Here is a 144,179-nt window from a genome sequence, read left to right as displayed (position 1 = left end):
CAGCGTTCCCCCAAGTCTCCCGATAAAAATGATACCTCACTTGTGTGGGTAGGCCTAGTGCCCGCGACAGGAAGCGCCCCAAAGCGCAACGTGGACACATCCAAATTTTTGAAAGAAAACAGAGGTGTTTTTTGCAAAGTGCCTACCTGTAGATTTTGGCCTCTAGCTCAGCCGGCACCTAGGGAAACCTACCAAACCTGTGCATTTCTGAAAACTAAAAACCTAGAGGAATCCAAGATGGGGTGACTTGTGTGGCTCGGACCAGGTTCTGTTACCCAGGAATCCTTTGCAAACCTTAAAATTTGGCTAAAAAAACACATGTTCCTCACATTTCTTTGGCAGAAAGCTCTGGAATCTGAGAGGAGCCACAAATTTCCTTCCACCCAGCGTTCCCCCAAGTCTCCCAATAAAAATGATACCTCACTTGTGTGGGTCGGCCTGGTGCCCGCGACAGGAAACGCCCTAAAGCGCAACGTGGACACATCCAAATTTTTGAATGAAAACAGAGGTGTTTTTTGCAAAGTGCCTACCTGTAGATTTTGGCCTCTAGCTCAGCCGGCACCTAGGGAAACCTACCAAACCTGTGCATTTTTGAAAACTAGAGACCTAGGGGAATCCAAGATGGGGTGACTTGTGGGGCTCTGACCAGGTTCTGTTACCCAGAATCCTTTGCAAACCTCAAATTTTGACTAAAAAAACACATTTTCCTCACATTTCGGTGACAGAAAGTTCTGGAATCTGAGAGCAGCCACAAATTTCCTTCCACCCAGCGTTCCCCCAAGTCTCCCAATAAAAATGATACCTCACTTGTGTGGGTAGGCCTAGCGGCCACGACAGGGAGCGCCCCAAAACACAACGTGGACACATCCCATTTTTTTAAAGAAAACAGAGCTGTTTTTTGCAAAGTGCCTACCTGTAGATTTTGGCCTCTAGCTCAGCCGGCACCTAGGGAAACCTACCAAACCTGTGCATTTCTGAAAACTAGAGACCTAGGGGAATCCAAGATGGGGTGACTTGTGGGGCTCTGACCAGGTTCTGTTACCCAGAATCCTTTGCAAACCTCCACTTTTGACTAAAAAAACACATTTTCCTCACATTTCGGTGACAGAAAGTTCTGGAATCTGAGAGCAGCCACAAATTTCCTTCCACCCAGCGTTCCCCCAAGTCTCCCAATAAAAATGATACCTCACTTGTGTGGGTAGGCCTAGCGGCCGCGACAGGGGGCGCCCCAAAACACAGCGTGGACACATCCCATTTTTTTAAAGAAAACAGAGCTGTTTTTTGCAAAGTGCCTACCTGTAGATTTTGGCCTCTAGCTCAGCCGGCACCTAGGGAAACCTACCAAACCTGTGCATTTCTGAAAACTAGAGACCTAGGGGAATCCAAGATGGGTTGACTTGTGTGGCTCGGACCAGGTTCTGTTACCCAGAATCCTTTGCAAACCTCAAAATTTGGATAAAAAAACACATGTTCCTCACATTTCTGTGGCAGAAAGCTCTGGAATCTGAGAGGAGCCACAAATTTCCTTCCACCCAGCGTTCCCCCAAGTCTCCCGATAAAAATGATACCTCACTTGTGTGGGTAGGCCTAGCGCCCGCGACAGGAAATGCCCCAAAGCGCAACGTGGACACATCCAATTTTTGGAAAGAAAACAGAGGTGATTTTTGCAAAGTGCCCACCTGTAGATTTTGGCGTCTAGCTCAGCCGACTCCTAGGGAAACCTACCAAACCTGTGCATTTCTGAAAACTAGAGACCTAGGGGAATCCAAGATGGGGTGACTTGTGTGGCTCGGACCAGGTTCTGTTACCCAGAATCCTTTGCAAACCTCAAAATTTGGCTGAAAACACACATGTTCCTCACATTTCTGTGGCAGAAAGTGTTGGAATCTGAGAGGAGCCACAAATTTCCTTCCACCCAGCGTTCCCCCAAGTCTCCCGATAAAATTGATATCTCACTTGTGTGGGTAGGCCTAGCGCCCGCGACAGGAAATGCCACAAAGCTCAACGTGGACACATCCAAATTTTTGAAAGAAAACAAAGGTGTTTTTTTCAAAGTGCCTACCTGTAGATTTTGGCCTCTAGCTCAGCCGGCACCTAGGGAAACCTACCAAACCTGTGCATTTCTGAAAACTAGAGACCTAGAGGAATCCAAGATGGGGTGACTTGTGTGGCTCGGACCAGGTTCTGTTACCCAGAATCCTTTGCAAACCTCAAAATTTGGCTAAAAAAACACATGTTCCTCACATTTCTGTTGCACAAAGTTCTGGAATCTGAGAGGAGCCACAAATTTCCTTCCACCAAGCGTTCCCCCAAGTCTCCCGATAAAAATGATACCTCACTTGTGTGGGTAGGCCTAGCGGCCGCGACAGGACACGCCCCAAAACGCAACGTGGACACATCCCATTTTTTGAAAGAAAACAGAGGGGTTTTTTGCAAAGTGCCTACCTGTAGATTTTGGCCTCTAGCTGAGCCGGCACCTAGGGAAACCTACCAAACCTGTGCATTTCTGAAAACTAGAGACCTAGAGGAATCCAAGATGGGGTGACTTGTGTGGCTCGGACCAGGTTCTGTTACCCAGAATCCTTTGCAAACCTCAAAATTTGGCTGAAAACACACATGTTCCTCACATTTCTGTGGCAGAAAGTTCTGGAATCTGAGAGGAGCCACAAATTTCCTTCCGCCCAGCGCTCCACCAAGTCTCCCGATAAAAATGGTACCCCACTTGTGTGGGTAGGCCTAGCGCCCGCGACAGGAAATGCCACAAAGCTCAACGTGGACACATCCAAATTTTTGAAAGAAAACAAAGGTGTTTTTTTCAAAGTGCCTACCTGTAGATTTTGGCCTCTAGCTCAGCCGGCACCTAGGGAAACCTACCAAACCTGTGCATTTCTGAAAACTAGAGACCTAGAGGAATCCAAGATGGGGTGACTTGTGTGGCTCGGACCAGGTTCTGTTACCCAGAATCCTTTGCAAACCTCAAAATTTGGCTAAAAAAACACATGTTCCTCACATTTCTGTTGCACAAAGTTCTGGAATCTGAGAGGAGCCACAAATTTCCTTCCACCAAGCGTTCCCCCAAGTCTCCGATAAAAATGATACCTCACTTGTGTGGGTAGGCCTAGCGGCCGCGACAGGACACGCCCCAAAACGCAACGTGGACACATCCCATTTTTTGAAAGAAAACAGAGGGGTTTTTTGCAAAGTGCCTACCTGTAGATTTTGGCCTCTAGCTCAGCCGGCACCTAGGGAAACCTACCAAACCTGTGCATTTCTGAAAACTAGAGACCTAGAGGAATCCAAGATGGGGTGACTTGTGTGGCTCGGACCAGATTCTGTTACCCAGAATCCTTTGCAATCCTCAAAATTTGGCTGAAAACACACATGTTCCTCACATTTCTGTGGCAGAAAGTTCTGGAATCTGAGAGGAGCCACAAATTTCCTTCCGCCCAGCGCTCCACCAAGTCTCCCGATAAAAATGGTACCCCACTTGTGTGGGTAGGCCTAGCGCCCGCGACAGGAAACGCCCCAAAGCGCAACGTGGACACATCCAATTTTTTGAAAGAAAACAGAGGTGTTTTTTGTAAAGTGCCTACATGTAGATTTTGGCCTCTAGCTCAGCCGGCACCTAGGGAAACCTACCAAACCTGTGCATTTCTAAAAACTAGATACCGAGGGGAATCCAAGATGGGGTGACTTGTGTGGCTCGGACCAGGTTCTGTTACCCAGAATCCTTTGCAAACCTCAATCTTTGGCTAAAAAAACACATGTTCCTCACATTTCTGTGGCAGAAAGTTCTGGAATCTGAGAGGAGCCACAAATTTCCTTCCACCCAGCGTTCCCCCAAGTCTACCAATAAAAATGATACCTCACTTGTGTGGGTAGGCCTAGCGGCCGCGACAGGACACGCCCCAAAACGCAACGTGGACACATCCCATTTTTTGAAAGAAAACAGAGGGGTTTTTTGCAAAGTGCCTACCTGTAGATTTTGGCCTCTAGCTCAGCCGGCACCTAGGGAAACCTACCAAACCTGTGCATTTCTGAAAACTAGAGACCTAGAGGAATCCAAGATGGGGTGACTTGTGTGGCTCGGACCAGGTTCTGTTACCCAGAATCCTTTGCAAACCTCAAAATTTGGCTGAAAACACACATGTTCCTCACATTTCTGTGGCAGAAAGTTCTGGAATCTGAGAGGAGCCACAAATTTCCTTCCGCCCAGCGCTCCACCAAGTCTCCCGATAAAAATGGTACCCCACTTGTGTGGGTAGGCCTAGCGCCCGCGACAGGAAACGCCCCAAAGCGCAACGTGGACACATCCAATTTTTTGAAAGAAAACAGAGGTGTTTTTTGTAAAGTGCCTACATGTAGATTTTGGCCTCTAGCTCAGCCGGCACCTAGGGAAACCTACCAAACCTGTGCATTTCTAAAAACTAGATACCGAGGGGAATCCAAGATGGGGTGACTTGTGTGGCTCGGACCCAGTTCTGTTACCCAGAATCCTTTGCAAACCTCAATCTTTGGCTAAAAAAACACATGTTCCTCACATTTCTGTGGCAGAAAGTTCTGGAATCTGAGAGGAGCCACAAATTTCCTTCCACCCAGCGTTCCCCCAAGTCTACCGATAAAAATGATACCTCACTTGTGTGGGTAGGCCTAGCGCCCGCGACAGGAAACGCCCCAAAGCACAACGTGGACACATCCAATTTTTTGAAAGAAAACAGAGGTGTTTTTTGCAAAGTGCCTAACTGTAGATATTGGCCTCTAGCTTAGCCTGCACCTAGGAAAACCTACCAAACCTGTGCATTTTTGAAAACTAGAGACCTAGGGGAATCCAAGATGGGGTGACTTGTGGGGCTCTGACCAGGTTCTGTTACCCAGAATCCTTTGCAAACCTCAAATTTTGACAAAAAAAACACATTTTCCTCACATTTCGGTGACAGAAAGTTCTGGAATCTGAGAGCAGCCACAAATTTCCTTCCACCCAGCGTTCCCCCAAGTCTCCCAATAAAAATGATACCTCACTTGTGTGGGTAGGCCTAGCGGCCACGACAGGGGGCGCCCCAAAACACAACGTGGACACATCCCATTTTTTGAAAGAAAACAGAGCTGTTTTTTGCAAAGTGCCTACCTGTAGATATTGGCCTCTAGCTTAGCCTGCACCTAGGAAAACCTACCAAACCTGTGCATTTTTGAAAACTAGAGACCTAGGGGAATCCAAGATGGGGTGACTTGTGGGGCTCTGACCAGGTTCTGTTACCCAGAATCCTTTGCAAACCTCAAATTTTGACTAAAAAAACACATTTTCCTCACATTTCGGTGACAGAAAGTTCTGGAATCTGAGAGCAGCCACAAATTTCCTTCCACCCAGCGTTCCCCCAAGTCTCCCAATAAAAATGATACCTCACTTGTGTGGGTAGGCCTAGCGGCCACGACAGGGGGCGCCCCAAAACACAACGTGGACACATCCCATTTTTTGAAAGAAAACAGAGCTGTTTTTTGCAAAGTGCCTACCTGTAGATTTTGGCCTCTAGCTCAGCCGGCACCTAGGGAAACCTACCAAACCTGTGCATTTCTGAAAACTAGAGACCTAGAGGAATCCAAGATGGGGTGACTTGTGTGGCTCGGACCAGGTTCTGTTACCCAGAATCCTTTGCAAACCTCAAAATTTGGCTGAAAACACACATGTTCCTCACATTTCTGTGGCAGAAAGTTCTGGAATCTGAGAGGAGCCACAAATTTCCTTCCACCCAGCGCTCCCCCAAGTCTCCCGATAAAAATGGTACCCCACTTGTGTGGGTAGGCCTAGCGCCCGCGACAGGAAACGCCCCAAAGCGCAACGTGGACACATCCAATTTTTTGAAAGAAAACAGAGGTGTTTTTTGTAAAGTGCCTACATGTAGATTTTGGCCTCTAGCTCAGCCGGCACCTAGGGAAACCTACCAAACCTGTGCATTTCTGAAAACTGGAGACCTAGGGGAATCCAAGATGGGGTGACTTGTGTGGCTCGGACCAGGTTCTGTTACCCAGAATCCTTTGAAGACGTCAAAATTTGTCTAGAAAAACACATGTTCCTCACATTTCTGTGGCAGAAAGTTCTGGAATCTGAGAGGAGCCACAAATTTCCTTCCACCCAGCGTTCCCCCAAGTCTACCGATAAAAATGATACCTCACTTGTGTGGGTAGGCCTAGCGCCCGCGACAGGAAACGCCCCAAAGCACAACGTGGACACATCCAATTTTTTGAAAGAAAACAGAGGTGTTTTTTGCAAAGTGCCTAACTGTAGATATTGGCCTCTAGCTTAGCCTGCACCTAGGAAAACCTACCAAACCTGTGCATTTTTGAAAACTAGAGACCTAGGGGAATCCAAGATGGGGTGACTTGTGGGGCTCTGACCAGGTTCTGTTACCCAGAATCCTTTGCAAACCTCAAATTTTGACAAAAAAAACACATTTTCCTCACATTTCGGTGACAGAAAGTTCTGGAATCTGAGAGCAGCCACAAATTTCCTTCCACCCAGCGTTCCCCCAAGTCTCCCAATAAAAATGATACCTCACTTGTGTGGGTAGGCCTAGCGGCCACGACAGGGGGCGCCCCAAAACATAACGTGGACACATCCCATTTTTTGAAAGAAAACAGAGCTGTTTTTTGCAAAGTGCCTACCTGTAGATATTGGCCTCTAGCTTAGCCTGCACCTAGGAAAACCTACCAAACCTGTGCATTTTTGAAAACTAGAGACCTAGGGGAATCCAAGATGGGGTGACTTGTGGGGCTCTGACCAGGTTCTGTTACCCAGAATCCTTTGCAAACCTCAAATTTTGACTAAAAAAACACATTTTCCTCACATTTCGGTGACAGAAAGTTCTGGAATCTGAGAGCAGCCACAAATTTCCTTCCACCCAGCGTTCCCCCAAGTCTCCCAATAAAAATGATACCTCACTTGTGTGGGTAGGCCTAGCGGCCACGACAGGGGGCGCCCCAAAACACAACGTGGACACATCCCATTTTTTGAAAGAAAACAGAGCTGTTTTTTGCAAAGTGCCTACCTGTAGATTTTGGCCTCTAGCTCAGCCGGCACCTAGGGAAACCTACCAAACCTGTGCATTTCTGAAAACTAGAGACCTAGGGGAATCCAAGATGGGGTGACTTGTGGGGCTCTGACCAGGTTCTGTTACCCAGAATCCTTTGCAAACCTCAAATTTTGGCTAAAAAAACACATGTTCCTCACATTTCTGTGGCAGAAAGTTCTGGAATCTGAGAGGAGCCACAAATTTCCTTCCACCCAGCGTTCCCCCAAGTCTCCCGATAAAAATGATACCTCACTTGTGTGGGTAGGCCTAGCGCCCGCGACAGGAAATGCCACAAAGCGCAACGTGGACACATCCAAATTTTTGAAAGAAAACAGAGGTGTTTTTTGCAAAGTGCCTACCTGTTGATTTTGGCCTCTAGCTCAGCCGGCACCTAGGGAAACCTACCAAACCTGTGCATTTCTAAAAACTAGAGACCTAGGTGAATCCAAGATGGGGTGAGTTGTGTGGCTCGGACCAGGTTCTGTTACCCAGAATCCTTTGCAAACCTTAAAATGTGGCTAAAAAAACACATGTTCCTCACATTTCTGTGCAGAAAGCTCTGGAATCTGAGAGGAGCCACAAATTTCCCTCCACCCAGCGTTCCCCCAAGTCTCCCGATAAAAATGATACCTCACTTGTGTGGGTAGGCCTAGTGCCCGCGACAGGAAACGCCCCAAAGCGCAACGTGGACACATCCAAATTTTTGAAAGAAAACAGAGGTGTTTTTTGCAAAGTGCCTACCTGTAGATTTTGGCCTCTAGCTCAGCCGGCACCTAGGGAAACCTACCAAACCTGTGCATTTCTGAAAACTAAAAACCTAGAGGAATCCAAGATGGGGTGACTTGTGTGGCTCGGACCAGGTTCTGTTACCCAGAATCCTTTGCAAACCTCAACATTTGGCTAAAAAAACAAATGTTCCTCACATTTCTGTGGCAGAAAGTTCTGGAATCTGAGAGGAACCACAAATTTCCTTCCACCCAGCGCTCCCCCAAGTCTCCCGATAAAAATGGTACCTCACTTGTGTGGGTAGGCCTAGCGCCCGCGACAGGAAACGCCCCAAAGCGCAACGTGGACACATCCAATTTTTTGAAAGAAAACAGAGGTGTTTTTTGTAAAGTGCCTACATGTAGATTTTGGCCTCTAGCTCAGCCGGCACCTAGGGAAACCTACCAAACCTGTGCATTTCTGAAAACTGGAGACCTAGGGGAATCCAAGATGGGGTGACTTGTGTGGCTCGGACCAGGTTCTGTTACCCAGAATCCTTTGCAGACGTCAAAATTTGGCTAGAAAAACAAATGTTCCTCACATTTCTGTGGCAGAAAGTTCTGGAATCTGAGAGGAGCCACAAATTTCCTTCCACCCAGCGTTCCCCCAAGTCTCCCGATAAAAATGATACCTCACTTGTGTGGGTAGGCCTAGCGCCCGCGTCAGGAAACGCCCCAAAGCGCAACGTGGACACATCCAATTTTTTTAAAGAAAACAGAGGTGTTTTTTGCAAAGTGCCTACCTGTTGATTTTGGCCTCTAGCTCAGCCGACACCTAGGGAAACCTACCAAACCTGTGCATTTCTAAAAACTAGATACCTAGGGGAATCCAAGATGGGGTGACTTGTGTGGCTCGGACCAGGTTCTGTTACCCAGAATCCTTTGCAAACCTCAATCTTTGGCTAAAAAAACACGTGTTCCTCACATTTCTGTGGCAGAAAGTTCTGGAATCTGAGAGGAGCCACAAATTTCCTTCCACCCAGCGTTCCCCCAAGTCTACCGATAAAAATGATACCTCACTTGTGTGGGTAGGCCTAGCGCCCGCGACAGGAAACGCCCCAAAGCACAACGTGGACACATCCAATTTTTTGAAAGAAAACAGAGGTGTTTTTTGCAAAGTGCCTAACTGTAGATTTTGGCCTCTAGCTCAGCCGGCACCTAGGGAAACCTACCAAACCTGTGCATTTCTGAAAACTAGAGACCTAGGGGAATCCAAGATGGGGTGACTTGTGGGGCTCTGACCAGGTTCTGTTACCCAGAATCCTTTGCAAACCTCAAATTTTGACTAAAAAAACACATTTTCCTCACATTTCGGTAACAGAAAGTTCTGGAATCTGAGAGCAGCCACAAATTTCCTTCCACCCAGCGTTCCCCCAAGTCTCCCAATAAAAATGATATCTCACTTGTGTGGGTAGGCCTAGCGGCCGCGACAGGGAGCGCCCCAAAACAACGTGGACACATCCCATTTTTTGAAAGAAAACAGAGCTGTTTTTTGCAAAGTGCCTACCTGTAGATTTTGGCCTCTAGCTCAGCCGGCACCTAGGGAAACCTACCAAACCTGTGCATTTCTGAAAACTAAAAACATAGAGGAATCCAAGATGGGGTGACTTGTGTGGCTCGGACCAGGTTCTGTTACCCAGAATCCTTTGCAAACCTCAAAATTTGGATAAAAAAACACATGTTCCTCACATTTCTGTGGCAGAAAGTTCTGGAATCTGAGAGGAACCACAAATTTCCTTCCACCCAGCGCTCCCCCAAGTCTCCCGATAAAAATGGTACCTCACTTGTGTGGGTAGGCCTAGCGCCCGCGACAGGATATGCCCCAAAACACAACGTGGACACATCACAGAAAACAGAGCTGTTTTCACCAAAGTGCCTACCTGTAGATTTTGGCCTCTAAATCAGCCGGCACCTAGGGAAACCTACCAAACCTTTGCATTTCTGAAAACTAGAGACCTAGGGGAATCCAAGATGGGGTGACTTGTGTGGCTCGGACCAGGTTCTGTTACCCAGAATCCTTTGCAAACCTCAAAATTTGGATAAAAAAACTCATGTTCCTCACAATTCAGTGGCAGAAAGTTCTGGAATCTGAGAGGAGCCACAAATTTCCTTCCACCCAGCGTTCCCCCAAGTCTCCCAATAAAAATGATACCTCACTTGTGTGGGTAGGACTAGCGCCCGCGACAGGAAACGCCCCAAAGCGCAAAGTGGACACATCCAATTTTTTGAAAGAAAACAGAGGTGTTTTTTGCAAAGTGCCTACCTGTAGATTTTGGCCTCTAGCTCAGCCGGCACCTAGGGAAACCTACTAAACTTGTGCATTTCTGAAAACTAGAGACCTAGGGGAATCCAAGATGGGGTGACTTGTGTGGCTCAGACCAGGTTTTTTTACCCAGAATCCTTTGCAAACCTCAAAATTTGGCTAAAAAAACACATGTTCCTCACATTTCTGTGGCAAAAAGTTCTGGAATCTGAGAGGAGCCACTAATTTCCTTCCACCCAGCGTTCCCCCAAGTCTCCCGATAAAAATGATACCTCACTTGTGTGGGTAGGCCTAGCGCCCGAGACAGGAAATGCCCCAAAGCGCAACGTGGACACATCCAATTTTTGGAAAGAAAACAGAGGTGATTTTTGCAAAGTGCCCACCTGTAGATTTTGGCGTCTAGCTCAGCCGACTCCTAGGGAAACCTACCAAACCTGTGCATTTCTGAAAACTAGAGACCTAGAGGAATCCAAGATGGGGTGACTTGTGTGGCTCGGACCAGGTTCTGTTACCCAGAATCCTTTGCAAACCTCAAAATTTGGCTGAAAACACACATGTTCCTCACATTTCTGTGGCAGAAAGTGTTGGAATCTGAGAGGAGCCACAAATTTCCTTCCACCCAGCGTTCCCCCAAGTCTCCCGATAAAATTGATACCTCACTTGTGTGGGTAGGCCTAGCGCCCGCGACAGGAAATGCCACAAAGCTCAACGTGGACACATCCAAATTTTTGAAAGAAAACAAAGGTGTTTTTTTCAAAGTGCCTACCTGTATTTTTTATCCTCTAGCTCAGCCGGCACCTAGGGAAACCTACCAAACCTGTGCATTTCTGAAAACTAGAGACCTAGAGGAATCCAAGATGGGGTGACTTGTGTGGCTCGGACCAGGTTCTGTTACCCAGAATCCTTTGCAAACCTCAAAATTTGGCTAAAAAAACACATGTTCCTCACATTTCTGTTGCACAAAGTACTGGAATCTGAGAGGAGCCACAAATTTCCTTCCACCAAGCGTTCCCCCAAGTCTCCCGATAAAAATGATACCTCACTTGTGTGGGTAGGCCTAGCGGCCGCGACAGGACACGCCCCAAAACGCAACGTGGACACATCCCATTTTTTTAAAGAAAACAGAGGTGTTTTTTGCAAAGTGCCTACCTGTTGATTTTGGCCTCTAGCTCAGCCGACACCTAGGGAAACCTACCAAACCTGTGCATTTCTAAAAACTAGATACCTAGGGGAATCCAAGATGGGGTGACTTGTGTGGCTCGGACCAGGTTCTGTTACCCAGAATCCTTTGCAAACCTCAATCTTTGGCTAAAAAAACATGTGTTCCTCACATTTCTGTGGCAGAAAGTTCTGGAATCTGAGAGGAGCCACAAATTTCCTTCCACCCAGCGTTCCCCCAAGTCTACCGATAAAAATGATACCTCACTTGTGTGGGTAGGCCTAGCGCCCGCGACAGGAAACGCCCCAAAGCACAACGTGGACACATCCAATTTTTTGAAAGAAAACAGAGGTGTTTTTTGCAAAGTGCCTAACTGTAGATTTTGGCCTCTAGCTCAGCCGGCACCTAGGGAAACCTACCAAACCTGTGCATTTCTGAAAACTAGAGACCTAGGGGAATCCAAGATGGGGTGACTTGTGGGGCTCTGACCAGGTTCTGTTACCCAGAATCCTTTGCAAACCTCAAATTTTGACTAAAAAAACACATTTTCCTCACATTTCGGTGACAGAAAGTTCTGGAATCTGAGAGCACCCACAAATTTCCTTCCACCCAGCGTTCCCCCAAGTCTCCCAATAAAAATGATATCTCACTTGTGTGGGTAGGCCTAGCGGCCGCGACAGGGGGCGCCCCAAAACACAACGTGGACACATCCCATTTTTTGAAAGAAAACAGAGCTGTTTTTTGCAAAGTGCCTACCTGTAGATTTTGGCCTCTAGCTCAGCCGGCACCTAGGGAAACCTACCAAACTTGTGCATTTCTGAAAACTAGAGACCTAGGGGAATCCAAGATGGGGTGACTTGTGTGGCTCAGACCAGGTTTTTTTACCCAGAATCCTTTGCAAACCTCAAAATTTGGCTAAAAAAACACATGTTCCTCACATTTCTGTGGCAAAAAGTTCTGGAATCTGAGAGGAGCCACTAATTTCCTTCCACCCAGCGTTCCCCCAAGTCTCCCGATAAAAATGATACCTCACTTGTGTGGGTAGGCCTAGCGCCCGAGACAGGAAATGCCCCAAAGCGCAACGTGGACACATCCAATTTTTGGAAAGAAAACAGAGGTGATTTTTGCAAAGTGCCCACCTGTAGATTTTGGCGTCTAGCTCAGCCGACTCCTAGGGAAACCTACCAAACCTGTGCATTTCTGAAAACTAGAGACCTAGAGGAATCCAAGATGGGGTGACTTGTGTGGCTCGGACCAGGTTCTGTTACCCAGAATCCTTTGCAAACCTCAAAATTTGGCTGAAAACACACATGTTCCTCACATTTCTGTGGCAGAAAGTGTTGGAATCTGAGAGGAGCCACAAATTTCCTTCCACCCAGCGTTCCCCCAAGTCTCCCGATAAAATTGATACCTCACTTGTGTGGGTAGGCCTAGCGCCCGCGACAGGAAATGCCACAAAGCTCACCGTGGACACATCCAAATTTTTGAAAGAAAACAAAGGTGTTTTTTTCAAAGTGCCTACCTGTAGATTTTGGCCTCTAGCTCAGCCGGCACCTAGGGAAACCTACCAAACCTGTGCATTTCTGAAAACTAGAGACCTAGAGGAATCCAAGATGGGGTGACTTGTGTGGGTCGGACCAGGTTTTGTTACCCAGAATCCTTTGCAAACCTCAAAATTTGGCTAAAAAAACACATGTTCCTCACATTTCTGTTGCACAAAGTTCTGGAATCTGAGAGGAGCCACAAATTTCCTTCCACCAAGCGTTCCCCCAAGTCTCCCGATAAAAATGATACCTCACTTGTGTGGGTAGGCCTAGCGGCCGCGACAGGACACGCCCCAAAACGCAACGTGGACACATCCCATTTTTGGAAAGAAAACAGAGGGGTTCTTTGCAAAGTGCCTACCTGTAGATTTTGGCCTCTAGCTCAGCCGTCACCTAGGGAAACCTACCAAACCTGTGCATTTCTGAAAACTAGAGACCTAGAGGAATCCAAGATGGGGTGACTTGTGTGGCTCGGACCAGGTTCTGTTACCCAGAATCCTTTGCAAACCTCAAAATTTGGCTGAAAACACACATGTTCCTCACATTTCTATGGCAGAAAGTTCTGGAATCTGAGAGGAGCCACTAATTTCCTTCCACCCAGCGTTCCCCCAAGTCTCCCGATAAAAATGATACCTCACTTGTGTGGGTAGGCCTAGTGCCCGCGACAGGAAAGGCCCCAAAGCGCAACGTGGACACATCCAAATTTTTTAAAGAAAACAGAGGTGTTTTTTGCAAAGTGCCTACCTGTAGATTTTGGCCTCTAGCTCAGCCGGCACCTAGGGAAACCTACCAAACTTGTGCATTTCTGAAAACTAGAGACCTAGGGGAATCCAAGATGGGGTGACTTGTGTGGCTCGGACCAGGTTCTGTTACCCAGAATCCTTTGCAAACCTCAAAATTTGGCTAAAAAAACACATGTTCCTCACATTTCTGTTGCACAAAGTTCTGGAATCTGAGAGGAGCCACAAATTTCCTTCCACCAAGCGTTCCCCCAAGTCTCCCGATAAAAATGATACCTCACTTGTGTGGGTAGACCTAGCGGCCGCGACAGGACACACCCCAAAACGCAACGTGGACACATCCCATTTTTTTAAAGAAAACAGAGGGGCTTTTTGCAAAGTGCCTACCTGTAGATTTTGGCCTCTAGCTCAGCCGGCACCTAGGGAAACCTACCAAACCTGTGCATTTCTGAAAACTAAAAACCTAGAGGAATCCAAGATGGGGTGACTTGTGTGGCTCGGACCAGGTTCTGTTACCCAGAATCCTTTGCAAACCTCAAAATTTGGCTAAAAAAAAACATGTTCCTCACATTTCTGTGGCAGTAAGTTCTGGAATCTGAGAGGAGCCACAAATTTCCTTCCACCCAGCGCTTCCCCAAGTCTCCCGATAAAAATGGTACCTCACTTGTGTGGGTAGGCCTAGCGCTCGCGACAGGATCTGCCCCAAAACACAACGTGGACACATCACAGAAAACAGAGGTGTTTTTACCAAAGTGCCTACCTGTAGATTTTGGCCTCTAGCTCAGCCGGCACCTAGGGAAACCTACCAAACCTGTGCATTTCTGAAAACTAGAGACCTAGGGGAATCCAAGATGGGGTGACTTGTGTGGCTCGGACCAGGTTCTGTTACAAAGAATCCTTTGCAAATCTAAAAATTTGGCTAAAAAACACATGTTCCTCACAATTCAGTGGCAGAAAGTTCTGGAATCTGAGAGGAGCCACAAATTTCCTCCCACCCAGCATTCCCCCAAGTCTCCCAATAAAAATGATACCTCACTTGTGTGGGTAGGCCTGCGCCCGCGACAGGAAACGCCCCAAAGCGCAACGTGGACACATCCAATTTTTTGAAAGAGAACAGAGGTGTTTTTTGCAAAGTGGCTACCTGTAGATTTTGGCCTCTAGCTCAGCCGGCACCTAGGGAAACCTACCAAACCTATGCATTTCTGAAAACTGGAGACCTAGGGGAATCCAAGATGGGGTGACTTGTGTGGCTCGGACCAGGTTCTGTTACCCAGAATCCTTTGCAAACCTCAAAATTTGGCTAAAAAAACACATGTTCCTCACATTTCTGTGGCAGTAAGTTCTGGAATCTGAGAGGAGCCACAAATTTCCTTCCACCCAGCGTTCCCCCAAGTCTCCCGATAAAAATGATACCTCACTTGTGTGGGTAGGCCTAGTGCCCGCGACAGGAAACGCCCCAAAGCGCAAAGTGGACACATCCAAATTTTTGAATGAAAACAGAGGTGTTTTTTGCAAAGTGCCTACCTGTAGATTTTGGCCTCTAGCTCAGCCGGCACCTAGGGAAACCTACCAAACCTGTGCATTTCTGAAAACTAAAATCCTAGAGGAATCCAAGATGGGGTGACTTGTGTGGCTCGGACCAGGTTCTGTTACCCAGAATCCTTTGCAAACCTCAAAATTTGGCTAAAAAAACACATGTTCCTCACATTTCTGTGGCAGAAAGTTCTGGAATCTGAGAGGAGCCACAAATTTCCTTCCACCCAGCGCTCCCCCAAGTCTCCCGATAAAAATGGTACCTCACTTGTGTGGGTAGGCCTAGCGCCCGCGACAGGATATGCCCCAAAACACAACGTGGACACATCACAGAAAACAGAGCTGTTTTTACCAAAGTGCCTACCTGTAGATTTTGGCCTCTAGCTCAGCCGGCACCTAGGGAAACCTACCAAACCTGTGCATTTCTGAAAACTAGAGACTTAGGGGAATCCAAGATGGGGTGACTTGTGTGGCTCGGACCAGGTTCTGTTACCCAGAATCCTTTGCAAACCTCAAAATTTGGCTAAAAAAACACATGTTCCTCACAATTCAGTGGCAGAAAGTTCTGGAATCTGAGAGAAGCCACAAATTTCCTTCCACCCAGCGTTCCCCCAAGTCTACCAATAAAAATGATACCTCACTTGTGTGGGTAGGCTAAGCGCCCGCGACAGGAAACGCCCCAAAGCGCAACGTGGACACATCCAATTTTTTGAAAGAAAACAGAGGTGTTTTTTGTAAAGTGCCTACATGTAGATTTTGGCCTCTAGCTCAGCCGGCACCTAGGGAAACCTACCAAACCTGTGCATTTCTGAAAACTGGAGACCTAGGGGAATCCAAGATGGGGTGACTTGTGTGGCTCGGACCAGGTTCTGTTACCCAGAATCCTTTGCAGACGTCAAAATTTGGCTAGAAAAACACATGTTCCTCACATTTCTGTGTCAGAAAGTTCCGGAATCTGAGAGCAGCCACAAATTTCCTTCCACCCAGCGTTTCCCCAAGTCTCCCGATAAAAATGATACCTCACTTGTGTGGGTAGGCCTAGCGCCTGCGTCAGGAAACGCCCCAAAGCGCAACGTGGACACATCCAATTTTTTTTAAGAAAACAGAGGTGCTTTTTGCAAAGTGCCTACCTGTTGATTTTGGCCTCTAGCTCAGCCGGCACCTAGGGAAACCTACCAAACCTGTGCATTTCTAAAAACTAGAGACCTAGGGGAATCCAAGATGGGGTGACTTGTGTGGCTCGGACCAGTTTCTGTTACGCAGAATCCTTTGCAAACCTCAAACTTTGGCTAAAAAAACACATGTTCCTCACATTTCTGTGGCAGAAAGATCTGTAATCTGAGAGGAGCCACAAATTTCCTTCCACCCAGCGTTCCCCCAAGTCTACCGATAAAAATGATACCTCACGTGTGTGGGTAGGCCTAGCCCCCGCGACAGGAAACGCCCCACAGCACAACGTGGACACATCAAATTTTTTGAAAGAAAACAGAGGTGTTTTTTTGCAAAGTGCCTAACTGTAGATATTGGCCTCTAGCTCAGCCGGCACCTAGGAAAACCTACCAAACCTGTGCATTTTTGAAAACTAGAGACCTAGGGGAATCCAAGATGGGGTGACTTTTGGGGCTCTGACCAGGTTCTGTTACCCAGACTCCTTTGCAAACCTCAAATTTTGACTAAAAAAACACATTTTCCTCACATTTCGGTGACAGAAAGTTCTGGAATCTGAGAGGAGCCACAAATTTCCTTCCACCCAGCGTTCCCCCAAATCTCCCAATAAAAATGATACCTCACTTGTGTGGGTAGGCCTAGCGGCCGCGACAGGAGAGGCCCCAAAACACAACGTGGACACATTCCATTTTTTGAAAGAAAACAGAGCTGTTTTTTGCAAAGTGCCTACCTGTAGATTTTGGCCTCTAGCTCAGCCGGCACCTAGGAAAACCTACCAAACCTGTGCATTTTTGAAAACTAGAGACCTAGGGGAATCCAAGATGGGGTGACTTTTGGGGCTCTGACCAGGTTCTGTTACCCAGACTCCTTTGCAAACCTCAAATTTTGACTAAAAAAACACATTTTCCTCACATTTCGGTGACAGAAAGTTCTGGAATCTGAGAGGAGCCACAAATTTCCTTCCACCCAGCGCTTCCCCAAGTCTCCCGATAAAAATGGTACCTCACTTGTGTGGGTAGGCCTAGCGCCCGCGACAGGATCTGCCCCAAAACACAACGTGGACACATCACAGAAAACAGAGGTGTTTTTACCAAAGTGCCTACCTGTAGATTTTGGCCTCTAGCTCAGCCGGCACCTAGGGAAACCTACCAAACCTGTGCATTTCTAAAAACTAGAGACCTAGGGGAATCCAAGATGGGGTGACTTGTGTGGCTCGGACCAGTTTCTGTTACGCAGAATCCTTTGCAAACCTCAAACTTTGGCTAAAAAAACACATGTTCCTCACATTTCTGTGGCAGAAAGATCTGTAATCTGAGAGGAGCCACAAATTTCCTTCCACCCAGCGTTCCCCCAAGTCTACCGATAAAAATGATACCTCACGTGTGTGGGTAGGCCTAGCCCCCGCGACAGGAAACGCCCCACAGCACAACGTGGACACATCAAATTTTTTGAAAGAAAACAGAGGTGTTTTTTTGCAAAGTGCCTAACTGTAGATATTGGCCTCTAGCTCAGCCGGCACCTAGGAAAACCTACCAAACCTGTGCATTTTTGAAAACTAGAGACCTAGGGGAATCCAAGATGGGGTGACTTTTGGGGCTCTGACCAGGTTCTGTTACCCAGACTCCTTTGCAAACCTCAAATTTTGACTAAAAAAACACATTTTCCTCACATTTCGGTGACAGAAAGTTCTGGAATCTGAGAGGAGCCACAAATTTCCTTCCACCCAGCGTTCCCCCAAATCTCCCAATAAAAATGATACCTCACTTGTGTGGGTAGGCCTAGCGGCCGCGACAGGAGAGGCCCCAAAACACAACGTGGACACATTCCATTTTTTGAAAGAAAACAGAGCTGTTTTTTGCAAAGTGCCTACCTGTAGATTTTGGCCTCTAGCTCAGCCGGCACCTAGGAAAACCTACCAAACCTGTGCATTTTTGAAAACTAGAGACCTAGGGGAATCCAAGATGGGGTGACTTTTGGGGCTCTGACCAGGTTCTGTTACCCAGACTCCTTTGCAAACCTCAAATTTTGACTAAAAAAACACATTTTCCTCACATTTCGGTGACAGAAAGTTCTGGAATCTGAGAGGAGCCACAAATTTCCTTCCACCCAGCGCTTCCCCAAGTCTCCCGATAAAAATGGTACCTCACTTGTGTGGGTAGGCCTAGCGCCCGCGACAGGATCTGCCCCAAAACACAACGTGGACACATCACAGAAAACAGAGGTGTTTTTACCAAAGTGCCTACCTGTAGATTTTGGCCTCTAGCTCAGCCGGCACCTAGGGAAACCTACCAAACCTGTGCATTTCTGAAAACTAGAGACCTAGGGGAATCCAAGATGGGGTGACTTGTGTGGCTCGGACCAGGTTCTGTTACAAAGAATCCTTTGCAAATCTAAAAATTTGGCTAAAAAACACATGTTCCTCACAATTCAGTGGCAGAAAGTTCTGGAATCTGAGAGGAGCCACAAATTTCCTCCCACCCAGCGTTCCCCCAAGTCTCCCAATAAAAATGATACCTCACTTGTGTGGGTAGGCCTGCGCCCGCGACAGGAAACGCCCCAAAGCGCAACGTGGACACATCCAATTTTTTGAAAGAGAACAGAGGTGTTTTTTGCAAAGTGGCTACCTGTAGATTTTGGCCTCTAGCTCAGCCGGCACCTAGGGAAACCTACCAAACCTATGCATTTCTGAAAACTGGAGACCTAGGGGAATCCAAGATGGGGTGACTTGTGTGGCTCGGACCAGGTTCTGTTACCCAGAATCCTTTGCAAACCTCAAAATTTGGCTAAAAAAACACATGTTCCTCACATTTCTGTGGCAGTAAGTTCTGGAATCTGAGAGGAGCCACAAATTTCCTTCCACCCAGCGTTCCCCCAAGTCTCCCGATAAAAATGATACCTCACTTGTGTGGGTAGGCCTAGTGCCCGCGACAGGAAACGCCCCAAAGCGCAAAGTGGACACATCCAAATTTTTTAATGAAAACAGAGGTGTTTTTTGCAAAGTGCCTACCTGTAGATTTTGGCCTCTAGCTCAGCCGGCACCTAGGGAAACCTGCCAAACCTGTGCATTTCTGAAAACTAAAATCCTAGAGGAATCCAAGATGGGGTGACTTGTGTGGCTCGGACCAGGTTCTGTTACCCAGAATCCTTTGCAAACCTCAAAATTTGGCTAAAAAAACACATGTTCCTCACATTTCTGTGGCAGAAAGTTCTGGAATCTGAGAGGACCCACAAATTTCCTTCCACCCAGCGCTCCCCCAAGTCTCCCGATAAAAATGGTACCTCACTTGTGTGGGTAGGCCTAGCGCCCGCGACAGGATATGCCCCAAAACACAACGTGGACACATCACAGAAAACAGAGCTGTTTTTACCAAAGTGCCTACCTGTAGATTTTGGCCTCTAGCTCAGCCGGCACCTAGGGAAACCTACCAAACCTGTGCATTTCTGAAAACTAGAGACTTAGGGGAATCCAAGATGGGGTGACTTGTGTGGCTCGGACCAGGTTCTGTTACCCAGAATCCTTTGCAAACCTCAAAATTTGGCTAAAAAAACACATGTTCCTCACAATTCAGTGGCAGAAAGTTCTGGAATCTGAGAGGAGCCACAAATTTCCTTCCACCCAGCGTTCCCCCAAGTCTACGAATAAAAATGATACCTCACTTGTGTGGGTAGGCTAAGCGCCCGCGACAGGAAACGCCCCAAAGCGCAACGTGGACACATCCAATTTTTTGAAAGAAAACAGAGGTGTTTTTTGTAAAGTGCCTACATGTAGATTTTGGCCTCTAGCTCAGCCGGCACCTAGGGAAACCTACCAAACCTGTGCATTTCTGAAAACTGGAGACCTAGGGGAATCCAAGATGGGGTGACTTGTGTGGCTCGGACCAGGTTCTGTTACCCAGAATCCTTTGCAGACGTCAAAATTTGGCTAGAAAAACACATGTTCCTCACATTTCTGTGTCAGAAAGTTCCGGAATCTGAGAGCAGCCACAAATTTCCTTCCACCCAGCGTTTCCCCAAGTCTCCCGATAAAAATGATACCTCACTTGTGTGGGTAGGCCTAGCGCCTGCGTCAGGAAACGCCCCAAAGCGCAACGTGGACACATCCAATTTTTTTTAAGAAAACAGAGGTGCTTTTTGCAAAGTGCCTACCTATTGATTTTGGCCTCTAGCTCAGCCGGCACCTAGGGAAACCTACCAAACCTGTGCATTTCTAAAAACTAGAGACCTAGGGGAATCCAAGATGGGGTGACTTGTGTGGCTCGGACCAGTTTCTGTTACGCAGAATCCTTTGCAAACCTCAAACTTTGGCTAAAAAAACACATGTTCCTCACATTTCTGTGGCAGAAAGATCTGTAATCTGAGAGGAGCCACAAATTTCCTTCCACCCAGCGTTCCCCCAAGTCTACCGATAAAAATGATACCTCACGTGTGTGGGTAGGCCTAGCCCCCGCGACAGGAAACGCCCCACAGCACAACGTGGACACATCAAATTTTTTGAAAGAAAACAGAGGTGTTTTTTTGCAAAGTGCCTAACTGTAGATATTGGCCTCTAGCTCAGCCGGCACCTAGGAAAACCTACCAAACCTGTGCATTTTTGAAAACTAGAGACCTAGGGGAATTCAAGATGGGGTGACTTTTGGGGCTCTGACCAGGTTCTGTTTCCCAGACTCCTTTGCAAACCTCAAATTTTGACTAAAAAAACACATTTTCCTCACATTTCGGTGACAGAAAGTTCTGGAATCTGAGAGGAGCCACAAATTTCCTTCCACCCAGCGTTCCCCCAAATCTCCCAATAAAAATGATACCTCACTTGTGTGGGTAGGCCTAGCGGCCGCGACAGCAGAGGCCCCAAAACACAACGTGGACACATCCCATTTTTTGAAAGAAAACAGAGCTGTTTTTTGCAAAGTGCCTACCTGTAGATTTTGGCCTCTAGCTCAGCCGGCACCTAGGAAAACCTACCAAACCTGTGCATTTTTGAAAACTAGAGACCTAGGGGAATCCAAGATGGGGTGACTTTTGGGGCTCTGACCAGGTTCTGTTACCCAGACTCCTTTGCAAACCTCAAATTTTGACTACAAAAACACATTTTCCTCACATTTCGGTGACAGAAAGTTCTGGAATCTGAGAGGAGCCACAAATTTCCTTCCACCCAGCGCTTCCCCAAGTCTCCCGATAAAAATGGTACCTCACTTGTGTGGGTAGGCCTAGCGCCCGCGACAGGATCTGCCCCAAAACACAACGTGGACACATCACAGAAAACAGAGGTGTTTTTACCAAAGTGCCTACCTGTAGATTTTGGCCTCTAGCTCAGCCGGCACCTAGGGAAACCTACCAAACCTGTGCATTTCTGAAAACTAGAGACCTAGGGGAATCCAAGATGGGGTGACTTGTGTGGCTCGGACCAGGTTCTGTTACAAAGAATCCTTTGCAAATCTAAAAATTTGGCTAAAAAACACATGTTCCTCACAATTCAGTGGCAGAAAGTTCTGGAATCTGAGAGGAGCCACAAATTTCCTCCCACCCAGCGTTCCCCCAAGTCTCCCAATAAAAATGATACCTCACTTGTGTGGGTAGGCCTGCGCCCGCGACAGGAAACGCCCCAAAGCGCAACGTGGACACATCCAATTTTTTGAAAGAGAACAGAGGTGTTTTTTGCAAAGTGGCTACCTGTAGATTTTGGCCTCTAGCTCAGCCGGCACCTAGGGAAACCTACCAAACCTATGCATTTCTGAAAACTGGAGACCTAGGGGAATCCAAGATGGGGTGACTTGTGTGGCTCGGACCAGGTTCTGTTACCCAGAATCCTTTGCAAACCTCAAAATTTTGCTGAAAAAACACATGTTCCTCACATTTCTGTGGCAGTAAGTTCTGGAATCTGAGAGGAGCCACAAATTTCCTTCCACCCAGCGTTCCCCCAAGTCTCCCGATAAAAATGATACCTCACTTGTGTGGGTAGGCCTAGTGCCCGCGACAGGAAACGCCCCAAAGCGCAAAGTGGACACATCCAAATTTTTGAATGAAAACAGAGGTGTTTTTTGCAAAGTGCCTACCTGTAGATTTTGGCCTCTAGCTCAGCCGGCACCTAGGGAAACCTGCCAAACCTGTGCATTTCTGAAAACTAAAATCCTAGAGGAATCCAAGATGGGGTGACTTGTGTGGCTCGGACCAGGTTCTGTTACCCAGAATCCTTTGCAAACCTCAAAATTTGGCTAAAAAAACACATGTTCCTCACATTTCTGTGGCAGAAAGTTCTGGAATCTGAGAGGAGCCACAAATTTCCTTCCACCCAGCGCTCCCCCAAGTCTCCCGATAAAAATGGTACCTCACTTGTGTGGGTAGGCCTAGCGCCCGCGACAGGATATGCCCCAAAACACAACGTGGACACATCACAGAAAACAGAGCTGTTTTTACCAAAGTGCCTACCTGTAGATTTTGGCCTCTAGCTCAGCCGGCACCTAGGGAAACCTACCAAACCTGTGCATTTCTGAAAACTAGAGACTTAGGGGAATCCAAGATGGGGTGACTTGTGTGGCTCGGACCAGGTTCTGTTACCCAGAATCCTTTGCAAACCTCAAAATTTGGCTAAAAAAACACATGTTCCTCACAATTCAGTGGCAGAAAGTTCTGGAATCTGAGAGGAGCCACAAATTTCCTTCCACCCAGCGTTCCCCCAAGTCTACCAATAAAAATGATACCTCACTTGTGTGGGTAGGCTAAGCGCCCGCGACAGGAAACGCCCCAAAGCGCAACGTGGACACATCCAATTTTTTTAAAGAAAACAGAGGTGTTTTTTGTAAAGTGCCTACATGTAGATTTTGGCCTCTAGCTCAGCCGGCACCTAGGGAAACCTACCAAACCTGTGCATTTCTGAAAACTGGAGACCTAGGGGAATCCAAGATGGGGTGACTTGTGTGGCTCGGACCAGGTTCTGTTACCCAGAATCCTTTGCAGACGTCAAAATTTGGCTAGAAAAACACATGTTCCTCACATTTCTGTGTCAGAAAGTTCCGGAATCTGAGAGCAGCCACAAATTTCCTTCCACCCAGCGTTTCCCCAAGTCTCCCGATAAAAATGATACCTCACTTGTGTGGGTAGGCCTAGCGCCTGCGTCAGGAAACGCCCCAAAGCGCAACGTGGACACATCCAATTTTTTTTAAGAAAACAGAGGTGCTTTTTGCAAAGTGCCTACCTGTTGATTTTGGCCTCTAGCTCAGCCGGCACCTAGGGAAACCTACCAAACCTGTGCATTTCTAAAAACTAGAGACCTAGGGGAATCCAAGATGGGGTGACTTGTGTGGCTCGGACCAGTTTCTGTTACGCAGAATCCTTTGCAAACCTCAAACTTTGGCTAAAAAAACACATGTTCCTCACATTTCTGTGGCAGAAAGATCTGTAATCTGAGAGGAGCCACAAATTTCCTTCCACCCAGCGTTCCCCCAAGTCTACCGATAAAAATGATACCTCACGTGTGTGGGTAGGCCTAGCCCCCGCGACAGGAAACGCCCCACAGCACAACGTGGACACATCAAATTTTTTGAAAGAAAACAGAGGTGTTTTTTTGCAAAGTGCCTAACTGTAGATATTGGCCTCTAGCTCAGCCGGCACCTAGGAAAACCTACCAAACCTGTGCATTTTTGAAAACTAGAGACCTAGGGGAATCCAAGATGGGGTGACTTTTGGGGCTCTGACCAGGTTCTGTTACCCAGACTCCTTTGCAAACCTCAAATTTTGACTAAAAAAACACATTTTCCTCACATTTCGGTGACAGAAAGTTCTGGAATCTGAGAGGAGCCACAAATTTCCTTCCACCCAGCGTTCCCCCAAATCTCCCAATAAAAATGATACCTCACTTGTGTGGGTAGGCCTAGCGGCCGCGACAGGAGAGGCCCCAAAACACAACGTGGACACATCCCATTTTTTGAAAGAAAACAGAGCTGTTTTTTGCAAAGTGCCTACCTGTAGATTTTGGCCTCTAGCTCAGCCGGCACCTAGGGAAACCTACCAAACCTGTGCATTTCTGAAAACTAGAGACCTAGGGGAATCCAAGATGGGGTGACTTGTGTGGCTCGGACCAGGTTCTGTTACCCAGAATCCTTTGCAAACCTCAAATTTTGACTAAAAAAACACATTTTCCTCACATTTCGGTGACAGAAAGTTCTGGAATCTGAGAGCAGCCACAAATTTCCTTCCACCCAGCGCTCCCCCAAGTCTCCCAATAAAAATGATACCTCACTTGTGTGGGTAGGCCTAGCGGCCACGACAGGGGGCGCCCCAAAACACAACGTGGACACATCCCATTTTTTGAAAGAAAACAGAGCTGTTTTTTGCAAAGTGCCTACCTGTAGATTTTGGCCTGTAGCTCAGCCGGCACCTAGGGAAACCTACCAAACCTGTGCATTTCTGAAAACTAGAGACCTAGGGGAATCCAAGATGGGGTGACTTGTGGGGCTCTGACCAGGTTCTGTTACCCAGAATCCTTTGCAAACCTCAAATTTTGACTAAAAAAACACATTTTCCTCACATTTCGGTGACAGAAAGTTCTGGAATCTGAGAGCAGCCACAAATTTCCTTCCACCCAGCGTTCCACCAAGTCTCCCAATAAAAATGATATCTCACTTGTGTGGGTAGGCCTAGCGGCTGCGACAGGGGGCGCCCCAAAACACAACGTGGACACATCCCATTTTTTGAAAGAAAACAGAGCTGTTTTTTGCAAAGTGCCTACCTGTAGATTTTGGCCTCTAGCTCAGCCGGCACCTAGGGAAACCTACCAAACCTGTGCATTTCTGAAAACTAGAGACCTAGGGGAATCCAAGATGGGGTGACTTGTGTGGCTCGGACCAGGTTCTGTTACCCAGAATCCTTTGCAAACCTCAAAATTTGGCTAAAAAAACACATGTTCCTCACATTTCTGTGGCAGAAAGCTCTGGAATCTGAGAGGAGCCACAAATTTCCTTCCACCCAGCGTTCCCCGAAGTCTCCCGATAAAAATGATACCTCACTTGTGTGGGTAGGCCTAGTGCCCGCGACAGGAAACGCTCCAAAGCGCAACGTGGACACATCCAAATTTTAAAAAGAAAACAGAGGTGTTTTTTGCAAAGTGCCTACCTGTAGATTTTGGCCTCTAGCTCAGCCGGCACCTAGGGAAACCTACCTAACCTGTGCATTTCTGAAATCTAGAGACCAAGAGGAATCCAAGACGGGGTGACTTGTGTGGCTCAGACCAGGTTCTGTTACCCAGAATCCTTTGCAAACCTCAAAATTTGGCTAAAAAAACACATGTTCCTCACATTTCTGTGGCAGAAAGTTCTGGAATCTGAGAGGAGCCACTAATTTCCTTCCACCCAGCGTTCCCCCAAGTCTCCCGATAAAAATGATACCTCACTTGTGTGGGTAGGCCTAGCGCCCGCGACAGAAAATGCCCCAAAGCGCAACGTGGACACATCCAATTTTTGGAAAGAAAACAGAGGTGATTTTTGCAAAGTGCCCACCTGTAGATTTTGGCGTCTAGCTCAGCCGACTCCTAGGGAAACCTACCAAACCTGTGCATTTCTGAAAACTAGAGACCTAGAGGAATCCAAGATGGAGTGACTTATGTGGCTCGGACCAGGTTCTGTTACCCAGAATCCTTTGCAAACCTCAAATTTGGCTGAAAACACACATGTTCCTCACATTTCTGTGGCAGAAAGTGTTGGAATCTGAGAGGAGTCACAAATTTCCTTCCACCCAGCGTTCCCCCAAGTCTCCCGATAAAATTGATAACTCACTTGTGTGGGTAGGCCTAGCGGCCGCGACAGGAAATGCCACAAAGCTCAACGTGGACACATCCAAATTTTTGAAAGAAAACAAAGGTGTTTTTTTCAAATTGCCTACCTGTAGATTTTGGCCTCTAGCTCAGCCGGCACCTAGGGAAACCTACCAAACCTGTGCATTTCTGAAAACTGGAGACCTAGGGAAATCCAAGATGGGGTGACTTGTGTGGCTCGGACCAGGTTCTGTTACCCAGAATCCTTTGCAAACCTCAAAATTTGGCTAAAAAAACACATGTTCCTCACATTTCTGTGGCAGTAAGTTCTGGAATCTGAGAGGAGCCACAAATTTCCTTCCACCCAGCGTTCCCCCAAGTCTCCCGATAAAAATGATACCTCACTTGTGTGGGTAGGCCTAGTGCCCGCGACAGGAAACGCCCCAAAGCGCAAAGTGGACACATCCAAATTTTTGAATGAAAACAGAGGTGTTTTTTGCAAAGTGCCTACCTGTAGATTTTGGCCTCTAGCTCAGCCGGCACCTAGGGAAACCTACCAGACCTGTGCATTTCTGAAAACTAGAGACCTAGAGGAATCCAAGATGGGGTGACTTGTGTGGATCGGACCAGGTTCTGTTACCCAGAATCCTTTGCAAACCTCAAAATTTGGCTAAAAAAACACATGTTCCTCACATTTCTGTTGCACAAAGTTCTGGAATCTGAGAGCAGCCACAAATTTCCTTCCACCAAGCGTTCCCCCAAGTCTCCCGATAAAAATGATACCTCACTTGTGTGGGTAGGCCTAGCGGCCGCGACAGGACACGCCCCAAAACGCAACGTGGACACATCCCATTTTTTTAAAGAAAACAGAGGGGTTTTTTGCAAAGTGCCTACCTGTAGATTTTGGCCTCTAGCTCAGCCGGCACCTAGGGAAACCTACCAAACCTGTGCATTTCTGAAAACTAGAGACCTAGAGGAATCCAAGATGGGTTGACTTGTGTGGCTCGGACCAGGTTCTGTTACCCAGAATCCTTTGCAAACCTCAAAATTTGGCTGAAAACACACATGTTCCTCACATTTCTATGGCAGAAAGTTCTGGAATCTGAGAGGAGCCACAAATTTCCTTCCACCCAGCGCTCCCCCAAGTCTCCCAATAAAAATGATACCTCACTTGTGTGGGTAGGCCTAGCGGCCACGACAGGGGGCGCCCCAAAACACAACGTGGACACATCCCATTTTTTGAAAGAAAACAGAGCTGTTTTTTGCAAAGTGCCTACCTGTAGATTTTGGCCTGTAGCTCAGCCGGCACCTAGGGAAACCTACCAAACCTGTGCATTTCTGAAAACTAGAGACCTAGGGGAATCCAAGATGGGGTGACTTGTGGGGCTCTGACCAGGTTCTGTTACCCAGAATCCTTTGCAAACCTCAAATTTTGACTAAAAAAACACATTTTCCTCACATTTCGGTGACAGAAAGTTCTGGAATCTGAGAGCAGCCACAAATTTCCTTCCACCCAGCGTTCCACCAAGTCTCCCAATAAAAATGATATCTCACTTGTGTGGGTAGGCCTAGCGGCTGCGACAGGGGGCGCCCCAAAACACAACGTGGACACATCCCATTTTTTGAAAGAAAACAGAGCTGTTTTTTGCAAAGTGCCTACCTGTAGATTTTGGCCTCTAGCTCAGCCGGCACCTAGGGAAACCTACCAAACCTGTGCATTTCTGAAAACTAGAGACCTAGGGGAATCCAAGATGGGGTGACTTGTGTGGCTCGGACCAGGTTCTGTTACCCAGAATCCTTTGCAAACCTCAAAATTTGGCTAAAAAAACACATGTTCCTCACATTTCTGTGGCAGAAAGCTCTGGAATCTGAGAGGAGCCACAAATTTCCTTCCACCCAGCGTTCCCCGAAGTCTCCCGATAAAAATGATACCTCACTTGTGTGGGTAGGCCTAGTGCCCGCGACAGGAAACGCTCCAAAGCGCAACGTGGACACATCCAAATTTTTAAAAGAAAACAGAGGTGTTTTTTGCAAAGTGCCTACCTGTAGATTTTGGCCTCTAGCTCAGCCGGCACCTAGGGAAACCTACCTAACCTGTGCATTTCTGAAATCTAGAGACCAAGAGGAATCCAAGATGGGGTGACTTGTGTGGCTCAGACCAGGTTCTGTTACCCAGAATCCTTTGCAAACCTCAAAATTTGGCTAAAAAAACACATGTTCCTCACATTTCTGTGGCAGAAAGTTCTGGAATCTGAGAGGAGCCACTAATTTCCTTCCACCCAGCGTTCCCCCAAGTCTCCCGATAAAAATGATACCTCACTTGTGTGGGTAGGCCTAGCGCCCGCGACAGAAAATGCCCCAAAGCGCAACGTGGACACATCCAATTTTTGGAAAGAAAACAGAGGTGATTTTTGCAAAGTGCCCACCTGTAGATTTTGGCGTCTAGCTCAGCCGACTCCTAGGGAAACCTACCAAACCTGTGCATTTCTGAAAACTAGAGACCTAGAGGAATCCAAGATGGAGTGACTTATGTGGCTCGGACCAGGTTCTGTTACCCAGAATCCTTTGCAAACCTCAAATTTGGCTGAAAACACACATGTTCCTCACATTTCTGTGGCAGAAAGTGTTGGAATCTGAGAGGAGTCACAAATTTCCTTCCACCCAGCGTTCCCCCAAGTCTCCCGATAAAATTGATAACTCACTTGTGTGGGTAGGCCTAGCGGCCGCGACAGGAAATGCCACAAAGCTCAACGTGGACACATCCAAATTTTTGAAAGAAAACAAAGGTGTTTTTTTCAAATTGCCTACCTGTAGATTTTGGCCTCTAGCTCAGCCGGCACCTAGGGAAACCTACCAAACCTGTGCATTTCTGAAAACTGGAGACCTAGGGAAATCCAAGATGGGGTGACTTGTGTGGCTCGGACCAGGTTCTGTTACCCAGAATCCTTTGCAAACCTCAAAATTTGGCTAAAAAAACACATGTTCCTCACATTTCTGTGGCAGTAAGTTCTGGAATCTGAGAGGAGCCACAAATTTCCTTCCACCCAGCGTTCCCCCAAGTCTCCCGATAAAAATGATACCTCACTTGTGTGGGTAGGCCTAGTGCCCGCGACAGGAAACGCCCCAAAGCGCAAAGTGGACACATCCAAATTTTTGAATGAAAACAGAGGTGTTTTTTGCAAAGTGCCTACCTGTAGATTTTGGCCTCTAGCTCAGCCGGCACCTAGGGAAACCTACCAAACCTGTGCATTTCTGAAAACTAGAGACCTAGAGGAATCCAAGATGGGGTGACTTGTGTGGATCGGACCAGGTTCTGTTACCCAGAATCCTTTGCAAACCTCAAAATTTGGCTAAAAAAACACATGTTCCTCACATTTCTGTTGCACAAAGTTCTGGAATCTGAGAGCAGCCACAAATTTCCTTCCACCAAGCGTTCCCCCAAGTCTCCCGATAAAAATGATACCTCACTTGTGTGGGTAGGCCTAGCGGCCGCGACAGGACACGCCCCAAAACGCAACGTGGACACATCCCATTTTTTTAAAGAAAACAGAGGGGTTTTTTGCAAAGTGCCTACCTGTAGATTTTGGCCTCTAGCTCAGCCGGCACCTAGGGAAACCTACCAAACCTGTGCATTTCTGAAAACTAGAGACCTAGAGGAATCCAAGATGGGTTGACTTGTGTGGCTCGGACCAGGTTCTGTTACCCAGAATCCTTTGCAAACCTCAAAATTTGGCTGAAAACACACATGTTCCTCACATTTCTATGGCAGAAAGTTCTGGAATCTGAGAGGAGCCACAAATTTCCTTCCACCCAGCGTTTCCCCAAGTCTCCCGATAAAAATGATACCTCACTTGTGTGGGTAGGCCTAGCGCCCGCGTCAGGAAACGCCCCAAAGTGCAACGTGGACACATCCAATTTTTTTTAAGAAAACAGAGGTGCTTTTTGCAAAGTGCCTACCTGTTGATTTTGGCCTCTAGCTCAGCCGGCACCTAGGGAAACCTACCAAACCTGTGCATTTCTAAAAACTAGAGACCTAGGGGAATCAAAGATGGGGTGACTTGTGTGGCTCGGACCAGGTTCTGTTACCCAGAATCCTTTGCAAACCTCAAACTTTGGCTAAAAAAACACATGTTCCTCACATTTCTGTGGCAGAAAGATCTGGAATCTGAGAGCAGCCACAAATTTCCTTCCACCCAGCGTTCCCCCAATTCTACCGATAAAAATGATACCTCACGTGTGTGGGTAGGCCTAGCCCCGCGACAGGAAACGCCCCACAGCACAACGTGGACACATCACATTTTTTGAAAGAAAACAGAGGTGTTTTTTTGCAAAGTGCCTAACTGTAGATATTGGCCTCTAGCTCAGCCGGCACCTAGGAAAACCTACCAAACCTGTGCATTTTTGAAAACTAGAGACCTAGGGGAATCCAAGGTGGGGTGACTTGTGGGGCTCTGACCAGGTTCTGTTACCCAGACTCCTTTGCAAACCTCAAATTTTGACAAAAAAAACACATTTTCCTCACATTTCGGTGACAGAAAGTTCTGGAATCTGGGAGGAGCCACAAATTTCCTTCCACCCAGCGTTCCCCCATGTCTCCCAATAAAAATGATACCTCACTTGTGTGGGTAGGCCTAGCGGCCGCGACAGGAGAGGCCCCAAAACACAACGTTGACACATCCCATTTTTTGAAAGAAAACAGAGCTGTTTTTTGCAAAGTGCCTACCTGTAGATTTTGGTCTCTAGCTCAGCCGGCACCTAGGGAAACCTACCAAACCTGTGCATTTCTGAAAACTGGAGACCTAGGGGAATCCAAGATGGGGTGACTTGTGTGGCTCGGACCAGGTTCTGTTACCCAGAATCCTTTGCAAACCTCAAAATTTGGCTAAAAAAACACATGTTCCTCACATTTCTGTGGCAGTAAGTTCTGGAATCTGAGAGGAGCCACAAATTTCCTTCCACCCAGCGTTCCCCCAAGTCTCCCGATAAAAATGATACCTCACTTGTGTGGGTAGGCCTAGTGCCCGCGACAGGAAACGCCCCAAAGCGCAAAGTGGACACATCCAAATTTTTGAATGAAAACAGAGGTGTTTTTTGCAAAGTGCCTACCTGTAGATTTTGGCCTCTAGCTCAGCCGGCACCTAGGGAAACCTACCAAACCTGTGCATTTCTGAAAACTAAAATCCTAGAGGAATCCAAGATGGGGTGACTTGTGTGGCTCGGACCAGGTTCTGTTACCCAGAATCCTTTGCAAACCTCAAAATTTGGCTAAAAAAACACATGTGCCTCACATTTCTGTGGCAGAAAGTTCTGGAATCTGAGAGGAGCCACAAATTTCCTTCCACCCAGCGCTCCCTCAAGTCTCCCGATAAAAATGGTACCTCACTTGTGTGGGTAGGCCTAGCGCCCGCGACAGGATATGCCCCAAAACACAACGTGGACACATCACAGAAAACAGAGCTGTTTTTACCAAAGTGCCTACCTGTAGATTTTGGCCTCTAGCTCAGCCGGCACCTAGGGAAACCTACCAAACCTGTGCATTTCTGAAAACTAGAGACTTAGGGGAATCCAAGATGGGGTGACTTGTGTGGCTCGATCCAGGTTCTGTTACCCAGAATCCTTTGCAAACCTCAAAATTTGGCTAAAAAAACACATGTTCCTCACAATTCAGTGGCAGAAAGTTCTGGAATCTGAGAGGAGCCACAAATTTCCTTCCACCCAGCGTTCCCCCAAGTCTACCAATAAAAATGATACCTCACTTGTGTGGGTAGGCCTAGCGCCCGCGACAGGAAACGCCCCAAAGCGCAACGTGGACACATCCAATTTTTTGAAAGAAAACAGAGGTGTTTTTTGTAAAGTGCCTACATGTAGATTTTGGCCTCTAGCTCAGCCGGCACCTAGGGAAACCTACCAAACCTGTGCATTTCTGAAAACTGGAGACCTAGGGGAATGCAAGATGGGGTGACTTGTGTGGCTCGGACCAGGTTCTGTTACCCAGAATCCTTTGCAGACGTCAAAATTTGGCTAGAAAAACACATGTTCCTCACATTTCTGTGGCAGAAAGTTCTGGAATCTGAGAGCAGCCACAAATTTCCTTCCACCCAGCGTTTCCCCAAGTCTCTCGATAAAAATGATACCTCACTTGTGTGGGTAGGCCTAGCGCCTGCGTCAGGAAACGCCCCAAAGTGCAACGTGGACACATCCAATTTTTTTTAAGAAAACAGAGGTGCTTTTTGCAAAGTGCCTACCTGTTGATTTTGGCCTCTAGCTCAGCCGGCACCTAGGGAAACCTACCAAACCTGTGCATTTCTAAAAACTAGAGACCTAGGGGAATCAAAGATGGGGTGACTTGTGTGGCTCGGACCAGGTTCTATTACCCAGAATCCTTTGCAAACCTCAAACTTTGGCTAAAAAAACACATGTTCCTCACATTTCTGTGGCAGAAAGATCTGGAATCTGAGAGGAGCCACAAATTTCCTTCCACCCAGCGTTCCCCCAATTCTACCGATAAAAATGATACCTCACGTGTGTGGGTAGGCCTAGCCCCGCGACAGGAAACGCCCCACAGCACAACGTGGACACATCACATTTTTTTAAAGAAAACAGAGGTGTTTTTTTGCAAAGTGCCTAACTGTAGATATTGGCCTCTAGCTCAGCCGGCACCTAGGAAAACCTACCAAACCTGTGCATTTTTGAAAACTAGAGACCTAGGGGAATCCAAGGTGGGGTGACTTGTGGGGCTCTGACCAGGTTCTGTTACCCAGACTCCTTTGCAAACCTCAAATTTTGACAAAAAAAACACATTTTCCTCACATTTCGGTGACAGAAAGTTCAGGAATCTGAGAGGAGCCACAAATTTCCTTCCACCCAGCGTTCCCCCAAGTCTCCCGATAAAAATGATACCTCACTTGTGTGGGTAGGCCTAGTGCCCGCGACAGGAAACGCCCCAAAGCGCAAAGTGGACACATCCAAATTTTTGAATGAAAACAGAGGTGTTTTTTGCAAAGTGCCTACCTGTAGATTTTGGCCTCTAGCTCAGCCGGCACCTAGGGAAACCTACCAAACCTGTGCATTTCTGAAAACTAAAATCCTAGAGGAATCCAAGATGGGGTGACTTGTGTGGCTCGGACCAGGTTCTGTTACCCAGAATCCTTTGCAAACCTCAAAATTTGGCTAAAAAAACACATGTTCCTCACATTTCTGTGGCAGAAAGTTCTGGAATCTGAGAGGAGCCACAAATTTCCTTCCACCCAGCGCTCCCCCAAGTCTCCCGATAAAAATGGTACCTCACTTGTGTGGGTAGGCCTAGCGCCCGCGACAGGATATGCCCCAAAACACAACGTGGACACATCACAGAAAACAGAGCTGTTTTTACCAAAGTGCCTACCTGTAGATTTTGGCCTCTAGCTCAGCCGGCACCTAGGGAAACCTACCAAACCTGTGCATTTCTGAAAACTAGAGACTTAGGGGAATCCAAGATGGGGTGACTTGTGTGGCTCGGACCAGGTTCTGTTACCCAGAATCCTTTGCAAACCTCAAAATTTGGCTAAAAAAACACATGTTCCTCACAATTCAGTGGCAGAAAGTTCTGGAATCTGAGAGGAGCCACAAATTTCCTTCCACCCAGCGTTCCCCCAAGTCTACCAATAGAAATGATACCTCACTTGTGTGGGTAGGCTAAGCGCCCGCGACAGGAAACGCCCCAAAGCGCAACGTGGACACATCCAATTTTTTGAAAGAAAACAGAGGTGTTTTTTGTAAAGTGCCTACATGTAGATTTTGGCCTCTAGCTCAGCCGGCACCTAGGGAAACCTACCAAACCTGTGCATTTCTGAAAACTGGAGACCTAGGGGAATCCAAGATGGGGTGACTTGTGTGGCTCGGACCAGGTTCTGTTACCCAGAATCCTTTGCAGACTTCAAAATTTGGCTAGAAAAACACATGTTCCTCACATTTCTGTGTCAGAAAGTTCCGGAATCTGAGAGCAGCCGCAAATTTCCTTCCACCCAGCGTTTCCCCAAGTCTCCCGATAAAAATGATACCTCACTTGTGTGGGTAGGCCTAGCGCCTGCGTCAGGAAACGCCCCAAAGCGCAACGTGGACACATCCAATTTTTTTTAAGAAAACAGAGGTGCTTTTTGCAAAGTGCCTACCTGTTGATTTTGGCCTCTAGCTCAGCCGGCACCTAGGGAAACCTACCAAACCTGTGCATTTCTAAAAACTAGAGACCTAGGGGAATCCAAGATGGGGTGACTTGTGTGGCTCGGACCAGTTTCTGTTACGCAGAATCTTTTGCAAACCTCAAACTTTGGCTAAAAAAACACATGTTCCTCACATTTCTGTGGCAGAAAGATCTGTAATCTGAGAGGAGCCACAAATTTCCTTCCACCCAGCGTTCCCCCAAGTCTACCGATAAAAATGATACCTCACGTGTGTGGGTAGGCCTAGCCCCCGCGACAGGAAACGCCCCACAGCACAACGTGGACACATCAAATTTTTTGAAAGAAAACAGAGGTGTTTTTTTGCAAAGTGCCTAACTGTAGATATTGGCCTCTAGCTCAGCCGGCACCTAGGAAAACCTACCAAACCTGTGCATTTTTGAAAACTAGATACCTAGGGGAATCCAAGATGGGGTGACTTTTGGGGCTCTGACCAGGTTCTGTTACCCAGACTCCTTTGCAAACCTCAAATTTTGACTAAAAAAACACATTTTCCTCACATTTCGGTGACAGAAAGTTCTGGAATCTGAGAGGAGCCACAAATTTCCTTCCACCCAGCGTTCCCCCAAATCTCCCAATAAAAATGATACCTCACTTGTGTGGGTAGGCCTAGCGGCCGCGACAGGAGAGGCCCCAAAACACAACGTGGACACATCCCATTTTTTGAAAGAAAACAGAGCTGTTTTTTGCAAAGTGCCTACCTGTAGATTTTGGCCTCTAGCTCAGCCGGCACCTAGGGAAACCTACCAAACCTGTGCATTTCTGAAAACTAGAGACCTAGGGGAATCCAAGATGGGGTGACTTGTGTGGCTCGGACCAGGTTCTGTTACCCAGAATCCTTTGCAAACCTCAAATTTTGACTAAAAAAACACATTTTCCTCACATTTCGGTGACAGAAAGTTCTGGAATCTGAGAGCAGCCACAAATTTCCTTCCACCCAGCGCTCCCCCAAGTCTCCCAATAAAAATGATACCTCACTTGTGTGGGTAGGCCTAGCGGCCACGACAGGGGGCGCCCCAAAACACAACGTGGACACATCCCATTTTTTGAAAGAAAACAGAGCTGTTTTTTGCAAAGTGCCTACCTGTAGATTTTGGCCTGTAGCTCAGCCGGCACCTAGGGAAACCTACCAAACCTGTGCATTTCTGAAAACTAGAGACCTAGGGGAATCCAAGATGGGGTGACTTGTGGGGCTCGGACCAGGTTCTGTTACCCAGAATCCTTTGCAAACCTCAAATTTTGACTAAAAAAACACATTTTCCTCACATTTCGGTGACAGAAAGTTCTGGAATCTGAGAGCAGCCACAAATTTCCTTCCACCCAGCGTTCCACCAAGTCTCCCAATAAAAATGATATCTCACTTGTGTGGGTAGGCCTAGCGGCCGCGACAAGGGGCGCCCCAAAACACAACGTGGACACATCCCATTTTTTGAAAGAAAACAGAGCTGTTTTTTGCAAAGTGCCTACCTGTAGATTTTGGCCTCTAGCTCAGCCGGCACCTAGGGAAACCTACCAAACCTGTGCATTTCTGAAAACTAGAGACCTAGGGGAATCCAAGATGGGGTGACTTGTGTGGCTCGGACCAGGTTCTGTTACCCAGAATCCTTTGCAAACCTCAAAATTTGGCTAAAAAAACACACGTTCCTCACATTTCTGTGGCAGAAAGCTCTGGAATCTGAGAGGAGCCACAAATTTCCTTCCACCCAGCGTTCCCCGAAGTCTCCCGATAAAAATGATACCTCACTTGTGTGGGTAGGCCTAGTGCCCGCGACAGGAAATGCTCCAAAGCGCAACGTGGACACATCCAAATTTTTAAAAGAAAACAGAGGTGTTTTTTGCAAAGTGCCTACCTGTAGATTTTGGCCTCTAGCTCAGCCGGCACCTAGGGAAACCTACCTAACCTGTGCATTTCTGAAATCTAGAGACCAAGAGGAATCCAAGATGGGGTGACTTGTGTGGCTCAGACCAGGTTCTGTTACCCAGAATCCTTTGCAAACCTCAAAATTTGGATAAAAAAACACATGTTCCTCACATTTCTGTGGCAGAAAGTTCTGGAATCTGAGAGGAGCCACTAATTTCCTTCCACCCAGCGTTCCCCCAAGTCTCCCGATAAAAATGATACCTCACTTGTGTGGGTAGGCCTAGCGCCCGCGACAGAAAATGCCCCAAAGCGCAACGTGGACACATCCAATTTTTGGAAAGAAAACAGAGGTGATTTTTGCAAAGTGCCCACCTGTAGATTTTGGCGTCTAGCTCAGCCGACTCCTAGGGAAACTTACCAAACCTGTGCATTTCTGAAAACTAGAGACCTAGAGGAATCCAAGATGGAGTGACTTGTGTGGCTCGGACCAGGTTCTGTTACCCAGAATCCTTTGCAAACCTCCAAATTTGGCTGAAAACACACATGTTCCTCACATTTCTGTGGCAGAAAGTGTTGGAATCTGAGAGGAGTCACAAATTTCCTTCCACCCAGCGTTCCCCCAAGTCTCCCGATAAAATTGATAACTCACTTGTGTGGGTAGGCCTAGCGGCCGCGACAGGAAATGCCACAAAGCTCAACGTGGACACATCCAAATTTTTGAAAGAAAACAAAGGTGTTTTTTTCAAATTGCCTACCTGTAGATTTTGGCCTCTAGCTCAGCCGGCACCTAGGGAAACCTACCAAACCTGTGCATTTCTGAAAACTAGAGACCTAGAGGAATCCAAGATGGGGTGACTTGTGTGGCTCGGACCAGGTTCTGTTACCCAGAATCCTTTGCAAACCTCAAAATTTGGCTAAAAAAACACATGTTCCTCACATTTCTGTTGCACAAAGTTCTGGAATCTGAGAGCAGCCACAAATTTCCTTCCACCAAGCGTTCCCCCAAGTCTCCCGATAAAAATGATACCTCACTTGTGTGGGTAGGCCTAGCGGCCGCGACAGGACACGCCCCAAAACGCAACGTGGACACATCCCATTTTTTGAAAGAAAACAGAGGGGTTTTTTGCAAAGTGCCTACCTGTAGATTTTGGCCTCTAGCTCAGCCGGCACCTAGGGAAACCTACCAAACCTGTGCATTTCTGAAAACTAGAGACCTAGAGGAATCCAAGATGGGGTGACTTGTGTGGCTCGGACCAGGTTCTGTTACCCAGAATCCTTTGCAAACCTCAAACTTTGGCTAAAAAAACACATGTTCCTCACATTTCTGTGGCAGAAAGATCTGGAATCTGAGAGGAGCCACAAATTTCCTTCCACCCAGCGTTTCCCCAAGTCTCCCGATAAAAATGATACCTCACTTGTGTGGGTAGGCCTAGCGCCTGCGTCAGGAAACGCCCCAAAGTGCAACGTGGACACATCCAATTTTTTTTAAGAAAACAGAGGTGCTTTTTGCAAAGTGCCTACCTGTTGATTTTGGCCTCTAGCTCAGCCGGCACCTAGGGAAACCTACCAAACCTGTGCATTTCTAAAAACTAGAGAACTAGGGGAATCAAAGATGGGGTGACTTGTGTGGCTCGGACCAGGTTCTGTTACCCAGAATCCTTTGCAAACCTCAAACTTTGGCTAAAAAAACACATGTTCCTCACATTTCTGTGGCAGAAAGATCTGGAATCTGAGAGCAGCCACAAATTTCCTTCCACCCAGCGTTCCCCCAATTCTACCGATAAAAATGATACCTCACGTGTGTGGGTAGGCCTAGCCCCGCGACAGGAAACGCCCCACAGCACAACGTGGACACATCACATTTTTTGAAAGAAAACAGAGGTGTTTTTTTGCAAAGTGCCTAACTGTAGATATTGGCCTCTAGCTCAGCCGGCACCTAGGAAAACCTACCAAACCTGTGCATTTTTGAAAACTAGAGACCTAGGGGAATCCAAGGTGGGGTGACTTGTGGGGCTCTGACCAGGTTCTGTTACCCAGACTCCTTTGCAAACCTCAAATTTTGACAAAAAAAACACATTTTCCTCACATTTCGGTGACAGAAAGTTCTGGAATCTGAGAGGAGCCACAAATTTCCTTCCACCCAGCGTTCCCCCAAGTCTCCCAATAAAAATGATACCTCACTTGTGTGGGTAGGCCTAGCGGCCGCGACAGGAAACGCCCCAAAAACACAACGTTGACACATCCCATTTTTTGAAAGAAAACAGAGCGGTTTTTTACAAAGTGCCTACCTGTAGATTTTGGTCTCTAGCTCAGCCGGCACCTAGGGAAACCTACCAAACCTGTGCATTACTGAAAACTGGAGACCTAGGGGAATCCAAGATGGGGTGACTTGTGTGGCTCGGACCAGGTTCTGTTACCCAGAATCCTTTGCAAACCTCAAAATTTGGCTAAAAAAACACATGTTCCTCACATTTCTGTGGCAGTAAGTTCTGGAATCTGAGAGGAGCCACAAATTTCCTTCCACCCAGCGTTCCCCCAAGTCTCCCGATAAAAATGATACCTCACTTGTGTGGGTAGGCCTAGTGCCCGCGACAGGAAACGCCCCAAAGCGCAAAGTGGACACATCCAAATTTTTGACTGAAAACAGAGGTGTTTTTTGCAAAGTGCCTACCTGTAGATTTTGGCCTCTAGCTCAGCCGGCACCTAGGGAAACCTACCAAACCTGTGCATTTCTGAAAACTAAAATCCTAGAGGAATCCAAGATGGGGTGACTTGTGTGGCTCGGACCAGGTTCTGTTACCCAGAATCCTTTGCAAACCTCAAAATGTGGCTAAAAAAACACATGTTCCTCACATTTCTGTGGCAGAAAGTTCTGGAATCTGAGAGGAGCCACAAATTTCCTTCCACCCAGCGCTCCCTCAAGTCTCCCGATAAAAATGGTACCTCACTTGTGTGGGTAGGCCTAGCGCCCGCGACAGGATATGCCCCAAAACACAACGTGGACACATCACAGAAAACAGAGCTGTTTTTACCAAAGTGCCTACCTGTAGATTTTGGCCTCTAGCTCAGCCGGCACCTAGGGAAACCTACCAAACCTGTGCATTTCTGAAAACTAGAGACTTAGGGGAATCCAAGATGGGGTGACTTGTGTGGCTCGATCCAGGTTCTGTTACCCAGAATCCTTTGCAAACCTCAAAATTTGGCTAAAAAAACACATGTTCCTCACAATTCAGTGGCAGAAAGTTCTGGAATCTGAGAGGAGCCACAAATTTCCTTCCACCCAGCGTTCCCCCAAGTCTACCAATAAAAATGATACCTCACTTGTGTGGGTAGGCCTAGCACCCGCGACAGGAAACGCCCCAAAGCGCAACGTGGACACATCCAATTTTTTGAAAGAAAACAGAGGTGTTTTTTGTAAAGTGCCTACATGTAGATTTTGGCCTCTAGCTCAGCCGGCACCTAGGGAAACCTACCAAACCTGTGCATTTCTGAAAACTGGAGACCTAGGGGAAAGCAAGATGGGGTGACTTGTGTGGCTCGGACCAGGTTCTGTTACCCAGAATCCTTTGCAGACGTCAAAATTTGGCTAGAAAAACACATGTTCCTCACATTTCTGTGGCAGAAAGTTCTGGAATCTGAGAGCAGCCACAAATTTCCTTCCACCCAGCGTTTCCCCAAGTCTCTCGATAAAAATGATACCTCACTTGTGTGGGTAGGCCTAGCGCCTGCGTCAGGAAACGCCCCAAAGTGCAACGTGGACACATCCAATTTTTTTTAAGAAAACAGAGGTGCTTTTTGCAAAGTGCCTACCTGTTGATTTTGGCCTCTAGCTCAGCCGGCACCTAGGGAAACCTACCAAACCTGTGCATTTCTAAAAACTAGAGACCTAGGGGAATCAAAGATGGGGTGACTTGTGTGGCTCGGACCAGGTTCTGTTACCCAGAATCCTTTGCAAACCTCAAACTTTGGCTAAAAAACCACATGTTCCTCACATTTCTGTGGCAGAAAGATCTGGAATCTGAGAGGAGCCACAAATTTCCTTCCACCCAGCGTTCCCCCAATTCTACCGATAAAAATGATACCTCACGTGTGTGGGTAGGCCTAGCCCCGCGACAGGAAACGCCCCACAGCACAACGTGGACACATCACATTTTTTGAAAGAAAACAGAGGTGTTTTTTTGCAAAGTGCCTAACTGTAGATATTGGCCTCTAGCTCAGCCGGCACCTAGGAAAACCTACCAAACCTGTGCATTTTTGAAAACTAGAGACCTAGGGGAATCCAAGGTGGGGTGACTTGTGGGGCTCTGACCAGGTTCTGTTACCCAGACTCCTTTGCAAACCTCAAATTTTGACAAAAAAAACACATTTTCCTCACATTTCGGTGACAGAAAGTTCAGGAATCTGAGAGGAGCCACAAATTTCCTTCCACCCAGCGTTCCCCCAAGTCTCCCGATAAAAATGATACCTCACTTGTGTGGGTAGGCCTAGCGGCCGCGACAGGAGAGGCCCCAAAACACAACGTGGACACATCCCATTTTTTGAAAGAAAACAGAGCTGTTTTTTGCAAAGTGCCTACCTGTAGATTTTGGCCTCTAGCTCAGCCGGCACCTAGGAAAACCTACCAAACCTGTGCATTTTTGAAAACTAGAGACCTAGGGGAATCCAAGATGGGGTGACTTTTGGGGCTCTGACCAGGTTCTGTTACCCAGACTCCTTTGCAAACCTCAAATTTTGACTAAAAAAACACATTTTCCTCACATTTCGGTGACAGAAAGTTCTGGAATCTGAGAGGAGCCACAAATTTCCTTCCACCCAGCGCTTCCCCAAGTCTCCCGATAAAAATGGTACCTCACTTGTGTGGGTAGGCCTAGCGCCCGCGACAGGATCTGCCCCAAAACACAACGTGGACACATCACAGAAAACAGAGGTGTTTTTACCAAAGTGCCTACCTGTAGATTTTGGCCTCTAGCTCAGCCGGCACCAAGGGAAACCTACCAAACCTGTGCATTTCTGAAAACTAGAGACCTAGGGGAATCCAAGATGGGGTGACTTGTGTGGCTCGGACCAGGTTCTGTTACAAAGAATCCTTTGCAAATCTAAAAATTTGGCTAAAAAACACATGTTCCTCACAATTCAGTGGCAGAAAGTTCTGGAATCTGAGAGGAGCCACAAATTTCCTCCCACCCAGCGTTCCCCCAAGTCTCCCAATAAAAATGATACCTCACTTGTGTGGGTAGGCCTGCGCCCGCGACAGGAAACGCCCCAAAGCGCAACGTGGACACATCCAATTTTTTGAAAGAGAACAGAGGTGTTTTTTGCAAAGTGGCTACCTGTAGATTTTGGCCTCTAGCTCAGCCGGCACCTAGGGAAACCTACCAAACCTATGCATTTCTGAAAACTGGAGACCTAGGGGAATCCAAGATGGGGTGACTTGTGTGGCTCGGACCAGGTTCTGTTACCCAGAATCCTTTGCAAACCTCAAAATTTGGCTAAAAAAACACATGTTCCTCACATTTCTGTGGCAGTAAGTTCTGGAATCTGAGAGGAGCCACAAATTTCCTTCCACCCAGCGTTCCCCCAAGTCTCCCGATAAAAATGATACCTCACTTGTGTGGGTAGGCCTAGTGCCCGCTACAGGAAACGCCCCAAAGCGCAAAGTGGACACATCCAAATTTTTGAATGAAAACAGAGGTGTTTTTTGCAAAGTGCCTACCTGTAGATTTTGGCCTCTAGCTCAGCCGGCACCTAGGGAAACCTGCCAAACCTGTGCATTTCTGAAAACTAAAATCCTAGAGGAATCCAAGATGGGGTGACTTGTGTGGCTCGGACCAGGTTCTGTTACCCAGAATCCTTTGCAAACCTCAAAATTTGGCTAAAAAAACACATGTTCCTCACATTTCTGTGGCAGAAAGTTCTGGAATCTGAGAGGAGCCACAAATTTCCTTCCACCCAGCGCTCCCCCAAGTCTCCCGATAAAAATGGTACCTCACTTGTGTGGGTAGGCCTAGCGCCCGCGACAGGATATGCCCCAAAACACAACGTGGACACATCACAGAAAACAGAGCTGTTTTTACCAAAGTGCCTACCTGTAGATTTTGGCCTCTAGCTGAGCCGGCACCTAGGGAAACCTACCAAACCTGTGCATTTCTGAAAACTAGAGACTTAGGGGAATCCAAGATGGGGTGACTTGTGTGGCTCGGACCAGGTTCTGTTACCCAGAATCCTTTGCAAACCTCAAAATTTGGCTAAAAAAACACATGTTCCTCACAATTCAGTGGCAGAAAGTTCTGGAATCTGAGAGGAGCCACAAATTTCCTTCCACCCAGCGTTCCCCCAAGTCTACCAATAAAAATGATACCTCACTTGTGTGGGTAGGCTAAGCGCCCGCGACAGGAAACGCCCCAAAGCGCAACGTGGACACATCCAATTTTTTGAAAGAAAACAGAGGTGTTTTTTGTAAAGTGCCTACATGTAGATTTTGGCCTCTAGCTCAGCCGGCACCTAGGGAAACCTACCAAACCTGTGCATTTCTGAAAACTGGAGACCTAGGGGAATCCAAGATGGGGTGACTTGTGTGGCTCGGACCAGGTTCTGTTACCCAGAATCCTTTGCAGACGTCAAAATTTGGCTAGAAAAACACATGTTCCTCACATTTCTGTGTCAGAAAGTTCCGGAATCTGAGAGCAGCCACAAATTTCCTTCCACCCAGCGTTTCCCCAAGTCTCCAGATAAAAATGATACCTCACTTGTGTGGGTAGGCCTAGCGCCTGCGTCAGGAAACGCCCCAAAGCGCAACGTGGACACATCCAATTTTTTTTAAGAAAACAGAGGTGCTTTTTGCAAAGTGCCTACCTGTTGATTTTGGCCTCTAGCTCAGCCGGCACCTAGGGAAACCTACCAAACCTGTGCATTTCTAAAAACTAGAGACCTAGGGGAATCCAAGATGGGGTGACTTGTGTGGCTCGGACCAGTTTCTGTTACGCAGAATCCTTTGCAAACCTCAAACTTTGGCTAAAAAAACACATGTTCCTCACATTTCTGTGGCAGAAAGATCTGTAATCTGAGAGGAGCCACAAATTTCCTTCCACCCAGCGTTCCCCCAAGTCTACCGATAAAAATGATACCTCACGTGTGTGGGTAGGCCTAGCCCCCGCGACAGGAAACGCCCCACAGCACAACGTGGACACATCAAATTTTTTGAAAGAAAACAGAGGTGTTTTTTTGCAAAGTGCCTAACTGTAGATATTGGCCTCTAGCTCAGCCGGCACCTAGGAAAACCTACCAAACCTGTGCATTTTTGAAAACTAGAGACCTAGGGGAATCCAAGATGGGGTGACTTTTGGGGCTCTGACCAGGTTCTGTTACCCAGACTCCTTTGCAAACCTCAAATTTTGAATAAAAAAACACATTTTCCTCACATTTCGGTGACAGAAAGTTCTGGAATCTGAGAGGAGCCACAAATTTCCTTCCACCCAGCGTTCCCCCAAATCTCCCAATAAAAATGATACCTCACTTGTGTGGGTAGGCCTAGCGGCCGCGACAGGAGAGGCCCCAAAACACAACGTGGACACATCCCATTTTTTGAAAGAAAACAGAGCTGTTTTTTGCAAAGTGCCTACCTGTAGATTTTGGCCTCTAGCTCAGCCGGCACCTAGGGAAACCTACCAAACCTGTGCATTTCTGAAAACTAGAGACCTAGGGGAATCCAAGATGGGGTGACTTGTGTGGCTCGGACCAGGTTCTGTTACCCAGAATCCTTTGCAAACCTCAAATTTTGACTAAAAAAACACATTTTCCTCACATTTCGGTGACAGAAAGTTCTGGAATCTGAGAGCAGCCACAAATTTCCTTCCACCCAGCGCTCCCCCAAGTCTCCCAATAAAAATGATACCTCACTTGTGTGGGTAGGCCTAGCGGCCACGACAGGGGGCGCCCCAAAACACAACGTGGACACATCCCATTTTTTGAAAGAAAACAGAGCTGTTTTTTGCAAAGTGCCTACAAGTAGATTTTGGCCTGTAGCTCAGCCGGCACCTAGGGAAACCTACCAAACCTGTGCATTTCTGAAAACTAGAGACCTAGGGGAATCCAAGATGGGGTGACTTGTGGAGCTCTGACCAGGTTCTGTTACCCAGAATCCATTGCAAACCTCAAATTTGGACTAAAAAAACACATTTTCCTCACATTTCGGTGACAGAAAGTTCTGGAATCTGAGAGCAGCCACAAATTTCCTTCCACCCAGCGTTCCACCAAGTCTCCCAATAAAAATGATATCTCACTTGTGTGGGTAGGCCTAGCGGCCGCGACAGGGTGCGCCCCAAAACACAACGTGGACACATCCCATTTTTTGAAAGAAAACAGAGGTGTTTTTTGCAAAGTGCCTACCTGTAGATTTTGGCCTCTAGCTCAGCCGGCACCTAGGGAAACCTACCAAACCTGTGCATTTCTGAAAACTAGAGACCTAGGGGAATCCAAGATGGGGTGACTTGTGTGGCTCGGACCAGGTTCTGTTACCCAGAATCCTTTGCAAACCTCAAAATTTGGCTAAAAAAACACATGTTCCTCACATTTCTGTGGCAGAAAGCTCTGGAATCTGAGAGGAGCCACAAATTTCCTTCCACCCAGCGTTCCCCGAAGTCTCCCGATAAAAATGATACCTCACTTGTGTGGGTAGGCCTAGTGCCCGCGACAGGAAACGCTCCAAAGCGCAACGTGGACACATCCAAATTTTTTTAAGAAAACAGAGGTGTTTTTTGCAAAGTGCCTACCTGTAGATTTTGGCCTCTAGCTCAGCCGGCACCTAGGGAAACCTACCTAACCTGTGCATTTCTGAAATCTAGAGACCAAGAGGAATCCAAGATGGGGTGACTTGTGTGGCTCAGACCAGGTTCTGTTACCCAGAATCCTTTGCAAACCTCAAAATTTGGCTAAAAAAACACATGTTCCTCACATTTCTGTGGCAGAAAGTTCTGGAATCTGAGAGGAGCCACTAATTTCCTTCCACCCAGCGTTCCCCCAAGTCTCCCGATAAAAATGATACCTCACTTGTGTGGGTAGGCCTAGCGCCCGCGACAGAAAATGCCCCAAAGCGCAACGTGGACACATCCAATTTTTGGAAAGAAAACAGAGGTGATTTTTGCAAAGTGCCCACCTGTAGATTTTGGCGTCTAGCTCAGCCGACTCCTAGGGAAACCTACCAAACCTGTGCATTTCTGAAAACTAGAGACCTAGAGGAATCCAAGATGGAGTGACTTGTGTGGCTCGGACCAGGTTCTGTTACCCAGAATCCTTTGCAAACCTCCAAATTTGGCTGAAAACACACATGTTCCTCACATTTCTGTGGCAGAAAGTGTTGGAATCTGAGAGGAGTCACAAATTTCCTTCCACCCAGCGTTCCCCCAAGTCTCCCGATAAAATTGATAACTCACTTGTGTGGGTAGGCCTAGCGGCCGCGACAGGAAATGCCACAAAGCTCAACGTGGACACATCCAAATTTTTGAAAGAAAACAAAGGTGTTTTTTTCAAATTGCCTACCTGTAGATTTTGGCCTCTAGCTCAGCCGGCACCTAGGGAAACCTACCAAACCTGTGCATTTCTGAAAACTAGAGACCTAGAGGAATCCAAGATGGGGTGACTTGTGTGGCTCGGACCAGGTTCTGTTACCCAGAATCCTTTGCAAACCTCAAAATTTGGCTAAAAAAACACATGTTCCTCACATTTCTGTTGCACAAAGTTCTGGAATCTGAGAGTAGCCACAAATTTCCTTCCACCAAGCGTTCCCCCAAGTCTCCCGATAAAAATGATACCTCACTTGTGTGGGTAGGCCTAGCGGCCGCGACAGGACACGCCCCAAAACGCAACGTGGACACATCCCATTTTTTTAAAGAAAACAGAGGGGTTTTTTGCAAAGTGCCTACCTGTAGATTTTGGCCTCTAGCTCAGCCGGCACCTAGGGAAACCTACCAAACCTGTGCATTTCTGAAAACTAGAGACCTAGAGGAATCCAAGATGGGGTGACTTGTGTGGCTCGGACCAGGTTCTGTTACCCAGAATCCTTTGCAAACCTCAAAATTTGACTGAAAACACACATGTTCCTCACATTTCTATGGCAGAAAGTTCTGGAATCTGAGAGGAGCCACAAATTTCCTTCCACCCAGCGTTTCCCCAAGTCTCCCGATAAAAATGATACCTCACTTGTGTGGGTAGGCCTAGCGCCTGCGTCAGGAAACGCCCCAAAGTGCAACGTGGACACATCCAATTTTTTTTAAGAAAACAGAGGTGCTTTTTGCAAAGTGCCTACCTGTTGATTTTGGCCTCTAGCTCAGCCGGCACCTAGGGAAACCTACCAAACCTGTGCATTTCTAAAAACTAGAGACCTAGGGGAATCAAAGATGGGGTGACTTGTGTGGCTCGGACCAGGTTCTGTTACCCAGAATCCTTTGCAAACCTCAAACTTTGGCTAAAAAAACACATGTTCCTCACATTTCTGTGGCAGAAAGATCTGGAATCTGAGAGCAGCCACAAATTTCCTTCCACCCAGCGTTCCCCCAATTCTACCGATAAAAATGATACCTCACGTGTGTGGGTAGGCCTAGCCCCGCGACAGGAAACGCCCCACAGCACAACGTGGACACATCACATTTTTGGAAAGAAAACAGAGGTGTTTTTTTGCAAAGTGCCTAACTGTAGATATTGGCCTCTAGCTCAGCCGGCACCTAGGAAAACCTACCAAACCTGTGCATTTTTTAAAACTAGAGACCTAGGGGAATCCAAGGTGGGGTGACTTGTGGGGCTCTGACCAGGTTCTGTTACCCAGACTCCTTTGCAAACCTCAAATTTTGACAAAAAAAACACATTTTCCTCACATTTCGGTGACAGAAAGTTCTGGAATCTGAGAGGAGCCACAAATTTCCTTCCACCCAGCGTTCCCCCAAGTCTCCCAATAAAAATGATACCTCACTTGTGTGGGTAGGCCTAGCGGCCGCGACAGGAGAGGCCCCAAAACACAACGTTGACACATCCCATTTTTTGAAAGAAAACAGAGCGGTTTTTTACAAAGTGCCTACCTGTAGATTTTGGTCTCTAGCTCAGCCGGCACCTAGGGAAACCTACCAAACCTGTGCATTTCTGAAAACTGGAGACCTAGGGGAATGCAAGATGGGGTGACTTGTGTGGCTCGGACCAGGTTCTGTTACCCAGAATCCTTTGCAAACCTCAAAATTTGGCTAAAAAAACACATGTTCCTCACATTTCTGTGGCAGTAAGTTCTGGAATCTGAGAGGAGCCACAAATTTCCTTCCACCCAGCGTTCCCCCAAGTCTCCCGATAAAAATGATACCTCACTTGTGTGGGTAGGCCTAGTGCCCGCGACAGGAAACGCCCCAAAGCGCAAAGTGGACACATCCAAATTTTTGAATGAAAACAGAGGTGTTTTTTGCAAAGTGCCTACCTGTAGATTTTGGCCTCTAGCTCAGCCGGCACCTAGGGAAACCTACCAAACCTGTGCATTTCTGAAAACTAAAATCCTAGAGGAATCCAAGATGGGGTGACTTGTGTGGCTCGGACCAGGTTCTGTTACCCAGAATCCTTTGCAAACCTCAAAATTTGGCTAAAAAAACACATGTTCCTCACATTTCTGTGGCAGAAAGTTCTGGAATCTGAGAGGAGCCACAAATTTCCTTCCACCCAGCGCTCCCTCAAGTCTCCCGATAAAAATGGTACCTCACTTGTGTGGGTAGGCCTAGCGCCCGCGACAGGATATGCCCCAAAACACAACGTGGACACATCACAGAAAACAGAGCTGTTTTTACCAAAGTGCCTACCTGTAGATTTTGGCCTCTAGCTCAGCCGGCACCTAGGGAAACCTACCAAACCTGTGCATTTCTGAAAACTAGAGACTTAGGGGAATCCAAGATGGGGTGACTTGTGTGGCTCGATCCAGGTTCTGTTACCCAGAATCCTTTGCAAACCTCAAAATTTGGCTAAAAAAACATATGTTCCTCACAATTCAGTGGCAGAAAGTTCTGGAATCTGAGAGGAGCCACAAATTTCCTTCCACCCAGCGTTCCCCCAAGTCTACCAATAAAAATGATACCTCACTTGTGTGGGTAGGCCTAGCGCCCGCGACAGGAAACGCCCCAAAGCGCAACGTGGACACATCCAATTTTTTGAAAGAAAACAGAGGTGTTTTTTGTAAAGTGCCTACATGTAGATTTTGGCCTCTAGCTCAGCCGGCACCTAGGGAAACCTACCAAACCTGTGCATTTCTGAAAACTGGAGACCTAGGGGAATGCAAGATGGGGTGACTTGTGTGGCTCGGACCAGGTTCTGTTACCCAGAATCCTTTGCAGACGTCAAAATTTGGCTAGAAAAACACATGTTCCTCACATTTCTGTGGCAGAAAGTTCTGGAATCTGAGAGCAGCCACAAATTTCCTTCCACCCAGCGTTTCCCCAAGTCTCTCGATAAAAATGATACCTCACTTGTGTGGGTAGGCCTAGCGCCTGCGTCAGGAAACGCCCCAAAGTGCAACGTGGACACATCCAATTTTTTTTAAGAAAACAGAGGTGCTTTTTGCAAAGTGCCTACCTGTTGATTTTGGCCTCTAGCTCAGCCGGCACCTAGGGAAACCTACCAAACCTGTGCATTTCTAAAAACTAGAGACCTAGGGGAATCAAAGATGGGGTGACTTGTGTGGCTCGGACCAGGTTCTGTTACCCAGAATCCTTTGCAAACCTCAAACTTTGGCTAAAAAAACACATGTTCCTCACATTTCTGTGGCAGAAAGATCTGGAATCTGAGAGGAGCCACAAATTTCCTTCCACCCAGCGTTCCCCCAATTCTACCGATAAAAATGATACCTCACGTGTGTGAGTAGGCCTAGCCCCGCGACAGGAAACGCCCCACAGCACAACGTGGACACATCACATTTTTTGAAAGAAAACAGAGGTGTTTTTTTGCAAAGTGCCTAACTGTAGATATTGGCCTCTAGCTCAGCCGGCACCTAGGAAAACCTACCAAACCTGTGCATTTTTGAAAACTAGAGACCTAGGGGAATCCAAGGTGGGGTGACTTGTGGGGCTCTGACCAGGTTCTGTTACCCAGATTCCTTTGCAAACCTCAAATTTTGACAAAAAAAACACATTTTCCTCACATTTCGGTGACAGAAAGTTCTGGAATCTGAGAGGAGCCACAAATTTCCTTCCACCCAGCGTTCCCCCAAGTCTCCCAATAAAAATGATACCTCACTTGTGTGGGTAGGCCTAGCGGCCGCGACAGGACAGGCCCCAAAACACAACGTTGACACATCCCATTTTTTGAAAGAAAACAGAGCTGTTTTTTGCAAAGTGCCTACCTGTAGATTTTGGTCTCTAGCTCAGCCGGCACCTAGGGAAACCTACCAAACCTGTGCATTTCTGAAAACTAGAGACCTAGGGGAATCCAAGATGGGGTGACTTGTGTGGCTCGGACCACGTTCTGTTACCCAGAATCCTTTGCAAACCTAAAAATGTTGCTAAAAAAACACATGTTCCTCACATTTCTGTGGCAGAAAGCTTTGGAATCTGAGAGGAGCCACAAATTTCCTTCCACCCAGCGTTCCCCCAAGTCTCCCAATAAAAATGATACCTCACTTGTGTGGGTAGGCCTAGCGGCCGCGACAGGAGACGCCCCAAAACACAACGTTGACACATCCCATTTTTTGAAAGAAAACAGAGCTGTTTTTTGCAAAGTGCCTACCTGTAGATTTTGGCCTCTAGCTCAGCCGGCACCTAGGGAAACCTACCAAACCTATGCATTTCTGAAAACTGGAGACCTAGGGGAATCCAAGATGGGGTGACTTGTGTGGCTCGGACCAGGTTCTGTTACCCAGAATCCTTTGCAAACCTCAAAATTTGGCTAAAAAAACACATGTTCCTCACATTTCTGTGGCAGTAAGTTCTGGAATCTGAGAGGAGCCACAAATTTCCTTCCACCCAGCGTTCCCCCAAGTCTCCCGATAAAAATGATACCTCACTTGTGTGGGTAGGCCTAGTGCCCGCGACAGGAAACGCCCCAAAGCGCAAAGTGGACACATCCAAATTTTTGAATGAAAACAGAGGTGTTTTTCGCAAAGTGCCTACCTGTAGATTTTGGCCTCTAGCTCAGCCGGCACCTAGGGAAACCTACCAAACCTGTGCATTTCTGAAAACTAAAATCCTAGAGGAATCCAAGATGGGGTGACTTGTGTGGCTCGGACCAGGTTCTGTTACCCAGAATCCTTTGCAAACCTCAAAATTTGGCTAAAAAAACACATGTTCCTCACATTTCTGTGGCAGAAAGTTCTGGAATCTGAGAGGAGCCACAAATTTCCTTCCACCCAGCGCTCCCTCAAGTCTCCCGATAAAAATGGTACCTCACTTGTGTGGGTAGGCCTAGCGCCCGCGACAGGATATGCCCCAAAACACAACGTGGACACATCACAGAAAACAGAGTTGTTTTTACCAAAGTGCCTACCTGTAGATTTTGGCCTCTAGCTCAGCCGGCACCTTGGGAAACCTACCAAACCTGTGCATTTCTGAAAACTAGAGACTTAGGGGAATCCAAGATGGGGTGACTTGTGTGGCTCGATCCAGGTTCTGTTACCCAGAATCCTTTGCAAACCTCAAAATTTGGCTAAAAAAACACATGTTCCTCACAATTCAGTGGCAGAAAGTTCTGGAATCTGAGAGGAGCCACAAATTTCCTTCCACCCAGCGTTCCCCCAAGTCTACCAATAAAAATGATACCTCACTTGTGTGGGTAGGCCTAGCGCCCGCGACAGGAAACGCCCCAAAGCGCAACGTGGACACATCCAATTTTTTGAAAGAAAACAGGTGTTTTTTGTAAAGTGCCTACATGTAGATTTTGGCCTCTAGCTCAGCCGGCACCTAGGGAAACCTACCAAACCTGTGCATTTCTGAAAACTGGAGACCTAGGGGAATCCAAGATGGGGTGACTTGTGTGGCTCGGACCAGGTTCTGTTACCCAGAATCCTTTGCAGACGTCAAAATTTGGCTAGAAAAACACATGTTCCTCACATTTCTGTGGCAGAAAGTTCTGGAATCTGAGAGCAGCCACAAATTTCCTTCCACCCAGCGTTTCCCCAAGTCTCCCGATAAAAATGATACCTCACTTGTGTGGGTAGGCCTAGCGCCTGCGTCAGGAAACGCCCCAAAGTGCAACGTGGACACATCCAATTTTTTTTAAGAAAACAGAGGTGCTTTTTGCAAAGTGCCTACCTGTTGATTTTGGCCTCTAGCTCAGCCGGCACCTAGGGAAACCTACCAAACCTGTGCATTTCTAAAAACTAGAGACCTAGGGGAATCAAAGATGGGGTGACTTGTGTGGCTCGGACCAGGTTCTGTTACCCAGAATCCTTTGCAAACCTCAAACTTTGGCTAAAAAAACACATGTTCCTCACATTTCTGTGGCAGAAAGATCTGGAATCTGAGAGGAGCCACAAATTTCCTTCCACCCAGCGTTCCCCCAATTCTACTGATAAAAATGATACCTCACGTGTGTGGGTAGGCCTAGCCCCGCGACAGGAAACGCCCCACAGCACAACGTGGACACATCACATTTTTTGAAAGAAAACAGATGTGTTTTTTTGCAAAGTGCCTAACTGTAGATATTGGCCTCTAGCTCAGCCGGCACCTAGGAAAACCTACCAAACCTGTGCATTTTTGACAACTAGAGACCTAGGGGAATCCAAGGTCGGGTGACTTGTGGGGCTCTGACCAGGTTCTGTTACCCAGACTCCTTTGCCAACCTCAAATTTTGACAAAAAAAACACATTTTCCTCACATTTCGGTGACAGAAAGTTCTGGAATCTGAGAGGAGCCACAAATTTCCTTCCACCCAGCGTTCCTCCAAGTCTCCCAATAAAAATGATACCTCACTTGTGTGGGTAGGCCTAGCGGCCGCGACAGGAGAGGCCCCAAAACACAACGTTGACACATCCCATTTTTTGAAAGAAAACAGAGCTGTTTTTTGCAAAGTGCCTACCTGTAGATTTTGGTCTCTAGCTCAGCCGGCACCTAGGGAAACCTACCAAACCTGTGCATTTCTGAAAACTGGAGACCTAGGGGAATGCAAGATGGGGTGACTTGTGTGGCTCGGACCAGGTTCTGTTACCCAGAATCCTTTGCAAACCTCAAAATTTGGCTAAAAAAACACATGTTCCTCCCATTTCTGTGGCAGTAAGTTCTGGAATCTGAGAGGAGCCACAAATTTCCTTCCACCCAGCGCTCCCCCAAGTCTCCCGATAAAAATGGTACCTCACTTGTGTGGGTAGGCCTAGCGCCCGCAACACGATCTGCCCCAAAACACAACGTGGACACATCACAGAAAACAGAGGTGTTTTTACCAAAGTGCCTACCTGTAGATTTTGGCCTCTAGCTCAGCCGGCACCTAGGGAAACCTACCAAACCTGTGCATTTCTGAAAACTAGAGACCTAGGGGAATCCAAGATAGGGTGACTTGTGTGGCTCGGACCAGGTTCTGTTACAAAGAATCCTTTGCAAATCTAAAAATTTGGCTAAAAAAACACATGTTCCTCACAATTCAGTGGCAGAAAGTTCTGGAATCTGAGAGGAGCCACAAATGTCCTCCCACCCAGCGTTCCCCCAAGTCTCCCAATAAAAATGATACCTCACTTGTGTGGGTAGGCCTGCGCCCGCGACAGGAAACGCCCAAAAGCGCAACGTAGACACATCCAATTTTTTGAAAGAGAACAGAGGTGTTTTTTGCAAAGTGCCTACCTGTAGATTTTGGCCTCTAGCTCAGCCGGCACCTAGGGAAACCTATCAAACCTGTGCATTTCTGAAAACTGGAGACCTAGGGGAATCCAAGATGGGGTGACTTGTGTGGCTCGGACCAGGTTCTGTTACCCAGAATCCTTTGCAAACCTCAAAATTTGGCTAAAAAAACACATGTTCCTCACATTTTTGTGGCAGTAAGTTCTGGAATCTGAGAGGAGCCACAAATTTCCTTCCACCCAGCGTTCCCCCAAGTCTCCCGATAAAAATGATACCTCACTTGTGTGGGTAGGCCTAGTGCCCGCGACAGGAAACGCCCCAAAGCGCAAAGTGGACACATCCAAATTTTTGAATGAAAACAGAGGTGTTTTTTGCAAAGTGCCTACCTGTAGATTTTGGCCTCTAGCTCAGCCGGCACCTAGGGAAACCTTCCAAACCTGTGCATTTCTGAAAACTAAAATCCTAGAGGAATCCAAGATGGGGTGACTTGTGTGGCTCGGACCAGGTTCTGTTACCCAGAATCCTTTGCAAACCTCAAAATTTGGCTAAAAAAACACATGTTCCTCACATTTCTGTGGCAGAAAGTTCTGGAATCTGAGAGGAGCCACAAATTTCCTTCCACTCAGCGCTCCCTCAAGTATCCCGATAAAAATGGTACCTCACTTGTGTGGGTAGGCCTAGCGCCCGCGACAGGATATGCCCCAAAACACAACGTGGACACATCACAGAAAACAGAGCTGTTTTTACCAAAGTGCCTACCTGTAGATTTTGGCCTCTAGCTCAGCCGGCACCTAGGGAAACCTACCAAACCTGTGCATTTCTGAAAACTAGAGACATAGGGGAATCCAAGATGGGGTGACTTGTGTGGCTCGATCCAGGTTCTGTTCCCCAGAATCCTTTGCAAACCTCAAAATTTGGCTAAAAAAACACATCTTCCTCACAATTCAGTGGCAGAAAGTTCTGGAATCTGAGAGGAGCCACAAATTTCCTTCCACCCAGCGTTCCCCCAAGTCTACCAATAAAAATGATACCTCACTTGTGTGGGTAGGCCTAGCGCCCGCGACAGGAAACGCCCCAAAGCGCAACGTGGACACATCCAATTTTTTGAAAGAAAACAGAGGTGTTTTTTGTAAAGTGCCTACATGTAGATTTTGGCCTCTAGCTCAGCCGGCACCTAGGGAAACCTACCAAACCTGTGCATTTCTGAAAACTGGAGACCTAGGGGAATCCAAGATGGGGTGACTTGTGTGGCTCGGACCAGGTTCTGTTACCCAGAATCCTTTGCAAACCTCAAAATTTGGCTAAAAAAACACATGTTCCTCACATTTCTGTGGCAGTAAGTTCTGGAATCTGAGAGGAGCCACAAATTTCCTTCCACCCAGCGTTCCCCCAAGTCTCCCGATAAAAATGATACCTCACTTGTGTGGGTAGGCCTAGTGCCCGCGACAGGAAACGCCCCAAAGCGCAAAGTGGACACATCCAAATTTTTGAATGAAAACAGAGGTGTTTTTTGCAAAGTGCCTACCTGTAGATTTTGGCCTCTAGCTCAGCCGGCACCTAGGGAAACCTACCAAACCTGTGCATTTCTGAAAACTAAAATCCTAGAGGAATCCAAGATGGGGTGACTTGTGTGGCTCGGACCAGGTTCTGTTACCCAGAATCCTTTGCAAACCTCAAAATTTGGCTAAAAAAACACATGTTCCTCACATTTCTGTGGCAGAAAGTTCTGGAATCTGAGAGGAGCCACAAATTTCCTTCCACCCAGCGCTCCCTCAAGTCTCCCGATAAAAATGGTACCTCACTTGTGTGGGTAGGCCTAGCGCCCGCGACAGGATATGCCCCAATACACAACGTGGACACATCACAGAAAACAGAGCTGTTTTTACCAAAGTGCCTACCTGTAGATTTTGGCCTCTAGCTCAGCCGGCACCTAGGGAAACCTACCAAACCTGTGCATTTCTGAAAACTAGAGACTTAGGGGAATCCAAGATGGGGTGACTTGTGTGGCTCGATCCAGGTTCTGTTACCCAGAATCCTTTGCAAACCTCAAAATTTGGCTAAAAAAAACACATGTTCCTCACAATTCAGTGGCAGAAAGTTCTGGAATCTGAGAGGAGCCACAAATTTCCTTCCACCCAGCGTTCCCCCAAGTCTACCAATAAAAATGATACCTCACTTGTGTGGGTAGGCCTAGCGCCCGCGACAGGAAACGCCCCAAAGCGCAACGTGTATACATCCAATTTTTTGAAAGAAAACAGAGGTGTTTTTTGTAAAGTGCCTACATGTAGATTTTGGCCACTAGCTCAGCTGGCACCTAGGGAAACCTACCAAACCTGTGCATTTCTGAAAACTGGAGACCTAGGGGAATCCAAGATGGGGTGACTTGTGTGGCTCGGACCAGGTTCTGTTACCCAGAATCCTTTGCAGACGTCAAAATTTGGCTAGAAAAACACATGTTCCTCACATTTCTGTGGCAGAAAGTTCTGGAATCTGAGAGCAGCCACAAATTTCCTTCCACCCAGCGTTTCCCCAAGTCTCCCGATAAAAATGATACCTTACTTGTGTGGGTAGGCCTAGCGCCTGCGTCAGGAAACGCCCCAAAGTGCAACGTGGACACATCCAATTTTTTTTAAGAAAACAGAGGTGCTTTTTGCAAAGTGCCTACCTGTTGATTTTGGCCTCTAGCTCAGCCGGCACCTAGGGAAACCTACCAAACCTGTGCATTTCTAAAAACTAGAGACCTAGGGGAATCAAAGATGGGGTGACTTGTGTGGCTCGGACCAGGTTCTGTTACCCAGAATCCTTTGCAAACCTCAAACTTTGGCTAAAAAAACACATGTTCCTCACATTTCTGTGCCAGAAAGATCTGGAATCTAAGAGCAGCCACAAATTTCCTTCCACCCAGCGTTCCCCCAATTCTACCGATAAAAATGATACCTCACGTGTGTGGGTAGGCCTAGCCCCGCGACAGGAAACGCCCCACAGCACAACGTGGACACATCACATTTTTTGAAAGAAAACAGAGGTGTTTTTTTGCAAAGTGCCTAACTGTAGATATTGGCCTCTAGCTCAGCCGGCACCTAGGAAAACCTACCAAACCTGTGCATTTTTGACAACTAGAGACCTAGGGGAATCCAAGGTCGGGTGACTTGTGGGGCTCTGACCAGGTTCTGTTACCCAGACTCCTTTGCAAACCTCAAATTTTGACAAAAAAAACACATTTTCCTCACATTTCGGTGACAGAAAGTTCTGGAATCTGAGAGGAGCCACAAATTTCCTTCCACCCAGCGTTCCCCCAAGTCTCCCAATAAAAATGATACCTCACTTGTGTGGGTAGGCCTAGAGGCCGCGACAGGAGAGGCCCCAAAACACAACGTTGACACATCCCATTTTTTGAAAGAAAACAGAGCTGTTTTTTGCAAAGTGCCTACCTGTAGATTTTGGTCTCTAGCTCAGCCGGCACCTAGGGAAATCTACCAAACCTGTGCATTTCTGAAAACTGGAGACCTAGGGGAATCCAAGATGGGGTGACTTGTGTGGCTCGGACCAGGTTCTGTTACCCAGAATCCTTTGCAAACCTCAAAATTTGGCTAAAAAAACACATGTTCCTCACATTTCTGTGGCAGTAAGTTCTGGAATCTGAGAGGAGCCACAAATTTCCTTCCACTCAGCGTTCCCCCAAGTCTCCCGATAAAAATGATACCTCACTTGTGTGGGTAGGCCTAGCGGCCGCGACAGAAGACGCCCCAAAACACAACGTTGACACATCCCATTTTTTGAAAGAAAACAGAGCTGTTTTTTGCAAAGTGCCTACCTGTAGATTTTGGCCTCTAGCTCAGCCGGCACCTAGGGAAACCTACCAAACCTATGCATTTCTGAAAACTGGAGACCTAGGGGAATCCAAGATGGGGTGACTTGTGTGGCTCGGACCAGGTTCTGTTACCCAGAATCCTTTGCAAACCTCAAAATTTGGCTAAAAAAACACATGTTCCTCACATTTCTGTGGCAGTAAGTTCTGGAATCTGAGAGGAGCCACAAATTTCCTTCCACCCAGCGTTCCCCCAAGTCTCCCGATAAAAATGATACCTCACTTGTGTGGGTAAGCCTAGTGCCCGCGACAGGAAACGCCCCAAAGCGCAAAGTGGACACATCCAAATTTTTGAATGAAAACAGAGGTGTTTTTCGCAAAGTGCCTACCTGTAGATTTTGGCCTCTAGCTCAGCCGGCACCTAGGGAAACCTACCAAACCTGTGCATTTCTGAAAACTAAAATCCTAGAGGAATCCAAGATGGGGTGACTTGTGTGGCTCGGACCAGGTTCTGTTACCCAGAATCCTTTGCAAACCTCAAAATTTGGCTAAAAAAACACATGTTCCTCACATTTCTGTGGCAGAAAGTTCTGGAATCTGAGAGGAGCCACAAATTTCCTTCCACCCAGCGCTCCCTCAAGTCTCCCGATAAAAATGGTACCTCACTTGTGTGGGTAGGCCTAGCGCCCACGACAGGATATGCCCCAAAACACAAAGTGGACACATCACAGAAAACAGAGTTGTTTTTACCAAAGTGCCTACCTGTAGATTTTGGCCTCTAGCTCAGCCGGCACCTAGGGAAACCTACCAAACCTGTGCATTTCTGAAAACTAGAGACTTAGGGGAATCCAAGATGGGGTGACTTGTGTGGCTCGATCCAGGTTCTGTTACCCAGAATCCTTTGCAAACCTCAAAATTTGGCTAAAAAAACACATGTTCCTCACAATTCAGTGGCAGAAAGTTCTGGAATCTGAGAGGAGCCACAAATTTCCTTCCACCCAGCGTTCCCCCAAGTCTACCAATACAAATGATACCTCACTTGTGTGGGTAGGCCTAGCGCCCGCGACAGGAAACGCCCCAAAGCGCAACGTGGACACATCCAATTTTTTGAAAGAAAACAGAGGTGTTTTTTGTAAAGTGCCTACATGTAGATTTTGGCCTCTAGCTCAGCCGGCACCTAGGGAAACCTACCAAACCTGTGCATTTCTGAAAACTGGAGACCTAGGGGAATCCAAGATGGGGTGACTTGTGTGGCTCGGACCAGGTTCTGTTACCCAGAATCCTTTGCAGACGTCAAAATTTGGCTAGAAAAACACATGTTCCTCACATTTCTGTGGCAGAAAGTTCTGGAATCTGAGAGCAGCCACAAATTTCCTTCCACCCAGCGTTTCCCCAAGTCTCCCGATAAAAATGATACCTCACTTGTGTGGGTAGGCCTAGCGCCTGCGTCAGGAAACGCCCCAAAGTGCAACGTGGACACATCCAATTTTTTTTAAGAAAACAGAGGTGCTTTTTGCAAAGTGCCTACCTGTTGATTTTGGCCTCTAGCTCAGCCGGCACCTAGGGAAACCTACCAAACCTGTGCATTTCTGAAAACTGGAGACCTAGGGGAATCAAAGATGGGGTGACTTGTGTGGCTCGGACCAGGTTCTGTTACCCAGAATCCTTTGCAAACCTCAAACTTTGGCTAAAAAAACACATGTTCCTCACATTTCTGTCAGAAAGATCTGGAATCTGAGAGGAGCCACACATTTCCTTCCACCCAGCGTTCCCCCAATTCTACCGATAAAAATGATACCTCACGTGTGTGGGTAGGCATAGCCCCGCGACAGGAAACGCCCCACAGCACAACGTGGACACATCACATTTTTTGAAAGAAAACAGAGGTGTTTTTTTGCAAAGTGCCTAACTGTAGATATTGGCCTCTAGCTCAGCCGGCACCTAGGAAAACCTACCAAACCTGTGCATTTTTGACAACTAGAGACCTAGGGGAATCCAAGGTCGGGTGACTTGTGGGGCTCTGACCAGGTTCTGTTACCCAGACTCCTTTGCAAACCTCAAATTTTGACAAAAAAAACACATTTTCCTCACATTTCGGTGACAGAAAGTTCTGGAATCTGAGAGGAGCCACAAATTTCCTTCCACCCAGCGTTCCCCCAAGTCTCCCAATAAAAATGATACCTCACTTGTGTGGGTAGGCCTAGCGGCCGCGACAGGAGAGGCCCCAAAACACAACGTTGACACATCCCATTTTTTGAAAGAAAACAGAGCTGTTTTTTGCAAAGTGCCTACCTGTAGATTTTGGTCTCTAGCTCAGCCGGCACCTAGGGAAACCTACCAAACCTGTGCATTTCTGAAAACTGGAGACCTAGGGGAATCAAAGATGGGGTGACTTGTGTGGCTCGGACCAGGTTCTGTTACCCAGAATCCTTTGCAAACCTCAAACTTTGGCTAAAAAAACACATGTTCCTCACATTTCTGTGGCAGAAAGATCTGGAATCTGAGAGGAGCCACACATTTCCTTCCACCCAGCGTTCCCCCAATTCTACCGATAAAAATGATACCTCACGTGTGTGGATAGGCCTAGCCCCGCGACAGGAAACGCCCCACAGCACAACGTGGACACATCACATTTTTTGAAAGAAAACAGAGGTGTTTTTTTGCAAAGTGCCTAACTGTAGATATTGGCCTCTAGCTCAGCCGGCACCTAGGAAAACCTACCAAACCTGTGCATTTTTGACAACTAGAGACCTAGGGGAATCCAAGGTCGGGTGACTTGTGGGGCTCTGACCAGGTTCTGTTACCCAGACTCCTTTGCAAACCTCAAATTTTGACAAAAAAAACTCATTTTCCTCACATTTCGGTGACAGAAAGTTCTGGAATCTGAGAGGAGCCACAAATTTCCTTCCACCCAGCGTTCCCCCAAGTCTCCCAATAAAAATGATACCTCACTTGTGTGGGTAGGCCTAGCGGCCGCGACAGGAGAGGCCCCAAAACACAACGTTGACACATCCCATTTTTTGAAAGAAAACAGAGCTGTTTTTAGCAAAGTGCCTACCTGTAGATTTTGGTCTCTAGCTCAGCCGGCACCTAGGGAAACCTACCAAACCTGTGCATTTCTGAAAACTAGAGACCTAGGGGAATCCAAGATGGGGTGACTTGTGTGGCTCGGACCAGGTTCTGTTACCCAGAATCCTTTGCAAACCTAAAAATGTTGCTAAAAAAACACATGTTCCTCACATTTCTGTGGCAGAAAGCTTTGGAATCTGAGAGGAGCCACAAATTTCCTTCCACCCAGCGCTCCCCCAAGTCTCCCGATAAAAATGGTACCTCACTTGTGTGGGTAAGCCTAGCGCCCGCGACAGGATCTGCCCCAAAACACAACGTGGACACATCACAGAAAACAGAGGTGTTTTTACCAAAGTGCCTACCTGTAGATTTTGGCCTCTAGCTCAGCCGGCACCTAGGGAAACCTACCAAACCTGTGCATTTCTGAAAACTAGAGACCTAGGGGAATCCAAGATGGGGTGACTTGTGTGGCTCTGACCAGGTTCTGTTACAAAGAATCCTTTGCAAATCTAAAAAATTTGCTAAAAAAACACATGTTCCTCACAATTCAGTGGCAGAAATTTCTGGAATCTGAGAGGAGCCACAAATATCCTCCCACCCAGTGTTCCCCCAAGTCTCCCAATAAAAATGATACCTCACTTGTGTGGGTAGGCCTGCGCCCGCGACAGGAAACGCCCCAAAGCGCAACGTGGACACATCCAATTTTTTTAAAGAGAACAGAGGTGTTTTTTGCAAAGTGCCTACCGGTAGATTTTGGCCTCTAGCTCAGCCGGCACCTAGGGAAACCTACCAAACCTGTGCATTTCTGAAAACTAAAAACCTAGAGGAATCCAAGATGGGGTGACTTGTGTGGCTCGGACCAGGTTCTGTTACCCAGAATCCTTTGCAAACCTCAAAATTTGGCTAAAAAAACACATGTTCCTCACATTTCTGTGGCAGTAAGTTCTGGAATCTGAGAGGAGCCACAAATTTCCTTCCACCCAGCGCTCCCCCAAGTCTCCCGATAAAAATGGTACCTCACTTGTGTGGGTAGGCCTAGCGCCCGCAACAGGTTCTGCCCCAAAACACAACGTGGACACATCACAGAAAACAGAGGTGTTTTTACCAAAGTGCCTACCTGTAGATTTTGGCCTCTAGCTCAGCCGGCACCTAGGGAAACCTACCAAACCTGTGCATTTCTGAAAACTAGAGACCTAGGGGAATCCAAGATAGGGTGACTTGTGTGCCTCGGACCAGGTTCTGTTACAAAGAATCCTTTGCAAATCTAAAAATTTGGCTAAAAAAACACATGTTCCTCACAATTCAGTGGCAGAAAGTTCTGGAATCTGAGAGGAGCCACAAATGTCCTCCCACCCAGCGTTCCCCCAAGTCTCCCAATAAAAATGATACCTCACTTGTGTGGGTAGGCCTGCGCCCGCGACAGGAAACGCCCAAAAGCGCAACGTAGACACATCCAATTTTTTGAAAGAGAACAGAGGTGTTTTTTGCAAAGTGCCTACCTGTAGATTTTGGCCTCTAGCTCAGCCGGCACCTAGGGAAACCTATCAAACCTGTGCATTTCTGAAAACTGGAGACCTAGGGGAATCCAAGATGGGGTGACTTGTGTGGCTCGGACCAGGTTCTGTTACCCAGAATCCTTTGCAAACCTCAAAATTTGGCTAAAAAAACACATGTTCCTCACATTTTTGTGGCAGTAAGTTCTGGAATCTGAGAGGAGCCACAAATTTCCTTCCACCCAGCGTTCCCCCAAGTCTCCCAATAAAAATGATACCTCACTTGTGTGGGTAGGCCTAGCGGCCGCGACAGGAGAGGCCCCAAAACACAACGTTGACACATCCCATTTTTTGAAAGAAAACAGAGCTGTTTTTTGCAAAGTGCCTACCTGTAGATTTTGGTCTCTAGCTCAGCCGGCACCTAGGGAAACCTACCAAACCTGTGCATTTCTGAAAACTAGAGACCTAGGGGAATCCAAGATGGGGTGACTTGTGTGGCTCGGACCAGGTTCTGTTACCCAGAATCCTTTGCAAACCTAAAAATGTTGTTAAAAAAACACATGTTCCTCACATTTCTGTGGCAGAAAGCTTTGGAATCTGAGAGGAGCCACGAATTTCCTTCCACCCAGCGTTCCCCCAAGTCTCCCAATAAAAATGATACCTCACTTGTGTGGGTAGGCCTAGCGGCCGCGACAGGAAAGGCCCCAAAACACAACGTTGACACATCCCATTTTTTGAAAGAAAACAGAGCTGTTTTTTGCAAAGTGCCTACCTGTAGATTTTGGCCTCTAGCTCAGCCGGCACCTAGGGAAACCTACCAAACCTATGCATTTCTGAAAACTGGAGACCTAGGGGAATCCAAGATTGGGTGACTTGTGTGGCTCGGACCAGGTTCTGTTACCCAGAATCCTTTGCAAACCTAAAAATGTTGCTAAAAAAACACATGTTCCTCACATTTCTGTGGCAGAAAGCTTTGGAATCTGAGAGGAGCCACAAATTTCCTTCCACCCAGCGTTCCCCCAAGTCTCCCAATAAAAATGATACCTCACTTGTGTGGGTAGGCCTAGCGGCCGCGACAGGAGACGCCCCAAAACACAACGTTGACACATCCCATTTTTTGAAAGAAAACAGAGCTGTTTTTTGCAAAGTGCCTACCTGTAGATTTTGGCCTCTAGCTCAGCCGGCACCTAGGGAAACCTACCAAACCTATGCATTTCTGAAAACTGGAGACCTAGGGGAATCCAAGATGGGGTGACTTGTGTGGCTCGGACCAGGTTCTGTTACCCAGAATCCTTTGCAAACCTCAAAATTTGGCTAAAAAAACACATGTTCCTCACATTTCTGTGGCAGTAAGTTCTGGAATCTGAGAGGAGCCACAAATTTCCTTCCACCCAGCGTTCCCCCAAGTCTCCCGATAAAAATGATACCTCACTTGTGTGGGTAGGCCTAGTGCCCGCGACAGGAAACGCCCCAAAGCGCAAAGTGGACACATCCAAATTTTTGAATGAAAACAGAGGTGTTTTTCGCAAAGTGCCTACCTGTAGATTTTGGCCTCTAGCTCAGCCGGCACCTAGGGAAACCTACCAAACCTGTGCATTTCTGAAAACTAAAATCCTAGAGGAATCCAAGATGGGGTGACTTGTGTGGCTCGGACCAGGTTCTGTTACCCAGAATCCTTTGCAAACCTCAAAATTTGGCTAAAAAAACACATGTTCCTCACATTTCTGTGGCAGAAAGTTCTGGAATCTGAGAGGAGCCACAAATTTCCTTCCACCCAGCGCTCCCTCAAGTCTCCCGATAAAAATGGTACCTCACTTGTGTGGGTAGGCCTAGCGCCCGCGACAGGATATGCCCCAAAACACAACGTGGACACATCACAGAAAACAGAGTTGTTTTTACCAAAGTGCCTACCTGTAGATTTTGGCCTCTAGCTCAGCCGGCACCTTGGGAAACCTACCAAACCTGTGCATTTCTGAAAACTAGAGACTTAGGGGAATCCAAGATGGGGTGACTTGTGTGGCTCGATCCAGGTTCTGTTACCCAGAATCCTTTGCAAACCTCAAAATTTGGCTAAAAAAACACATGTTCCTCACAATTCAGTGGCAGAAAGTTCTGGAATCTGAGAGGAGCCACAAATTTCCTTCCACCCAGCGTTCCCCCAAGTCTACCAATAAAAATGATACCTCACTTGTGTGGGTAGGCCTAGCGCCCGCGACAGGAAACGCCCCAAAGCGCAACGTGGACACATCCAATTTTTTGAAAGAAAACAGGTGTTTTTTGTAAAGTGCCTACATGTAGATTTTGGCCTCTAGCTCAGCCGGCACCTAGGGAAACCTACCAAACCTGTGCATTTCTGAAAACTGGAGACCTAGGGGAATCCAAGATGGGGTGACTTGTGTGGCTCGGACCAGGTTCTGTTACCCAGAATCCTTTGCAGACGTCAAAATTTGGCTAGAAAAACACATGTTCCTCACATTTCTGTGGCAGAAAGTTCTGGAATCTGAGAGCAGCCACAAATTTCCTTCCACCCAGCGTTTCCCCAAGTCTCCCGATAAAAATGATACCTCACTTGTGTGGGTAGGCCTAGCGCCTGCGTCAGGAAACGCCCCAAAGTGCAACGTGGACACATCCAATTTTTTTTAAGAAAACAGAGGTGCTTTTTGCAAAGTGCCTACCTGTTGATTTTGGCCTCTAGCTCAGCCGGCACCTAGGGAAACCTACCAAACCTGTGCATTTCTAAAAACTAGAGACCTAGGGGAATCAAAGATGGGGTGACTTGTGTGGCTCGGACCAGGTTCTGTTACCCAGAATCCTTTGCAAACCTCAAACTTTGGCTAAAAAAACACATGTTCCTCACATTTCTGTGGCAGAAAGATCTGGAATCTGAGAGGAGCCACAAATTTCCTTCCACCCAGCGTTCCCCCAATTCTACTGATAAAAATGATACCTCACGTGTGTGGGTAGGCCTAGCCCCGCGACAGGAAACGCCCCACAGCACAACGTGGACACATCACATTTTTTGAAAGAAAACAGATGTGTTTTTTTGCAAAGTGCCTAACTGTAGATATTGGCCTCTAGCTCAGCCGGCACCTAGGAAAACCTACCAAACCTGTGCATTTTTGACAACTAGAGACCTAGGGGAATCCAAGGTCGGGTGACTTGTGGGGCTCTGACCAGGTTCTGTTACCCAGACTCCTTTGCCAACCTCAAATTTTGACAAAAAAAACACATTTTCCTCACATTTCGGTGACAGAAAGTTCTGGAATCTGAGAGGAGCCACAAATTTCCTTCCACCCAGCGTTCCTCCAAGTCTCCCAATAAAAATGATACCTCACTTGTGTGGGTAGGCCTAGCGGCCGCGACAGGAGAGGCCCCAAAACACAACGTTGACACATCCCATTTTTTGAAAGAAAACAGAGCTGTTTTTTGCAAAGTGCCTACCTGTAGATTTTGGTCTCTAGCTCAGCCGGCACCTAGGGAAACCTACCAAACCTGTGCATTTCTGAAAACTGGAGACCTAGGGGAATGCAAGATGGGGTGACTTGTGTGGCTCGGACCAGGTTCTGTTACCCAGAATCCTTTGCAAACCTCAAAATTTGGCTAAAAAAACACATGTTCCTCCCATTTCTGTGGCAGTAAGTTCTGGAATCTGAGAGGAGCCACAAATTTCCTTCCACCCAGCGCTCCCCCAAGTCTCCCGATAAAAATGGTACCTCACTTGTGTGGGTAGGCCTAGCGCCCGCAACACGATCTGCCCCAAAACACAACGTGGACACATCACAGAAAACAGAGGTGTTTTTACCAAAGTGCCTACCTGTAGATTTTGGCCTCTAGCTCAGCCGGCACCTAGGGAAACCTACCAAACCTGTGCATTTCTGAAAACTAGAGACCTAGGGGAATCCAAGATAGGGTGACTTGTGTGCCTCGGACCAGGTTCTGTTACAAAGAATCCTTTGCAAATCTAAAAATTTGGCTAAAAAAACACATGTTCCTCACAATTCAGTGGCAGAAAGTTCTGGAATCTGAGAGGAGCCACAAATGTCCTCCCACCCAGCGTTCCCCCAAGTCTCCCAATAAAAATGATACCTCACTTGTGTGGGTAGGCCTGCGCCCGCGACAGGAAACGCCCAAAAGCGCAACGTAGACACATCCAATTTTTTGAAAGAGAACAGAGGTGTTTTTTGCAAAGTGCCTACCTGTAGATTTTGGCCTCTAGCTCAGCCGGCACCTAGGGAAACCTATCAAACCTGTGCATTTCTGAAAACTGGAGACCTAGGGGAATCCAAGATGGGGTGACTTGTGTGGCTCGGACCAGGTTCTGTTACCCAGAATCCTTTGCAAACCTCAAAATTTGGCTAAAAAAACACATGTTCCTCACATTTTTGTGGCAGTAAGTTCTGGAATCTGAGAGGAGCCACAAATTTCCTTCCACCCAGCGTTCCCCCAAGTCTCCCGATAAAAATGATACCTCACTTGTGTGGGTAGGCCTAGTGCCCGCGACAGGAAACGCCCCAAAGCGCAAAGTGGACACATCCAAATTTTTGAATGAAAACAGAGGTGTTTTTTGCAAAGTGCCTACCTGTAGATTTTGGCCTCTAGCTCAGCCGGCACCTAGGGAAACCTTCCAAACCTGTGCATTTCTGAAAACTAAAATCCTAGAGGAATCCAAGATGGGGTGACTTGTGTGGCTCGGACCAGGTTCTGTTACCCAGAATCCTTTGCAAACCTCAAAATTTGGCTAAAAAAACACATGTTCCTCACATTTCTGTGGCAGAAAGTTCTGGAATCTGAGAGGAGCCACAAATTTCCTTCCACTCAGCGCTCCCTCAAGTATCCCGATAAAAATGGTACCTCACTTGTGTGGGTAGGCCTAGCGCCCGCGACAGGATATGCCCCAAAACACAACGTGGACACATCACAGAAAACAGAGCTGTTTTTACCAAAGTGCCTACCTGTAGATTTTGGCCTCTAGCTCAGCCGGCACCTAGGGAAACCTACCAAACCTGTGCATTTCTGAAAACTAGAGACATAGGGGAATCCAAGATGGGGTGACTTGTGTGGCTCGATCCAGGTTCTGTTCCCCAGAATCCTTTGCAAACCTCAAAATTTGGCTAAAAAAACACATCTTCCTCACAATTCAGTGGCAGAAAGTTCTGGAATCTGAGAGGAGCCACAAATTTCCTTCCACCCAGCGTTCCCCCAAGTCTACCAATAAAAATGATACCTCACTTGTGTGGGTAGGCCTAGCGCCCGCGACAGGAAACGCCCCAAAGCGCAACGTGGACACATCCAATTTTTTGAAAGAAAACAGAGGTGTTTTTTGTAAAGTGCCTACATGTAGATTTTGGCCTCTAGCTCAGCCGGCACCTAGGGAAACCTACCAAACCTGTGCATTTCTGAAAACTGGAGACCTAGGGGAATCCAAGATGGGGTGACTTGTGTGGCTCGGACCAGGTTCTGTTACCCAGAATCCTTTGCAAACCTCAAAATTTGGCTAAAAAAACACATGTTCCTCACATTTCTGTGGCAGTAAGTTCTGGAATCTGAGAGGAGCCACAAATTTCCTTCCACCCAGCGTTCCCCCAAGTCTCCCGATAAAAATGATACCTCACTTGTGTGGGTAGGCCTAGTGCCCGCGACAGGAAACGCCCCAAAGCGCAAAGTGGACACATCCAAATTTTTGAATGAAAACAGAGGTGTTTTTTGCAAAGTGCCTACCTGTAGATTTTGGCCTCTAGCTCAGCCGGCACCTAGGGAAACCTACCAAACCTGTGCATTTCTGAAAACTAAAATCCTAGAGGAATCCAAGATGGGGTGACTTGTGTGGCTCGGACCAGGTTCTGTTACCCAGAATCCTTTGCAAACCTCAAAATTTGGCTAAAAAAACACATGTTCCTCACATTTCTGTGGCAGAAAGTTCTGGAATCTGAGAGGAGCCACAAATTTCCTTCCACCCAGCGCTCCCTCAAGTCTCCCGATAAAAATGGTACCTCACTTGTGTGGGTAGGCCTAGCGCCCGCGACAGGATATGCCCCAATACACAACGTGGACACATCACAGAAAACAGAGCTGTTTTTACCAAAGTGCCTACCTGTAGATTTTGGCCTCTAGCTCAGCCGGCACCTAGGGAAACCTACCAAACCTGTGCATTTCTGAAAACTAGAGACTTAGGGGAATCCAAGATGGGGTGACTTGTGTGGCTCGATCCAGGTTCTGTTACCCAGAATCCTTTGCAAACCTCAAAATTTGGCTAAAAAAAACACATGTTCCTCACAATTCAGTGGCAGAAAGTTCTGGAATCTGAGAGGAGCCACAAATTTCCTTCCACCCAGCGTTCCCCCAAGTCTACCAATAAAAATGATACCTCACTTGTGTGGGTAGGCCTAGCGCCCGCGACAGGAAACGCCCCAAAGCGCAACGTGTATACATCCAATTTTTTGAAAGAAAACAGAGGTGTTTTTTGTAAAGTGCCTACATGTAGATTTTGGCCACTAGCTCAGCTGGCACCTAGGGAAACCTACCAAACCTGTGCATTTCTGAAAACTGGAGACCTAGGGGAATCCAAGATGGGGTGACTTGTGTGGCTCGGACCAGGTTCTGTTACCCAGAATCCTTTGCAGACGTCAAAATTTGGCTAGAAAAACACATGTTCCTCACATTTCTGTGGCAGAAAGTTCTGGAATCTGAGAGCAGCCACAAATTTCCTTCCACCCAGCGTTTCCCCAAGTCTCCCGATAAAAATGATACCTTACTTGTGTGGGTAGGCCTAGCGCCTGCGTCAGGAAACGCCCCAAAGTGCAACGTGGACACATCCAATTTTTTTTAAGAAAACAGAGGTGCTTTTTGCAAAGTGCCTACCTGTTGATTTTGGCCTCTAGCTCAGCCGGCACCTAGGGAAACCTACCAAACCTGTGCATTTCTAAAAACTAGAGACCTAGGGGAATCAAAGATGGGGTGACTTGTGTGGCTCGGACCAGGTTCTGTTACCCAGAATCCTTTGCAAACCTCAAACTTTGGCTAAAAAAACACATGTTCCTCACATTTCTGTGCCAGAAAGATCTGGAATCTAAGAGCAGCCACAAATTTCCTTCCACCCAGCGTTCCCCCAATTCTACCGATAAAAATGATACCTCACGTGTGTGGGTAGGCCTAGCCCCGCGACAGGAAACGCCCCACAGCACAACGTGGACACATCACATTTTTTGAAAGAAAACAGAGGTGTTTTTTTGCAAAGTGCCTAACTGTAGATATTGGCCTCTAGCTCAGCCGGCACCTAGGAAAACCTACCAAACCTGTGCATTTTTGACAACTAGAGACCTAGGGGAATCCAAGGTCGGGTGACTTGTGGGGCTCTGACCAGGTTCTGTTACCCAGACTCCTTTGCAAACCTCAAATTTTGACAAAAAAAACACATTTTCCTCACATTTCGGTGACAGAAAGTTCTGGAATCTGAGAGGAGCCACAAATTTCCTTCCACCCAGCGTTCCCCCAAGTCTCCCAATAAAAATGATACCTCACTTGTGTGGGTAGGCCTAGAGGCCGCGACAGGAGAGGCCCCAAAACACAACGTTGACACATCCCATTTTTTGAAAGAAAACAGAGCTGTTTTTTGCAAAGTGCCTACCTGTAGATTTTGGTCTCTAGCTCAGCCGGCACCTAGGGAAATCTACCAAACCTGTGCATTTCTGAAAACTGGAGACCTAGGGGAATCCAAGATGGGGTGACTTGTGTGGCTCGGACCAGGTTCTGTTACCCAGAATCCTTTGCAAACCTCAAAATTTGGCTAAAAAAACACATGTTCCTCACATTTCTGTGGCAGTAAGTTCTGGAATCTGAGAGGAGCCACAAATTTCCTTCCACTCAGCGTTCCCCCAAGTCTCCCGATAAAAATGATACCTCACTTGTGTGGGTAGGCCTAGCGGCCGCGACAGAAGACGCCCCAAAACACAACGTTGACACATCCCATTTTTTGAAAGAAAACAGAGCTGTTTTTTGCAAAGTGCCTACCTGTAGATTTTGGCCTCTAGCTCAGCCGGCACCTAGGGAAACCTACCAAACCTATGCATTTCTGAAAACTGGAGACCTAGGGGAATCCAAGATGGGGTGACTTGTGTGGCTCGGACCAGGTTCTGTTACCCAGAATCCTTTGCAAACCTCAAAATTTGGCTAAAAAAACACATGTTCCTCACATTTCTGTGGCAGTAAGTTCTGGAATCTGAGAGGAGCCACAAATTTCCTTCCACCCAGCGTTCCCCCAAGTCTCCCGATAAAAATGATACCTCACTTGTGTGGGTAAGCCTAGTGCCCGCGACAGGAAACGCCCCAAAGCGCAAAGTGGACACATCCAAATTTTTGAATGAAAACAGAGGTGTTTTTCGCAAAGTGCCTACCTGTAGATTTTGGCCTCTAGCTCAGCCGGCACCTAGGGAAACCTACCAAACCTGTGCATTTCTGAAAACTAAAATCCTAGAGGAATCCAAGATGGGGTGACTTGTGTGGCTCGGACCAGGTTCTGTTACCCAGAATCCTTTGCAAACCTCAAAATTTGGCTAAAAAAACACATGTTCCTCACATTTCTGTGGCAGAAAGTTCTGGAATCTGAGAGGAGCCACAAATTTCCTTCCACCCAGCGCTCCCTCAAGTCTCCCGATAAAAATGGTACCTCACTTGTGTGGGTAGGCCTAGCGCCCACGACAGGATATGCCCCAAAACACAAAGTGGACACATCACAGAAAACAGAGTTGTTTTTACCAAAGTGCCTACCTGTAGATTTTGGCCTCTAGCTCAGCCGGCACCTAGGGAAACCTACCAAACCTGTGCATTTCTGAAAACTAGAGACTTAGGGGAATCCAAGATGGGGTGACTTGTGTGGCTCGATCCAGGTTCTGTTACCCAGAATCCTTTGCAAACCTCAAAATTTGGCTAAAAAAACACATGTTCCTCACAATTCAGTGGCAGAAAGTTCTGGAATCTGAGAGGAGCCACAAATTTCCTTCCACCCAGCGTTCCCCCAAGTCTACCAATACAAATGATACCTCACTTGTGTGGGTAGGCCTAGCGCCCGCGACAGGAAACGCCCCAAAGCGCAACGTGGACACATCCAATTTTTTGAAAGAAAACAGAGGTGTTTTTTGTAAAGTGCCTACATGTAGATTTTGGCCTCTAGCTCAGCCGGCACCTAGGGAAACCTACCAAACCTGTGCATTTCTGAAAACTGGAGACCTAGGGGAATCCAAGATGGGGTGACTTGTGTGGCTCGGACCAGGTTCTGTTACCCAGAATCCTTTGCAGACGTCAAAATTTGGCTAGAAAAACACATGTTCCTCACATTTCTGTGGCAGAAAGTTCTGGAATCTGAGAGCAGCCACAAATTTCCTTCCACCCAGCGTTTCCCCAAGTCTCCCGATAAAAATGATACCTCACTTGTGTGGGTAGGCCTAGCGCCTGCGTCAGGAAACGCCCCAAAGTGCAACGTGGACACATCCAATTTTTTTTAAGAAAACAGAGGTGCTTTTTGCAAAGTGCCTACCTGTTGATTTTGGCCTCTAGCTCAGCCGGCACCTAGGGAAACCTACCAAACCTGTGCATTTCTGAAAACTGGAGACCTAGGGGAATCAAAGATGGGGTGACTTGTGTGGCTCGGACCAGGTTCTGTTACCCAGAATCCTTTGCAAACCTCAAACTTTGGCTAAAAAAACACATGTTCCTCACATTTCTGTCAGAAAGATCTGGAATCTGAGAGGAGCCACACATTTCCTTCCACCCAGCGTTCCCCCAATTCTACCGATAAAAATGATACCTCACGTGTGTGGGTAGGCATAGCCCCGCGACAGGAAACGCCCCACAGCACAACGTGGACACATCACATTTTTTGAAAGAAAACAGAGGTGTTTTTTTGCAAAGTGCCTAACTGTAGATATTGGCCTCTAGCTCAGCCGGCACCTAGGAAAACCTACCAAACCTGTGCATTTTTGACAACTAGAGACCTAGGGGAATCCAAGGTCGGGTGACTTGTGGGGCTCTGACCAGGTTCTGTTACCCAGACTCCTTTGCAAACCTCAAATTTTGACAAAAAAAACACATTTTCCTCACATTTCGGTGACAGAAAGTTCTGGAATCTGAGAGGAGCCACAAATTTCCTTCCACCCAGCGTTCCCCCAAGTCTCCCAATAAAAATGATACCTCACTTGTGTGGGTAGGCCTAGCGGCCGCGACAGGAGAGGCCCCAAAACACAACGTTGACACATCCCATTTTTTGAAAGAAAACAGAGCTGTTTTTTGCAAAGTGCCTACCTGTAGATTTTGGTCTCTAGCTCAGCCGGCACCTAGGGAAACCTACCAAACCTGTGCATTTCTGAAAACTGGAGACCTAGGGGAATCAAAGATGGGGTGACTTGTGTGGCTCGGACCAGGTTCTGTTACCCAGAATCCTTTGCAAACCTCAAACTTTGGCTAAAAAAACACATGTTCCTCACATTTCTGTGGCAGAAAGATCTGGAATCTGAGAGGAGCCACACATTTCCTTCCACCCAGCGTTCCCCCAATTCTACCGATAAAAATGATACCTCACGTGTGTGGATAGGCCTAGCCCCGCGACAGGAAACGCCCCACAGCACAACGTGGACACATCACATTTTTTGAAAGAAAACAGAGGTGTTTTTTTGCAAAGTGCCTAACTGTAGATATTGGCCTCTAGCTCAGCCGGCACCTAGGAAAACCTACCAAACCTGTGCATTTTTGACAACTAGAGACCTAGGGGAATCCAAGGTCGGGTGACTTGTGGGGCTCTGACCAGGTTCTGTTACCCAGACTCCTTTGCAAACCTCAAATTTTGACAAAAAAAACTCATTTTCCTCACATTTCGGTGACAGAAAGTTCTGGAATCTGAGAGGAGCCACAAATTTCCTTCCACCCAGCGTTCCCCCAAGTCTCCCAATAAAAATGATACCTCACTTGTGTGGGTAGGCCTAGCGGCCGCGACAGGAGAGGCCCCAAAACACAACGTTGACACATCCCATTTTTTGAAAGAAAACAGAGCTGTTTTTAGCAAAGTGCCTACCTGTAGATTTTGGTCTCTAGCTCAGCCGGCACCTAGGGAAACCTACCAAACCTGTGCATTTCTGAAAACTAGAGACCTAGGGGAATCCAAGATGGGGTGACTTGTGTGGCTCGGACCAGGTTCTGTTACCCAGAATCCTTTGCAAACCTAAAAATGTTGCTAAAAAAACACATGTTCCTCACATTTCTGTGGCAGAAAGCTTTGGAATCTGAGAGGAGCCACAAATTTCCTTCCACCCAGCGCTCCCCCAAGTCTCCCGATAAAAATGGTACCTCACTTGTGTGGGTAAGCCTAGCGCCCGCGACAGGATCTGCCCCAAAACACAACGTGGACACATCACAGAAAACAGAGGTGTTTTTACCAAAGTGCCTACCTGTAGATTTTGGCCTCTAGCTCAGCCGGCACCTAGGGAAACCTACCAAACCTGTGCATTTCTGAAAACTAGAGACCTAGGGGAATCCAAGATGGGGTGACTTGTGTGGCTCTGACCAGGTTCTGTTACAAAGAATCCTTTGCAAATCTAAAAAATTTGCTAAAAAAACACATGTTCCTCACAATTCAGTGGCAGAAAGTTCTGGAATCTGAGAGGAGCCACAAATATCCTCCCACCCAGTGTTCCCCCAAGTCTCCCAATAAAAATGATACCTCACTTGTGTGGGTAGGCCTGCGCCCGCGACAGGAAACGCCCCAAAGCGCAACGTGGACACATCCAATTTTTTTAAAGAGAACAGAGGTGTTTTTTGCAAAGTGCCTACCGGTAGATTTTGGCCTCTAGCTCAGCCGGCACCTAGGGAAACCTACCAAACCTGTGCATTTCTGAAAACTAAAAACCTAGAGGAATCCAAGATGGGGTGACTTGTGTGGCTCGGACCAGGTTCTGTTACCCAGAATCCTTTGCAAACCTCAAAATTTGGCTAAAAAAACACATGTTCCTCACATTTCTGTGGCAGTAAGTTCTGGAATCTGAGAGGAGCCACAAATTTCCTTCCACCCAGCGCTCCCCCAAGTCTCCCGATAAAAATGGTACCTCACTTGTGTGGGTAGGCCTAGCGCCCGCAACAGGTTCTGCCCCAAAACACAACGTGGACACATCACAGAAAACAGAGGTGTTTTTACCAAAGTGCCTACCTGTAGATTTTGGCCTCTAGCTCAGCCGGCACCTAGGGAAACCTACCAAACCTGTGCATTTCTGAAAACTAGAGACCTAGGGGAATCCAAGATAGGGTGACTTGTGTGCCTCGGACCAGGTTCTGTTACAAAGAATCCTTTGCAAATCTAAAAATTTGGCTAAAAAAACACATGTTCCTCACAATTCAGTGGCAGAAAGTTCTGGAATCTGAGAGGAGCCACAAATGTCCTCCCACCCAGCGTTCCCCCAAGTCTCCCAATAAAAATGATACCTCACTTGTGTGGGTAGGCCTGCGCCCGCGACAGGAAACGCCCAAAAGCGCAACGTAGACACATCCAATTTTTTGAAAGAGAACAGAGGTGTTTTTTGCAAAGTGCCTACCTGTAGATTTTGGCCTCTAGCTCAGCCGGCACCTAGGGAAACCTATCAAACCTGTGCATTTCTGAAAACTGGAGACCTAGGGGAATCCAAGATGGGGTGACTTGTGTGGCTCGGACCAGGTTCTGTTACCCAGAATCCTTTGCAAACCTCAAAATTTGGCTAAAAAAACACATGTTCCTCACATTTTTGTGGCAGTAAGTTCTGGAATCTGAGAGGAGCCACAAATTTCCTTCCACCCAGCGTTCCCCCAAGTCTCCCAATAAAAATGATACCTCACTTGTGTGGGTAGGCCTAGCGGCCGCGACAGGAGAGGCCCCAAAACACAACGTTGACACATCCCATTTTTTGAAAGAAAACAGAGCTGTTTTTTGCAAAGTGCCTACCTGTAGATTTTGGTCTCTAGCTCAGCCGGCACCTAGGGAAACCTACCAAACCTGTGCATTTCTGAAAACTAGAGACCTAGGGGAATCCAAGATGGGGTGACTTGTGTGGCTCGGACCAGGTTCTGTTACCCAGAATCCTTTGCAAACCTAAAAATGTTGTTAAAAAAACACATGTTCCTCACATTTCTGTGGCAGAAAGCTTTGGAATCTGAGAGGAGCCACGAATTTCCTTCCACCCAGCGTTCCCCCAAGTCTCCCAATAAAAATGATACCTCACTTGTGTGGGTAGGCCTAGCGGCCGCGACAGGAAAGGCCCCAAAACACAACGTTGACACATCCCATTTTTTGAAAGAAAACAGAGCTGTTTTTTGCAAAGTGCCTACCTGTAGATTTTGGCCTCTAGCTCAGCCGGCACCTAGGGAAACCTACCAAACCTATGCATTTCTGAAAACTGGAGACCTAGGGGAATCCAAGATTGGGTGACTTGTGTGGCTCGGACCAGGTTCTGTTACCCAGAATCCTTTGCAAACCTCAAAATTTGGCTAAAAAAACACATGTTCCTCACATTTCTGTGGCAGTAAGTTCTGGAATCTGAGAGGAGCCACAAATTTCCTTCCACCCAGCGTTCCCCCAAGTCTCCCGATAAAAATGATACCTCACTTGTGTGGGTAGGCCTAGTGCCCGCGACAGGAAACGCCCCAAAGCGCAAAGTGGAAACATCCAAATTTTTGAATGAAAACAGAGGTGTTTTTTGCAAAGTGCCTACCTGTAGATTTTGGCCTCTAGCTCAGCCGGCACCTAGGGAAACCTACCAAACCTGTGCATTTCTGAAAACTAAAATCCTAGAGGAATCCAAGATGGGGTGACTTGTGTGGCTCGGACCAGGTTCTGTTACCCAGAATCCTTTGCAAACCTCAAAATTTGGCTAAAAAAACACATGTTCCTCACATTTCTGTGGCAGAAAGTTCTGGAATCTGAGAGGAGCCACAAATTTCCTTCCACCCAGCGCTCCCTCAAGTCTCCCGATAAAAATGGTACCTCACTTGTGTGGGTAGGCCTAGCGCCCGCGACAGGATATGCCCCAAAACACAACGTGGACACATCACAGAAAACAGAGCTGTTTTTACCAAAGTGCCTACCTGTAGATTTTGGCCTCTAGCTCAGCTGGCACCTAGGGAAACCTACCAAACCTGTGCATTTCTGAAAACTAGAGACTTAGGGGAATCCAAGATGGGGTGACTTGTGTGGCTCGATCCAGGTTCTGTTACCCAGAATCCTTTACAAACCTCAAAATTTGGCTAAAAAAACACATGTTCCTCACAATTCAGTGGCAGAAAGTTCTGGAATCTGAGAGGAGCCACAAATTTCCTTCCACAAAGCGTTCCCCCAAGTCTACCAATAAAAATGATACCTCACTTGTGTGGGTAGGCCTAGCGCCCGCGACAGGAAACGCCCCAAAGCGCAACGTGGACACATCCAATTTTTTGAAAGAAAACAGAGGTGTTTTTTGTAAAGTGCCTACATGTAGATTTTGGCCTCTAGCTCAGCCGGCACCTAGGGAAACCTACCAAACCTGTGCATTTCTGAAAACTGGAGACCTAGGGGAATCCAAGATGGGGTGACTTGTGTGGCTCGGACCATGTTCTGTTACCCCGAATCCTTTGCAGACGTCAAAATTTGGCTAGAAAAACACATGTTCCTCACATTTCTGTGGCAGAAAGTTCTGGAATCTGAGAGCAGCCACAAATTTCCTTCCACCCAGCGTTTCCCCAAGTCTCCCGATAAAAATGATACCTCACTTGTGTGGGTAGGCCTAGCGCCTGCGTCAGGAAACGCCCCAAAGTGCAACGTGGACACATCCAATTTTTTTTAAGAAAACAGAGGTGCTTTTTGCAAAGTGCCTACCTGTTGATTTTGGCCTCTAGCTCAGCCGGCACCTAGGGAAACCTACCAAACCTGTGCATTTCTAAAAACTAGAGACCTAGGGGAATCAAAGATGGGGTGACTTGTGTGGCTCGGACCAGGTTCTGTTACCCAGAATCCTTTGCAAACCTCAAAATTTGGCTAAAAAAACACATGTTCCTCACATTTCTGTGGCAGAAAGTTCTGGAATCTGAGAGGAGCCACAAATTTCCTTCCACCCAGCGCTCCCTCAAGTCTCCCGATAAAAATGGTACCTCACTTGTGTGGGTAGGCCTAGCGCCCGCGACAGGATATGCCCCAAAACACAAAGTGGACACATCACAGAAAACAGAGCTGTTTTTACCAAAGTGCCTACCTGTAGATTTTGGCCTCTAGCTCAGCCGGCACCTAGGGAAACCTACCAAACCTGTGCATTTCTGAAAACTGGAGACCTAGGGGAATCCAAGATGGGGTGACTTGTGTGGCTCGGACCAGGTTCTGTTACCCAGAATCCTTTGCAAACCTCAAAATTTGGCTAAAAAAACACATGTTCCTCACATTTCTGTGGCAGTAAGTTCTGGAATCTGAGAGGAGCCACAAATTTCCTTCCACCCAGCGTTCCCCCAAGTCTCCCGATAAAAATGATACCTCACTTGTGTGGGTAGGCCTAGTGCCCGCGACAGGAAACGCCCCAAAGCGCAAAGTGGACACATCCAAATTTTTGAATGAAAACAGAGGTGTTTTTTGCAAAGTGCCTACCTGTAGATTTTGGCCTCTAGCTCAGCCGGCACCTAGGGAAACCTACCAAACCTGTGCATTTCTGAAAACTAAAATCCTAGAGGAATCCAAGATGGGGTGACTTGTGTGGCTCGGACCAGGTTCTGTTACCCAGAATCCTTTGCAAACCTCAAAATTTGGCTAAAAAAACACATGTTCCTCACATTTCTGTGGCAGAAAGTTCTGGAATCTGAGAGGAGCCACAAATTTCCTTCCACTCAGCGCTCCCTCAAGTCTCCCGATAAAAATGGTACCTCACTTGTGTGGGTAGGCCTAGCGCCCGCGACAGGATATGCCCCAAAACACAACGTGGACACATCACAGAAAACAGAGCTGTTTTTACCAAAGTGCCTACCTGTAGATTTTGGCCTCTAGCTCAGCCGGCACCTAGGGAAACCTACCAAACCTGTGCATTTCTGAAAACTGGAGACCTAGGGGAATCCAAGATGGGGTGACTTGTGTGGCTCGGACCAGGTTCTGTTACCCAGAATCCTTTGCAAACCTCAAAATTTGGCTAAAAAAACACATGTTCCTCACATTTCTGTGGCAGTAAGTTCTGGAATCTGAGAGGAGCCACAAATTTCCTTCCACCCAGCGTTCCCCCAAGTCTCCCGATAAAAATGATACCTCACTTGTGTGGGTAGGCCTAGTGCCCGCGACAGGAAACGCCCCAAAGCGCAAAGTGGACACATCCAAATTTTTGAATGAAAACAGAGGTGTTTTTTGCAAAGTGCCTACCTGTAGATTTTGGCCTCTAGCTCAGCCGGCACCTAGGGAAACCTACCAAACCTGTGCATTTCTGAAAACTAAAATCCTAGAGGAATCCAAGATGGGGTGACTTGTGTGGCTCGGACCAGGTTCTGTTACCCAGAATCCTTTGCAAACCTCAAAATTTGGCTAAAAAAACACATGTTCCTCACATTTCTGTGGCAGAAAGTTCTGGAATCTGAGAGGAGCCACAAATTTCCTTCCACTCAGCGCTCCCTCAAGTCTCCCGATAAAAATGGTACCTCACTTGTGTGGGTAGGCCTAGCGCCCGCGACAGGATATGCCCCAAAACACAACGTGGACACATCACAGAAAACAGAGCTGTTTTTACCAAAGTGCCTACCTGTAGATTTTGGCCTCTAGCTCAGCCGGCACCTAGGGAAACCTACCAAACCTGTGCATTTCTGAAAACTAGAGACATAGGGGAATCCAAGATGGGGTGACTTGTGTGGCTCGATCCAGGTTCTGTTCCCCAGAATCCTTTGCAAACCTCAAAATTTGGCTAAAAAAACACATGTTCCTCACAATTCAGTGGCAGAAAGTTCTGGAATCTGAGAGGAGCCACAAATTTCCTTCCACCCAGCGTTCCCCCAAGTCTACCAATAAAAATGATACCTCACTTGTGTGGGTAGGCCTAGCGCCCGCGACAGGAAACGCCCCAAAGCGCAACGTGGACACATCCAATTTTTTGAAAGAAAACAGAGGTGTTTTTTGTAAAGTGCCTACATGTAGATTTTGGCCTCTAGCTCAGCCGGCACCTAGGGAAACCTACCAAACCTGTGCATTTCTGAAAACTGGAGACCTAGGGGAATCCAAGATGGGGTGACTTGTGTGGCTCGGACCAGGTTCTGTTACCCAGAATCCTTTGCAGACGTCAAAATTTGGCTAGAAAAACACATGTTCCTCACATTTCTGTGGCAGAAAGTTCTGGAATCTGAGAGCAGCCACAAATTTCCTTCCACCCAGCGTTTCCCCAAGTCTCCCGATAAAAATGATACCTCACTTGTGTGGGTAGGCCTAGCGCCTGCGTCAGGAAACGCCCCAAAGTGCAACGTGGACACATCCAATTTTTTTTAAGAAAACAGAGGTGCTTTTTGCAAAGTGCCTACCTGTTGATTTTGGCCTCTAGCTCAGCCGGCACCTAGGGAAACCTACCAAACCTGTGCATTTCTAAAAACTAGAGACCTAGGGGAATCAAAGATGGGGTGACTTGTGTGGCTCGGACCAGGTTCTGTTACCCAGAATCCTTTGCAAACCTCAAACTTTGGCTAAAAAAACAATTGTTCCTCACATTTCTGTGGCAGAAAGATCTGGAATCTGAGAGGAGCCACAAATTTCCTTCCACCCAGCGTTCCCCCAATTCTACCGATAAAAATGATACCTCACGTGTGTGGGTAGGCCTAGCCCCGCGACAGGAAACGCCCCACAGCACAACGTGGACACATCACATTTTTTTAAAGAAAACAGAGGTGTTTTTTTGCAAAGTGCCTAACTGTAGATATTGGCCTCTAGCTCAGCCGGCACCTAGGAAAACCTACCAAACCTGTGCATTTTTGAAAACTAGAGACCTAGGGGAATCCAAGGTGGGGTGACTTGTGGGGCTCTGACCAGGTTCTGTTACCCAGACTCCTTTGCAAACCTCAAATTTTGACAAAAAAAACACATTTTCCTCACATTTTGGTGACAGAAAGTTCTGGAATCTGAGAGGAGCCACCAATTTCCTTCCACCCAGCGTTCCCCCAAGTCTCCCAATAAAAATGATACCTCACTTGTGTGGGTAGGCCTAGCGGCCGCGACAGGAGAGGCCCCAAAACACAACGTTGACACATCCCATTTTTTGAAAGAAAACAGAACTGTTTTTTGCAAAGTGCCTACCTGTAGATTTTGGTCTCTAGCTCAGCCGGCACCTAGGGAAACCTACCAAACCTGTGCATTTCTGAAAACTAGAGACCTAGGGGAATCCAAGATGGGGTGACTTGTGTGGCTCGGACCAGGTTCTGTTACCCAGAATCCTTTGCAAACCTAAAAATGTTGCTAAAAAAACACATGTTCCTCACATTTCTGTGGCAGAAAGCTTTGGAATCTGAGAGGAGCCACAAATTTCCTTCCACCCAGCGTTCCCCCAAGTCTCCCAATAAAAATGATACCTCACTTGTGTGGGTAGGCCTAGCGGCCGCGACAGGAGAGGCCCCAAAACACAACGTTGACACATCCCATTTTTTGAAAGAAAACAGAGCTGTTTTTTGCAAAGTGCCTACCTGTAGATTTTGGCCTCTAGCTCAGCCGGCACCTAGGGAAACCTACCAAACCTATGCATTTCTGAAAACTGGAGACCTAGGGGAATCCAAGATGGGGTGACTTGTGTGGCTCGGACCAGGTTCTGTTACCCAGAATCCTTTGCAAACCTCAAAATTTGGCTAAAAAAACACATGTTCCTCACATTTCTGTGGCAGAAAGTTCTGGAATCTGAGAGGAGCCACAAATTTCCTTCCACCCAGCGCTCCCTCAAGTCTCCCGATAAAAATGGTACCTCACTTGTGTGGGTAGGCCTAGCGCCCGCGACAGGATATGCCCCAAAACACAACATGGACACATCACAGAAAACAGAGCTGTTTTTACCAAAGTGCCTACCTGTAGATTTTGGCCTCTAGCTCAGCCGGCACATAGGGAAACCTACCAAACCTGTGCATTTCTGAAAACTAGAGACTTAGGGGAATCCAAGATGGGGTGACTTGTGTGGCTCGATCCAGGTTCTGTTACCCAGAATCCTTTACAAACCTCAAAATTTGGCTAAAAAAACACATGTTCCTCACATTTCTGTGGCAGTAAGTTCTGGAATCTGAGAGGAGCCACAAATTTCCTTCCACAAAGCGTTCCCCCAAGTCTACCAATAAAAATGATACCTCACTTGTGTGGGTAGGCCTAGCGCCCGCGACAGGAAACGCCCCAAAGCGCAACGTGGACACATCCAATTTTTTGAAAGAAAACAGAGGTGTTTTTTGTAAAGTGCCTACATGTAGATTTTGGCCTCTAGCTCAGCCGGCACCTAGGGAAACCTACCAAACCTGTGCATTTCTGAAAACTGGAGACCTAGGGGAATCCAAGATGGGGTGACTTGTGTGGCTCGGACCATGTTCTGTTACCCAGAATCCTTTGCAGACGTCAAAATTTGGCTAGAAAAACACATGTTCCTCACATTTCTGTGGCAGAAAGTTCTGGAATCTGAGAGCAGCCACAAATTTCCTTCCACCCAGCGTTTCCCCAAGTCTCCCGATAAAAATGATACCTCACTTGTGTGGGTAGGCCTAGCGCCTGCGTCAGGAAACGCCCCAAAGTGCAACGTGGACACATCCAATTTTTTTTAAGAAAACAGAGGTGCTTTTTGCAAAGTGCCTACCTGTTGATTTTGGCCTCTAGCTCAGCCGGCACCTAGGGAAACCTACCAAACCTGTGCATTTCTAAAAACTAGAGACCTAGGGGAATCAAAGATGGGGTGACTTGTGTGGCTCGGACCAGGTTCTGTTACCCAGAATCCTTTGCAAACCTCAAAATTTGGCTAAAAAAACACATGTTCCTCACATTTCTGTGGCAGAAAGTTCTGGAATCTGAGAGGAGCCACAAATTTCCTTCCACCCAGCGCTCCCTCAAGTCTCCCGATAAAAATGGTACCTCACTTGTGTGGGTAGGCCTAGCGCCCGCGACAGGATATGCCCCAAAACACAACGTGGACACATCACAGAAAACAGAGCTGTTTTTACCAAAGTGCCTACCTGTAGATTTTGGCCTCTAGCTCAGCCGGCACCTAGGGAAACCTACCAAACCTGTGCATTTCTGAAAACTGGAGACCTAGGGGAATCCAAGATGGGGTGACTTGTGTGGCTCGGACCAGGTTCTGTTACCCAGAATCCTTTGCAAACCTCAAAATTTGGCTAAAAAAACACATGTTCCTCACATTTCTGTGGCAGTAAGTTCTGGAATCTGAGAGGAGCCACAAATTTCCTTCCACCCAGCGTTCCCCCAAGTCTCCCGATAAAAATGATACCTCACTTGTGTGGGTAGGCCTAGTGCCCGCGACAGGAAACGCCCCAAAGCGCAAAGTGGACACATCCAAATTTTTGAATGAAAACAGAGGTGTTTTTTGCAAAGTGCCTACCTGTAGATTTTGGCCTCTAGCTCAGCCGGCACCTAGGGAAACCTACCAAACCTGTGCATTTCTGAAAACTAAAATCCTAGAGGAATCCAAGATGGGGTGACTTGTGTGGCTCGGACCAGGTTCTGTTACCCAGAATCCTTTGCAAACCTCAAAATTTGGCTAAAAAAACACATGTTCCTCACATTTCTGTGGCAGAAAGTTCTGGAATCTGAGAGGAGCCACAAATTTCCTTCCACTCAGCGCTCCCTCAAGTCTCCCGATAAAAATGGTACCTCACTTGTGTGGGTAGGCCTAGCGCCCGCAACAGGATATGCCCCAAAACACAACGTGGACACATCACAGAAAACAGAGCTGTTTTTACCAAAGTGCCTACCTGTAGATTTTGGCCTCTAGCTCAGCCGGCACCTAGGGAAACCTACCAAACCTGTGCATTTCTGAAAACTAGAGACATAGGGGAATCCAAGATGGGGTGACTTGTGTGGCTCGATCCAGGTTCTGTTCCCCAGAATCCTTTGCAAACCTCAAAATTTGGCTAAAAAAACACATGTTCCTCACAATTCAGTGGCAGAAAGTTCTGGAATCTGAGAGGAGCCACAAATTTCCTTCCACCCAGCGTTCCCCCAAGTCTACCAATAAAAATGATACCTCACTTGTGTGGGTAGGCCTAGCGCCCGCGACAGGAAACGCCCCAAAGCGCAACGTGGACACATCCAATTTTTTGAAAGAAAACAGAGGTGTTTTTTGTAAAGTGCCTACATGTAGATTTTGGCCTCTAGCTCAGCCGGCACCTAGGGAAACCTACCAAACCTGTGCATTTCTGAAAACTGGAGACCTAGGGGAATCCAAGATGGGGTGACTTGTGTGGCTCGGACCAGGTTCTGTTACCCAGAATTCTTTGCAGACGTCAAAATTTGGCTAGAAAAACACATGTTCCTCACATTTCTGTGGCAGAAAGTTCTGGAATCTGAGAGCAGCCACAAATTTCCTTCCACCCAGCGTTTCCCCAAGTCTCCCGATAAAAATGATACCTCACTTGTGTGGGTAGGCCTAGCGCCTGCGTCAGGAAACGCCCCAAAGTGCAACGTTGACACATCCAATTTTTTTTAAGAAAACAGAGGTGCTTTTTGCAAAGTGCCTACCTGTTGATTTTGGCCTCTAGCTCAGCCGGCACCTAGGGAAACCTACCAAACCTGTGCATTTCTAAAAACTAGAGACCTAGGGGAATCAAAGATGGGGTGACTTGTGTGGCTCGGACCAGGTTCTGTTACCCAGAATCCTTTGCAAACCTCAAACTTTGGCTAAAAAAACAATTGTTCCTCACATTTTGGTGACAGAAAGTTCTGGAATCTGAGAGCAGCCACAAATTTCCTTCCACCCAGCGTTTCCCCAAGTCTCCCGATAAAAATGATACCTCACGTGTGTGGGTAGGCCTAGCCCCGCGACAGGAAACGCCCCACAGCACAACGTGGACACATCACATTTTTTGAAAGAAAACAGAGGTGTTTTTTTGCAAAGTGCCTAACTGTAGATATTGGCCTCTAGCTCAGCCGGCACCTAGGAAAACCTACCAAACCTGTGCATTTTTGAAAACTAGAGACCTAGGGGAATCAAAGATGGGGTGACTTGTGTGGCTCGGACCAGGTTCTGTTACCCAGAATCCTTTGCAAACCTCAAACTTTGGCTAAAAAAACAATTGTTCCTCACATTTCTGTGGCAGAAAGATCTGGAATCTGAGAGGAGCCACAAATTTCCTTCCACCCAGCGTTCCCCCAATTCTACCGATAAAAATGATACCTCACGTGTGTGGGTAGGCCTAGCCCCGCGACAGGAAACGCCCCACAGCACAACGTGGACACATCACATTTTTTGAAAGAAAACAGAGGTGTTTTTTTGCAAAGTGCCTAACTGTAGATATTGGCCTCTAGCTCAGCCGGCACCTAGGAAAACCTACCAAACCTGTGCATTTTTGAAAACTAGAGACCTAGGGGAATCAAAGATGGGGTGACTTGTGTGGCTCGGACCAGGTTCTGTTACCCAGAATCCTTTGCAAACCTCAAACTTTGGCTAAAAAAACAATTGTTCCTCACATTTCTGTGGCAGAAAGATCTGGAATCTGAGAGGAGCCACAAATTTCCTTCCACCCAGCGTTCCCCCAATTCTACCGATAAAAATGATACCTCACGTGTGTGGGTAGGCCTAGCCCCGCGACAGGAAACGCCCCACAGCACAACGTGGACACATCACATTTTTTTAAAGAAAACAGAGGTGTTTTTTTGCAAAGTGCCTAACTGTAGATATTGGCCTCTAGCTCAGCCGGCACCTAGGAAAACCTACCAAACCTGTGCATTTTTGAAAACTAGAGACCTAGGGGAATCCAAGGTGGGGTGACTTGTGGGGCTCTGACCAGGTTCTGTTACCCAGACTCCTTTGCAAACCTCAAATTTTGACAAAAAAAACACATTTTCCTCACATTTTGGTGACAGAAAGTTCTGGAATCTGAGAGGAGCCACCAATTTCCTTCCACCCAGCGTTCCCCCAAGTCTCCCAATAAAAATGATACCTCACTTGTGTGGGTAGGCCTAGCGGCCGCGACAGGAGAGGCCCCAAAACACAACGTTGACACATCCCATTTTTTGAAAGAAAACAGAACTGTTTTTTGCAAAGTGCCTACCTGTAGATTTTGGTCTCTAGCTCAGCCGGCACCTAGGGAAACCTACCAAACCTGTGCATTTCTGAAAACTAGAGACCTAGGGGAATCCAAGATGGGGTGACTTGTGTGGCTCGGACCAGGTTCTGTTACCCAGAATCCTTTGCAAACCTAAAAATGTTGCTAAAAAAACACATGTTCCTCACATTTCTGTGGCAGAAAGCTTTGGAATCTGAGAGGAGCCACAAATTTCCTTCCACCCAGCGTTCCCCCAAGTCTCCCAATAAAAATGATACCTCACTTGTGTGGGTAGGCCTAGCGGCCGCGACAGGAGAGGCCCCAAAACACAACGTTGACACATCCCATTTTTTGAAAGAAAACAGAGCTGTTTTTTGCAAAGTGCCTACCTGTAGATTTTGGCCTCTAGCTCAGCCGGCACCTAGGGAAACCTACCAAACCTATGCATTTCTGAAAACTGGAGACCTAGGGGAATCCAAGATGGGGTGACTTGTGTGGCTCGGACCAGGTTCTGTTACCCAGAATCCTTTGCAAACCTCAAAATTTGGCTAAAAAAACACATGTTCCTCACATTTCTGTGGCAGAAAGTTCTGGAATCTGAGAGGAGCCACAAATTTCCTTCCACCCAGCGCTCCCTCAAGTCTCCCGATAAAAATGGTACCTCACTTGTGTGGGTAGGCCTAGCGCCCGCGACAGGATATGCCCCAAAACACAACATGGACACATCACAGAAAACAGAGCTGTTTTTACCAAAGTGCCTACCTGTAGATTTTGGCCTCTAGCTCAGCCGGCACATAGGGAAACCTACCAAACCTGTGCATTTCTGAAAACTAGAGACTTAGGGGAATCCAAGATGGGGTGACTTGTGTGGCTCGATCCAGGTTCTGTTACCCAGAATCCTTTACAAACCTCAAAATTTGGCTAAAAAAACACATGTTCCTCACAATTCAGTGGCAGAAAGTTCTGGAATCTGAGAGGAGCCACAAATTTCCTTCCACAAAGCGTTCCCCCAAGTCTACCAATAAAAATGATACCTCACTTGTGTGGGTAGGCCTAGCGCCCGCGACAGGAAACGCCCCAAAGCGCAACGTGGACACATCCAATTTTTTGAAAGAAAACAGAGGTGTTTTTTGTAAAGTGCCTACATGTAGATTTTGGCCTCTAGCTCAGCCGGCACCTAGGGAAACCTACCAAACCTGTGCATTTCTGAAAACTGGAGACCTAGGGGAATCCAAGATGGGGTGACTTGTGTGGCTCGGACCATGTTCTGTTACCCAGAATCCTTTGCAGACGTCAAAATTTGGCTAGAAAAACACATGTTCCTCACATTTCTGTGGCAGAAAGTTCTGGAATCTGAGAGCAGCCACAAATTTCCTTCCACCCAGCGTTTCCCCAAGTCTCCCGATAAAAATGATACCTCACTTGTGTGGGTAGGCCTAGCGCCTGCGTCAGGAAACGCCCCAAAGTGCAACGTGGACACATCCAATTTTTTTTAAGAAAACAGAGGTGCTTTTTGCAAAGTGCCTACCTGTTGATTTTGGCCTCTAGCTCAGCCGGCACCTAGGGAAACCTACCAAACCTGTGCATTTCTAAAAACTAGAGACCTAGGGGAATCAAAGATGGGGTGACTTGTGTGGCTCGGACCAGGTTCTGTTACCCAGAATCCTTTGCAAACCTCAAAATTTGGCTAAAAAAACACATGTTCCTCACATTTCTGTGGCAGAAAGTTCTGGAATCTGAGAGGAGCCACAAATTTCCTTCCACCCAGCGCTCCCTCAAGTCTCCCGATAAAAATGGTACCTCACTTGTGTGGGTAGGCCTAGCGCCCGCGACAGGATATGCCCCAAAACACAACGTGGACACATCACAGAAAACAGAGCTGTTTTTACCAAAGTGCCTACCTGTAGATTTTGGCCTCTAGCTCAGCCGGCACCTAGGGAAACCTACCAAACCTGTGCATTTCTGAAAACTGGAGACCTAGGGGAATCCAAGATGGGGTGACTTGTGTGGCTCGGACCAGGTTTTGTTACCCAGAATCCTTTGCAAACCTCAAAATTTGGCTAAAAAAACACATGTTCCTCACATTTCTGTGGCAGTAAGTTCTGGAATCTGAGAGGAGCCACAAATTTCCTTCCACCCAGCGTTCCCCCAAGTCTCCCGATAAAAATGATACCTCACTTGTGTGGGTAGGCCTAGTGCCCGCGACAGGAAACGCCCCAAAGCGCAAAGTGGACACATCCAAATTTTTGAATGAAAACAGAGGTGTTTTTTGCAAAGTGCCTACCTGTAGATTTTGGCCTCTAGCTCAGCCGGCACCTAGGGAAACCTACCAAACCTGTGCATTTCTGAAAACTAAAATCCTAGAGGAATCCAAGATGGGGTGACTTGTGTGGCTCGGACCAGGTTCTGTTACCCAGAATCCTTTGCAAACCTCAAAATTTGGCTAAAAAAACACATGTTCCTCACATTTCTGTGGCAGAAAGTTCTGGAATCTGAGAGGAGCCACAAATTTCCTTCCACTCAGCGCTCCCTCAAGTCTCCCGATAAAAATGGTACCTCACTTGTGTGGGTAGGCCTAGCGCCCGCAACAGGATATGCCCCAAAACACAACGTGGACACATCACAGAAAACAGAGCTGTTTTTACCAAAGTGCCTACCTGTAGATTTTGGCCTCTAGCTCAGCCGGCACCTAGGGAAACCTACCAAACCTGTGCATTTCTGAAAACTAGAGACATAGGGGAATCCAAGATGGGGTGACTTGTGTGGCTCGATCCAGGTTCTGTTCCCCAGAATCCTTTGCAAACCTCAAAATTTGGCTAAAAAAACACATGTTCCTCACAATTCAGTGGCAGAAAGTTCTGGAATCTGAGAGGAGCCACAAATTTCCTTCCACCCAGCGTTCCCCCAAGTCTACCAATAAAAATGATACCTCACTTGTGTGGGTAGGCCTAGCGCCCGCGACAGGAAACGCCCCAAAGCGCAACGTGGACACATCCAATTTTTTGAAAGAAAACAGAGGTGTTTTTTGTAAAGTGCCTACATGTAGATTTTGGCCTCTAGCTCAGCCGGCACCTAGGGAAACCTACCAAACCTGTGCATTTCTGAAAACTGGAGACCTAGGGGAATCCAAGATGGGGTGACTTGTGTGGCTCGGACCAGGTTCTGTTACCCAGAATTCTTTGCAGACGTCAAAATTTGGCTAGAAAAACACATGTTCCTCACATTTCTGTGGCAGAAAGTTCTGGAATCTGAGAGCAGCCACAAATTTCCTTCCACCCAGCGTTTCCCCAAGTCTCCCGATAAAAATGATACCTCACTTGTGTGGGTAGGCCTAGCGCCTGCGTCAGGAAACGCCCCAAAGTGCAACGTTGACACATCCAATTTTTTTTAAGAAAACAGAGGTGCTTTTTGCAAAGTGCCTACCTGTTGATTTTGGCCTCTAGCTCAGCCGGCACCTAGGGAAACCTACCAAACCTGTGCATTTCTAAAAACTAGAGACCTAGGGGAATCAAAGATGGGGTGACTTGTGTGGCTCGGACCAGGTTCTGTTACCCAGAATCCTTTGCAAACCTCAAACTTTGGCTAAAAAAACAATTGTTCCTCACATTTTGGTGACAGAAAGTTCTGGAATCTGAGAGCAGCCACAAATTTCCTTCCACCCAGCGTTTCCCCAAGTCTCCCGATAAAAATGATACCTCACGTGTGTGGGTAGGCCTAGCCCCGCGACAGGAAACGCCCCACAGCACAACGTGGACACATCACATTTTTTGAAAGAAAACAGAGGTGTTTTTTTGCAAAGTGCCTAACTGTAGATATTGGCCTCTAGCTCAGCCGGCACCTAGGAAAACCTACCAAACCTGTGCATTTTTGAAAACTAGAGACCTAGGGGAATCCAAGGTGGGGTGACTTGTGGGGCTCTGACCAGGTTCTGTTACCCAGACTCCTTTGCAAACCTCAAATTTTGACAAAAAAAACACATTTTCCTCACATTTTGGTGACAGAAAGTTCTGGAATCTGAGAGGAGCCACCAATTTCCTTCCACCCAGCGTTCCCCCAAGTCTCCCAATAAAAATGATACTTCACTTGTGTGGGTAGGCCTAGCGGCCGCGACAGGAGAGGCCCCAAAACACAACGTTGACACATCCCATTTTTTGAAAGAAAACAGAGCTGTTTTTTGCAAAGTGCCTACCTGTAGATTTTGGTCTCTAGCTCAGCCGGCACCTAGGGAAACCTACCAAACCTGTGCATTTCTGAAAACTAGAGACCTAGGGGAATCCAAGATGGGGTGACTTGTGTGGCTCGGACCAGGTTCTGTTACCCAGAATCCTTTGCAAACCTAAAAATGTTGCTAAAAAAACACATGTTCCTCACATTTCTGTGGCAGAAAGCTTTGGAATCTGAGAGGAGCCACAAATGTCCTTCCACCCAGCGTTCCCCCAAGTCTCCCAATAAAAATGATACCTCACTTGTGTGGGTAGGCCTAGCGGCCGCGACAGGAGAGGCCCCAAAACACAACGTTGACACATCCCATTTTTTGAAAGAAAACAGAGCTGTTTTTTGCAAAGTGCCTACCTGTAGATTTTGGCCTCTAGCTCAGCCGGCACCTAGGGAAACCTACCAAACCTATGCATTTCTGAAAACTGGAGACCTAGGGGAATCCAAGATGGGGTGACTTGTGTGGCTCGGACCAGGTTCTGTTACCCAGAATCCTTTGCAAACCTCAACATTTGGCTAAAAAAACACATGTTCCTCACATTTCTGTGGCAGTAAGTTCTGGAATCTGAGAGGAGCCACAAATTTCCTTCCACCCAGCGTTCCCCCAAGTCTCCCGATAAAAATGATACCTCACTTGTGTGGGTAGGCCTAGTGCCCGCGACAGGAAACGCCCCAAAGCGCAAAGTGGACACATCCAAATTTTTGAATGAAAACAGAGGTGTTTTTTGCAAAGTGCCTACCTGTAGATTTTGGCCTCTAGCTCAGCCGGCACCTAGGGAAACCTACCAAACCTGTGCATTTCTGAAAACTAAAATCCTAGAGGAATCCAAGATGGGGTGACTTGTGTGGCTCGGACCAGGTTCTGTTACCCAGAATCCTTTGCAAACCTCAAAATTTGGCTAAAAAAACACATGTTCCTCACATTTCTGTGGCAGAAAGTTCTGGAATCTGAGAGGAGCCACAAATTTCCTTCCACCCAGCGCTCCCTCAAGTCTCCCGATAAAAATGGTACCTCACTTGTGTGGGTAGGCCTAGCGCCCGCGACAGGATATGCCCCAAAACACAACGTGGACACATCACAGAAAACAGAGCTGTTTTTACCAAAGTGCCTACCTGTAGATTTTGGCCTCTAGCTCAGCCGGCACCTAGGGAAACCTACCAAACCTGTGCATTTCTGAAAACTAGAGACTTAGGGGAATCCAAGATGGGGTGACTTGTGTGGCTCGATCCAGGTTCTGTTACCCAGAATCCTTTACAAACCTCAAAATTTGGCTAAAAAAACACATGTTCCTCACAATTCAGTGGCAGAAAGTTCTGGAATCTGAGAGGAGCCACAAATTTCCTTCCACCCAGCGTTCCCCCAAGTCTACCAATAAAAATGATACCTCACTTGTGTGGGTAGGCCTAGCGCCCGCGACAGGAAACGCCCCAAAGCGCAACGTGGACACATCCAATTTTTTGAAAGAAAACAGAGGTGTTTTTTGTAAAGTGCCTACATGTAGATTTTGGCCTCTAGCTCAGCCGGCACCTAGGGAAACCTACCAAACCTGTGCATTTCTGAAAACTGGAGACCTAGGGGAATCCAAGATGGGGTGACTTGTGTGGCTCGGACCAGGTTCTGTTACCCAGAATCCTTTGCAGACGTCAAAATTTGGCTAGAAAAACACATGTTCCTCACATTTCTGTGGCAGAAAGTTCTGGAATCTGAGAGCAGCCACAAATTTCCTTCCACCCAGCGTTTCCCCAAGTCTCCCGATAAAAATGATACCTCACTTGTGTGGGTAGGCCTAGCGCCTGCGTCAGGAAACGCCCCAAAGTGCAACATGGACACATCCAATTTTTTTTAAGAAAACAGAGGTGCTTTTTGCAAAGTGCCTACCTGTTGATTTTGGCCTCTAGCTCAGCCGGCACCTAGGGAAACCTACCAAACCTGTGCATTTCTAAAAACTAGAGACCTAGGGGAATCAAAGATGGGGTGACTTGTGTGGCTCGGACCAGGTTCTGTTACCCAGAATCCTTTGCAAACCTCAAACTTTGGCTAAAAAAACACATGTTCCTCACATTTCTGTGGCAGAAAGATCTGGAATCTGAGAGGAGCCACAAATTTCCTTCCACCCAGCGTTCCCCCAATTCTACCGATAAAAATGATACCTCACGTGTGTGGGTAGGCCTAGCCCCGCGACAGGAAACGCCCCACAGCACAACGTGGACACATCACATTTTTTGAAAGAAAACAGAGGTGTTTTTTTGCAAAGTGCCTAACTGTAGATATTGGCCTCTAGCTCAGCCCGCACCTAGGAAAACCTACCAAACCTGTGCATTTTTGACAACTAGAGACCTAGGGGAATCCAAGATGGTGTGACTTGTGGGGCTCTGACCAGGTTCTGTTACCCAGACTCCTTTGCAAACCTCAAATTTTGACAAAAAAAAACACATTTTCCTCACATTTCGGTGACAGAAAGTTCTGGAATCTGAGAGGAGCCACAAATTTCCTTCCACCCAGCGTTCCCCCAAGTCTCCCAATAAAAATGATACCTCACTTGTGTGGGTAGGCCTAGCGGCCGCGACAGGAGAGGCCCCAAAACACAACGTTGACACATCCCATTTTTTGAAAGAAAACAGAGCTGTTTTTTGCAAAGTGCCTACCTGTAGATTTTGGTCTCTAGCTCAGCCGGCACCTAGGGAAATCTACCAAACCTGTGCATTTCTGAAAACTAGAGACCTAGGGGAATCCAAGATGGGGTGACTTGTGTGGCTCGGACCAGTTTCTGTTACCCAGAATCCTTTGCAAACCTAAAAATGTTGCTAAAAAAACACATGTTCCTCACATTTCTGTGGCAGAAAGCTTTGGAATCTGAGAGGAGCCACAAATTTCCTTCCACCCAGCGCTCCCCCAAGTCTCCCGATAAAAATGGTACCTCACTTGTGTGGGTAGGCCTAGCGCCCGCGACAGGATCTGCCCCAAAACACAACGTGGACACATCACAGAAAACAGAGGTGTTTTTACCAAAGTGCCTACCTGTAGATTTTGGCCTCTAGCTCAGCCGGCACCTAGGGAAACCTACCAAACCTGTGCATTTCTGAAAACTAGAGACCTAGGGGAATCCAAGATGGGGTGACTTGTGTGGCTCTGACCAGGTTCTGTTACAAAGAATCCTTTGCAAATCTAAAAATTTGGCTAAAAAAACACATGTTCCTCACAATTCAGTGGCAGAAAGTTCTGGAATCTGAGAGGAGCCACAAATATCCTCCCACCCAGTGTTCCCCCAAGTCTCCCAATAAAAATGATACCTCACTTGTGTGGGTAGGCCTGCGCCCGCGACAGGAAACGCCCCAAAGCGCAACGTGGACACATCCAATTTTTTTAAAGAGAACAGAGGTGTTTTTTGCAAAGTGCCTACCGGTAGATTTTGGCCTCTAGCTCAGCCGGCACCTAGGGAAACCTACCAAACCTGTGCATTTCTGAAAACTAAAAACCTAGAGGAATCCAAGATGGGGTGACTTGTGTGGCTCGGACCAGGTTCTGTTACCCAGAATCCTTTGCAAACCTCAAAATTTGGCTAAAAAAACACATGTTCCTCACATTTCTGTGGCAGTAAGTTCTGGAATCTGAGAGGAGCCACAAATTTCCTTCCACCCAGCGCTCCCCCAAGTCTCCCGATAAAAATGGTACCTCACTTGTGTGGGTAGGCCTAGCGCCCGCAACAGGATCTGCCCCAAAACACAACGTGGACACATCACAGAAAACAGAGGTGTTTTTACCAAAGTGCCTACCTGTAGATTTTGGCCTCTAGCTCAGCCGTCACCTAGGGAAACCTACCAAACCTGTGCATTTCTGAAAACTAGAGACCTAGGGGAATCCAAGATAGGGTGACTTGTGTGCCTCGGACCAGGTTCTGTTACAAAGAATCCTTTGCAAATCTAAAAATTTGGCTAAAAAAACACATGTTCCTCACAATTCAGTGGCAGAAAGTTCTGGAATCTGAGAGGAGCCACAAATGTCCTCCCACCCAGCGTTCCCCCAAGTCTCCCAATAAAAATGATACCTCACTTGTGTGGGTAGGCCTGCGCCCGCGACAGGAAACGCCCCAAAGCGCAACGTGGACACATCCAATTTTTTGAAAGAGAACAGAGGTGTTTTTTGCAAAGTGCCTACCTGTAGATTTTGGCCTCTAGCTCAGCCGGCACCTAGGGAAACCTATCAAACCTGTGCATTTCTGAAAACTGGAGACCTAGGGGAATCCAAGATGGGGTGACTTGTGTGGCTTGGACCAGGTTCTGTTACCCAGAATCCTTTGGAAACCTCAAAATTTGGCTAAAAAAACACATGTTCCTCACATTTCTGTGGCAGTAAGTTCTGGAATCTGAGAGGAGCCACAAATTTCCTTCCACCCAGCGTTCCCCCAAGTCTCCCGATAAAAATGATACCTCACTTGTGTGGGTAGGCCTAGTGCCCGCGACAGGAAACTCCCCAAAGCGCAACGTGGACACATCCAAATTTTTGAATGAAAACAGAGGTGTTTTTTGCAAAGTGCCTACCTGTAGATTTTGGCCTCTAGCTCAGCCGGCACCTAGGGAAACCTACCAAACCTGTGCATTTCTGAAAACTAAAATCCTAGAGGAATCCAAGATGGGGTGACTTGTGCGGCTCGGACCAGGTTCTGTTACCCAGAATCGTTTGCAAACCTCAAAATTTGGCTAAAAAAACACATGTTCCTCACATTTCTGTGGCAGAAAGTTCTGGAATCTGAGAGGAGCCACAAATTTCCTTCCACCCAGCGCTCCCCCAAGTCTCCCGATAAAAATGGTACCTCACTAGTGTGGGTAGGCCTAGCGCCTGCGACAGGATATGCCCCAAAACACAACATGGACACATCACAGAAAACAGAGCTGTTTTTACCAAAGTGCCTACCTGTAGATTTTGGCCTCTAGTTCAGCCGGCACCTAGGGAAACCTACCAAACCTGTGCATTTCTGAAAACTAGAGACTTAGGGGAATCCAAGATGGGGTGACTTGTGTGGCTCGGACCAGGTTCTGTTACCCAGAATCCTTTGCAAACCTCAAAATTTGGCTAAAAAAACACATGTTCCTCACAATTCAGTGGCAGAACGTTCTGGAATCTGAGAGGAGCCACAAATTTCCTTCCACCCAGCATTCCCCCAAGTCTCCCAATAAAAATGATACCTCACTTGTGTGGGTAGGCCTAGCGCCCGCGACAGGAAACGCCCCAAAGCGCAACGTGGACACATCCAATTTTTTTAAAGAAAACAGAGGTGTTTTTTGTAAAGTACCTACATGTAGATTTTGGCCTCTAGCTCAGCCGGCACCTAGGGAAACCTACCAAACCTGTGCATTTCTGAAAACTGGAGACCTAGGGGAATCCAAGATGGGGTGACTTCTGTGGCTCGGACCAGGTTCTGTTACCCAGAATCCTTTGCAGACGTCAAAATTTGGCTAGAAAAACACATGTTCCTCACATTTCTGTGGCAGAAAGTTCTGGAATCTGAGAGGAGCCACAAATTTCCTTCCACCCAGCGTTCCCCCAAGTCTCCCGATAAAAATGATACCTCACTTGTGTGGGTAGGCCTAGCGCCCGCGTCAGGAAACGCCCCAAAGCGCAACGTGGACACATCCAATTTTTTTAAAGAAAACAGAGGTGTTTTTTGCAAAGTGCCTACCTGTTGATTTTGGCCTCTAGCTCAGCCGGCACCTAGGGAAACCTACCAAACCTGTGCATTTCTAAAAACTAGAGACCTAGGTGAATCCAAGATGGGGTGACTTGTGTGGCTCGGTCCAGGTTCTGTTACCCAGAATCCTTTGCAAACCTTAAATATTGGCTAAAAAAACACATGTTCCTCACATTTCTGTGGCAGAAAGTTCTGGAATCTGAGAGGAGCCACAAATTTCCTTCCACCCAGCGTTCCCCCAAGTCTCCCGATAAAAATGATACCTCACTTGAGTGGGTAGGCCTAGTGCCCGTGACAGGAAACGCCCCAAAGCGCAACGTGGACACATCCAAATTTTTGAAAGAAAACAGAGGTGTTTTTTGCAAAGTGCCTACCTGTAGATTTTGGCCTCTAGCTCAGCCGGCACCTAGGGAAACCTACCAAACCTGTGCATTTCTGAAAACTAAAAACCTAGAGGAATCCAAGATGGGGTGACTTGTGTGGCTCTGACCAGGTTCTGTTACGCAGAATCCTTTGCAAACCTCAACATTTGGCTAAAAAAACACATGTTCCTCACATTTCTGTGGCAGAAAGTTCTGGAATCTGAGAGGAACCACAAATTTCCTTCCACCCAGCGCTCCCCCAAGTCTCCTGATAAAAATGGTACCTCACTTGTGTGGGTAGGCCTAGCGCCAGCGACAGGATATGCCCCAAAACACAACGTGGACACATCACAGAAAACAGAGCTGTTTTTACCAAAGTGCCTACCTGTAGATTTGGCCTCTAGCTCAGCCGGCACCTAGGGAAACCTACCAAACATGTGCATTTCTGAAAACTAGAGACCTAGGGGAATCCAAGATGGGGTGACTTGTGTGGCACGGACTAGGTTCTGTTACCCAGAATCCTTTGCAAACCTCAAAATTTGGCAAAAAAAACACATGTTCCTCACAATTCAGTGGCAGAAAGTTCTGGAATCTGAGAGGAGCCACAAATTTCCTTCCACCCAGCGTTCCCCCAAGTCTCCCAATAAAAATGATACCTCACTTGTGTGGGTAGGCCTAGTACCCGCGACAGGAAACGCCCCAAAGCGCAACGTGGACACATCCAATTTTTTTAAAGAAAACAGAGGTGTTTTTAGGAAAGTGCATACATGTAGATTTTGGCCTCTAGCTCAGCCGGCACCTAGGGAAACCTACCAAACCTGTGCATTTCTGAAAACTGGAGACCTAGGGGAATCCAAGATGGGGTGACTTGTGTGGCTCGGACCAGGTTCTGTTACCCAGAATCCTTTGCAGACGTCAAAATTTGGCTAGAAAAACACATGTTCCTCACATTTCTGTGGCAGAAAGTTCTGGAATCTGAGAGCAGCCACAAATTTCCTTCCACCCAGCGTTTCCCCAAGTCTCCCGATAAAAATGATACCTCACTTGTGTGGGTAGGCCTAGCGCATGCGTCAGGAAACGCCCCAAAGCGCAACGTGGACACATCCAAATTTTTTAAAGAAAACAGAGGTGTTTTTTGCAAAGTGCCTGCCTGTAGATTTTGGCCTCTAGCTCAGCCGGCACCTAGGGAAACCTACCAAACCTGTGCATTTCTAAAAACTAGAGACCTAGGGGAATCCAAGATGGGGTGACTTGTGTGGCTCGGACCAGGTTCTGTAACCCAGAATCCTTTGCAAACCTCAAACTTTGGCTAAAAAAACACATGTTCCTCACATTTCTGTGGCAGAAAGATCTGAGAGGAGCCACAAATTTCCTTCCACCCAGCGTTCCCCCAAGTCTACCGATAAAAATGATACCTCACGTGTGTGGGTAGGCCTAGCCCCCGCGACAGGAAACGCCCCACAGCACAACGTGGACACATCAAATTTTTTGAAAGAAAACAGAGGTGTTTTTTTGCAAAGTGCCTAACTGTAGATATTGGCCTCTAGCTCAGCCGGCACCTAGGAAAACCTACCAAACCTGTGCATTTTTGACAAATAGAGACCTAGGGGAATCCAAGATGGGGTGACTTGTGGGGCTCTGACCAGGTTCTGTTACCCAGACTCCTTTGCAAACCTCAAATTTTGACTAAAAAAACACATTTTCCTCACATTTCGGTGACAGAAAGTTCTGGAATCTGAGAGGAGCCACAAATTTCCATCCACCCAGCGTTCCCCCAAGTCTCCCAATAAAAATGATACCTCACTTGTGTGGGTAGGCCTAGCGGCCGCGACAGGGCAGGCCCCAAAGCGCAACGTGGACACATCCAATTTTTTTAAAGAAAACAGAGCTGTTTTTTGCAAAGTGCCTACCTGTTCATTTTGGCCTCTAGCTCAGCCGGCACCTAGGGAAACCTACCAAACCTGTGCATTTCTAAAAACTAGAGACCTAGGTGAATCCAAGATGGGGTGACTTGTGTGGCTCGGACCAGGTTCTGTTACCCAGAATCCTTTGCAAACCTTAAAATTTGGCTAAAAAAACACATGTTCCTCACATTTCTGTGGCAGAAAGTTCTGGAATCTGAGAGGAGCCACAAATTTCCTTCCACCCAGCGTTCCCCCAAGTCTCCCGATAAAAATGATACCTCACTTGTGTGGGTAGGCCTAGCGCCCGCGTCAGGAAACGCCCCAAAGCGCAACGTGTACACATCCAATTTTTTTAAAGAAAACAGAGGTGTTTTTTGCAAAGTGCCTACCTGTTGATTTTGGCCTCTAGCTCAGCCGGCACCTAGGAAAACCTACCAAACCTGTGCATTTCTAAAAACTAGAGACCTAGGTGAATCCAAGATGGGGTGACTTGTGTGGCTCGGACCAGGTTATGTTACCCAGAATCCTTTGCAAACCTTAAAATTTGGCTAAAAAAAACACATGTTCCTCACATTTCTGTGGCAGAAAGTTCTGGAATCTGAGAGGAGCCACAAATTTCCTTCCACCCAGCGTTCCCCCAAGTCTCCCGATAAAAATTATACCTCACTTGTGTGGGTAGGCCTAGCGGCCGCGACAGGAGACGCCCCAAAACACAATGTGGACACATCAAATTTTTTGAAAGAAAACAGAGGTGTTTTTTTGCAAAGTGCCTAACTGTAGATATTGGCCTCTAGCTCAGCCGGCACCTAGGAAAACCTACCAAACCTGTGCATTTTTGAAAACTAGAGACCTAGGGGAATCCAAGATGGGGTGACTTGTGGGGCTCTGACCAGGTTCTGTTACCCAGACTCCTTTGCAAACCTCAAATTGTGACTAAAAAAACACATTTTCCTCACATTTCTGTGGCAGAAAGTTCTGGAATCTGAGAGGAGCCACAAATTTCCTTCCACCCAGCGTTCCCCCAAGTCTCCCAATAAAAATGATACCTCACTTGTGTGGGTAGGCCTAGCGGCCGCGACAGGAGAGGCCCCAAAACACAACGTGGACACATCCCATTTTTTGAAAGAAAACAGAGCTGTTTTTTGCAATGTGCCTACCTGTAGATTTTGGCCTCTAGCTCAGCCGGCACCTAGGGAAACCTACCAAACCTGTGCATTTCTGAAAACTAGAGACCTAGGGGAATCCAAGATGGGGTGACTTGTGTGGCTCGGACCAGGTTCTGTTACCCAGAATCCTTTGCAAACCTAAAAATTTTGCTAAAAAAACACATGTTCCTCACATTTCTGTGGCAGAAAGTTCTGGAATCTGAGAGGAGCCACAAATTTCCTTCCACCCAGCGTTCCCCCAAGTCTCCCGATAAAAATGATACCTCACTTGTGTGGGTAGGCCTAGCGCCCGCGTCAGGAAACGCCCCAAAGCGCAACGTGTACACATCCAATTTTTTTAAAGAAAACAGAGGTGTTTTTTGCAAAGTGCCTACCTGTAGATTTGGCCTCTAGCTCAGCCGGCACCTAGGGAAACCTACCAAACATGTGCATTTCTGAAAACTAGAGACCTAGGGGAATCCAAGATGGGGTGACTTGTGTGGCTCGGACTAGGTTCTGTTACCCAGAATCCTTTGAAAACCTCAAACTTTGGCTAAAAAAACACATGTTCCTCACATTTCTGTGGCAGAAAGATCTGGAATCTGAGAGGAGCCACAAATTTCCTTCCACCCAGCGTTCCCCCAATTCTACCGATAAAAATGATTCCTCACGTGTGTGGGTAGGCCTAGCCCCGCGACAGGAAACGCCCCACAGCACAACGTGGACACATCACATTTTTTGAAAGAAAACAGAGGTGTTTTTTTGCAAAGTGCCTAACTGTAGATATTGGCCTCTAGCTCAGCCGGCACCTAGGAAAACCTACCAAACCTGTGCATTTTTGAAAACTAGAGACCTAGGGGAATCTAAGGTGGGGTGACTTGTGGGGCTCTGACCAGGTTCTGTTACCCAGACTCCTTTGCAAACCTCAAATTTTGACAAAAAAAACACATTTTCCTCACATTTCGGTGACAGAAAGTTCTGGAATCTGAGAGGAGCCACAAATTTCCTTCCACCCAGCGTTCCCCCAAGTCTCCCAATAAAAATGATACCTCACTTGTGTGGGTAGGCCTAGCGGCCGCGACAGGAGAGGCCCCAAAACACAACGTTGACACATCCCATTTTTTGAAAGAAAACAGAGCTGTTTTTTGCAAAGTGCCTACCTGTAGATTTTGGTCTCTAGCTCAGCCGGCACCTAGGGAAACCTACCAAACCTGTGCATTTCTGAAAACTGGAGACCTAGGGGAATCAAAGATGGGGTGACTTGTGTGGCTCGGACCAGGTTCTGTTACCCAGAATCCTTTGCAAACCTCAAACTTTGGCTAAAAAATCACATGTTCCTCAGATTTCTGTGGCAGAAAGATCTGGAATCTGAGAGGAGCCACAAATTTCCTTCCACCCAGCGTTCCCCCAATTCTACCGATAAAAATGATACCTCACGTGTGTGGGTAGGCCTAGCCCCGCGACAGGAAACGCCCCACAGCACAACGTGGACACATCACATTTTTTTAAAGAAAACAGAGGTGTTTTTTTGCAAAGTGCCTAACTGTAGATATTGGCCTCTAGCTCAGCCGGCACCTAGGAAAACCTACCAAACCTGTGCATTTCTAAAAACTAGAGACCTAGGTGAATCCAAGATGGGGTGACTTGTGTGGCTCGGACCAGGTTCTGTTACCCAGAATCCTTTGCAAACCTTAAAATTTGGCTAAAAAAACACATGTTCCTCACATTTCTGTGGCAGAAAGTTCTGGAATCTGAGAGGAGCCACAAATTTCCTTCCACCCAGCGTTCCCCCAAGTCTCCCGATAAAAATGATACCTCACTTGTGTGGGTAGGCCTAGCGCCCGCGTCAGGAAACGCCCCAAAGCGCAACGTGTACACATCCAATTTTTTTAAAGAAAACAGAGGTGTTTTTTGCAAAGTGCCTACCTGTTGATTTTGGCCTCTAGCTCAGCCGGCACCTAGGAAAACCTACCAAACCTGTGCATTTCTAAAAACTAGAGACCTAGGTGAATCCAAGATGGGGTGACTTGTGTGGCTCGGACCAGGTTATGTTACCCAGAATCCTTTGCAAACCTTAAAATTTGGCTAAAAAAAACACATGTTCCTCACATTTCTGTGGCAGAAAGTTCTGGAATCTGAGAGGAGCCACAAATTTCCTTCCACCCAGCGTTCCCCCAAGTCTCCCGATAAAAATTATACCTCACTTGTGTGGGTAGGCCTAGCGGCCGCGACAGGAGACGCCCCGAAACACAATGTGGACACATCAAATTTTTTGAAAGAAAACAGAGGTGTTTTTTTGCAAAGTGCCTAACTGTAGATATTGGCCTCTAGCTCAGCCGGCACCTAGGAAAACCTACCAAACCTGTGCATTTTTGAAAACTAGAGACCTAGGGGAATCCAAGATGGGGTGACTTGTGGGGCTCTGACCAGGTTCTGTTACCCAGACTCCTTTGCAAACCTCAAATTGTGACTAAAAAAACACATTTTCCTCACATTTCTGTGGCAGAAAGTTCTGGAATCTGAGAGGAGCCACAAATTTCCTTCCACCCAGCGTTCCCCCAAGTCTCCCAATAAAAATGATACCTCACTTGTGTGGGTAGGCCTAGCGGCCGCGACAGGAGAGGCCCCAAAACACAACGTGGACACATCCCATTTTTTGAAAGAAAACAGAGCTGTTTTTTGCAATGTGCCTACCTGTAGATTTTGGCCTCTAGCTCAGCCGGCACCTAGGGAAACCTACCAAACCTGTGCATTTCTGAAAACTAGAGACCTAGGGGAATCCAAGATGGGGTGACTTGTGTGGCTCGGACCAGGTTCTGTTACCCAGAATCCTTTGCAAACCTAAAAATTTTGCTAAAAAAACACATGTTCCTCACATTTCTGTGGCAGAAAGTTCTGGAATCTGAGAGGAGCCACAAATTTCCTTCCACCCAGCGTTCCCCCAAGTCTCCCGATAAAAATGATACCTCACTTGTGTGGGTAGGCCTAGCGCCCGCGTCAGGAAACGCCCCAAAGCGCAACGTGTACACATCCAATTTTTTTAAAGAAAACAGAGGTGTTTTTTGCAAAGTGCCTACCTGTAGATTTGGCCTCTAGCTCAGCCGGCACCTAGGGAAACCTACCAAACATGTGCATTTCTGAAAACTAGAGACCTAGGGGAATCCAAGATGGGGTGACTTGTGTGGCTCGGACTAGGTTCTGTTACCCAGAATCCTTTGAAAACCTCAAACTTTGGCTAAAAAAACACATGTTCCTCACATTTCTGTGGCAGAAAGATCTGGAATCTGAGAGGAGCCACAAATTTCCTTCCACCCAGCGTTCCCCCAATTCTACCGATAAAAATGATTCCTCACGTGTGTGGGTAGGCCTAGCCCCGCGACAGGAAACGCCCCACAGCACAACGTGGACACATCACATTTTTTGAAAGAAAACAGAGGTGTTTTTTTGCAAAGTGCCTAACTGTAGATATTGGCCTCTAGCTCAGCCGGCACCTAGGAAAACCTACCAAACCTGTGCATTTTTGAAAACTAGAGACCTAGGGGAATCTAAGGTGGGGTGACTTGTGGGGCTCTGACCAGGTTCTGTTACCCAGACTCCTTTGCAAACCTCAAATTTTGACAAAAAAAACACATTTTCCTCACATTTCGGTGACAGAAAGTTCTGGAATCTGAGAGGAGCCACAAATTTCCTTCCACCCAGCGTTCCCCCAAGTCTCCCAATAAAAATGATACCTCACTTGTGTGGGTAGGCCTAGCGGCCGCGACAGGAGAGGCCCCAAAACACAACGTTGACACATCCCATTTTTTGAAAGAAAACAGAGCTGTTTTTTGCAAAGTGCCTACCTGTAGATTTTGGTCTCTAGCTCAGCCGGCACCTAGGGAAACCTACCAAACCTGTGCATTTCTGAAAACTGGAGACCTAGGGGAATCAAAGATGGGGTGACTTGTGTGGCTCGGACCAGGTTCTGTTACCCAGAATCCTTTGCAAACCTCAAACTTTGGCTAAAAAATCACATGTTCCTCAGATTTCTGTGGCAGAAAGATCTGGAATCTGAGAGGAGCCACAAATTTCCTTCCACCCAGCGTTCCCCCAATTCTACCGATAAAAATGATACCTCACGTGTGTGGGTAGGCCTAGCCCCGCGACAGGAAACGCCCCACAGCACAACGTGGACACATCACATTTTTTTAAAGAAAACAGAGGTGTTTTTTTGCAAAGTGCCTAACTGTAGATATTGGCCTCTAGCTCAGCCGGCACCTAGGAAAACCTACCAAACCTGTGCATTTTTGAAAACTAGAGACCTAGGGGAATCCAAGGTGGGGTGACTTGTGGGGCTCTGACCAGGTTCTGTTACCCAGACTCCTTTGCAAACCTCAAATTTTGACAAAAAAAACACATTTTCCTCACATTTCGGTGACAGAAAGTTCTGGAATCTGAGAGGAGCCACACATGTCCTTCCACCCAGCGTTCCCCCAAGTCTCCCAATAAAAATGATACCTCACTTGTGTGGGTAGGCCTAGCGGCCGCGACAGGAGAGGCCCCAAAACACAACGTTGACACATCCCATTTTTTGAAAGAAAACAGAGCTGTTTTTTGCAAAGTGCCTACCTGTAGATTTTGGTCTCTAGCTCAGCCGGCACCTAGGGAAACCTACCAAACCTGTGCATTTCTGAAAACTAGAGACCTAGGGGAATCCAAGATGGGGTGACTTGTGTGGCTCGGACCAGGTTCTGTTACCCAGAATCCTTTGCAAACCTAAAAATGTTGCTAAAAAAACACATGTTCCTCACATTTCTGTGGCAGAAAGCTTTGGAATCTGAGAGGAGCCACAAATTTCCTTCCACCCAGCGCTCCCCCAAGTCTCCCGATAAAAATGGTACCTCACTTGTGTGGGTAGGCCTAGCGCCCGCGACATGATCTGCCCCAAAACACAACGTGGACACATCACAGAAAACAGAGGTGTTTTTACCAAAGTGCCTACCTGTAGATTTTGGCCTCTAGCTCAGCCGGCACCTAGGGAAACCTACCAAACCTGTGCATTTCTGAAAACTAGAGACCTAGGGGAATCCAAGATGGGGTGACTTGTGTGGCTCTGACCAGGTTCTGTTACAAGGAATCCTTTGCAAATCTAAAAATTTGGCTAAAAAAACACATGTTCCTCACAATTCAGTGGCAGAAAGTTCTGGAATCTGAGAGGAGCCACAAATATCCTCCCACCCAGTGTTCCCCCAAGTCTCCCAATAAAAATGATACCTCACTTGTGTGGGTAGGCCTGCGCCCGCGACAGGAAACGCCCCAAAGCGCAACGTGGACACATCCAATTTTTTTAAAGAGAACAGAGGTGTTTTTTGCAAAGTGCCTACCGGTAGATTTTGGCCTCTAGCTCAGCCGGCACCTAGGGAAACCTACCAAACCTGTGCATTTCTGAAAACTAAAAACCTAGAGGAATCCAAGATGGGGTGACTTGTGTGGCTCGGACCAGGTTCTGTTACCCAGAATCCTTTGCAAACCTCAAAATTTGGCTAAAAAAACACATGTTCCTCACATTTCTGTGGCAGTAAGTTCTGGAATCTGAGAGGAGCCACAAATTTCCTTCCACCCAGCGCTCCCCCAAGTCTCCCGATAAAAATGGTACCTCACTTGTGTGGGTAGGCCTAGCGCCCGCAACAGGATCTGCCCCAAAACACAACGTGGACACATCACAGAAAACAGAGGTGTTTTTACCAAAGTGCCTACCTGTAGATTTTGGCCTCTAGCTCAGCCGGCACCTAGGGAAACCTACCAAACCTGTGCATTTCTGAAAACTAGAGACCTAGTGGATTCCAAGATAGGGTGACTTGTGTGCCTCGGACCAGGTTCTGTTACAAAGAATCCTTTGCAAATCTAAAAATTTGGCTAAAAAAACACATGTTCCTCACAATTCAGTGGCAGAAAGTTCTGGAATCTGAGAGGAGCCACAAATGTCCTCCCACCCAGCGTTCCCCCAAGTCTCCCAATAAAAATGATACCTCACTTGTGTGGGTAGGCCTGCGCCCGCGACAGGAAACGCCCCAAAGCGCAACGTGGACACATCCAATTTTTTGAAAGAGAACAGAGGTGTTTTTTGCAAAGTGCCTACCTGTAGATTTTGGCCTCTAGCTCAGCCGGCACCTAGGGAAACCTATCAAACCTGTGCATTTCTGAAAACTGGAGACCTAGGGGAATCCAAGATGGGGTGACTTGTGTGGCTCGGACCAGGTTCTGTTACCCAGAATCCTTTGCAAACCTCAAAATTTGGCTAAAAAAACACATGTTCCTCACATTTCTGTGGCAGTAAGTTCTGGAATCTGAGAGGAGCCACAAATTTCCTTCCACCCAGCGTTCCCCCAAGTCTCCCGATAAAAATGATACCTCACTTGTGTGGGTAGGCCTAGTGCCCGCGACAGGAAACGCCCCAAAGCGCAACGTGGACACATCCAAATTTTTGAATGAAAACAGAGGTGTTTTTTGCAAAGTGCCTACCTGTAGGTTTTGGCCTCTAGCTCAGCCAGCACCTAGGGAAACCTACCAAACCTGTGCATTTCTGAAAACTAAAATCCTAGAGGAATCCAAGATGGGGTGACTTGTGTGGCTCGGACCAGGTTCTGTTACCCAGAATCCTTTGCAAACCTCAAAATTTGGCAAAAAAAAAACATGTTCCTCACATTTCTGTGGCAGAAAGTTCTGGAATCTGAGAGGAGCCACAAATTTCCTTCCACCCAGCGCTCCCCCAAGTCTCCCGATAAAAATGGTACCTCACTAGTGTGGGTAGGCCTAGCGCCCGCGACAGGATATGCCCCAAAACACAACGTGGACACATCACAGAAAACAGAGCTGTTTTTACCAAAGTGCCTACCTGTAGATTTTGGCCTCTAGTTCAGCCGGCACCTAGGGAAACCTACCAAACCTGTGCATTTCTGAAAACTAGAGACTTAGGGGAATCCAAGATGGGGTGACTTGTGTGGCTCGGACCAGGTTCTGTTACCCAGAATCCTTTGCAAACCTCAAAATTTGGCTAAAAAAACACATGTTCCTCACAATTCAGTGGCAGAACGTTCTGGAATCTGAGAGGAGCCACAAATTTCCTTCCACCCAGCATTCCCCCAAGTCTCCCAATAAAAATGATAGCTCACTTGTGTGGGTAGGCCTAGCGCCCGCGACAGGAAACGCCCCAAAGCGCAACGTGGACACATCCAATTTTTTTAAAGAAAACAGAGGTGTTTTTTGTAAAGTACCTACATGTAGATTTTGGCCTCTAGCTCAGCCGGCACCTAGGGAAACCTACCAAACCTGTGCATTTCTGAAAACTGGAGACCTAGGGGAATCCCAGATGGGGTGACTTCTGTGGCTCGGACCAGGTTCTGTTACCCAGAATCCTTTGCAGACGTCAAAATTTGGCTAGAAAAACACATGTTCCTCACATTTCTGTGGCAGAAAGTTCTGGAATCTGAGAGGAGCCACAAATTTCCTTCCACCCAGAGTTCCCCCAAGTCTCCCGATAAAAATGATACCTCACTTGTGTGGGTAGGCCTAGCGCCCGCGTCAGGAAACGCCCCAAAGCGCAACGTGGACACATCCAATTTTTTTAAAGAAAACAGAGGTGTTTTTTGCAAAGTGCCTACCTGTTTATTTTGGCCTCTAGCTCAGCCGGCACCTAGGGAAACCTACCAAACCTGTGCATTTCTGAAAACTAGAGACCTAGGTGAATCCAAGATGGGGTGACTTGTGTGGCTCGGACCAGGTTCTGTTACCCAGAATCCTTTGCAAACCTTAAAATTTGGCTAAAAAAACACATGTTCCTCACATTTCTGTGGCAGAAAGTTCTGGAATCTGAGAGGAGCCACAAATTTCCTTCCACCCAGCGTTCCCCCAAGTCTCCCGATAAAAATGATACCTCACTTGTGTGGGTAGGCCTAGTGCCCGCGACAGGAAACGCCCCAAAGCGCAACGTGGACACATCCAAATTTTTGAAAGAAAACAGAGGTGTTTTTTGCAAAGTGCCTACCTGTAGATTTTGGCCTCTAGCTCAGCCGGCACCTAGGGAAACCTACCAAACCTGTGCATTTCTGAAAACTAAAAACCTAGAGGAATCCAAGATGGGGTGACTTGTGTGGCTCGGACCAGGTTCTGTTACGCAGAATCCTTTGCAAACCTCAACATTTGGCTAAAAAAACACATGTTCCTCACATTTCTGTGGCAGAAAGTTCTGGAATCTGAGAGGAACCACAAATTTCCTTCCACCCAGCGCTCCCCCAAATCTCTTGATAAAAATGGTACCTCACTTGTGTGGGTAGGCCTAGCGCCCGCGACAGGATATGCCCCAAAACACAACGTGGACACATCACAGAAAACAGAGCTGTTTTTACCAAAGTGCCTACCTGTAGAATTGGCCTCTAGCTCAGCCGGCACCTAGGGAAACCTACCAAACATGTGCATTTCTGAAAACTAGAGACCTAGGGGAATCCAAGATGGGGTGACTTGTGTGGCTCGGACTAGGTTCTGTTACCCAGAATCCTTTGCAAACCTCAAAATTTGGCTAAAAAAACACATGTTCCTCACAATTCAGTGGCAGAAAGTTCTGGAATCTGAGAGGAGCCACAAATTTCCTTCCACCCAGCGTTCCCCCAAGTCTCCCAATAAAAATGATACCTCACTTGTGTGGGTAGGCCTAGCACCCGCGACAGGAAACGCCCCAAAGCGCAACGTGGACACATCCAATTTCTTTAAAGAAAACAGAGGTGTTTTTAGGAAAGTGCATACATGTAGATTTTGGCCTCTAGCTCAGCCGGCACCTAGGGAAACCTACCAAACCTGTGCATTTCTGAAAACTGGAGACCTAGGGGAATCCAAGATGGGGTGACTTGTGTGGCTCGGACCAGGTTCTGTTACCCAGAATCCTTTGCAGACGTCAAAATTTGGCTAGAAAAACACATGTTCCTCACATTTCTGTGGCAGAAAGTTCTGGAATCTGAGAGCAGCCACAAATTTCCTTCCACCCAGCGTTTCCTCAAGTCTCCCGATAAAAATGATACCTCACTTGTGTGGGTAGGCCTAGCGCCTGCGTTAGGAAACGCCCCAAAGCGCAACGTGGACATATCCAATTCTTTTTAAGAAAACAGAGGTGTTTTTTGCAAAGTGCCTACCTGTTGATTTTGGCCTCTAGCTCAGCCGGCACCTAGGGAAACCTACCAAACCTGTGCATTTCTAAAAACTAGAGACCTAGGGGAATCCAAGATGGGGTGACTTGTGTGGCTCGGACCAGGTTCTGTTACCCAGAATCCTTTGCAAACCTCAAACTTTGGCTAAAAAAACACATGTTCCTCACATTTCTGTGGCAGAAAGATCTGAGAGGAGCCACAAATTTCCTTCCACCCAGCGTTCCCCCAAGTCTACCGATAAAAATTATACCTCACGTGTGTGGGTAGGCCTAGCCCCCGCGACAGGAAACGCCCCACAGCACAACGTGGACACATCAAATTTTTTGAAAGAAAACAGAGGTGTTTTTTTGCAAAGTGCCTAACTGTAGATATTGGCCTCTAGCTCAGCCGGCACCTAGGAAAACCTACCAAACCTGTGCATTTTTGACAACTAGAGACCTAGGGGAATCCAAGATGGGGTGACTTGTGGGGCTCTGACCAGGTTCTGTTACCCAGACTCCTTTGCAAACCTCAAATTTTGACTAAAAAAACACATTTTCCTCACATTTCGGTGACAGAAAGTTCTGGAATCTGAGAGGAGCCACAAATTTCCATCCACCCAGCGTTCCCCCAAGTCTCCCAATAAAAATGATACCTCACTTGTGTGGGTAGGCCTAGCGGCCGCGACAGGACAGGCCCCAAAGCGCAACGTGGACACATCCAATTTTTTTAAAGAAAACAGAGCTGTTTTTTGCAAAGTGCCTACCTGTTCATTTTGGCCTCTAGCTCAGCCGGCACCTAGGGAAACCTACCAAACCTGTGCATTTCTAAAAACTAGAGACCTAGGTGAATCCAAGATGGGGTGACTTGTGTGGCTCGGACCAGGTTCTGTTACCCAGAATCCTTTGCAACCTTAAAATTTGGCTAAAAAAACACATGTTCCTCACATTTCTGTGGCAGAAAGTTCTGGAATCTGAGAGGAGCCACAAATTTCCTTCCACCCAGCGTTCCCCCAAGTCTCCCGATAAAAATGATACCTCACTTGTGTGGGTAGGCCTAGCGCCCGCGTCAGGAAACGCCCCAAAGCGCAACGTGTACACATCCAATTTTTTTAAAGAAAACAGAGGTGTTTTTTGCAAAGTGTCTACCCGTTGATTTTGGCCTCTAGCTCAGCCGGCACCTAGGAAAACCTACCAAACCTGTGCATTTCTAAAAACTAGAGACCTAGGTGAATCCAAGATGGGGTGACTTGTGTGGCTCGGACCAGGTTCTGTTTCCCAGAATCCTTTGCAAACGTTAAAATTTGGCTAAAAAAACACATGTTCCTCACATTTCTGTGGCAGAAAGTTCTGGAATCTGAGAGGAGCCACAAATTTCCTTCCACCCAGCGCTCCCCCAAGTCTCCCGATAAAAATGGTACCTCACTAGTGTGGGTAGGCCTAGCGCCCGCGACAGGATATGCCCCAAAACACAACGTGGACACATCACAGAAAACAGAGCTGTTTTTACCGAAGTGCCTACCTGTAGATTTTGGCCTCTAGTTCAGCCGGCACCTAGGGAAACCTACCAAACCTGTGCATTTCTGAAAACTAGAGACTTAGGGGAATCCAAGATGGGGTGACTTGTGTGGCTCGGACCAGGTTCTGTTACCCAGAATCCTTTGCAAACCTCAAAATTTGGCTAAAAAAACACATGTTCCTCACAATTCAGTGGCAGAACGTTCTGGAATCTGAGAGGAGCCACAAATTTCCTTCCACCCAGCATTCCCCCAAGTCTCCCAATAAAAATGATACCTCACTTGTGTGGGTAGGCCTAGCGCCCGCGACAGGAAACGCCCCAAAGCGCAACGTGGACACATCCAATTTTTTTAAAGAAAACAGAGGTGTTTTTTGTAAAGTACCTACATGTAGATTTTGGCCTCTAGCTCAGCCGGCACCTAGGGAAACCTACCAAACCTGTGCATTTCTGAAAACTGGAGACATAGGGGAATCCAAGATGGGGTGACTTCTGTGGCTCGGACCAGGTTCTGTTACCCAGAATCCTTTGCAGACGTCAAAATTTGGCTAGAAAAACACATGTTCCTCACATTTCTGTGGCAGAAAGTTCTGGAATCTGAGAGGAGCCACAAATTTCCTTCCACCCAGAGTTCCCCCAAGTCTCCCGATAAAAATGATACCTCACTTGTGTGGGTAGGCCTAGCGCCCGCGTCAGGAAACGCCCCAAAGCGCAACGTGGACACATCCAATTTTTTTAAAGAAAACAGAGGTGTTTTTTGCAAAGTGCCTACCTGTTGATTTTGGCCTCTAGCTCAGCCGGCACCTAGGGAAACCTACCAAACCTGTGCATTTCTAAAAACTAGAGACCTAGGTGAATCCAAGATGGGGTGACTTGTGTGGCTCGGACCAGGTTCTGTTACCCAGAATCCTTTGCAAACCTTAAAATTTGGCTAAAAAAACACATGTTCCTCACATTTCTGTGGCAGAAAGTTCTGGAATCTGAGAGGAGCCACAAATTTCCTTCCACCCAGCGTTCCCCCAAGTCTCCCGATAAAAATGATACCTCACTTGTGTGGGTAGGACTAGTGCCTGCGACAGGAAACGCCCCAAAGCGCAACGTGGACACATCCAAATTTTTGAAAGAAAACAGAGGTGTTTTTTGCAAAGTGCCTACCTGTAGATTTTGGCCTCTAGCTCAGCCGGCACCTAGGGAAACCTACCAAACCTGTGCATTTCTGAAAACTAAAAACCTAGAGGAATCCAAGATGGGGTGACTTTTGTGGCTCGGACCAGGTTCTGTTACGCAGAATCCTTTGCAAACCTCAACATTTGGCTAAAAAAACACATGTTCCTCACATTTCTGTGGCAGAAAGTTCTGGAATCTGAGAGGAACCACAAATTTCCTTCCACCCAGCGCTCCCCCAAGTCTCCTGATAAAAATGGTACCTCACTTGTGTGGGTAGGCCTAGCGCCCGCGACAGGATATGCCCCAAAACACAACGTGGACACATCACAGAAAACAGAGCTGTTTTTACCAAAGTGCCTACCTGTAGATTTGGCCTCTAGCTCAGCCGGCACCTAGGGAAACCTACCAAACATGTGCATTTCTGAAAACTAGAGACCTAGGGGAATCCAAGATGGGGTGACTTGTGTGGCTCGGACTAGGTTCTGTTACCCAGAATCCTTTGCAAACCTCAAAATTTGGCTAAAAAAACACATGTTCCTCACAATTCAGTGGCAGAAAGTTCTGGAATCTGAGAGGAGCCACAAATTTCCTTCCACCCAGCGTTCCCCCAAGTCTCCCAATAAAAATGATACCTCACTTGTGTGGGTAGGCCTAGCACCCGCGACAGGAAACGCCCCAAAGCGCAACGTGGACACATCCAATTTTTTTAAAGAAAACAGAGGTGTTTTTAGGAAAGTGCATACATGTAGATTTTGGCCTCTAGCTCAGCCGGCACCTAGGGAAACCTACCAAACCTGTGCATTTCTGAAAACTGGAGACCTAGGGGAATCCAAGATGGGGTGACTTGTGGGGCTCTGACCAGGTTCTGTTACCCAGAATCCTTTGCAAACCTCAAATTTTGACTAAAAAAACACATTTTCCTCACATTTCGGTGACAGAAAGTTCTGGAATCTGAGAGCAGCCATAAATTTCCTTCCACCCAGCGTTCCACCAAGTCTCCCAATAAAAATGATACCTCACTTGTGTGGGTAGGCCTAGCGCCCGCGTCAGGAAATGCACCAAAGCGCAACGTGGACACATCCAATTTTTTTAAAGAAAACAGAGGTGTTTTTTGCAAAGTGCCTACCTGTTGATTTTGGCCTCTAGCTCAGCCGGCACCTAGGGAAACCTACCAAACCTGTGCATTTCTAAAAACTAGAGACCTAGGTGAATCCAAGATGGGGTGACTTGTGTGGCTCGGACCAGGTTCTGTTACCCAGAATCCTTTGCAAACCTTAAAATTTGGCTAAAAAAACACATGTTCCACACATTTCTGTGGCAGAAAGTTCTGGAATCTGAGAGGAGCCACAAATTTCCTTCCACCCAGCGTTCCCCCAAGTCTCCCGATAAAAATGATACCTCACTTGTGTGGCTAGGCCTAGTGCTCGCGACAGGAAACGCCCCAAAGCGCAACGTGGACACATCCAAATTTTTGAAAGAAAACAGAGGTGTTTTTTGCAAAGTGCCTACCTGTAGATTTTGGCCTCTAGCTCAGCCGGCACCTAGGGAAACCTACCAAACCTGTGCATTTCTGAAAACTAAAAACCTAGAGGAATCCAAGATGGGGTTACTTGTGTGGCTCGGACCAGGTTCTGTTACGCAGAATCCTTTGCAAACCTCAACATTTGGCTAAAAAAACACATGTTCCTCACATTTCTGTGGCAGAAAGTTCTGGAATCTGAGAGGAACCACAAATTTCCTTCCACCCAGCGCTCCCCCAAGTCTCCTGATAAAAATGGTACCTCACTTGTGTGGGTAGGCCTAGCGCCCGCGACAGGATATGCCCCAAAACACAACGTGGACACATCACAGAAAACAGAGCTGTTTTTACCAAAGTGCCTACCTGTAGATTTGGCCTCTAGCTCAGCCGGCACCTAGGGAAACCTACCAAACATGTGCATTTCTGAAAACTAGAGACCTAGGGGAATCCAAGATGGGGTGACTTGTGTGGCTCGGACTAGGTTCTGTTACCCAGAATCCTTTGCAAACCTCAAAATTTGGCTAAAAAAACACATGTTCCTCACAATTCAGTGGCAGAAAGTTCTGGAATCTGAGAGGAGCCACAAATTTCCTTCCACCCAGCGTTCCCCCAAGTCTCCCAATAAAAATGATACCTCACTTGTGTGGGTAGGCCTAGCACCCGCGACAGGAAACGCCCCAAAGCGCAACGTGGACACATCCAATTTTTTTAAAGAAAACAGAGGTGTTTTTAGGAAAGTGCATACATGTAGATTTTGGCCTCTAGCTCAGCCGGCACCTAGGGAAACCTACCAAACCTGTGCATTTCTGAAAACTGGAGACCTAGGGGAATCCAAGATGGGGTGACTTGTGTGGCTCGGACCAGGTTCTGTTACCCAGAATCCTTTGCAGACGTCAAAATTTGGCTAGAAAAACACATGTTCCTCACATTTCTGTGGCAGAAAGTTCTGGAATCTGAGAGCAGCCACAAATTTCCTTCCACCCAGCGTTTCCTCAAGTCTCCCGATAAAAATGATACCTCACTTGTGTGGGTAGGCCTAGCGCCTGCGTTAGGAAACGCCCCAAAGCGCAACGTGGACATATCCAATTCTTTTTAAGAAAACAGAGGTGTTTTTTGCAAAGTGCCTACCTGTTGATTTTGGCCTCTAGCTCAGCCGGCACCTAGGGAAACCTACCAAACCTGTGCATTTCTAAAAACTAGAGACCTAGGGGAATCCAAGATGGGGTGACTTGTGTGGCTCGGACCAGGTTCTGTTACCCAGAATCCTTTGCAAACCTCAAACTTTGGCTAAAAAAACACATTTTCCTCACATTTCGGTGACAGAAAGTTCTGGAATCTGAGAGGAGCCACAAATTTCCATCCACCCAGCGTTCCCCCAAGTCTCCCAATAAAAATGATACCTCACTTGTGTGGGTAGGCCTAGCGGCCGCGACAGGACAGGCCCCAAAGCGCAACGTGGACACATCCAATTTTTTTAAAGAAAACAGAGCGGTTTTTTGCAAAGTGCCTACCTGTTCATTTTGGCCTCTAGCTCAGCCGGCACCTAGGGAAACCTACCAAACCTGTGCATTTCTAAAAACTAGAGACCTAGGTGAATCCAAGATGGGGTGACTTGTGTGGCTCGGACCAGGTTCTGTTACCCAGAATCCTTTGCAAACCTTAAAATTTGGCTAAAAAAACACATGTTCCTCACATTTCTGTGGCAGAAAGTTCTGGAATCTGAGAGGAGCCACAAATTTCCTTCCACCCAGCGTTCCCCCAAGTCTCCCGATAAAAATGATACCTCACTTGTGTGGGTAGGCCTAGCGCCCGCGTCAGGAAACGCCCCAAAGCGCAACGTGTACACATCCAATTTTTTTAAAGAAAACAGAGGTGTTTTTTGCAAAGTGCCTACCTGTTGATTTTGGCCTCTAGCTCAGCCGGCACCTAGGAAAACCTACCAAACCTGTGCATTTCTAAAAACTAGAGACCTAGGTGAATCCAAGATGGGGTGACTTGTGTGGCTCGGACCAGGTTCTGTTACCCAGAATCCTTTGCAAACCTTAAAATTTGGCTAAAAAAACACATGTTCCTCACATTTCTGTGGCAGAAAGTTCTGGAATCTGAGAGGAACCACAAATTTCCTTCCACCCAGCGCTCCCCCAAGTCTCCTGATAAAAATGGTACCTCACTTGTGTGGGTAGGCCTAGCGTCCGCGACAGGATATGCCCCAAAACACAACGTGGACACATCACAGAAAACAGAGCTGTTTTTACCAAAGTGCCTACCTGTAGATTTGGCCTCTAGCTCAGCCGGCACCTAGGGAAACCTACCAAACATGTGCATTTCTGAAAACTAGAGACCTAGGGGAATCCAAGATGGGGTGACTTGTGTGGCTCAGACTAGGTTCTGTTACCCAGAATCCTTTGCAAATCTCAAAATTTGGCTAAAAAAACACATGTTCCTCACAATTCAGTGGCAGAAAGTTCTGGAATCTGAGAGGAGCCACAAATTTCCTTCCACCCAGCGTTCCCCCAAGTCTCCCAATAAAAATGATACCTCACTTGTGTGGGTAGGCCTAGCACCCGCGACAGGAAACGCCCCAAAGCGCAACGTGGACACATCCAATTTTTTTAAAGAAAACAGAGGTGTTTTTAGGAAAGTGCATACATGTAGATTTTCACCTAGGGAAACCTACCAAACCTGTGCATTTCTGAAAACTGGAGACCTAGGGGAATCCAAGATGGGGTGACTTGTGGGGCTCTGATCAGGTTCTGTTACCCAGAATCCTTTGCAAACCTCAAATTTTGACTAAAAAAACACATTTTCCTCACATTTCGGTGACAGAAAGTTCTGGAATCTGAGAGCAGCCATAAATTTCCTTCCACCCAGCGTTCCACCAAGTCTCCCAATAAAAATGATTCCTCACTTGTGTGGGTAGGCCTAGCGCCCGCGTCAGGAAACGCCCCAAAGCGCAACGTGGACACATCCAATTTTTTTAAAGAAAACAGAGGTGTTTTTTGCAAAGTGCCTACCTGTTGATTTTGGCCTCTAGCTCAGCCGGCACCTAGGGAAACCTACCAAACCTGTGCATTTCTAAAAACTAGAGACCTAGGTGAATCCAAGATGGGGTGACTTGTGTGGCTCGGACCAGGTTCTGTTACCCAGAATCCATTGCAAACCTTAAAATTTGGCTAAAAAAACACATGTTCCTCACATTTCTGTGGCAGAAAGTTCTGGAATCTGAGAGGAGCCACAAATTTCCTTCCACCCAGCGTTCCCCCAAGTCTCCCGATAAAAATGATACCTCACTTGTGTGGGTAGGCCTAGTGCCCGCGACAGGAAACGCCCCAAAGCGCAACATGGACACATCCAAATTTTTGAAAGAAAACAGAGGTGTTTTTTGCAAAGTGCCTACCTGTAGATTTTGGCCTCTAGCTCAGCCGGCACCTAGGGAAACCTACCAAACCTGTGCATTTCTGAAAACTAAAAACCTAGAGGAATCCAAGATGGGGTGACTTGTGTGGCTCGGACCAGGTTCTGTTACGCAGAATCCTTTGCAAACCTCAACATTTGGCTAAAAAAACACATGTTCCTCACATTTCTGTGGCAGAACGTTCTGGAATCTGAGAGGAACCACAAATTTCCTTCCACCCAGCGCTCCCCCAAGTCTCCTGATAAAAATGGTACCTCACTTGTGTGGGTAGGCCTAGCGCCCGCGACAGGATATGCCCCAAAACACAACGTGGACACATCACAGAAAACAGAGCTGTTTTTACCAAAGTGCCTACCTGTAGATTTGGCCTCTAGCTCAGCCGGCACCTAGGGAAACCTACCAAACATGTGCATTTCTGAAAACTAGAGACCTAGGGGAATCCAAGATGGGGTGACTTGTGTGGCTCGGACTAGGTTCTGTTACCCAGAATCCTTTGCAAACCTCAAAATTTGGCTAAAAAAACACATGTTCCTCACAATTCAGTGGCAGAAAGTTCTGGAATCTGAGAGGAGCCACAAATTTCCTTCCACCCAGCGTTCCCCCAAGTCTCCCAATAAAAATGATACCTCACTTGTGTGGGTAGGCCTAGCACCCGCGACAGGAAACGCCCCAAAGCGCAACGTGGACACATCCAATTTTTTTAAAGAAAACAGAGGTGTTTTTAGGAAAGTGCATACATGTAGATTTTGGCCTCTAGCTCAGCCGGCACCTAGGGAAACCTACCAAACCTGTGCATTTCTGAAAACTGGAGACCTAGGGGAATCCAAGATGGGGTGACTTGTGTGGCTTGGACCAGGTTCTGTTACCCAGAATCCTTTGCAGACGTCAAAATTTGGCTAGAAAAACACATGTTCCTCACATTTCTGTGGCAGAAAGTTCTGGAATCTGAGAGCAGCCACAAATTTCCTTCCACCCAGCGTTTCCTCAAGTCTCCCGATAAAAATGATACCTCACTTGTGTGGGTAGGCCTAGCGCCTGCGTTAGGAAACGCCCCAAAGCGCAACGTGGACATATCCAATTCTTTTTAAGAAAACAGAGGTGTTTTTTGCAAAGTGCCTACCTGTTGATTTTGGCCTCTAGCTCAGCCGGCACCTAGGGAAACCTACCAAACCTGTGCATTTCTAAAAACTAGAGACCTAGGGGAATCCAAGATGGGGTGACTTGTGTGGCTCGGACCAGGTTCTGTTACCCAGAATCCTTTGCAAACCTTAAACTTTGGCTAAAAAAACACATGTTCCTCACATTTCTGTGGCAGAAAGATCTGAGAGGAGCCACAAATTTCCTTCCACCCAGCGTTCCCCCAAGTCTACCGATAAAAATGATACCTCACGTGTGTGGGTAGGCCTAGCCCCCGCGACAGGAAACGCCCCACAGCACAACGTGGACACATCAAATTTTTTGAAAGAAAACAGAGGTGTTTTTTTGCAAAGTGCCTAACTGTAGATATATGCCTCTAGCTCAGCCGGCACCTAGGAAAACCTACCAAACCTGTGCATTTTTGACAACTAGAGACCTAGGGGAATCCAAGATGGGGTGACTTGTGGGGCTCTGACCAGGTTCTGTTACCCAGACTCCTTTGCAAACCTCAAATTTTGACTAAAAAAACACATTTTCCTCACATTTCGGTGACAGAAAGTTCTGGAATCTGAGAGGAGCCACAAATTTCCATCCACCCAGCGTTCCCCCAAGTCTCCCAATAAAAATGATACCTCACTTGTGTGGGTAGGCCTAGCGGCCGCGACAGAACAGGTCCCAAAGCGCAACGTGGACACATCCAATTTTTTTAAAGAAAACAGAGCTGTTTTTTGCAAAGTGCCTACCTGTTCATTTTGGCCTCTAGCTCAGCCGGCACCTAGGGAAACCTACCAAACCTGTGCATTTCTAAAAACTAGAGACCTAGGTGAATCCAAGATGGGGTGACTTGTGTGGCTCGGACCAGGTTCTGTTACCCAGAATCCTTTGCAAACCTTAAAATTTGGCTAAAAAAACACATGTTCCTCACATTTCTGTGGCAGAAAGTTCTGGAATCTGAGAGGAGCCACAAATTTCCTTCCACCCAGCGTTCCCCCAAGTCTCCCGATAAAAATGATACCTCACTTGTGTGGGTAGGCCTAGCGCCCGCGTCAGGAAACGCCCCAAAGCGCAACGTGTACACATCCAATTTTTTTAAAGAAAACAGAGGTGTTTTTTGCAAAGTGCCTACCTGTTGATTTTGGCCTCTAGCTCAGCCGGCACCTAGGAAAACCTACCAAACCTGTGCATTTCTAAAAACTAGAGACCTAGGTGAATCCAAGATGGGGTGACTTGTGTGGCTCGGACCAGGTTCTGTTACCCAGAATCCTTTGCAAACCTTAAAATTTGGCTAAAAAAACACATGTTCCTCACATTTCTGTGAGAGAAAGTTCTGGAATCTGAGAGGAGCCACAAATTTCCTTCCACCCAGCGTTCCCCCAAGTCTACCGATAAAAATTATACCTCACTTGTGTGGGTAGGCCTAGCGGCCGCGACAGGAGACGCCCCAAAACACAATGTGGACACATCAAATTTTTTGAAAGAAAACAGAGGTGTTTTTTTGCAAAGTGCCTAACTGTAGATATTGGCCTCTAGCTCAGCCGGCACCTAGGAAAACCTACCAAATCTGTGCATTTTTGAAAACTAGAGACCTAGGGGAATCCAAGATGGGGTGACTTGTGGGGCTCTGACCAGGTTCTGTTACCCAGACTCCTTTGCAAACCTCAAATTGTGACTAAAAAAACACATTTTCCTCACATTTCTGTGGCAGAAAGTTCTGGAATCTGAGAGGAGCCACAAATTTCCTTCCACCCAGCGTTCCCCCAAGTCTACCGATAAAAATGATACCTCACGTGTGTGGGTAGGCCTAGCCCCCGCGACAGGAAACGCCCCACAGCACAACGTGGACACATCAAATTTTTTGAAAGAAAACAGGTGTTTTTTTGCAAAGTGCCTAACTGTAGATATTGGCCTCTAGCTCAGCCGGCACCTAGGAAAACCTACCAAACCTGTGCATTTTTGACAACTAGAGACCTAGGGGAATCCAAGATGGGGTGACTTGTGGGGCTCTGACCAGGTTCTGTTACCCCGACTCCTTTGGAAACCTCAAATTTTGACTAAAAAAACACATTTTCCTCACATTTCGGTGACAGAAAGTTCTGGAATCTGAGAGGAGCCACAAATTTCCATCCACCCAGCGTTCCCCCAAGTCTCCCAATAAAAATGATACCTCACTTGTGTGGGTAGGCCTAGCGGACGCGACAGGACAGGCCCCAAAGCGCAACGTGGACACATCCAATTTTTTTAAAGAAAACAGAGCTGTTTTTTGCAAAGTGCCTACCTGTTCATTTTGGCCTCTAGCTCAGCCGGCACCTAGGGAAACCTACCAAACCTGTGCATTTCTAAAAACTAGAGACCTAGGTGAATCCAAGATGGGGTGACTTGTGTGGCTCGGACCAGGTTCTGTTACCCAGAATCCTTTGCAAACCTTAAAATTTGGCTAAAAAAACACATGTTCCTCACATTTCTGTGGCAGAAAGTTCTGGAATCTGAGAGGAGCCACAAATTTCCTTCCACCCAGCGTTCCCCCAAGTCTCCCGATAAAAATGATACCTCACTTGTGTGGGTAGGCCTAGCGCCCGCGTCAGGAAACGCCCCAAAGCGCAACGTGTACACATCCAATTTTTTTAAAGAAAACAGAGGTGTTTTTTGCAAAGTGCCTACCTGTTGATTTTGGCCTCTAGCTCAGCCGGCACCTAGGAAAACATACCAAACCTGTGCATTTCTAAAAACTAGAGACCTAGGTGAATCCAAGATGGGGTGACTTGTGTGGCTCGGACCAGGTTCTGTTACCCAGAATCCTTTGCTAACCTTAAAATTTGGCTAAAACAACACATGTTCCTCACATTTCTGTGAGAGAAAGTTCTGGAATCTGAGAGGAGCCACAAATTTCCTTCCACCCAGCGTTCCCCCAAGTCTCCCGATAAAAATTATACCTCACTTGTGTGGGTAGGCCTCGACAGGAGACGCCCCAAAACACAATGTGGACACATCAAATTTTTTGAAAGAAAACAGAGGTGTTTTTTTGCAAAGTGCCTAACTGTAGATATTGGCCTCTAGCTCAGCCGGCACCTAGGAAAACCTACCAAATCTGTGCATTTTTGAAAACTAGAGACCTAGGGGAATCCAAGATGGGGTGACTTGTGGGGCTCTGACCAGGTTCTGTTACCCAGACTCCTTTGCAAACCTCAAATTGTGACTAAAAAAACACATTTTCCTCACATTTCTGTGGCAGAAAGTTCTGGAATCTGAGAGGAGCCACAAATTTCCTTCCACCCAGCGTTCCCCCAAGTCTCCCAATAAAAATGATACCTCACGTGTGTGGGTAGGCCTAGCACCCGCGACAGGAAACGCCCCAAAGCGCAACGTGGACACCTCCAATTTTTTTAAAGAAAACAGAGGTGTTTTTAGGAAAGTGCATACATGTAGATTTTGGCCTATAGCTCAGCCGGCACCTAGGGAAACCTACCAAACCTGTGCATTTCTGAAAACTGGAGACCTAGGGGAATCCAAGATGGGGTGACTTGTGTGGCTCGGACCAGGTTCTGTTACCCAGAATCCTTTGCAGACGTCAAAATTTGGCTAGAAAAACACATGTTCCTCACATTTCTGTGGCAGAAAGTTCTGGAATCTGAGAGCAGCCACAAATTTCCTTCCACCCAGCGTTTCCTCAAGTCTCCCGATAAAAATGATACCTCACTTGTGTGGGTAGGCCTAGCGCCTGCGTTAGGAAACGCCCCAAAGCGCAACGTGGACATATCCAATTCTTTTTAAGAAAACAGAGGTGTTTTTTGCAAAGTGCCTACCTGTTGATTTTGGCCTCTAGCTCAGCCGGCACCTAGGGAAACCTACCAAACCTGTGCATTTCTAAAAACTAGAGACCTAGGGGAATCCAAGATGGGGTGACTTGTGTGGCTCGGACCAGGTTCTGTTACCCAGAATCCTTTGCAAACCTCAAACTTTGGCTAAAAAAACACATGTTCCTCACATTTCTGTGGCAGAAAGATCTGAGAGGAGCCACAAATTTCCTTCCACCCAGCGTTCCCCCAAGTCTACCGATAAAAATGATACCTCACGTGTGTGGGTAGGCCTAGCCCCGCGACAGGAAACGCCCCACAGCACAACGTGGACACATCAAATTTTTTGAAAGAAAACAGAGGTGTTTTTTTGCAAAGTGCCTAACTGTAGATATTGGCCTCTAGCTCAGCCAGCACCTAGGAAAACCTACCAAACCTGTGCATTTTTGACAACTAGAGACCTAGGGGAATCCAAGATGGGGTGACTTGTGGGGCTCTGACCAGGTTCTGTTACCCAGACTCCTTTGCAAACCTCAAATTTTGACTAAAAAAACACATTTTCCTCACATTTCGGTGAAAGAAAGTTCTGGAATCTGAGAGGAGCCACAAATTTCCATCCACCCAGCGTTCCCCCAAGTCTCCCAATAAAAATGATACCTCACTTTTGTGGGTAGGCCTAGCGGCCGCGACAGGACAGGCCCCAAAGCGCAACGTGGACACATCCAATTTTTTTAAAGAAAACAGAGCTGTTTTTTGCAAAGTGCCTACCTGTTCATTTTGGCCTCTAGCTCAGCCGGCACCTAGGGAAACCTACCAAACCTGTGCCTTTCTAAAAACTAGAGACCTAGGTGAATCCAAGATGGGGTGACTTGTGTGGCTCGGACCAGGTTCTGTTACCCAGAATCCTTTGCAAACCTTAAAATTTGGCTAAAAAAACATATGTTCCTCACATTTCTGTGGCAGAAAGTTCTGGAATCTGAGAGGAGCCACAAATTTCCTTCCACCCAGCGTTCCCCCAAGTCTCCCGATAAAAATGATACCTCACTTGTGTGGGTAGGCCTAGCGCCCGCGTCAGGAAACGCCCCAAAGCGCAACTTGTACACATCCAATTTTTTTAAAGAAAACAGAGGTGTTTTTTGCAAAGTGCCTACCTGTTGATTTTGGCCTCTAGCTCAGCCGGCACCTAGGAAAACCTACCAAACCTGTGCATTTCTAAAAACTAGAGACCTAGGGGAATCCAAGATGGGGTGACTTGTGGGGCTCTGACCAGGTTCTGTTACCCAGACTCCTTTGCAAACCTCAAATTTGGCTAAAAAAACACATTTTCCTCACATTTCTGTGGCAGAAAGTTCTGGAATCTGAGAGGAGCCACAAATTTCCTTCCACCCAGCGTTCCACCAAGTCTCCCAATAAAAATGATACCTCACTTGTGTGGGTAGGCCTAGCGGCCGCGACAGGAGAGGCCCCAAAACACAACGTGGACACATCCCATTTTTTGAAAGAAAACAGAGCTGTTTTTTGCAAAGTGCCTACCTGTAGATTTTGGCCTCTAGCTCAGCCGGCACCTAGGGAAACCTACCAAACCTGTGCATTTCTGAAAACTAGGGACCTAGGGGAATCCAAGATGGGGTGACTTGTGTGGCTCGGACCAGGTTCTGTTACCCAGAATCCTTTGCAAACCTAAAAATTTTGCTAAAAAAACACATGTTCCTCACATTTCTGTGGCAGAAAGTTGTGGAATCTGAGAGGAGCCACAAATTTCCTTCCACCCAGCGTTCCCCCAAGTCTCCCAATAAAAATGATACCTCACTTTTGTGGGTAGGCCTAGCGGCCGCGACAGGACAGGCCCCAAAGCGCAACGTGGACACATCCAATTTTTTTAAAGAAAACAGAGCTGTTTTTTGCAAAGTGCCTACCTGTTCATTTTGGCCTCTAGCTCAGCCGGCACCTAGGGAAACCTACCAAACCTGTGCATTTCTAAAAACTAGAGACCTAGGTGAATCCAAGATGGGGTGACTTGTGTGGCTCGGACCAGGTTCTGTTACCCAGAATCCTTTGCAAACCTTAAAATTTGGCTAAAAAAACATATGTTCCTCACATTTCTGTGGCAGAAAGTTCTGGAATCTGAGAGGAGCCACAAATTTCCTTCCACCCAGCGTTCCCCCAAGTCTCCCGATAAAAATGATACCTCACTTGTGTGGGTAGGCCTAGCGCCCGCGTCAGGAAACGCCCCAAAGCGCAACGTGTACACATCCAATTTTTTTAAAGAAAACAGAGGTGTTTTTTGCAAAGTGCCTACCTGTTGATTTTGGCCTCTAGCTCAGCCGGCACCTAGGAAAACCTACCAAACCTGTGCATTTCTAAAAACTAGAGACCTAGGGGAATCCAAGATGGGGTGACTTGTGGGGCTCTGACCAGGTTCTGTTACCCAGACTCCTTTGCAAACCTCAAATTTGGCTAAAAAAACACATTTTCCTCACATTTCTGTGGCAGAAAGTTCTGGAATCTGAGAGGAGCCACAAATTTCCTTCCACCCAGCGTTCCACCAAGTCTCCCAATAAAAATGATACCTCACTTGTGTGGGTAGGCCTAGCGGCCGCGACAGGAGAGGCCCCAAAACACAACGTGGACACATCCCATTTTTTGAAAGAAAACAGAGCTGTTTTTTGCAAAGTGCCTACCTGTAGATTTTGGCCTCTAGCTCAGCCGGCACCTAGGGAAACCTACCAAACCTGTGCATTTCTGAAAACTAGGGACCTAGGGGAATCCAAGATGGGGTGACTTGTGTGGCTCGGACCAGGTTCTGTTACCCAGAATCCTTTGCAAACCTAAAAATTTTGCTAAAAAAACACATGTTCCTCACATTTCTGTGGCAGAAAGTTCTGGAATCTGAGAGGAGCCACAAATTTCCTTCCACCCAGCGTTCCCCCAAGTCTCCCGATAAAAATGATACCTCCCTTGTGTGGGTAGGCCTAGCGCCCGCGTCAGGAAACGCCCCAAAGCGCAACGTGTACACATCCAATTTTTTTAAAGAAAACAGAGGTGTTTTTTGCAAAGTGCCTACCTGTAGATTTGGCCTCTAGCTCAGCCGGCACCTAGGGAAACCTACCAAACATGTGCATTTCTGAAAACTAGAGACCTAGGGGAATCCAAGATGGGGTGACTTGTGTGGCTCGGACTAGGTTCTGTTACCCAGAATCCTTTGCAAACCTCAAAATTTGGCTAAAAAAAAACATGTTCCTCACAATTCAGTGGCAGAAAGTTCTGGAATCTGAGAGGAGCCACAAATTTCCTTCCACCCAGCGTTCCCCCAAGTCTCCCAATAAAAATGATACCTCACTTGTGTGGGTAGGCCTAGCACCCGCGACAGGAAACGCCCCAAAGCGCAACGTGGACACATCCAATTTTTTTAAAGAAAACAGAGGTGTTTTTAGGAAAGTGCATACATGTAGATTTTGGCCTCTAGCTCAGCCGGCACCTAGGGAAACCTACCAAACCTGTGCATTTCTGAAAACTGGAGACCTAGGGGAATCCAAGATGGGGTGACTTGTGTGGCTCGGACCAGGTTCTGTTACCCAGAATCCTTTGCAGACGTCAAAATTTGGCTAGAAAAACACATGTTCCTCACATTTCTGTGGCAGAAAGTTCTGGAATCTGAGAGCAGCCACAAATTTCCTTCCACCCAGCGTTTCCTCAAGTCTCCCGATAAAAATGATACCTCACTTGTGTGGGTAGGCCTAGCGCCTGCGTTAGGAAACGCCCCAAAGCGCAACGTGGACATATCAAATTCTTTTTAAGAAAACAGAGGTGTTTTTTGCAAAGTGCCTACCTGTTGATTTTGGCCTCTAGCTCAGCCGGCACCTAGGGAAACCTACCAAACCTGTGCATTTCTAAAAACTAGAGACCTAGGGGAATCCAAGATGGGGTGACTTGTGTGGCTCGGACCAGGTTCTGTTACCCAGAATCCTTTGCAAACCTCAAACTTTGGCTAAAAAAACACATGTTCCTCACATTTCTGTGGCAGAAAGATCTGAGAGGAGCCACAAATTTCCTTCCACCCAGCGTTCCCCCAAGTCTACCGATAAAAATGATACCTCACGTGTGTGGGTAGGCCTAGCCCCCGCGACAGGAAACGCCCCACAGCACAACGTGGACACATCAAATTTTTTGAAAGAAAACAGAGGTGTTTTTTTGCAAAGTGCCTAACTGTAGATATTGGCCTCTAGCTCAGCCGGCACCTAGGAAAACCTACCAAACCTGTGCATTTTTGACAACTAGAGACCTAGGGGAATCCAAGATGGGGTGACTTGTGGGGCTCTGACCAGGTTCTGTTACCCAGACTCCTTTGCAAACCTCAAATTTTGACTAAAAAAACACATTTTCCTCACATTTCGGTGACAGAAAGTTCTGGAATCTGAGAGGAGCCACAAATTTCCATCCACCCAGCGTTCCCCCAAGTCTCCCAATAAAAATGATACCTCACTTGTGTGGGTAGGCCTAGCGGCCGCGACAGGACAGGCCCCAAAGCGCAACGTGGACACATCCAATTTTTTTAAAGAAAACAGAGCTGTTTTTTGCAAAGTGCCTACCTGTTCATTTTGGCCTCTAGCTCAGCCGGCACCTAGGGAAACCTACCAAACCTGTGCATTTCTAAAAACTAGAGACCTAGGTGAATCCAAGATGGGGTGACTTGTGTGGCTCGGACCAGGTTCTGTTACCCAGAATCCTTTGCAAACCTTAAAATTTGGCTAAAAAAACACATGTTCCTCACATTTCTGTGGCAGAAAGTTCTGGAATCTGAGAGGAGCCACAAATTTCCTTCCACCCAGCGTTCCCCCAAGTCTCCCGATAAAAATGATACCTCACTTGTGTGGGTAGGCCTAGCGCCCGCGTCAGGAAACGCCCCAAAGCGCAACGTGTACACATCCAATTTTTTTTAAGAAAACAGAGGTGTTTTTTGCAAAGTGCCTACCTGTTGATTTTGGCCTCTAGCTCAGCCGGCACCTAGGAAAACCTACCAAACCTGTGCATTTCTAAAAACTAGAGACCTAGGTGAATCCAAGATGGGGTGACTTGTGTGGCTCGGACCAGGTTCTGTTACCCAGAATCCTTTGCAAACCTTAAAATTTGGCTAAAAAAACACATGTTCCTCACATTTCTGTGGCAGAAAGTTCTGGAATCTGAGAGGAGCCACAAATTTCCTTCCACCCAGCGTTCCCCCAAGTCTCCCGATAAAAATTATACCTCACTTGTGTGGGTAGGCCTAGCGGCCGCGACAGGAAACGCCCCAAAACACAATGTGGACACATCAAATTTTTTGAAAGAAAACAGAGGTGTTTTTTTGCAAAGTGCCTAACTGTAGATATTGGCCTCTAGCTCAGCCGGCACCTAGGAAAACCTAACAAACCTGTGCATTTTTGAAAACTAGAGACCTAGGGGAATCCAAGATGGGGTGACTTGTGGGGCTCTGACCAGGTTCTGTTACCCAGACTCCTTTGCAAACCTCAAATTGTGACTAAAAAAACACATTTTCCTCACATTTCTGTGGCAGAAAGTTCTGGAATCTGAGAGGAGCCACAAATTTCCTTCCACCCAGCGTTCCCCCAAGTCTCCCAATAAAAATGATACCTCACTTGTGTGGGTAGGCCTAGCGGCCGCGACAGGAGAGCCCCCAAAACACAACGTGGACACATCCCATTTTTTTAAAGAAAACAGAGCTGTTTTTTGCAAAGTGCCTACCTGTAGATTTTGGCCTCTAGCTCAGCCGGCACCTAGGGAAACCTACCAAACCTGTGCATTTCTGAAAACTAGAGACCTAGGGGAATCCAAGATGGGGTGACTTGTGTGGCTCGGACCAGGTTCTGTTACCCAGAATCCTTTGCAAACCTAAAAATTTTGCTAAAAAAACACATGTTCCTCACATTTCTGTGGCAGAAAGTTCTGGAATCTGAGAGGAGCCACAAATTTCCTTCCACCCAGCGTTCCCCCAAGTCTCCCGATAAAAATGATACCTCACTTGTGTGGGTAGGCCTAGCGCCCGCGTCAGGAAACGCCCCAAAGCGCAACGTGTACACATCCAATTTTTTTAAAGAAAACAGAGGTGTTTTTTGCAAAGTGCCTACCTGTAGATTTGGCCTCTAGCTCAGCCGGCACCTAGGGAAAACTATCAAACATGTGCATTTCTGAAAACTAGAGACCTAGGGGAATCCAAGATGGGGTGACTTGTGTGGCTCGGACTAGGTTCTGTTACCCAGAATCCTTTGCAAACCTCAAAATTTGGCTAAAAAAACACATGTTCCTCACAATTCAGTGGCAGAAAGTTCTGGAATCTGAGAGGAGCCACAAATTTCCTTCCACCCAGCGTTCCCCCAAGTCTCCCAATAAAAATGATACCTCACTTGTGTGGGTAGGCCTAGCACCCGCGACAGGAAACGCCCCAAAGCGCAACGTGGACACATCCAAAGTTTTGGCCTCTAGCACCTAGGGAAACCTACCAAACCTGTGCATTTCTAAAAACTAGAGACCTAGGGGAATCCAAGATGGGGTGACTTGTGTGGCTCGGACCAGGTTCTGTTACCCAGAATCCTTTGCAAACCTCAAACTTTGGCTAAAAAAACACATGTTTCTCACATTTCTGTGGCAGAAAGATCTGAGAGGAGCCACAAATTTCCTTCCACCCAGCGTTCCCCCAAGTCTACCGATAAAAATGATACCTCACGTGTGTGGGTAGGCCTAGCCCCCGCGACAGGAAACGCCCCACAGCACAACGTGGACACATCAAATTTTTTGAAAGAAAACAGAGGTGTTTTTTTGCAAAGTGCCTAACTGTAGATATTGGCCTCTAGCTCAGCCGGCACCTAGGAAAACCTACCAAACCTGTGCATTTTTGACAACTAGAGACCTAGGGGAATCCAAGATGGGGTGACTTGTGGGGCTCTGACCAGGTTCTGTTACCCAGACTCCTTTGCAAACCTCAAATTTTGACAACTCATTTTCCTCACATTTCGGTGACAGAAAGTTCTGGAATCTGAGAGGAGCCACAAATTTCCATCCACCCAGCGTTCCCCCCAAGTCTCCCAATAAAAATTATACCTCACTTGTGTGGGTAGCCTAGCGCCCGCGTCAGGAAACGCCCCAAAGCGCAACGTGGACACATCCAATTTTTTTAAAGAAAACAGAGCTGTTTTTTGCAAAGTGCCTACCTGTTCATTTTGGCCTCTAGCTCAGCCGGCACCTAGGGAAACCTACCAAACCTGTGCATTTCTAAAAACTAGAGACCTAGGTGAATCCAAGATGGGGTGACTTGTGTGGCTCGGACCAGGTTCTGTTACCCAGAATCCTTTGCAAACCTTAAAATTTGGCTAAAAAAACACATGTTCCTCACATTTCTGTGGCAGAAAGTTCTGGAATCTGAGAGGAGCCACAAATTTCCTTCCACTAGCGTTTCCCCAAGTCTCCCAATAAAAATGATACCTCACTTGTGTGGGTAGGCCTAGCGGCCCGCGACAGGACAGGCCCCAAAGCGCAACGTGGACACATCCAATTTTTTTAAAGAAAACAGAGCTGTTTTTTGCAAAGTGCCTACCTGTTCATTTTGGCCTCTAGCTCAGCGGCACCTAGGGAAACCTACCAAACCTGTGCATTTCTAAAAACTAGAGACCTAGGTGAATCCAAGATGGGGTGACTTGTGTGGCCTCGGACCAGGTTCTGTTGCCCAGAATCCTTTGCAAACCTTAAAATTTGGCTAAAAAAAACACATGTTCCCTCACATTTCTGTGGCAGAAAGTTCTGGAATCTGAGAGGAGCCACAAATTTCCTTCCACCCAGCGTTCCCCCAAGTCTCCCGATAAAAATTATACCTCACTTGTGTGGGTAGGGCTAGCGGCCCGCGACAGGAGACCGCCCCAAAACACAATGTGGACACATCAAATTTTTTGAAAGAAAACAGAGGTGTTTTTTTGCAAAGTGCCTAACTGTAGATATTGGCCTCTAGCTCAGCCGGCACCTAGGAAAACCTACCAAACCTGTGCATTTTTGAAAACTAGAGACCTAGGGGAATCCAAGATGGGGTGACTTGTGGGGCTCTGACCAGGTTCTGTTACCCAGACTCCTTTGCAAACCTCAAATTTTGACTAAAAAAACACATTTTCCTCACATTTCTGTGGCAGAAAGTTCTGGAATCTGAGAGGAGCCACAAATTTCCTTCCACCCAGCGTTCCCCCCAAGTCTCCCAATAAAAATGATACCTCACTTGTGTGGGTAGGCCTAGCGGCCGCGACAGGAGGCGCCCCAAAACACAACGTGGACACATCCCATTTTTTTAAACAAAACAGAGCTGTTTTTTTGCAAAGTGCCTACCTGTAGATTTTGGCCTCTAGCTCAGCCGGCACCTAGGGAAACCTACCAAACCTGTGCATTTCTGAAAACTAGAGACCTAGGGGAATCCAAGATGGGGTGACTTGTGTGGCTCGGACCAGGTTCTGTTACCCAGAATCCTTTGCAAACCTAAAAATTTTGCTTAAAAAACACATGTTCCTCACTTTTCTGTGGCAGAAAGTTCTGGAATCTGAGAGGAGCCACAAATTTCCTTCCACCCAGCGTTCCCCCAAGTCTCCCGATAAAAATGATACCTCACTTGTGTGGGTAGGCCTAGCGCCCGCGTCAGGAAACGCCCCAAAGCGCAACGTGGACACATCCAATTTTTTTAAAGAAAACAGAGGTGTTTTTTGCAAAGTGCCTACCTGTTGATTTTGGCCTCTAGCTCAGACGGCACCTAGGGAAACCTACCAAACCTGTGCATTTCTAAAAACTAGAGACCTAGGTGAATCCAAGATGGGGTGACTTGTGTGGCTCGGACCAGGTTCTGTTACCCAGAATCCTTTGCAAACCTTAAAATTTGGCTAAAAAAACACATGTTCCTCACATTTCTGTGGCAGAAAGTTCTGGAATCTGAGAGGAGCCACAAATTTCCTTCCACCCAGCGTTCCCCCAAGTCTCCCGATAAAAATGATACCTCACTTGTGTGGGTAGGCCTAGCGCCCGCGTCAGGAAACGCCCCAAAGCGCAACGTGTACACATCCAATTTTTTTAAAGAAAACAGAGGTGTTTTTTGCAAAGTGCCTACCTGTTGATTTTGGCCTCTAGCTCAGCCGGCACCTAGGATAACCTACCAAACCTGTGCATTTCTAAAAACTAGAGACCTAGGTGAATCCAAGATGGGGTGACTTGTGTGGCTCGGACCAGGTTCTGTTACCCAGAATCCTTTGCAAACCTTAAAATTTGGCTAAAAAAACACATGTTCCTCACATTTCTGTGGCAGAAAGTTCTGGAATCTGAGAGGAGCCACAAATTTCCTTCCACCCAGCATTCCCCCAAGTCTCCCAATAAAAATGATACCTCACTTGTGTGGGTAGGCCTAGCAGCCGCGACACGACAGGCCCCAAAGCGCAACGTGGACACATCCAATTTTTTTAAAGAAAACAGAGCTGTTTTTTGCAAAGTGCCTACCTGTTCATTTTGGCCTCTAGCTCAGCCGGCACCTAGGGAAACCTACCAAACCTGTGCATTTCTAAAAACTAGAGACCTAGGAGAATCCAAGATGGGGTGACTTGTGTGGCTCGGACCAGGTTCTGTACCCAGAATCCTTTGCAAACCTTAAAATTTGGCTAAAAAAACACATGTTCCTCACATTTCTGTGGCAGAAAGTTCTGGAATCTGAGAGGAGCCACAAATTTCCTTCCACCCAGCGTTCCCCCAAGTCTCCCGATAAAAATTATACCTCACTTGTGTGGGTAGGGCTAGCGGCCGCGACAGGAGACGCCCCAAAACACAATGTGGACACATCAAATTTTTTGAAAAAAAACAGAGGTGTTTTTTTGCAAAGTGCCTAACTGTAGATATTGGCCTCTAGCTCAGCCGGCACCTAGGAAAACCTACCAAACCTGTGCATTTTTGACAACTAGAGACCTAGGGGAATCCAAGATGGGGTGACTTGTGTGGCTCGGACCAGGTTCTGTTACCCAGAATCCTTTGCAAACCTAAAAATTTTGCTAAAAAAACACATGTTCCTCACATTTCTGTGGCAGAAAGTTCTGGAATCTGAGAGGAGCCACAAATTTCCTTCCACCCAGCGTTCCCCCAAGTCTCCCGATAAAAATGATACCTCACTTGTGTGGGTAGGCCTAGCGCCCGCGTCAGGAAACGCCCCAAAGCGCAACGTGGACACATCCAATTTTTTTAAAGAAAACAGAGGTGTTTTTTGCAAAGTGCCTACCTGTTGATTTTGGCCTCTAGCTCAGCCGGCACCTAGGGAAACCTACCAAACCTGTGCATTTCTAAAAACTAGAGACCTAGGTGAATCCAAGATGGGGTGACTTGTGTGGCTCGGACCAGGTTCTGTTACCCAGAATCCTTTGCAAACCTTAAAATTTGGCTAAAAAAAACACATGTTCCTCACATTTCTGTGGCAGAAAGTTCTGGAATCTGAGAGGAGCCACAAATTTCCTTCCACCCAGCGTTCCCCCAAGTCTCCCGATAAAAATGATACCTCACTTGTGTGGGTAGGCCTAGCGCCCGCGTCAGGAAACGCCCCAAAGCGCAACGTGTACACATCCAATTTTTTTTAAGAAAACAGAGGTGTTTTTTGCAAAGTGCCTACCTGTTGATTTTGGCCTCTAGCTCAGCCGGCACCTAGGAAAACCTACCAAACCTGTGCATTTCTAAAAACTAGAGACCTAGGTGAATCCAAGATGGGGTGACTTGTGTGGCTCGGACCAGGTTCTGTTACCCAGAATCCTTTGCAAACCTTAAAATTTGGCTAAAAAAACACATGTTCCTCACATTTCTGTGGCAGAAAGTTCTGGAATCTGAGAGGAGCCACAAATTTCCTTCCACCCAGCGTTCCCCCAAGTCTCCCGATAAAAATTATACCTCACTTGTGTGGGTAGGCCTAGCGGCCGCGACAGGAAACGCCCCAAAACACAATGTGGACACATCAAATTTTTTGAAAGAAAACAGAGGTGTTTTTTTGCAAAGTGCCTAACTGTAGATATTGGCCTCTAGCTCAGCCGGCACCTAGGAAAACCTACCAAACCTGTGCATTTTTGAAAACTAGAGACCTAGGGGAATCCAAGATGGGGTGACTTGTGGGGCTCTGACCAGGTTCTGTTACCCAGACTCCTTTGCAAACCTCAAATTGTGACTAAAAAAACACATTTTCCTCACATTTCTGTGGCAGAAAGTTCTGGAATCTGAGAGGAGCCACAAATTTCCTTCCACCCAGCGTTCCCCCAAGTCTCCCAATAAAAATGATACCTCACTTGTGTGGGTAGGCCTAGCGGCCGCGACAGGAGACGCCCCAAAACACAACGTGGACACATCCCATTTTTTTAAAGAAAACAGAGCTGTTTTTTGCAAAGTGCCTACCTGTAGATTTTGGCCTCTAGCTCAGCCGGCACCTAGGGAAACCTACCAAACCTGTGCATTTCTGAAAACTAGAGACCTAGGGGAATCCAAGATGGGGTGACTTGTGTGGCTCGGACCAGGTTCTGTTACCCAGAATCCTTTGCAAACCTAAAAATGTTGCTAAAAAAACACATGTTCCTCACATTTCTGTGGCAGAAAGTTCTGGAATCTGAGAGGAGCCACAAATTTCCTTCCACCCAGCGTTCCCCCAAGTCTCCCGATAAAAATGATACCTCACTTGTGTGGGTAGGCCTAGCGCCCGCGTCAGGAAACGCCCCAAAGCGCAACGTGTACACATCCAATTTTTTTAAAGAAAACAGAGGTGTTTTTTGCAAAGTGCCTACCTGTAGATTTGGCCTCTAGCTCAGCCGGCACCTAGGGAAAACTACCAAACATGTGCATTTCTGAAAACTAGAGACCTAGGGGAATCCAAGATGGGGTGACTTGTGTGGCTCGGACTAGGTTCTGTTACCCAGAATCCTTTGCAAACCTCAAAATTTGGCTAAAAAAACACATGTTCCTCACAATTCAGTGGCAGAAAGTTCTGGAATCTGAGAGGAGCCACAAATTTCCTTCCACCCAGCGTTCCCCCAAGTCTCCCAATAAAAATGATACCTCACTTGTGTGGGTAGGCCTAGCACCCGCGACAGGAAACGCCCCAAAGCGCAACGTGGACACATCCAAAGTTTTGGCCTCTAGCACCTAGGGAAACCTACCAAACCGGTGCATTTCTAAAAACTAGAGACCTAGGGGAATCCAAGATGGGGTGACTTGTGTGGCTCGGACCAGGTTCTGTTACCCAGAATCCTTTGCAAACCTCAAACTTTGGCTAAAAAAACACATGTTTCTCACATTTCTGTGGCAGAAAGATCTGAGAGGAGCCACAAATTTCCTTCCACCCAGCGTTCCCCCAAGTCTACCGATAAAAATGATACCTCACGTGTGTGGGTAGGCCTAGCCCCCGCGACAGGAAACGCCCCACAGCACAACGTCGACACATCAAATTTTTTGAAAGAAAACAGAGGTGTTTTTTTGCAAAGTGCCTAACTGTAGATATTGGCCTCTAGCTCAGCCGGCACCTAGGAAAACCTACCAAACCTGTGCATTTTTGACAACTAGAGACCTAGGGGAATCCAAGATGGGGTGACTTGTGGGGCTCTGACCAGGTTCTGTTACCCAGACTCCTTTGCAAACCTCAAATTTTGACTAAAAAAACTCATTTTCCTCACATTTCGGTGACAGAAAGTTCTGGAATCTGAGAGGAGCCACAAATTTCCATCCACCCAGCGTTCCCCCAAGTCTCCCAATAAAAATTATACCTCACTTTTGTGGGTAGGCCTAGCGCCCGCGTCAGGAAACGCCCCAAAGCGCAACGTGGACACATCCAATTTTTTTAAAGAAAACAGAGCTGTTTTTTGCAAAGTGCCTACCTGTTCATTTTGGCCTCTAGCTCAGCCGGCACCTAGGGAAACCTACCAAACCTGTGCATTTCTAAAAACTAGAGACCTAGGTGAATCCAAGATGGGGTGACTTGTGTGGCTCGGACCAGGTTCTGTTACCCAGAATCCTTTGCAAACCTTAAAATTTGGCTAAAAAAACACATGTTCCTCACATTTCTGTGGCAGAAAGTTCTGGAATCTGAGAGGAGCCACAAATTTCCTTCCACCCAGCGTTCCCCCAAGTCTCCCAATAAAAATGATACCTCACTTGTGTGGGTAGGCCTAGCGGCCGCGACAGGACAGGCCCCAAAGCGCAACGTGGACACATCCAATTTTTTTAAAGAAAACAGAGCTGTTTTTTGCAAAGTGCCTACCTGTTCATTTTGGCCTCTAGCTCAGCCGGCACCTAGGGAAACCTACCAAACCTGTGCACTTCTAAAAACTAGAGACCTAGGTGAATCCAAGATGGGGTGACTTGTGTGGCTCGGACCAGGTTCTGTTGCCCAGAATCCTTTGCAAACCTTAAAATTTGGCTAAAAAAACACATGTTCCTCACATTTCTGTGGCAGAAAGTTCTGGAATCTGAGAGGAGCCACAAATTTCCTTCCACCCAGCGTTCCCCCAAGTCTCCCGATAAAAATTATACCTCACTTGTGTGGGTAGGGCTAGCGGCCGCGACAGGAGACGCCCCAAAACACAATGTGGACACATCAAATCTTTTGAAAGAAAACAGAGGTGTTTTTTTGCAAAGTGCCTAACTGTAGATATTGGCCTCTAGCTCAGCCGGCACCTAGGAAAACCTACCAAACCTGTGCATTTTTGAAAACTAGAGACCTAGGGGAATCCAAGATGGGGTGACTTGTGGGGCTCTGACCAGGTTCTGTTACCCAGACTCCTTTGCAAACCTCAAATTTTTACTAAAAAAACACATTTTCCTCACATTTCTGTGGCAGAAAGTTCTGGAATCTGAGAGGAGCCACAAATTTCCTTCCACCCAGCGTTCCCCCAAGTCTCCCAATAAAAATGATACCTCACTTGTGTGGGTAGGCCTAGCGGCCGCGACAGGAGGCGCCCCAAAACACAACGTGGACACATCCCATTTTTTTAAACAAAACAGAGCTGTTTTTTGCAAAGTGCCTACCTGTAGATTTTGGCCTCTAGCTCAGCCGGCACCTAGGGAAACCTACCAAACCTGTGCATTTCTGAAAACTAGAGACCTAGGGGAATCCAAGATGGGGTGACTTGTGTGGCTCGGACCAGGTTCTGTTACCCAGAATCCTTTGCAAACCTAAAAATTTTGCTAAAAAAACACATGTTCCTCACTTTTCTGTGGCAGAAAGTTCTGGAATCTGAGAGGAGCCACAAATTTCCTTCCACCCAGCGTTCCCCCAAGTCTCCCGATAAAAATGATACCTCACTTGTGTGGGTAGGCCTAGCGCCCGCGTCAGGAAACGCCCCAAAGCGCAACGTGGACACATCCAATTTTTTTAAAGAAAACAGAGGTGTTTTTTGCAAAGTGCCTACCTGTTGATTTTGGCCTCTAGCTCAGACGGCACCTAGGGAAACCTACCAAACCTGTGCATTTCTAAAAACTAGAGACCTAGGTGAATCCAAGATGGGGTGACTTGTGTGGCTCGGACCAGGTTCTGTTACCCAGAATCCTTTGCAAACCTTAAAATTTGGCTAAAAAAACACATGTTCCTCACATTTCTGTGGCAGAAAGTTCTGGAATCTGAGAGGAGCCACAAATTTCCTTCCACCCAGCGTTCCCCCAAGTCTCCCGATAAAAATGATACCTCACTTGTGTGGGTAGGCCTAGCGCCCGCGTCAGGAAACGCCCCAAAGCGCAACGTGTACACATCCAATTTTTTTAAAGAAAACAGAGGTGTTTTTTGCAAAGTGCCTACCTGTTGATTTTGGCCTCTAGCTCAGCCGGCACCTAGGATAACCTACCAAACCTGTGCATTTCTAAAAACTAGAGACCTAGGTGAATCCAAGATGGGGTGACTTGTGTGGCTCGGACCAGGTTCTGTTACCCAGAATCCTTTGCAAACCTTAAAATTTGGCTAAAAAAACACATGTTCCTCACATTTCTGTGGCAGAAAGTTCTGGAATCTGAGAGGAGCCACAAATTTCCTTCCACCCAGCGTTCCCCCAAGTCTCCCAATAAAAATGATACCTCACTTGTGTGGGTAGGCCTAGCGGCCGCGACACAACAGGCCCCAAAGCGCAACGTGGACACATCCAATTTTTTTAAAGAAAACAGAGCTGTTTTTTGCAAAGTGCCTACCTGTTCATTTTGGCCTCTAGCTCAGCCGGCACCTAGGGAAACCTACCAAACCTGTGCATTTCTAAAAACTAGAGACCTAGGTGAATCCAAGATGGGGTGACTTGTGTGGCTCGGACCAGGTTCTGTTACCCAGAATCCTTTGCAAACCTTAAAATTTGGCTAAAAAAACACATGTTCCTCACATTTCTGTGTGCAGAAAGTTCTGGAATCTGAGAGGAGCCACAAATTTCCTTCCACCCAGCGTTCCCCCAAGTCTCCCGATAAAAATTATACCTCACTTGTGTGGGTAGGGCTAGCGGCCGCGACAGGAGACGCCCCAAAACACAATGTGGACACATCAAATTTTTTGAAAGAAAACAGAGGTGTTTTTTTGCAAAGTGCCTAACTGTAGATATTGGCCTCTAGCTCAGCCGGCACCTAGGAAAACCTACCAAACCTGTGCATTTTTGAAAACTAGAGACCTAGGGGAATCCAAGATGGGGTGACTTGTGGGGCTCTGACCAGGTTCTGTTACCCAGACTCCTTTGCAAACCTCAAATTGTGACTAAAAAAACACATTTTCCTCACATTTCTGTGGCAGAAAGTTCTGGAATCTGAGAGGAGCCACAAATTTCCTTCCACCCAGCGTTCCCCCAAGTCTCCCAATAAAAATGATACCTCACTTGTGTGGGTAGGCCTAGCGGCCGCGACAGGAGAGCCCCCAAAACACAACGTGGACACATCCCATTTTTTTAAAGAAAACAGAGCTGTTTTTTGCAAAGTGCCTACCTGTAGATTTTGGCCTCTAGCTCAGCCGGCACCTAGGGAAACCTACCAAACCTGTGCATTTCTGAAAACTAGAGACCTAGGGGAATCCAAGATGGGGTGACTTGTGTGGCTCGGACCAGGTTCTGTTACCCAGAATCCTTTGCAAACCTAAAAATTTTGCTAAAAAAACACATGTTCCTCACATTTCTGTGGCAGAAAGTTCTGGAATCTGAGAGGAGACACAAATTTCCTTCCACCCAGCGTTCCCCCAAGTCTCCCGATAAAAATGATACCTCACTTGTGTGGGTAGGCCTAGCGCCCGCGTCAGGAAACGCCCCAAAGCGCAACGTGTACACATCCAATTTTTTTAAAGAAAACAGAGGTGTTTTTTGCAAAGTGCCTACCTGTAGATTTGGCCTCTAGCTCAGCCGGCACCTAGGGAAAACTATCAAACATGTGCATTTCTGAAAACTAGAGACCTAGGGGAATCCAAGATGGGGTGACTTGTGTGGCTCGGACTAGGTTCTGTTACCCAGAATCCTTTGCAAACCTCAAAATTTGGCTAAAAAAACACATGTTCCTCACAATTCAGTGGCAGAAAGTTCTGGAATCTGAGAGGAGCCACAAATTTCCTTCCACCCAGCGTTCCCCCAAGTCTCCCAATAAAAATGATACCTCACTTGTGTGGGTAGGCCTAGCACCCGCGACAGGAAACGCCCCAAAGCGCAACGTGGACACATCCAAAGTTTTGGCCTCTAGCACCTAGGGAAACCTACCAAACCTGTGCATTTCTAAAAACTAGAGACCTAGGGGAATCCAAGATGGGGTGACTTGTGTGGCTCGGACCAGGTTCTGTTACCCAGAATCCTTTGCAAACCTCAAACTTTGGCTAAAAAAACACATGTTTCTCACATTTCTGTGGCAGAAAGATCTGAGAGGAGCCACAAATTTCCTTCCACCCAGCGTTCCCCCAAGTCTACCGATAAAAATGATACCTCACGTGTGTGGGTAGGCCTAGCCCCCGCGACAGGAAACGCCCCACAGCACAACGTGGACACATCAAATTTTTTGAAAGAAAACAGAGGTGTTTTTTTGCAAAGTGCCTAACTGTAGATATTGGCCTCTAGCTCAGCCGGCACCTAGGAAAACCTACCAAACCTGTGCATTTTTGACAACTAGAGACCTAGGGGAATCCAAGATGGGGTGACTTGTGGGGCTCTGACCAGGTTCTGTTACCCAGACTCCTTTGCAAACCTCAAATTTTGACTAAAAAAACTCATTTTCCTCACATTTCGGTGACAGAAAGTTCTGGAATCTGAGAGGAGCCACAAATTTCCATCCACCCAGCGTTCCCCCAAGTCTCCCAATAAAAATTATACCTCACTTGTGTGGGTAGGCCTAGCGCCCGCGTCAGGAAACGCCCCAAAGCGCAACGTGGACACATCCAATTTTTTTAAAGAAAACAGAGCTGTTTTTTGCAAAGTGCCTACCTGTTCATTTTGGCCTCTAGCTCAGCCGGCACCTAGGGAAACCTACCAAACCTGTGCATTTCTAAAAACTAGAGACCTAGGTGAATCCAAGATGGGGTGACTTGTGTGGCTCGGACCAGGTTCTGTTACCCAGAATCCTTTGCAAACCTTAAAATTTGGCTAAAAAAACACATGTTCCTCACATTTCTGTGGCAGAAAGTTCTGGAATCTGAGAGGAGCCACAAATTTCCTTCCACCTAGCGTTTCCCCAAGTCTCCCAATAAAAATGATACCTCACTTGTGTGGGTAGGCCTAGCGGCCGCGACAGGACAGGCCCCAAAGCGCAACGTGGACACATCCAATTTTTTTAAAGAAAACAGAGCTGTTTTTTGCAAAGTGCCTACCTGTTCATTTTGGCCTCTAGCTCAGCCGGCACCTAGGGAAACCTACCAAACCTGTGCATTTCTAAAAACTAGAGACCTAGGTGAATCCAAGATGGGGTGACTTGTGTGGCTCGGACCAGGTTCTGTTGCCCAGAATCCTTTGCAAACCTTAAAATTTGGCTAAAAAAACACATGTTCCTCACATTTCTGTGGCAGAAAGTTCTGGAATCTGAGAGGAGCCACAAATTTCCTTCCACCCAGCGTTCCCCCAAGTCTCCCGATAAAAATTATACCTCACTTGTGTGGGTAGGGCTAGCGGCCGCGACAGGAGACGCCCCAAAACACAATGTGGACACATCAAATTTTTTGAAAGAAAACAGAGGTGTTTTTTTGCAAAGTGCCTAACTGTAGATATTGGCCTCTAGCTCAGCCGGCACCTAGGAAAACCTACCAAACCTGTGCATTTTTGAAAACTAGAGACCTAGGGGAATCCAAGATGGGGTGACTTGTGGGGCTCTGACCAGGTTCTGTTACCCAGACTCCTTTGCAAACCTCAAATTTTGACTAAAAAAACACATTTTCCTCACATTTCTGTGGCAGAAAGTTCTGGAATCTGAGAGGAGCCACAAATTTCCTTCCACCCAGCGTTCCCCCAAGTCTCCCAATAAAAATGATACCTCACTTGTGTGGGTAGGCCTAGCGGCCGCGACAGGAGGCGCCCCAAAACACAACGTGGACACATCCCATTTTTTTAAACAAAACAGAGCTGTTTTTTGCAAAGTGCCTACCTGTAGATTTTGGCCTCTAGCTCAGCCGGCACCTAGGGAAACCTACCAAACCTGTGCATTTCTGAAAACTAGAGACCTAGGGGAATCCAAGATGGGGTGACTTGTGTGGCTCGGACCAGGTTCTGTTACCCAGAATCCTTTGCAAACCTAAAAATTTTGCTTAAAAAACACATGTTCCTCACTTTTCTGTGGCAGAAAGTTCTGGAATCTGAGAGGAGCCACAAATTTCCTTCCACCCAGCGTTCCCCCAAGTCTCCCGATAAAAATGATACCTCACTTGTGTGGGTAGGCCTAGCGCCCGCGTCAGGAAACGCCCCAAAGCGCAACGTGGACACATCCAATTTTTTTAAAGAAAACAGAGGTGTTTTTTGCAAAGTGCCTACCTGTTGATTTTGGCCTCTAGCTCAGACGGCACCTAGGGAAACCTACCAAACCTGTGCATTTCTAAAAACTAGAGACCTAGGTGAATCCAAGATGGGGTGACTTGTGTGGCTCGGACCAGGTTCTGTTACCCAGAATCCTTTGCAAACCTTAAAATTTGGCTAAAAAAACACATGTTCCTCACATTTCTGTGGCAGAAAGTTCTGGAATCTGAGAGGAGCCACAAATTTCCTTCCACCCAGCGTTCCCCCAAGTCTCCCGATAAAAATGATACCTCACTTGTGTGGGTAGGCCTAGCGCCCGCGTCAGGAAACGCCCCAAAGCGCAACGTGTACACATCCAATTTTTTTAAAGAAAACAGAGGTGTTTTTTGCAAAGTGCCTACCTGTTGATTTTGGCCTCTAGCTCAGCCGGCACCTAGGATAACCTACCAAACCTGTGCATTTCTAAAAACTAGAGACCTAGGTGAATCCAAGATGGGGTGACTTGTGTGGCTCGGACCAGGTTCTGTTACCCAGAATCCTTTGCAAACCTTAAAATTTGGCTAAAAAAACACATGTTCCTCACATTTCTGTGGCAGAAAGTTCTGGAATCTGAGAGGAGCCACAAATTTCCTTCCACCCAGCATTCCCCCAAGTCTCCCAATAAAAATGATACCTCACTTGTGTGGGTAGGCCTAGCAGCCGCGACACGACAGGCCCCAAAGCGCAACGTGGACACATCCAATTTTTTTAAAGAAAACAGAGCTGTTTTTTGCAAAGTGCCTACCTGTTCATTTTGGCCTCTAGCTCAGCCGGCACCTAGGGAAACCTACCAAACCTGTGCATTTCTAAAAACTAGAGACCTAGGAGAATCCAAGATGGGGTGACTTGTGTGGCTCGGACCAGGTTCTGTTACCCAGAATCCTTTGCAAACCTTAAAATTTGGCTAAAAAAACACATGTTCCTCACATTTCTGTGGCAGAAAGTTCTGGAATCTGAGAGGAGCCACAAATTTCCTTCCACCCAGCGTTCCCCCAAGTCTCCCGATAAAAATTATACCTCACTTGTGTGGGTAGGGCTAGCGGCCGCGACAGGAGACGCCCCAAAACACAATGTGGACACATCAAATTTTTTGAAAAAAAACAGAGGTGTTTTTTTGCAAAGTGCCTAACTGTAGATATTGGCCTCTAGCTCAGCCGGCACCTAGGAAAACCTACCAAACCTGTGCATTTTTGACAACTAGAGACCTAGGGGAATCCAAGATGGGGTGACTTGTGTGGCTCGGACCAGGTTCTGTTACCCAGAATCCTTTGCAAACCTAAAAATTTTGCTAAAAAAACACATGTTCCTCACATTTCTGTGGCAGAAAGTTCTGGAATCTGAGAGGAGCCACAAATTTCCTTCCACCCAGCGTTCCCCCAAGTCTCCCGATAAAAATGATACCTCACTTGTGTGGGTAGGCCTAGCGCCCGCGTCAGGAAACGCCCCAAAGCGCAACGTGGACACATCCAATTTTTTTAAAGAAAACAGAGGTGTTTTTTGCAAAGTGCCTACCTGTTGATTTTGGCCTCTAGCTCAGCCGGCACCTAGGGAAACCTACCAAACCTGTGCATTTCTAAAAACTAGAGACCTAGGTGAATCCAAGATGGGGTGACTTGTGTGGCTCGGACCAGGTTCTGTTACCCAGAATCCTTTGCAAACCTTAAAATTTGGCTAAAAAAACACATGTTCCTCACATTTCTGTGGCAGAAAGTTCTGGAATCTGAGAGGAGCCACAAATTTCCTTCCACCCAGCGTTCCCCCAAGTCTCCCGATAAAAATGATACCTCACTTGTGTGGGTAGGCCTAGCGCCCGCGTCAGGAAACGCCCCAAAGCGCAACGTGTACACATCCAATTTTTTTTAAGAAAACAGAGGTGTTTTTTGCAAAGTGCCTACCTGTTGATTTTGGCCTCTAGCTCAGCCGGCACCTAGGAAAACCTACCAAACCTGTGCATTTCTAAAAACTAGAGACCTAGGTGAATCCAAGATGGGGTGACTTGTGTGGCTCGGACCAGGTTCTGTTACCCAGAATCCTTTGCAAACCTTAAAATTTGGCTAAAAAAACACATGTTCCTCACATTTCTGTGGCAGAAAGTTCTGGAATCTGAGAGGAGCCACAAATTTCCTTCCACCCAGCGTTCCCCCAAGTCTCCCGATAAAAATTATACCTCACTTGTGTGGGTAGGCCTAGCGGCCGCGACAGGAAACGCCCCAAAACACAATGTGGACACATCAAATTTTTTGAAAGAAAACAGAGGTGTTTTTTTGCAAAGTGCCTAACTGTAGATATTGGCCTCTAGCTCAGCCGGCACCTAGGAAAACCTACCAAACCTGTGCATTTTTGAAAACTAGAGACCTAGGGGAATCCAAGATGGGGTGACTTGTGGGGCTCTGACCAGGTTCTGTTACCCAGACTCCTTTGCAAACCTCAAATTGTGACTAAAAAAACACATTTTCCTCACATTTCTGTGGCAGAAAGTTCTGGAATCTGAGAGGAGCCACAAATTTCCTTCCACCCAGCGTTCCCCCAAGTCTCCCAATAAAAATGATACCTCACTTGTGTGGGTAGGCCTAGCGGCCGCGACAGGAGAGGCCCCAAAACACAACGTGGACACATCCCATTTTTTTAAAGAAAACAGAGCTGTTTTTTGCAAAGTGCCTACCTGTAGATTTTGGCCTCTAGCTCAGCCGGCACCTAGGGAAACCTACCAAACCTGTGCATTTCTGAAAACTAGAGACCTAGGGGAATCCAAGATGGGGTGACTTGTGTGGCTCGGACCAGGTTCTGTTACCCAGAATCCTTTGCAAACCTAAAAATGTTGCTAAAAAAACACATGTTCCTCACATTTCTGTGGCAGAAAGTTCTGGAATCTGAGAGGAGCCACAAATTTCCTTCCACCCAGCGTTCCCCCAAGTCTCCCGATAAAAATGATACCTCACTTGTGTGGGTAGGCCTAGCGCCCGCGTCAGGAAACGCCCCAAAGCGCAACGTGTACACATCCAATTTTTTTAAAGAAAACAGAGGTGTTTTTTGCAAAGTGCCTACCTGTAGATTTGGCCTCTAGCTCAGCCGGCACCTAGGGAAAACTACCAAACATGTGCATTTCTGAAAACTAGAGACCTAGGGGAATCCAAGATGGGGTGACTTGTGTGGCTCGGACTAGGTTCTGTTACCCAGAATCCTTTGCAAACCTCAAAATTTGGCTAAAAAAACACATGTTCCTCACAATTCAGTGGCAGAAAGTTCTGGAATCTGAGAGGAGCCACAAATTTCCTTCCACCCAGCGTTCCCCCAAGTCTCCCAATAAAAATGATACCTCACTTGTGTGGGTAGGCCTAGCACCCGCGACAGGAAACGCCCCAAAGCGCAACGTGGACACATCCAAAGTTTTGGCCTCTAGCACCTAGGGAAACCTACCAAACCGGTGCATTTCTAAAAACTAGAGACCTAGGGGAATCCAAGATGGGGTGACTTGTGTGGCTCGGACCAGGTTCTGTTACCCAGAATCCTTTGCAAACCTCAAACTTTGGCTAAAAAAACACATGTTTCTCACATTTCTGTGGCAGAAAGATCTGAGAGGAGCCACAAATTTCCTTCCACCCAGCGTTCCCCCAAGTCTACCGATAAAAATGATACCTCACGTGTGTGGGTAGGCCTAGCCCCCGCGACAGGAAACGCCCCACAGCACAACGTCGACACATCAAATTTTTTGAAAGAAAACAGAGGTGTTTTTTTGCAAAGTGCCTAACTGTAGATATTGGCCTCTAGCTCAGCCGGCACCTAGGAAAACCTACCAAACCTGTGCATTTTTGACAACTAGAGACCTAGGGGAATCCAAGATGGGGTGACTTGTGGGGCTCTGACCAGGTTCTGTTACCCAGACTCCTTTGCAAACCTCAAATTTTGACTAAAAAAACTCATTTTCCTCACATTTCGGTGACAGAAAGTTCTGGAATCTGAGAGGAGCCACAAATTTCCATCCACCCAGCGTTCCCCCAAGTCTCCCAATAAAAATTATACCTCACTTTTGTGGGTAGGCCTAGCGCCCGCGTCAGGAAACGCCCCAAAGCGCAACGTGGACACATCCAATTTTTTTAAAGAAAACAGAGCTGTTTTTTGCAAAGTGCCTACCTGTTCATTTTGGCCTCTAGCTCAGCCGGCACCTAGGGAAACCTACCAAACCTGTGCATTTCTAAAAACTAGAGACCTAGGTGAATCCAAGATGGGGTGACTTGTGTGGCTCGGACCAGGTTCTGTTACCCAGAATCCTTTGCAAACCTTAAAATTTGGCTAAAAAAACACATGTTCCTCACATTTCTGTGGCAGAAAGTTCTGGAATCTGAGAGGAGCCACAAATTTCCTTCCACCCAGCGTTCCCCCAAGTCTCCCAATAAAAATGATACCTCACTTGTGTGGGTAGGCCTAGCGGCCGCGACAGGACAGGCCCCAAAGCGCAACGTGGACACATCCAATTTTTTTAAAGAAAACAGAGCTGTTTTTTGCAAAGTGCCTACCTGTTCATTTTGGCCTCTAGCTCAGCCGGCACCTAGGGAAACCTACCAAACCTGTGCACTTCTAAAAACTAGAGACCTAGGTGAATCCAAGATGGGGTGACTTGTGTGGCTCGGACCAGGTTCTGTTGCCCAGAATCCTTTGCAAACCTTAAAATTTGGCTAAAAAAACACATGTTCCTCACATTTCTGTGGCAGAAAGTTCTGGAATCTGAGAGGAGCCACAAATTTCCTTCCACCCAGCGTTCCCCCAAGTCTCCCGATAAAAATTATACCTCACTTGTGTGGGTAGGGCTAGCGGCCGCGACAGGAGACGCCCCAAAACACAATGTGGACACATCAAATCTTTTGAAAGAAAACAGAGGTGTTTTTTTGCAAAGTGCCTAACTGTAGATATTGGCCTCTAGCTCAGCCGGCACCTAGGAAAACCTACCAAACCTGTGCATTTTTGAAAACTAGAGACCTAGGGGAATCCAAGATGGGGTGACTTGTGGGGCTCTGACCAGGTTCTGTTACCCAGACTCCTTTGCAAACCTCAAATTTTTACTAAAAAAACACATTTTCCTCACATTTCTGTGGCAGAAAGTTCTGGAATCTGAGAGGAGCCACAAATTTCCTTCCACCCAGCGTTCCCCCAAGTCTCCCAATAAAAATGATACCTCACTTGTGTGGGTAGGCCTAGCGGCCGCGACAGGAGGCGCCCCAAAACACAACGTGGACACATCCCATTTTTTTAAACAAAACAGAGCTGTTTTTTGCAAAGTGCCTACCTGTAGATTTTGGCCTCTAGCTCAGCCGGCACCTAGGGAAACCTACCAAACCTGTGCATTTCTGAAAACTAGAGACCTAGGGGAATCCAAGATGGGGTGACTTGTGTGGCTCGGACCAGGTTCTGTTACCCAGAATCCTTTGCAAACCTAAAAATTTTGCTAAAAAAACACATGTTCCTCACTTTTCTGTGGCAGAAAGTTCTGGAATCTGAGAGGAGCCACAAATTTCCTTCCACCCAGCGTTCCCCCAAGTCTCCCGATAAAAATGATACCTCACTTGTGTGGGTAGGCCTAGCGCCCGCGTCAGGAAACGCCCCAAAGCGCAACGTGGACACATCCAATTTTTTTAAAGAAAACAGAGGTGTTTTTTGCAAAGTGCCTACCTGTTGATTTTGGCCTCTAGCTCAGACGGCACCTAGGGAAACCTACCAAACCTGTGCATTTCTAAAAACTAGAGACCTAGGTGAATCCAAGATGGGGTGACTTGT

Source organism: Pleurodeles waltl, unplaced genomic scaffold (assembly GCF_031143425.1).
Source record: "Pleurodeles waltl isolate 20211129_DDA unplaced genomic scaffold, aPleWal1.hap1.20221129 scaffold_126, whole genome shotgun sequence".
In the NCBI taxonomy this organism is placed as follows: Eukaryota; Metazoa; Chordata; class Amphibia; order Caudata; family Salamandridae; genus Pleurodeles; species Pleurodeles waltl.
The sequence above is the reverse complement of the archived record's forward strand: the minus strand, read 5'-3'. Positions refer to the sequence as shown.